Source organism: Vanessa cardui, chromosome Z, assembly GCF_905220365.1.
Source record: "Vanessa cardui chromosome Z, ilVanCard2.1, whole genome shotgun sequence".
In the NCBI taxonomy this organism is placed as follows: domain Eukaryota; kingdom Metazoa; phylum Arthropoda; class Insecta; order Lepidoptera; family Nymphalidae; genus Vanessa; species Vanessa cardui.
Window position 1 is genome coordinate 7,624,088 of NC_061154.1, and position 144,179 is coordinate 7,768,266.

At 31.3% G+C, this 144,179-nt stretch overlaps 2 protein-coding genes across 3 annotated transcripts; both read right to left on the bottom strand.

The window, feature by feature from the left end:
- Window positions 1-21,551: 21,551 nt before the first annotated feature.
- Window positions 21,552-23,127, bottom strand: LOC124543303 (NADH-ubiquinone oxidoreductase subunit 8-like). Its single transcript, XM_047121483.1, has 2 exons — window positions 22,770-23,127; window positions 21,552-21,985 (listed from the first exon to the last, which is right to left on the bottom strand). Exons 1-2 carry the CDS (start codon window positions 23,041-23,043, stop codon window positions 21,552-21,554), a joined length of 708 nt encoding a protein of 235 aa, XP_046977439.1. The 5' UTR covers window positions 23,044-23,127.
- A 24,680-nt stretch (window positions 23,128-47,807) lies between these two features.
- LOC124542856 (leucine-rich repeat transmembrane neuronal protein 2-like) lies at window positions 47,808-112,908 on the bottom strand. Of its 2 annotated transcripts, none has more exons than XM_047120743.1 (2): window positions 112,798-112,908; window positions 47,808-50,081 (listed from the first exon to the last, which is right to left on the bottom strand). In XM_047120743.1, exons 1-2 carry the CDS (start codon window positions 112,821-112,823, stop codon window positions 48,353-48,355), a joined length of 1,755 nt encoding a protein of 584 aa, XP_046976699.1. In that variant the 5' UTR covers window positions 112,824-112,908; the 3' UTR covers window positions 47,808-48,352. The 2 variants fall into 2 exon arrangements, with proteins under 2 accessions (XP_046976699.1, XP_046976698.1); XM_047120742.1 differs by lacking the exon at window positions 112,798-112,908 and adding an exon at window positions 72,446-72,515.
- Window positions 112,909-144,179: the final 31,271 nt, after the last annotated feature.

Sequence of the window (144,179 nt, forward strand, 5' to 3'; positions counted from 1 at the left end):
ACCTTAAAATACCTAAAATTATGTCAATCTCCATGCAACGTCATATTATCATCATCATCATAAATAATGTCCTACATAAATATTAAAACAAATGTTTAGGTTCTATTAAACTGAAATTTAACTATCACCTCTTTTTTTACGCCATTGATATAAAAACAATTTACTCCAAACAAATAAATTAGTCGTTTTAAAAGAATATTGCCAGATGTAAGGTATTGCTGTTTTATAAATATTTGTACACATATTTTGTTTTAATAAAATAATTATGTGAGTAAATGTTTTATCATGTATCGTGTATCGTGTAGTTTGTATAGCATAACGTAAGCTCAACGAGGTAATCAGCACCATCAAGGCATTCACTTTTAACGATAACTTTGCGACAGCGTCCTCAGGATTAAAATGTATCAGTTTTCCTGCGCAGGACTTGGTACCTACTGGTACTTTTAATTGCTTTAAAGCTAACACATTGGTAAGCAACACTACAATATAACTTAGTGGCAATACTTCCTTCAGAGGGCGACTTCCGATATCCCAATTCTGATAAAGGCAAACTCATCAAGACATGCCATTACAATACAATACATTAATTCGAAAATTAAATTTATTTCATGGCTTTTTTCACACTGAACAAAATGTATACACAAAATTGTGTGCAACAATTTAATGTCGGCAGTATAATACAAAAGGCATGTACAAATCCCTTATAGGATTACATTCTGTAAGTGAAAACTCTAGTCACTCGTTAAAGAGATTCAATGCACTTTGTCGGTGACGGCCGTACTAAGTTACAAAGGACACGACGAACGTTTGATATTTACAACGATACTTTAAAAGTTTAAATTTGACTGCTCTATTTTTCTAGTCACTGAATATAATATCGAAAATCAAGCAAGGCCTGGGCCTTGCATTGTTCAAGGATCGATAAATGTTTTGTTTATTTTTCAAAAAAGCATATCGACTGAATGTTGATTGTAAACTGGAGATCGATTTGAATTCGATTTAATACGTAAATAAGCTAATTATGTTGTAATAATAATATTAACTATATGTGCATTTATTATAAAAATTATAATTATGGTATTGTACGCGGACGGTCAAATAGGTCATCTGGTGATGAGTAGTCACCATTGCCCATAAAAATTCGCCCTGTAAGAAATATTAACCATTCCTTATATTGCTAATGCACCACCAACCTTGGGAAATAAAATTTTGTGTTACTTAGTTACTCTGACTCACTCACCTTTCAAACCGGAACACAACAATGCTGAACATTACATTGCGGTAGAATAAAATAATTAATAAATGGGTCGTATCTACCCAGAAAAGTAAAGTAAAGTAAAGTAACAGCCTGGTATATTTCCCACTGCTGGGCTAAGGCCTCCTCTCCCATTAAGGAGAGGGTTTGGAACATATTCTACCACGCTGTTCCAATGGGGGTTGGTGGAATGACAGACCCAGACAGATTTGTAAAGCCCTACCCTCAAGAGCGCTAACTACGTTAAGGATACATTTCGTATTATTCTTCTTTTTAATACTAATAATTGAATGTAATAAAACTACATAACATTAATTTACGTCACTATATTAATTTACCAATCGATACTTATATTATTTATCCGCTTATTGTATACCAATTATATCCTTTTACCGCCCATCCACGAATGTCGCTTTCTTCTCCACTCCTCGTTCAAAATCCACCGCCTTTTGTTTTTCTCGTGCCAGGCAGTACCAGCTCGCCGCACCACGCCACGAGAGGAAGTGGCGGGAGTACCACTATACGGTGTCGATAACCGAATCAATAATCATACTAATAAATTTTATTTCAATCAAGAAAACGTATTTAAAAATCAAAACCGTACTAAATATTATTATTTAAATTAAAATTATATAAGTATATTTAAAAATCATGACATGAACGAATGCGACTCTTTATTCATTTGATATTATGTTAATAGAATAAATGTTACATAATATATGTAATAAGTTCATTTTTATAAAACCATATTGTAAGCACGAGTGTCAGTCACACATAATAACGCATACCGATACTAATTTATTGTGGAGGGGCGTGACTACATGAGTGAATAGGTCTTTGTGAATACTCTTATAATATTAATTTTATTAAAAAATAGCGTAAAAAATAGGCGTATTTTCGCGTTGCAAACGGTATCCTGTTTTGCAACTGACATGCGTCAGTTAATGTCATACAATGTTAACAACATAAAACATAAAATTTAAACAACGCACGTTACCTCGAATTTAAAAAAAGCTTATGAATTTTTTTAGTTTCTCTGAATATCCGTAAATTTAGCCTCTCATACTATATCACTTCAAATACTTTAGGTGCTTCAGGTAGAGGTTAAGGAACCCAGCAAAAGTTATTTTTTTTATTTCTAGTACATATTTGCCGAAAAATATCATATTAAATTTTTCATATTTAAATAACGCGCGAAAAGGCTACTGGGACAATATGGCTCTGCAATGGGGTCGGTGACGTCACTTTGCTGTAATTTAATCTGTGGTACATATAGTAAAAAAGCAAGGTTAACAAGAAAGTGACTTCATCATAAGGCTGGCCAATCAGGAGCGTTTTGTGTCACGTGACAAACGTTTGAAAAAATGCATTTTTATTCATTGATTTTTGAATAAATTAAGTATTATTTTCAAGTTTCGTTAGTTAATAGCCATTTTTAAACTCATAATATACAGTGATTACAATAATTCAGTCGATCTATTGATAATTTAGAGACGTTATAAAATGTTCAATTATAAGAATTTAAATGATCGTACTAATAAACACGTCATTATATCAAATGTAAAATTATCTTCTGCCTCCATTCATCATGTTAAGGCAGTTCCATCGTTTATTTATCTATATTTGTTGATGCATGGATTGACTGAAGAATTCATTTAAAAAGAGAACACATAGAAATGTTTAACAGAATTACTCTAAAGAACATTTATTAATTAAGCAGTGAATTATTAAATGAAAAATATTTAAACATTCGTAAATGTTAAAAAAAAAACTATATAACTATATTAATTAAAAACGAGTTAAAAGTAACAAACCGGTGACTTCAGACTTGTTCTGCTGCAATCTGATGTGAAAAAATCATACTTGAAATTATAAATGAACTATGGATATAGTGCCTAAAGCGGAAACCGGAACACCGATCTGAAATAAACTTTGCCGTTCTCTAAAAATCGGAAAGCATGAAGCTTACGAATAAAAATAGAGTAGGTTGGGCGAAACTCGGGGTCTACTTACATGGACTCTTGTTAAAAAGCTGCAGCACTTCACTTTGAAAAATCTAATGTGTTTGGTGATAGTATCTAGTCATATCTAGAACGTTAACTTAATACTCACTTCATATAAACTCGTATTCGTACACATACAACAAAAGCAACAACAACAGCCTGTAAATTCCCACTGCTGGTCTAAACCCCTCCTCTCCCTTAGAGGAGAAGGTTTGGAACATATTCCACCACGCTGTTCCAATGCGGGTTGGTGGAATACACGTGTGGCAGAATTTCGATGAAATTTGTCACATGCAGGTTTCCTCACGATGTTTTCCTTCACCGCCGAGTACGATATGAATTATAAAGACAAAATAAGCACATGAATCAGCGGTGCTTGCCTGGGTTTGAACCCGCAATCATCGGTTAAGATGCACGCGTTCTAACCACTGGGCCATCTCGACTCACTCGATTCGTACACATATCGCGTATCTATCATCAGTTCTATAAAACGATAAGAAAAGTTCACAAAGAACGGGTTTTATGAAAATCCAATTCCAAGAAGATGAACGCGGGTGGGCTTTTAAGAAAGTTGAAAAGCGATACTTTCCTCAGAACTATCAGAAAATATACGGACTCGAGAGTTGGCATCTATATTCCCTATGCTACATAAGCATCCACTAAGGACGGAGTTTACGGAAATCAACTCCCAAGGGGATGAACGAAGGTGAATAGACTACCCTATTATACAGGTTGAACTTTCTCATCGTGCTACATCGTATCGCATGCAAGTATTGTATTTATCTTTGAAGATAAGAAAACTGAGTTAAACTAAATTATAAATACTAGAATATTTACTTTAAAGTACAATAACGTGGAATTTTACGTTACATTTAAACTATTTGGCAAACGGAGGTGAAGTCTTTTAAAGTCACAACGTTTTTGCTGTAGTGTGAGTATTTGCATATGTGGGTCTATATTTATATACATATATACTGCAATACAGATTTGACGTATGCAACATCTGTTCTATTTAGAATTTGTAATAATTAATTAATAGTTTATTTACATGCTTTTTAATAATATTGATATCAAAATAAATAATACTAAACAAGTAAATTCATTGCCTCATTGCCTCCACTGGTGACAGGAGGGCTGGTTCGTTTTTTGCCCAGAGATCGGAATTGCGATTCAACGGGGAAATGCTGCTAGCATTCTTGCCACCATTCCACGCGGTCAAGATTTATACAGTTACTAGTTTTAGTTCATATTTGTATATATATTTAAGCATTTAATGTTGTTAATTCTTATGTTAATAAATGAGTTTAAATACTCATATTATAAATAGTAAATTCGATTACTAATAATCTATTTACGAATTACCATTTCGAACGCAAATTCTGAACGCATCCGTAAACGTTAAACATGGCCGCCTGTTGAACTGTCATGTCATTGAATTTCACGGATTTAATGTTTCGATTACACGAATTTTGCGGATATCAATGTGGATAGGTTTTGATCGGGTCTATCGTAGACCTGCATGAAACAATTAATATACATACTCTGTGCATGTTATTTAATACAGAGCGTACATACATGGATACTATCTTGTCCCCACAACAATATCATTTTTGCCAATATTACGGATTAGAATCAAACGGCTAAATTCGTAAATCCGATCATATCCAAATTGCGTACGTTATTCCCAATTATCAATATTTATTTCTCATGTGAATATGATCTTTGTACAAACGTAATAACTTGTAATATCATATGACCTAATGTATTCGTCAATTTGACGCGTCGATTTACACGCACCGCATTTTCATTCCATTGCATTTTCCGATGCTACATCTAATCTGTGTCGTACTATAACAAGATATTTTATTCAATGCTATATACATATAAGTCAAATCGTATTTTTTTACGATGAACGACTGCCGTTTTCCGTGAAAAATATTCCTAATATATTACATTGACATGCCAATTTAAAAGTTTAACTGTACGAGACAAAAAGTTTTTGCTGCGCTTGCAAACTCTTGTTTGATATTTTTTAAAGAAATTTCAAATATCAATTTAATATTTTTTGTCAAGAACTAACTGTTCAAACTTCGTGTATACTAAAAAACGACATACCATTTTTACTATAAAAATTTACAACTAATTAAATGTTAATAATTTAAATCGATCTTAATCAAAGTAATGGTATGTGATGATTTTAATTATGTTATTTGATTTAGAGATGGTAACACTTTTGCTTCGTGGTTGGCTGGTTAAGAAAGCCGACTTTGATCGGCTGACCAATTGGATGACTGGACAGATTGTGAGGTGACAGGAAAAATAAAAAAATAAAAACAGAAGAGAGCGGTCGGTGGTCAGAATTCAGCCTTTGAACGGGGTTATATGAAAATTAAGGGTGATTGATTGTACAACTTGGAATTATACCGATTGAACCTATTATGTTAAATAATTGTATTTATATCTAATCGAGCTGAGTTTGGATTTACAAAAGGTATAATTATATATTCGGCTTTCAATACCGCTTTACTTAGGGATATCTGCGAAAAACTATTTTAACTAATAACTAAACAAAATAATCGAAAAATTACTTTGTAGACCCCTTGTTCCTTCTTTATTTACTATACAACATTTGCAATTTATATGGTAAAAATTATCACCTGATAGATATTTTTGAATAAAATTTTGTAGTCACTATAGATAGATATGTTTGACACTAAAAGCGTGGCTATCTTTAGTATGTATAGTCATTTCCGATGCGCCTCAATTGAAAACAATTAGAGACCTTCATAATTGTTGAGGGCACTTAAAGACTTTAAAAGCACTGCTGATGGTTTTAAATTAAGTCGAGTGAACGAGACATTCTTGAACGTTGTATTTCTCAATTATACGATGACGATAACGTAACGATGTTTTAACCCCATGTTCTTTTGAAATAATTCCCGCGTAACCTATTGAGCTTGCATATATATGTCATTCAAAAGATTAAATATAGCGAGCGAGCACAGAGTCAGTAATCAAGTGTTCGATTATAAATCTAAGCGCATTTTCTTGCTTACTGACGCATACAAGTACAAACTTTTATGAACCAGTCTCACGAAAGGATACCGCCAGGAATATTCTGCTAATTATAACAACCGTCAATATGTTCGTAAATACTACTTTATTACTTTAGTCTTGTTCTTTACTCGTGACGTACTTACATTTTTTATAATTTAAAAAAAAAAGAAATATATATACCACCATGTATAGTAACACAATAAATTCGGCACTTAAGCATATAGAAAAAATATTGATGGAATTTAATTCAAATATTATACAAACAATTATACTCTTTAATTAATAATTATTAATTTTATTTACTATGACGGCTTTATTTATTTTAGTGCTACATAACAGCAACAATTCTGAATACCAATATTTATTATTTAATTGGTATCTGTAAATAAAATCATTAAAGTTTTCATCTTACATTTATGCTTTAATGTAATATGGTTTTATTAAAAATTGTGAGTCGATTGAATGAATATATGATTGAAAATCGTTCAAACGTACCCTTTATAGTTTTGCTACAGCGAATAGCCTTAGGACGTGCGCAATCTAAGCCTGTAAGTTGGTTTCCAGCATTCGGCTTGAATTGGATTCCTTTTAAGCAATAACACTCTTAGTTTTCATTTTGTAATCTTGAGAATTATTTAATAAAAAATATTATGTTTTATTAATATAATAATTAATAAGTTTCAATGCTTAAATATATAAATGTGAACTAAAACTAGTAACTGTATAAATTTTGACAGGGTGGAATAGTGGGAAGATGCAAGCAGTATTTCCGATCATCTGGGCGAAAAACGAGTCAGCCCTCCACTGCTCCATGGGCCAAACGTTTGGACAGCAAATGGAACAAAAAAGTTATTTGATACAAGACACGAATATTTTGTAGTAATAATAAATAGATAAACTAAAATCTTTAAAGGTTTTAATTATTATAAAATGTATGTACGAACCCTTTAGTTTTCTTATACGTTTATCATTTAAATACTTTCTACCTTTCCATCGGATTATAACTACTAATATAATGCACTAATTACCTAATTCTATCACATGTTTTATTCAAATCACGGTTTTTTCGTAAATATCGTAAGAGTATCGGCATTTTAATGCATAATATTTGTCCAACAGTAGTAAGAGCTTCAGTAAATATATAAAAACTAAATGTAACTTTTGATGTCCCAATGATGGGCTACTCCTCTTGTAGATGAAGTTTGGACTCATTCCACCACCTTCTTCCAAACACATATGCAGTTTTACATCCAGATATATAAGTTCAGAACATCAAACTTCCATGCTTTCCTGGTCTTTAATCCGCAATCATCGATCAAGATTCATGTGTTATAATCACCAGGCCATTCTGCTTCCTCATTTATACATACTAATTTCAAACAGTAATTATGTAAAATCCTAAGAATTTTTTTTTTCACTTTTATACAATTCTTGTTATCTTTAAGTAATTAACAACAGCACAAGATATGGTATTTATTACCGATATACTATCAGACACTTAAAATGCTTAACTGGAATTCTTGCGCCTGGTATATGACCATGAACATTTAACGCACGCGTATCTACGACTTATTCGTAACAATTATCGCCAAACTTGTTGAGTTTATAGCGGTCGGCTGTAGGTGATGGCTTGTGTTCTTTTTACCCGACTGCGCAGCAAAAAGGAAGATATTTGTATAAAACCTATTTAGCTCTTATTAGCTGTTTTATAATCGAGTATAAATAGTTTTTTACGCTGCCTACACCAAACTGAACTTATAGACATCGTCACGTAAGAAAATAGCTAGGTCACCGGCGTTTACTGTATACGGTTATACGAAGTATGATCCTACAACTTATTTTATGTAAAATAACAATTAAAATAAAAGAAGAAATAAAATAAATAAATCAAATATGTTCCTGTATAGAATTTCCCGAGAACGAAACGATACTGGAACTAAAAACAAAAGAGATTGTAAACATGAAGGTGTCATACGATGACATTGTCATTACTATCTAAACACATGACCTTAGTAGTCAGCAGTGCGACTGTAAAATTCACTTCATATTCACTTGTGAAATGTTGACAGCCAAATTACGATGATACGTGATCTAAACTAATATTCTGTTGCTATTTGACGACCAAACCAATGAACCGAATTTGATGAAATTTGTCGTTAAGCAAGTTTGACATCGAAGGAAGGACATTGGAAACTTTTTTAAACACTCAACTCAACAAACGCGAGCGAAACCACGGGTGACAACTAGTTGTGTTACAATTTTTAATGGCAACATTGCATATCCAATTCTGACTTAACATGACGTATTCTACGGTGAGTTTGTATTTCTTCATGTTAGACTACTGTAGGCAAGTAATAAATAATTTAATAGTCAGTTGATATGAATTTTGCACAAAAATATTCTCTCGTTTGTAATTTTCGGAGCACAATTTTTGCGAAGTCAGGTTTAAAATTTTTTCAGGTTTAACATATTTTTAGACACAGTTCGAATATACGTGCGTTCGTGTCAGAGCGTGGTTGTCACTCCATTCACACAACATACAACCCTTTATCAAATTTTACGAAATACCAGTATTTCAGTATTTTATGTTACGGATTATTTATATACTAGCAAAACCTTATATTTTACAATATCTGTTGTTTTGTTGCGCGTGTGTGTAGCGTTTGTTTTTTATCAATATAGAATAACAAAAAGTGGTTTTGTATTTTTCGTTGAAATTTTAGTGACTGGACGTGGCTATCGTATAGATGAACCTCTAATATTTAAGGCTAGAGATAAATATTAAATACATACAACATGAAAACGCTGAATAAATTAATGGTCGTACAGGCGTGAGGGGAAATCCACTCATACGATCTTTACCTGTGATCTTTACATATGTTATTAACGTAGCGTAGCGTTGCATATACGAGAAACATAAAAAATGTCAATGGATTTTCCCTCCCCTCTCTAATTATTTGCTACAGCTCTAAGAGTTTCTCATTTATTTATGCCATAAGGGTATTATACTGAAAGGAAAACCAGGTCGAATAAGAATATTTTTACTTCGTACGAGCATTTTTCAAAGAGTGATGTTTGAACTGAACGGAACGTAATTGCGCAAAACTTAAACCTAACGCAACATGCGTTAGGTTTTAAGGAGGAATGGTAGGACTTGAATCGTATTAAATTTTATGTCTATTTGAATAAATTAACCCAAAACAAAAAATATATTGATATACATGTATGCGTTCAATCTTATCCATCTATCAACCTTTTTGGTAGTGCTCATAAGGTTACATTACAAATTCCTGAGTTCAAATCCCAGGTCGGACTATAAAAGACGAATTGAGGTAAAAAGGAATTATTTGTAAGGAATTCCCAGCACTGAGTCTGGGTAGCACGTAAAATCAATAGCACTGTAACGTAAAAAACTACACCTGATTTATTTCCAGTTATTGTAGATTCTATAGTCAGAAAACTCGAATTGTGAATGTTAAAGGAATAGTGTAATTATGTGATCTCGTCCATGTAATAAACTGATACCGTTCTTGAGAGACACTCTATAACCAAAATTAACCAGAATATCGTCAGCATAATATAGACGGTGTATTCAAATTACACTATAATATTACCAACCGTTGGTACTAATACGTTATGTCCCCTGTGCCTGTTATAATACTGACTCACTAACCACTTAACCCGGCGCAGTAGGCAGGGAATAATTTATAAGTTGGTGGTCTACTAACAAGAATTACTTATCTGTATTATATGGTCGAGCTGAGATGGCCAAGTGGTTAGAACGCGTGCATCTAAACCCATGATTGCGGGTTCAAACCCAGGCAAGCACCACTATATATATGTGTGTTTATAATTCATCTCGCGCATCTCGGCAGTGAAGGAAAACATCGTGAGGCAACCTACATGTGTCTAATTTCATCGAAATTCTGCCATAAGTGCATTCCACCAACCCGCATCGGAACAGCGTGGTGGAATATGTTCCAAACCCTGTCCTTAATGGAAAAGGAGGCCTTATCTCAGAAAGTGGGAAATGTACACGCTGTTACTTTACTTTATTTTACTTTTATTATATGGTCATAACACTCGAATAAATTTAGCTTCAAAGGTCATACATTTTTCAGTATACGACGAGAGTTTCGTGGATTAGTTTATGTCGTATTCGCTATCAGACAAAACTAGGGTCCGGCATAATCTTAGGACGTTGGGTTTGAGATAAAACCTTTTATTAAGGATCGGGCGATAGAGTTGCCAAAAAAATTATATTTAAAAAATAAGTTGAATTAAATAAAAATAAGACGTCCACTCTGAGGATCTCGTTTCATTAAATATCATCATCATAATGATCAGCCTATATTAGACCCCAGCTGAATCTCCGGCCCGTTTCAACCACGTTCTTTTCACCTTCCGTACATCATTGGTCCTTCGTGCTACAGGACATCCTACATCCTACGCTTGCTGTTTCGCTATCACCATTCTAGAACCTTAGTTTCCCAACGGCTATCAGCTCTTTAACAAATGTGAGCGCCCCACTGTCACTTTAGCTGGCGTATCTTCTGAGCTATGTCAAGTACTTTCGTTCTCTGTCGTATCACCTCGTTCCGGAATTGATCCTTTAGAGAACAATTAATATTTACTTGTTTAAATATTTTCAATCAATATTTTCCGAAAGGAATATTGTTACAATTTTTAATGTTGAGACAAACAAATGGAAATGATTTTTATTTTATAATATAATTTTATTTTATAATCAATTACATAAATTAACAACGATTTAGAATGATTAAAGTACGGGAAATAAAATTATTATCTTATTCCCATGTGAATTCAACTATATAGAAAGTTAAAATAATACTGTATCGAAACATCTAAATTTAAGATTTTTGAAAATGTTTATAATTGGGAGGGAAGCGAGCATCACGCACAGCGTTTACCACCACGGCGTTAATAATTTATATTATTTTGTGTATATTTATATATCAGATAATCGTATACTATATATGTAATTATTATAATTTAACAACACATTTTTTAGAAATTGAAGTCTTCATGTGTGCCTCTTTATTAAAATCAATTTATTTATTAGTGAAACCTTTTTTATCTAATACGTTTAGTTTTTTTTCTACGGTTACTTTAAAATGTTATCATTTGCTAAAAGTGAATCGTATCGAACTATTCAAATACCATCGTTTATATGTATACTAAAGTTTAGGAAATATGTACAATACAGCTCACATTGCGAATTAAACTTTTCATCCCGTATGAAATCGTTACATTACACAAAGGAATAAATGTCAAAATATTTAATAGATTGCTTAATCAATTTATTTATTCTTAAAGTTGTTGGTTCTTCACCAAATATTACGGGTTCTAATTCGAAGTAAATATAACTCATTTCGTGGCTCACGGTATAGGAAAACGTTTACATCTGAATATTTTTTTACATGTTTAACAAACCATCCAGATTAAAACAGTATGATCTTCCTCAATAAAATAGCCAATAGTAATTCACGGTCTGTTACTTTTCAATTACGAGAATAATTTACATTTGATTTCATTGGTCGCTGAGTTAGGATTTGTGTTTGCGTAAGACGTCAGTCCAAACAGTAGTTGAATATTATTCTAGCCAGCAGACCGTACATATTTTCATGTGTAACAATTCTATAAGACAGACCCATTTACATTTCTACATATATCTAGTTTGAAGGTGGCCATCTAGCCCGTTGAATTCAATTATCGTTCGTCAATGACCCAGCAAACGAGGACATCGGTCAAGCGCACTCCTAAATCGGTTCTATTTGTTCTGTTAGAGTATACGATCCGTCTATAGTGTGTGTAAGCAAATCGAAAGATTTAAATATATTATGTGGTTGTGTGTGTTAATCATTACGTCTACGAACTATGTGACGTGGTGATATAACAACTTAATTATTGTAATACTTATACGATACGAATTTTTAAATTTTTACTCTGATAATGTTTTGTATGTATGGATATACTCATTTATACAAATGCATCTAATTAAATTTATTAGAATATAGTATGTAGACATTTAACAATTTAGTGTATTATAACATTGTAATTAAATTATGTAGATAATAAATTATTAATTATAAAAATAAATGATAATTATATATAAACGTGCTATTGCTTATTACGATTAAGTTTAATAAAACAATATTTTTTAATTTTAATAAAGCCATATTAATAATTCATTTAAATCGTTTTATGTATCTGTCTGAATTTATTTAAAAAAACGAGGAGCAGGTTTATATAAAATGATATTTGTAAATATTTTGTACATGTTTTTAGTTTGAACTATGGTAGTTTTTTCGCGAATAAACTGTTTTTGTGCGCTTACATCGCTGACGCTGATCCTAATTCAAACCTTAAGAAGTACAACCTAAAAATGTTGCCTACTGAAAAGTCTGGGATATCTTATATTCTATCTTCTATGATACACAAATAGTAACAGCTAAAAAACTTAATTTGAAGTATATTTGGCTGAACGCAACGGTATACTAGATCAAGATCACGATTTTTTTATTTCAGATGGCCTAGACATGAACAAAAACTAGGATGATATCGACCTACTACATGAACAAAATGTCTCGCTATCCCCCTGAGGAGATCTCTGTCGGACATAAGATACTTAGATCAACGCACAAGCTCTGCTCAATATTATATCGGGCCATTTCCAAACCATATCGAGAGAGAGAATAACCATCGCAGAAGTCTCTACGTGTAAAATAAAGGAATTTGAAAGTGTACCGAGGTTATACGTATAGTTTCAACTAGCGAGGGGAGGTAAATTTAGATCTACCAGCCGTGGCTGATGTACCACTGAGTCTCAATTATACTACAACAATAACTGTAGGCGCGAAACCAAGCTAGACTTAATATCTTTCATCGTAAGGGAAGCTGAGTATCGCGTAACGTGGATGTTGCACGCACTGCGCCCACGTCATCGACTTATGTGAAATGTTCGTTATGCTTATTAAATAGTCCGATTCTGCTAAATGCGATTTCAACTGACCACAAAATACACTTATTGAAATGGGAATGATAATTATATAACCGCTATCAATGCCACTAATCCGATCAATGAAACCCGCTCTTGAATAAAGTGCTACGGGTTATGATATAGGGTACTGTCATTAATAGGTACATTAATATACAGTTATATAATTTTTTGTTCAATATTAATAATTTCATGTAGCCAGTTGTCAAAAATAGCTTCCTATTTGCCCGCACATCACTTGGGGGTGAAAATACACGAAATCTATCTTTGTAATACTGAAACTGCTGTGCTCAAAGAAAGACAATAATATGAAGTAATCATTAAAAAAAGAGAAGCGAAAATACAGAAACATGAAAAAACAAATAGTGTTTTATAGTAATTGACACAGAGCAAATTGTTCATACCAAGACATCTTTGTTAACACAATCTCATTCAATTCTGTGGTTTCCTATCACAGCATACGTAAATGGGATAAAAAATAAATATCTGTTTAGTCATGAGATAGAAATATTTCAGCGTTTATTTTAAATAGACAAAATTTAACGACAAATCCCGTATATGTCCTCTATAATGAACAGTCAAAGTGTAAATAAACTTTCTGAAATATATTGGTGTAAGGTGCCGTATCAGTAATTATCATGTTTGTAATTTTATTGATGGCTCATTGGATAGATATAGGGATGTAAATTCCGAGGTCCATCCGATTATAAGTTCACCCAATTACAAAAAATATTCAGTAGCAATACTAAAAGTAGGAAGTGTGTTCTTGTCTTGGAAAGCACGTAAAGTCGTTTAGACTTGTGGCCTAACTCTTTCCGGTCGTGTCGGAATTGTCCTTCCATTGGAGAGACCTCTTTATTCAGACACACTTGGGTAATATATATAACACGTTTTGGGTAATTGGTCAAACTCTCTGGAGATTGTTTAATGTTATTTAAATCAGTCAAAACCATATCATTATTAATTATTGTTTTATTGTATTCGTTCGTAAATTATTTTGGGGTGTTAACAAATTAATGTACCGTAAATATATAGCTATAAATAATGCACCATTGTATTTGTTTATGTTGATGATAGTAAAGATTGGCATTAAACAAATGTTACGAGAGTAACCTTAGCCTTCAATGCGGTTTTATGACATTTGATTCTATATCGTAATTTATATCACATTATTATTGCATATTATTAATATATCAGGAGCTATTGAATTTACTTTATTATATACAATTATTATTGTAATTAATTGATGAATTATTTGTAAATCTGTAATTAATATTATTTTATGTGGCATAGCATTTAATACTGGCATGTAACAGTATTTCTTATTTTAAATATTATTGAGCTGTCATTATAAAAAATTGAACTATAGCGTGGGGCATTATAACAAAAGATAGAGACATTGAAGCATCATTGTAAAACGATATTGTTATTTTGGCCATCCCGAACTACTGAAATTACACAGCGTATAAATTATCATCACTATTGAATGTTACTTTATTCACCCTGAATTAACTAAGTATCAAGTGATCGCGTGTTGCAGTATGTAATAAAAATTGGCCGCAGGTCGCGCGTGGCCTTTATCATACACGCTCTTACTGAAAACAGCACTCCTTTTATACTTCACGGGTTAGAGAGGGAGAGAACACAGTAATATGAAATCCAAACAAATGACTTCTCTTTCCACAGTAAATACCATGCTTTATCTCAGTGAGTTTCAAAGCAATGGACGTTCAATAATCATTACGATATTGGTTAAAAAAAATGTTAAATGAAAGAGTAAGTCTACAAGCTAAACACTAACGGACCCGGCGCAGTGCGGACAGCCTGGAAGGCGGCATTCCTTTGATTTACTATTTAGGCCGTAGCCATTTGCCATAAAGAGGACGCTTACGATGATCGATGTTGCTGACGTTATAATTTTGATACTCTAACGTTTTATGTAATTTATTACGTTTTAACAATTTTATTATTGTGAGTCGGATTTTTTTATTACATTTTATTGTTAAACGTGATATATATTTTTTTTAACTGAAACATTGCAGTTTTTACTTGGTGGTAGGGCTTTGTGCTAGCCCGTTTGGGTAGGTACCACCCACTCATCAGTTATTGTACCGCCAAATAACAGTACTCAGTATTGTTGTGTTCCGGTTTGAAGGGTGAGTGAGTCAGTGTAACTACAAGCACAAGGGACATAACATCTTAGTTCCCAAGGTTGGTAGGACATTGACGATGTAGGGAATAGTTAATATTTCTTACAGCGTCATTGTCTATGGGTGACGGTGACCACTTACCATCAGGTGGCCCATATGCTAGTCCGCCAACCTATATCATAAAACAAAAAAAAAATAAACATTGTAGGGCATTTTTCAAACCCGACTGGGTTAGACTTATCAAATATTCAACCGCCAAACAGTAGTATTCAGTAAAGTTGTATTCCATTTTGTAGAGTTGAGTTGATGAGTGAGAAAGTGTAAATACACGCACTAAATCTTAGTTCCCGAGTTGTATCTTGGTGGCACATAAGTGATGTAAGGAATGGTTAATATTTCTTACCGCGCCATAACCTATAGATGGTGATGATAAGAAAAGATCACGTGACCCATTTGCTCGTCCGTCAACACATATCTTATAATTTGAATCATAGTGTAAGTATCGTTAAACACGATTTCTATTTGCCGATGTATTTTTTATTCTCGATTATTTTCGAAAACGAAATCAGTAAAATAAATAAGAATTGAAATCAAATTCTGCATATTTCTCTTATTGAAGATTCAATTTCTCAATAAACGATACGACAAATATTGTACAGACCATTGCTCAAATTATTTTTATGCGTTGAATTATTTCAACTCAGCTAGAATAACTGAATAATAACAAGAATATTTTTTTAACAACTACATTTGCTTGATAAGTATTAATTTCTCTGATAAAAAATCTTTCAATAGTACAATTGTATAAAAGACTTCAAAGATGCACGATAAGCAGTGGCTTATCGTGCATCTTTGAATTTTATTTTTATTTAAAATTTGATAGTGATCAAATTTTAAATAAAAATAAATCAAATTAGAATAATATGAAATTTAATTAAAAAAATAATTTTATCAACTTCAGTTTCGTTTAATATAAGGAAAAAATGCAAAGATATTATTACGAAGAAAATTCAACAAATTATTTCAATAATGGAAAATAAATGATATTGTCCTAGTAACCAAAGTGTAACCAACGTCTAATCTGGGAGAGGTGAAACGAGGCAGCTCAGGTATGAATCCCTAAATTGAGGACATAAAACGCACCGTCACGAACTCACTGCCCGTAATGACCGTTTACAAGCGCATTTACCTAATGAACTACCTAGACAAGCCACAATGTTATGTAATAGCCACTTTAGTTCTTTATCATACGTAGAACCTTTATTAGTATAGACGAGCTGTTTCTCGAAAGGAAGGTTTGGCACAAAAACTACAGAATTATTCAAAAAAAAATCAAAATAAACTTTATCGTCATTTAACAATTAAGTGAAGCTACCACCGGTTCGGGAAGTAGATTCTACCGGCAAGAAACTCAATAGTTACTCTTTTTCAACATTTAAAATATACAAAGTCATGTTATTTAATACAATTATTTAAATTAATATATTTCCTGCGTGGAAATCAATAGGTATTAATACTACGCTTTTTTATTATCTACCAAATCTTGCATCAAGTTATAGGCCTTTTCTACCAATGTATTTTTTATAAAAGATTTGAATTTACGAAACGGCAAAATTAAAAATATCTGTATTCTAAATGTAGTCTGTATTCAATTTAATGCTCAAAAGTAAGATAATTATTTGTTTAAAATGTAAGTAGAATAAGCTCCATTGAAATTAAGTTTAGCATGACATCATCTATATCAATTAATTGTTATTTTTTGTACATAATAAGAGTACTAGAGGGCAATGTGATCGGATGATACTTATCTGAATAATAGTAACAAATCTTACGTACTATTTTAATAAGACAGATACGTGTTCTATTCTTAGAACATTTTTATGTAATAATTATATATTTAGAATAATTGTGTGCCCGAGTTGCTTAAACAGTATAAAAAAGGTTAACTCCTTTTTATATGTTACAGATACTAATTTATATTATATATTATTTATATTATATATTACTAGGAGATATCGTGCCAGATAGCTCATATTTTGCACAGCACATAATATTGGCAAGGTATTGTTTATTATTATTTATATATAAAGAAGAGATATTTGCTGATACGGAGAAGTTGTTGTTGCACCAAATAATTGACTTAGCTACAACTATATCGGCACTTCATATTATGTACAAATCGCTTACATAAAGAAATGGCATTAAGCGGTACATCTGAGTCGCGATGACACATATTTTCATTGTTATATAATAGCATCTTTTCAAAGTCCAAATATACGCAGAGCCATTACCGTACTAAGCGTTCCTAATGTTATTCAGTCACTAAAGAAGTCATCGTCTTCGACGCAAATTTGCCAAGTCATCCATAATCCTGAAATTTAGATATATTTGGTATTAGATTTCTCTGACTTATTTGTTGTTATATTTGTGTCTCCGCAGACATGTTTCATTTTCTTTTTCCTTAATCAATATTCATTAATAATATACAGCTAGCTATATATATATATATATTGATAATGTGCTACAAATCTAAATACATCCAAATTTTACAAAATATAAACCAGACTCGTACATAGTACTTGTGATGTAACGATTAAATTCGGAGCGAGCTTTCTACTTGACTAGCCGTATGCCCAATGGGATATCCCATCTAAAACATTATACAGAAACCTACCGAATTTGGTGTTAGAAGTTATTTTGTTTGATAATGGCACAATGTTATCAAAAATACTTCTTAAAAAAATGGCTTTCATGAATCAACTATAAGATTGCACATAATAACCCACCATGCCCTTCCTTAAAAAACAAATTTAAAAAAATCATAGTTTTCAGCTGCGTTCCAGAAGGAAAGTCTTTGCAAAATTCCATCTTTTTAAATTGTAATCATGCAATCATTCACGACTCAGCATCGAATTTTAAGCCATGCTGCTTGAATTCAGTACAAAACAGTGTCCCTCGTTCGGATATCTGCTTAGGTGATGTAAGATTATTACTTAATTTTTAGATTATAACGTCTTCGACGAAACTTATTCCGCTGATGCAATCTATTTGAAATAGTTTTGACAAGTATTGTATGCATTACAAGTACTTATCTATTTTGCACTTAGCTTATAGCATTTCATAGTAACGAGGATCTTTGCACTTGGATGTTAATTTTTTTTTGCTATATTTAATCTCCGTCGTCTCATTCACACTAAGACATCTCGTGAGCATGAGCGTAACGCAGTCATACTAATCCACGCCGGTAATAATAATAATTTACACGAAGGAGCCTTCGTTAATTATTTCGTTTAAATAACTACACTTATAATATATTTTGATTGGTTTAAGTTATCACTACAACATCACGACTACAGCAAATAAGCATCAAAATTATGTCAACGACATTTTTTTTATATAATAGATAGGCAGACTGACAATTGAGTCACCTGATGTTAAGTCGTCACCGCTGACCATAGAAATTGGCGCTGTTAGATGTATTTACCATCCCATACTTTGCCAATACACTACCAACCTAGGGAACTAAGATATTATGTACCTTGTGCCTGCAGTTATACTGGCTCTCTTAATACCCAGTTTTGCTACTTGGCGTCAGAATATCCGGTACCGGCTTTGTGTATGCCTTATCACCAAGAAAGAATTAGGTTGCCAAATGAAGCATAAAGGTCTGTAAAATACAGCTTAGGAAGCCCTCAGCATATAAACTTGGAAGTCTTGGTGTGCGTTGAATGCATTAACTAGTCAATATTTTAATAACCAATATCACACTGAACCAATAATACTACTTCGGTAGGCAATCAGTGGATCCTACGGGGTCGCAAAATTTATTCGATTGAATATTACACCTACGTTTGCAATTATTACTTTACCACGAAAACCCACGTCTGTGGATAAAATTAGGAGAAGCGGTTCCCTTACGTAAGTCCTCCATGCGGTTGAGAACTTGAAACGGTATGAAATCAGTGATGTAACTGTAGGTAACATTACAGAATTTGACTTTTTAACTTTTAACGCTATGAATTGTATTTTATTTTTAATATTTTACTTTACAGATTAAAAAAAAAGTATTTACTGATAAAGCTATAAGAACCAGTGGTCTAAGGTATAGGTTAAATAACAGTACCAGTCTGTAAATTTGTTACTACTGAGCGAAGGCCTTCTCTCCCTTTGAGAAGAAAGTTTGGAGCATATTCGACCACGCTGCTCCAACGCGGGTTGATGAATACACATGTGGCAGAATTTCGATGAAACTAGACACATATGTAGGTTTCATAAACATTCGAGAGATTTATTGAGAAGAGAGAATGATTATAAACACAAATTAAGAACATGAAAAGTAAATGGTGCTTGCCTGGTTCAGAACCACTTGGTCAATTTTGAGATAAATCACCCAGAATTTTGCCCTTTCTGATTTAAAGGCTAAACATTAAAATTTACAAAGCCAAATAAAATAATTATTAGTAGATTTGTATCCCAAGACTAAGCACTAATTACGTTCACTTAATCAAATTATACTTGGTACATTTGTTTTTAATTTATCTTGTAGAGGGACACAGGAAAAGCATAATTGGTTATCTTTGTCACCGCATCTTATGGGGCAGCAATATTTCATAAATTAAACAAACAATTTTTTAATTAAAAATATAGTCATGACGTTATTCTTTTAATCAGTGTTGGAAGCGAGGCGACGATGTCTTCGTCTGTGAAAGCATTATGATTTCGTGAAAACATTTCATAAATAATAACCAATTTTGTTTCAAAGCTGTGAATATTTGAATAATGAAACCATCTTATATATTAATAACGTAAAACAATTTTTGTCTTAGTGATTATGGGACTTTAGCTGCACGTAGAATATCGGTCGTGGTCTTATTTTGAAGAGCTTTGGCCTTAAACAGTTAATGCAATTTGGTAATTTTACGATTCAACGAAGTATTAAACTTAGAGAGCAGAATTAAGTTACTGTCCGGAAAGAGGGCGGCGCTATGGCAGCCTATAAAATAAAAAAAAATAAAAAAATCTGGCATAGGTTTAAATTTGTCTTCTCTTCTTTTGAATAAACGCGAAGTATAGCGTAGTATCCACTACTACTATATATATATACTTAAGTCTACGTCATCGTAATAAATAGGGAAGTACTTAATTATTATTATTTTTTAATATACCAGTATGTAACCTTAATCAATTAAAAATTGATTTAAGGAATTAATAAAAATATTTCCGATTTCAAAACTGATTATCCCTAGTAATAAAAAGAATCACACAGTCTCAAATAACATATAAAAAATATTTGACTGTTGTTCGACAACATACAAATTGTTCATGACGTTATTTGAAACATATTAATTATTAGCTTGCAGCGAGGCTGCGGTATGTCACTATAGTCTGTGAGGATGGATTGATGGATCTTTCATACTCTCTCACGCAAAAACTACTAAAAGGATTTGGATGAAAATTTGAATAGAGATAGCTTATATCGTGACTTAACGTGTTTGCTACGTAAAAATTTTACTCTACTCATATCCGCGTGAAGCCGCAAGCGGAAGCTAGTCGTTAACATGTTAGCAGGTTGGGCATTGAAATTTTTAGGTACTTTTTTTCAATTTCAACGACTCGCACTTATTTTAATGTTTTTTTGATTAAACAGTTGTTGTTCATCGAATACGAGGGCACTAAATAATTGCGATGATAATGTTTAATGGACTTTTGCTCTCAGGGATAACGATAGTCTGAAATTGAAATTTCACTCTTAATAGCTGTCCTATCTTATTCGAATTGCCATCAAGGTCGTAATAAAGTAATTCACTAAAATTTCCACCTTCGTAATTAAATACATAAAGTAATGTATTGCCAATAAAATTTAAGCAGCTGCCTGTTAACAATAGACTATATTTATAATTTTTTCTTCGTAAAATTATTCACGAACACTTTACGAAAGCTGAATAAATGAGATTAACCCGTTAATAAAACTGATGCTTTTCAATTTACAGCGGTTACATTGTTATTTAAATAAAAATACTATTACATTAGTGTACAATAAAATAAAAAAAAACAAAGAATTGAATTATCTATCGATATAAATAATTATCTCTCAAATTGCTAACAATCTCCGGCTCCCAGCGGTCGCCATTGCTTAACAGCTTCTCTTTATTATACAGTAATTCTTCATGCGTTTCGGTTGAATATTCAAAATTGGGTCCCTCGACTATTGCATCGACTGGACAAGCTTCTTGGCAGTATCCACAAAATATACATTTAGTAAGATCTATATCGTATCTGACCGCGCGTCGGGAACCATCGGGACGCTCTTCCGCCTCTATTGTTATTGCCTGGGCCGGACAGAACGCTTCGCACAATTTGCAAGCGATACATCTCTCCTCTCCCGTAGGATATCTCCTAAGTGCGTGCTCGCCGCGGAACCGAGGTGACAGCGGTCCCTTTTCAAATGGATAGTTAATCGTTGCCGGTTCTTTGAATATATGTCCGAGCGTCACGGCGAAACCTATCAAACATAACGTAATAAATGTATATTTTAAATGAAAACTCAGATTGATATTGTACTTTGTTCATATAATACACAAAAAAAGAAAATTAATGAGCTTATATTCATTGTATATATTTTGACGTTAGTTATGAATTACATTTATCTTAATAATTATAATCTGTTATCTCTAAAGTCATAAATATAATGTGATATCGACATAAATTCATGTTAAATAATATTAAATGCAATAACCATAGTATCATATTATATGATAAGCTGTAAAATCAACAATGCATACGGCGATTTGGAATCGCCATTCAAGCTTATCAACAGAGCGATCGAACGATGCAAGGCAAAATGGATTCTGATGATCGAAAACAAAACGGCCATTTATAAAAACGATTAAAAAGTACTTAGGCTGTTTTTAAAAATATTTTTAATGACGTGCTAAATACTCGTATAATTTTATTATTCGGATTGAATTAAAAATAATAATCATTATTGTCTATATTTTTAAAGTTCATACAATTTATTTCATAACATACATTACATGATAATTACTTAAACATAAATTATATTGCGAGGCTTTTATAAGCACTTCGAATTAAATTACAATGCAACGCTATTTGTTCATAATAGAAAGATTGCGCACACTGCGACAACACTGTTTCTCATTACGCCTGTAATTACACTGGCTCACCCGTCATCATCAGTGGATAGTGGAATATTAAAACATAACTAGAATATTTAAAAATATAACATTACCTACAAAATTAATTAAAATATATTTAGTACAAAATACCTCTAACAATTTCCGTCCAAAAAAGAGTCTGTGCAGTTCTATCAACGAAGTCCCGTAACGCTGTGCTCGGTGGCTTATCATTCACGTATATAAAGTTTACGTCGTACTTTGTCCTTGGGTAGCAGTAGTAAGTTGGCAACTGGGAGCAGGTTGGACATGCGGAAGGTGGGCATACTTGGCGGCACGGGGGAGACTCTTGACATGGATCACAATATCGTCGAATAAAAAAACCAGTATTGTTTAAGCTTTTAGCTATGCGCATAAACTTAAGCATTAGTGTAACTAAATCGAGCTTGGAGTTTTATTCTTGTAATACACGCTTTATTTCTAAAATTCTTGTATTATTTTTAAATTTGATTGATCGTATGAATAATTTTTTAAATAATTAAGAATGAACAATACAAATGACACATCGTAATATTTTTTAAATTATGTCATTACACAAAGAAGGTCTGAATGATTATATTAAAACATTTTTATGTCACTATTAAAATACGTCATTACAACAATGGAATTTGAAAGAACGACCACCTTAACTTGACATTTTAAAATTCGAACATAGATAGCAATAATCAAATTGTTCGACAATCGTCAGACTTTTTACATCAAATGAACTATAGGGACTTGAAAAAAATCGATCCGTTTTCCGTTAGTTCTATTTCAATTTCCTTTCCATCGCAGACCTTTGCAAGTATCGCACTAAAATAGCGGTCACTTAAAGTAAGTTAAGTGAAGCAAATAGCGATTGTTAAATTTTGCGGTCACAGTCTGCTTGGACACTTTTATCGTCCCCAATTTTTATGAAAGCCTTATATAACAGAGATGACAAACGATTTCAGATCAACATAGCATGTATATGTTATACCTATAGGGATATTGTATCAACTTTTGAATCGATAACTTCTAAGTTATTTATTGTTATTATTACTCTGACTATTAACTATCGTATAGTATTATAAATTCACTAGTGTCTTAAGACTGTTATTTACGTAGCCAAAGTTTCATTGAAATCGAAATCTACTTTTATTTATTCACAGGTTATATATCGATAATTTATTATATGGAATAATTAAAGATCACCAAAATCAATACAAACTATTGAAGAAAAATCTTTCGTAAGATTAATATCATTGCATATAAATATTTATTAATCGAAAACATACAAAAAACAGCAAAAAACCCAAATTGTATATATCTGAGATCAAGTCGGAATTCCAGTAAAGTAACAACATTCAGCTCTGAATTAACACTTTAGTTTACCCAAACTATTACCAAGTATGCGACTCAGCCGTCTTCAACAAAGGAGTGTGACAGATTAAACAATGTCAAGTCTCCTCTACTCGCCCAAATAGAGTAATCTACATACATTCGGAGCAGTGAGTGCATAACACTGCCGTTAGCATTACATTCTACATTATACAGTCAGACTCGTACGACACGACTAAATATATTCAACAATATTATTCTATAATAAACGTTCTATAATTAAATTTAGATATTTTGCTTATGTGTTTGTAAATGTGTGTGTGTATGTTGTTTTCCATTTCATTTAATATTGGGAATGTTTAATTTAACATCATTTCGATTATACACTTTTGTGTACTTTTTCTATAAACTTTATAATATATAGTCAATGTCGCACATACCACATCCCCATATTTCACACTCATGTTCTCTGTGAGTTTCGAATTTCGTCTAAGAAAATTGTTCTACAGGATCTAATTGTAAATTTTATAAATGCTGTAGTTAATTTATTTATAAGATTATCTAACAAAACTTCTTAGAATAAAATATTTTATTATATGTCTATACATATTTTACTGAAAATACTAAAATTAAATAAAAATCACTCCTCGTACCTAAATATTTGATTAATATAAATCCAACAAAAGTATTCGTTATCTACACCCATAATTGTTACCATTTTTAAGAAAATTACGTTGCACAAGTTTTTATAACTGCAACGATACTCCAATATTTATTATATTACATTATGGTTAGCGATGAATGACAATTGAATTTCGACAAACGAACTATTTAAGTGTTCATAATTAAGAGTTTGTTCGTTGACTTTTATAAACTTACTCTTAAACATAACCTTATGCGCAAACATTAAAATCAAAATACCCAATACGTATCTGCTTCACGCTCGTAGCTCGTAGCTCGTAGCTAAGTATGTATAAGTCAATCGTAACTACATTTATGTTATGTAAACCACTAAAGTTCATTTCCATTTATTTCCTACTTCCTTTTTGCAGAATATCCGTGCGCTACGCAAAACTTGTGCAAAAATTAAATATCTATTTGTAATTTATATGTCTTGTACCAATATATTCTCGTAAGGTACAACTTACTTTAATAGTACATAAGTTATTTGTTTCTTTTTTATTCATACATGTCCAATTGAAAGAAAACGTTATTATTATGAATTTTAAACTTCCTAATTGTGCTATATCCATTATTTAGAGATCGAATTTGTACTCATTGGAAAGTTGAGTGGAAAAAAACGAAGTTAATATCAGACCATCAACGCTGCTACAGAGACGCTGACTGGTAACTCAGACAAGTTAAATTTTTGCAATGATTCTAAAATAGCTCAGACGATTGGGAATAAAACCTTTCTTATATTCCAATTATCCGGTCCTTTGCAATCGTCCTAGGGTTTCCACAATGGTCCGTCCGATTGGTCAGATTATTCTTCGACGTAGATACCTTATATAAATGAACGTATATCAGTTGCCAACTTCTATCGGAAATTAATGCTCACGCTGTAAGGTCTATGAGAAATATGCGTCTCTATCTTTTCGAAAAAATTACAAAACTAGCGAGGAAACATAGAAACTAGTTAATCGAGAATTGTTATTTTCGATAAACGTGATGACCGCTTATAAAAATAGTACTTTCATCTGTCAAAGTTAGCGAAAAGCATCTTGCAACAAATCTTGATGAAAGACAAAACTTTAAAACTGATTATAATGTTCGGATATCTAAGAATAAAAAAACAGGTGATTTTTTTCTTTACATTTCTTTCACTTTAAATAATTTTCATTCTACACGTATTTCATCGTCATCTACATTCACAAATTTAAGATATTGTATTTATATTTATAGTAATTCTTTTGTTTTTGTTTTAACAGGAAGGCAGATATATAGGTCACTCAGCGGTAAGAACACAATGACATTGTAATTACGGGCTTTGTTTGTAGGCAAAGTCGATGTTTTTAAATCATACCGCAATTCGCTTTCATCAGAGAGAGACGGTTGTCAATCATTGGCAAAAAATTGCTGTAGTCGATACATTAATCGTGTTGTTTACAAGTTCTATCATCTATATATCATTTTTCATAAACGACTTACTCCACTAACTTCAGCAATAATAACAACAATATTGCAGTATATGCACTTAGTGCAGGACGCTAACAAAAACAGTAAAAGCGATGACAAAAAGAGGGCGCAATGTATCCAATACACTGCCAATTCATCGCGCACAATAGAATCTAAGAGTTCACATCCATTGTGCTTGTAATTACACTGGCTTACTCACCCTACCAATACACACATACATAAGCTATAGATGATCAAGCCCTACAAAAAAACCTAATTATTTTAAGCACATCACATTCAGTTTTTCTTGTATCTACCCACACACTCACACACCCTTGTAGCTTATATGTATTAGTATCAGTATTTTTGGTTTGTATAAAATAATTTATTTGTTCACCAGAAAATGCTTTTGGGGGCTGTATGATAACTGTCGGGGAAATACCACTGAATTATTATGTGGCTAATTTTGTATTTCAATGTTTCTATTTAATCATATTATAGCCGGATTAGTAAGCTGAAGTGGCAGTGGGCTGGCCATGTTTGTCGCAGAACCGATAACCGTTGGGGAAAACGTATTCTAGAGTGGAGACCGCGTCTCGGCAAACGTAGTATAGGACGTCTTCGGGCACGGTGGAGTGACGATTTACGCAAGACGGCTGGCAGGAGCTGGATACGAGTAGCCAAAGAACGATCTCAGTGGCGTGCAATTGGAGAGCCATGTCCAGCAGTGGACGGAAATGGGCTAATGGATTAGATAACCGACGGCAAGCCACCTAGAAGAAGAAGGTCCTAACCGTGTAGTAGCAAATTTACAAGTGGTGTATTCAACATTTGTAAAATAAATATGGTGTTAATTTAAATTTATGTACATACATACATATATATAGGACAGTCCGTAGAACAGTACCGACCGACAAGTGGAAAGGCTTTCATAAGTATCTTTCGTCCCGATGGTAATGCGCTTAGTTTGTGTAAACACGTGTAGTACTTAGTAGATCAAAGACGGATGCGGACATGTTTCCTTTTATGTGCTTATGAAGAGTTTGAGGACGATGAAAATAATTGCTTATATAATAAATCTTGAACGTTTTAATGAATTCCCTGAATAATAAAATACTTTTACTATTTTAAAATCAAATAAAATTTCATTGCAACAAATTTAATAAATAAAGTAGGTACCTAATTTGAAAAATATTTACCTACTAATAAATATATGAATAATAAAATATTTTGTTAAATTGCAATCATATTTCACGGTTAACAATATTTCGACAGTTTACAATCTTTCTCGTCAGATTGTAATCTAACGAATTTTGTAGTCTTACGGTGACATATATATACTTACTTTGACAAGCCAATAAACCGATACACTCGTGACAAATTTTTGTAGTTGAACAAAAACTCAAAAGTCGTCATTTTGAGTTATTGCTTTGTTAATCGTTTAAGTCAGTATGAAAAATTATATACGGAAGTTTCATTAATACAAATCCACTCGTTCTTTAGATTAAAACAACAGCGCAAACGTTGCTATCAGAGTACATATTTGATTTATAGATCAGTGTGCGATCGTACTCGCCTTCATCGCATCCATACTCCCAAGGCCCACTTCTAACGTATAGGACATATTGAACACAAATTGAAGTTTGTTTGTGACGCCTCTACACGAGTCCGTCGATATTGATGAAAAATTTTATGTACAACACTTACAATCAATGGATTTCTTATAAAAATATAACCTCATTCGCTTCTTTACGGGATTGATGATTATATATTATTTTTGTGTGGTGTTAACTTTTTAACCGACTTCAAAAAAAGGAGGAGGTTCTCAATTCGTCGGGGCCTTTTTTTTTTTTTTTTTTTTATTTTTTATGTATGTTACCGAAGTACTCGAAGATGGCTGGGCCGATTTTGACAATTCTTTTTTTGTTTGAAAGGGCATGTTTTACAGGTGGTCCCATTGTCAGGAGATCAGGATCTGATGATGGGATCCTGGAGAAATCGAGGGAACTCCTCAAATTTTATAGGCACACCTATAGTGATTTCGGTTTTATTCAAAGTGCCTTGGTCATATGCTCACGAAAAGTGACATTTGATGAAGTGGAACTGATGATGAAGACCACAACTAGTAATCAGAACCTATTAGTAAGTAACTATTTTACGGGCTTAGTTCTATTTCTTTAAGATAGTAGTCAAGCAATTGATGTTAGTAAACATGCCTATGATGAAGTCTAGCTGATGGTGGACTACCAGGAGAACTCCTCAATGATTAACGGCATTAAAGTGAATGACAAACACTACCAATTGTAATTATAAATAACAAAACAACACTGAAAAGCAGTAAATAAATTTTTATAAATTAAAAAAAACCGCCTTCAAAAATGAACTAAAAAGAAAAAAATAATCAGTTACATCCATATCCAATTTACGATTTTTTAATCACCTTTTGAAGGCGGTGCCAACAAAGTAAATAAATTCCTATATTGAAATCATTTAATTTGTTTCGTTAGGTTTGTCTAATGGTGTCATCTATACAATAAATAGATTTAGTTTTTGTATGTATGTATTATGTACCTATATGCATATATAGCAATGTTGGCACCGACTTTGAGAGGTGATTAAAAAATCGTAAATTGGATATGGATATAACTGATTATTTTTTTCTTTTTAGTTCATTTTTGAAGGCGGTTTTTTTTAATTTATAAAAATTTTTTCTTGATCTTCTTGATGAACTTGATCTATTCTGTAGGACCAAAGTTGAAACTGTCAGCATAATCAACTGACATAACAATGACAACAACAACAACAGCCTGTATATTTCCCACTACTGGGCTAAAGAAACTTCACAAGGAGAGGAGTCTCCTTGTGAAGTGGAGGTTTGGAACATATTCCACCACGCCGTTCCAATGCGGGTTGGTGGAATACACGTATGGTAGAATTTCTATGAAAAAAGACACATTAAGTTTGTTTTGTTTTCCTTCACCGCTAAGCACTAGGTGATTTATAAACACACATTAAGCACATAAAGTGGAGCTTGCCTGGGTTTGAATCAGCAATCATCGGTTAAGATGAACACGGTCTAATCACTGGGCTATCTTGGCACACTCATATATTGTGAATTATTAATTCGCACACAATTCAATGCACAAAGTTTGAATAGAAATAAAAAACGGGAAATGTTCGTATTTTCATTATTAGTGTCAATTGTACTTCTACCCTAATGTTATGTGGTTTGACCAATATAAAGTTACATCTACAGATTTGGAAAAGGTCTCTCCTAAAGGTCAGAACTAAGTAACAGATTAAATTTATAAAGCCGCTTCTGTCCGACCATTTCAGTTTTTTTTTTACGATTATACTTAAATAGTATGTAGCTAGTAATATTAAGTTTTTCTTTGTTTGTATCTTATATATTATGTACGTAAATCGATCAGAAAGATAATGGTACCCTATAGTAAGAGCATACATGCTCGTCATTTTGGTCTAAGGATTTATTTACTAGAATGTTAGGTATATGATTTTTATTTGGTAGATGAGTCAGTTATCCTCTGATCTGCAATGTAGTCGTTAAAACATTAATTAAATGATTAATGATAATTTACCATATACTTTGTGATGATCAATAAAGTATTTAAATAAATAAATAAATGACATTTATTGATCTTTGACGTCATTCGTACCAAAGGTTTATATAAATTCTCATAGAGGAGCAAACGCAATGTGCAAGTGCGCCAAAGCCTGTTGAACCGACGATCTGATGAAGCTTGCGGGATTCAACTGGACGTAGACGAAAAAGAGTACCGGGAACTTTATGATACCTATATAGAGGCTTATGTCAAACTAGCTGTGCCCGCGACCTTGTACGCGTTTAAATTTAACAAAAAAATGTTATTGTAGCCTATGTTACTCCTTATTTTATCAGTTATCTGCCAGTGAAAGTCTCGTCAATATCAGTCCAGCCGTTCCAGAGATTAACCGGAACAATCAGATAGACAGAAAGACAAAAAATGTTATTTTGGTACATGTATCGTGTATACATACATATTAATTGAGTAAAAAGGGCTATTTCCATATTACAAACAGACACTCCAATTTTATTATATGTATATAGATTATGAGCAACATATATATTTAGTTATTGTAAAAAATTTGAAGTTGTCCTGTTAAAAATAGATGAAAGATAAATTTCATAAAGGTAAATGTAAAAGAAAAAGACGTCAGTAATACTTACAGCAATTATTAATGAATTAATCATGAGTCACAGAACAACGCTAAGGATTAAATAATTTCATGTTAAACAACGTTTTTCCAGTTTGACCTAAATTAACTATTAAATGGCAAGTATTTTGCATACAACATTTCATAAAATTGCTTATAAATTTAAAATCATTATTACACTTTATTTAAACAGACTCTTATAAGATTCTTTAAACTCACTTTTCACAAACACAATTTGTGAATCAAAGTGGTTTGAAATGTATACTAATAATAAGCATCAATATTAAGAATATCATTATTATTTTATAATAATGAAATATAAATCATTTACAATTGAATATGAATTCAATGTATTCAATTCATTCAAGTGAATGGCATAAATCGCCTCTGCTATTCCTGAATGGTCGTATGATGAAAGTAGTTACCGATTTAAAAACTGACTTAAAAACGCTTATAAAAGGCGTTTTTTTATTAAAAATCTTGTTATTTAGAAGTCACTTTAAGTAAAAAATGTTGTGATTTGTTTATATGGAAATAAATATCTTATGATCTGATTTTATACAGTAATGTTAAATGTTTAGGCATGTGTTAATAACTTACACTTTTAATAATTGGCACAACACTATATAATTGTTGCCTTTGGTTAGGAAAATCCCAAAAAATATATACTTTTACGAACGAAATACATCTCAAGAAACGTCATAAAAGAATACGAGACGATTCCATGTTTATTTTGATATATTTTGAAGATAACGTCACGTAGGGAAGTCGTTAGCCGCTCTTTATGCTAATACGGCCTCTCGTCACACGAGTTGGCACGCATCGATTTATGATTTTCTGTTCATCCAGGCTCGTCTTTTTTCATTTATAAGAACGGGAAAGATTTTATGTATACATAAAATAACTACATATCAAATATCTTTGGAAAATTATTCAAATATTTTGGAAATAAATTTCATGCTATCGTACCTTTATGACTACCTGATTGCATTGGTAGTCTATTGGCTAGACTTTATATATTATCCCACAGTTCCCAACGATATGAGTTCAAACTCCAAGTCCAGTCACAGTAACAGCTCGGGGTCTGGAAATTTGTATGTGCACAGTCCCTTTTCTCGAAAAGCAAAAAGCCGATAGTCTTGAGCCTAAATTCTCCCAGCATGTGGGTTTTGTGTAAGGAGGTAGAGATTTCACCAGTGTTAGTGCACATACTTCTGCATATTAATATGTCATGAATAGTTGACTCCTGCTGATATGCCTGCAATCGGTCAGATCGACATCGTTTAAAATTACGCAAAATGATTGGTAATAAAATAAGGTGTGATTATAAAGTCGCCATGTAAAAATAATAACATAACATTATATCTTGTATACTTCTCTAGTTTTAAGCCTTTTTACGTAAAGGACATTTCATATTTGTTTATGTTTCTCAGTTTATTCATTTCTTTAATTGTTAAAACGTATTTTTAACGTCTTGTTAATATGATATCACCCAAATAAAAAGTTGTTATTGAAACATCCCGCTTCGACATGGCAAGCTTAGTTCCGAGTTTAGATATAATATTATAATGCCATGAATCTTCGCTTCGCTGAGAAATTTTAAATTCAATACGATCCTGCAATAGCTGAAAATAGAGTTACAATTTTCTTGCGAGTACATTCAAAATCGAATACTTGGAGTATATTGTTTTAGTGATTTACATTTATTACATGTTCGTGTCAAAGCAAGCGTTTTGTGTTTGATCTTTTATTCATTTCCATATACGAAACGGCAGAGATGGCTCAGTAGACAGAATGTTATATGTCACATTCGATCTCCTATTCGAATACGTCTTGTACGTATTTTTATAAATGTAGAAATAGATCACAAGTCATAGTCTATTCTGTGAACAAATAAACCTATAAATATAAAAAATATCGACATGTTTATATGTCTATCTTCATATCATTGAAATCCATTCAGAGTTTGAAAGTGGTATGTGTATATACTAATCGGTCATTTTCGTGAATTATTTAAATAGTACTAATATACTATGTCATTTCACAAGGTTAATTTTAATAAATTAACCTTGTAAAATCATACTTGAGTAAAATTTATTTTAAATCGTAAATTTACTATTACTAAAGTAAATCTTTGACTAAATTTAAATTCTAGTTTTAGTGTACCTTTATACTTCAAGAGAGCTCATCTGAAAAATATGTTTGTAAATTCTAGAGTGAATTTATAGGACTCCTGCAGCATATGCAAGTTTGATAGTCCTATGAAGAACTAAAATCTCTCTGAATGCGATACGAAAATGTCTCTGTTTAGAATGAACTCACATTTACTAATTTCGTTTGGTTATAATTTATTATAGTTTTGGGACCAAAACATTTTGATCATTTGATAAATTACTCGTTTGAATTCGTACGTTAATAAGATTCAAGCGTTCAGCGACCTGTCTATTTACTATTCTAATATTATAATTCGAATGTCAAGGAGTATGTACACATTTATCACAATAAAAGGTTTAATATTCATGTTATATAATGGATTTTTCTAAGGATAAATGCTTTGTTTGTGCAGTTCTTAACAATAAATATATTTGCTATTCAAATTGTCAGTAAAAGATACGTCTTCGTAATTTTTTGTTGACATTTTTGTATTGGTGTCACAAAGTGTCTAAGTTTCTGTTACATTTTTCTTTGATCAGCGGAAAAATACCATATGGCTATTTTATTAAGAAGTAAATCAGTAGGTTTTTTTATAACAAACAAAAAGCAAAATTACCACTTTATAATATTACTAAAATTTTATTTTATTTAAATTATAATATTTGAAAAAAAATTAGACATAATTAGAAAGATTATTTAGTCTCTTTAATTTTTAGAACCACTTTCAATCAAATATTCTGAATATATATATAAAGAAAGAGGGATTGTATATCCAAACCATTATTAAACATAAATAAATAAACATAGTAGAACAATTTAAGGGAACATGAAAATTCAGTCTGAGGAATAGGCTTCAACGTAAGCCTGAGAGGATTCTATGCTCTCCGTTCCCCGAGAAAATAGTGGTCAAATTTTGAAAATTTTTCATACAGTCGAGGTTAGAAAATGTTCGCCATCTTAAGATCTATTTTGTGTCCTCAGTATAATCTGATTTACCGATTGAGGATGACATATTGCGTTGCATTGATTTGATGTTTGGATTCAAAAGGTATTAAGAGTTTAAGACTTGCTAAAGGAATTAATTTGAAAACTGACAATGGTTTTCTTACTTTGACTGTACTTCAAATGTTAAATGTTTAGAGCGTAGAGTTAATCATAAAATACTAATTTTAAGAAAATACACTTTTAATATTAAAAAAAGAGAGTAAACAGGGCCTCAAAGATCATTTAAAGTTAGATCGTTAAGCAGCTCGAAGCGAGTATTAGCGATGTTGTTATAATTGTGAAAACGTGTTCTTATGTAATTAAAAAAAAAATGATAAGTAAACTTTTTGATACTAAAAAGTTTGAATAATAATTTCCATCCTCGGAAGAAGATAATTCACACAATTAAAATGTTAGCTTTTTAGTTTGCGATTTCACGACTACGCCCGCGCGGCAGTCATGTTGATCATGACATGTCAATAATCCTTGTTAAGCTATTATTTGTCATGCCAGATTCGGAATCTCATTCACTCATGTAATATATTCAAATAATTAATCACGAATACGTGCATCACCGAATTTTTACGTGTTTAATGTGCTTATGAATAATCTCATGCTCCTGTATGCGGAAAATGCGGAAACCTACATGTCATTTCCCTTCACAAATTCGATTAAAATTTGTCATATTTGTTTCTACGCGTTTAAGCCGCGTGGAAGAAGGTATTAGCATCAAGAAGATAATTCCTTATGCTAGTAGCGTAATCTATTACTTTAAAGATTCATCGTTCTAACTTTAAAAGCTACGATGGGAAGATATGTATATTTTGGTTCGATGTTTAGCATCTGTCGGTCACAATTTTAAATAAATGATATGTCTATCTATGTATTCTTTCAAATAATTATATGGTATTTATAAAGGTTTCCTAAAAAAATCTTGTAAATAGTAGAAACTTGTTAATGTCTTTAAGCTGTTTTATACTTAAAAATTAAATCTCAGCCTCCTAATGAACATTCTGTATTTATTTAGGTCGATAGCTAAGTTATTCAGACAGAGCAAACGAAATGAAATGTAATTATAATCTTTAGGCAATATGGTCGGTTGCAAAGTTTGCTTTAATTTAAGCTAAGGCGCAAATATTTAAATTCTACTTGTTATATATTCTTTTTAATAAAATGTCGTATATTTTAATTTATAAATATTTGTCTGGGTTCTAACTTAGGATTAATAAGTGTGAATAAAAAACATCTTCCAAATAGCAGTTTTATTTATTCATAGGATTAGATCCGAAACACAATATAAATGACACATTAGAATCGGAACCACGACAATAATTCTATTGTTCTTTTTCAAAACTTTTTAACATATTAAACATATTTCAAATACATAAAATACTAATAAAAAAATAATACATTTTTTTACATAAACTAAACTTATTTGTATAATTTAAGATAAATGAAATACATGCTGGTTTATTTTTCTTTAAATGTACGTTTCAAGACAAAATTATTTATAAAGTAAACAGATTTTTAGAACAAAGCTAACTGTATTTGTTTCTAAAAATGTTATCTGTAGTAAACTTCGTGGCATACAATGTATTTTTTATTGAAGTAGTTCCGGCTCTCGCGTACCAAAAAGGGTGAAATTTTAAGATAATTTTGTATGCAAGGCCAGCACCATGTTTTCCATAATTAATCTGTCTATGACATGAATATGATAGTATTAACTTGAGCTGGCTCTGCATAAAATGGGCCAACAACGAATGACATCGATACCAAACTTATCATAGGCCGACAATTGATCAAATGTTTGGACAAACTGGACATTTTTTGGACGAACAGCCCTCACAAATATATATTACGCTATTCTATTACTATTTTATTCAATAAAAATTTCGCTCAAGTACTTTTTGTACAATGATAAGATTGGTTGAAGTTAAAAGGTCTTGGATTTACGACCTTACAATTTCTATTGTATTCGATGAACGAAATTTTCAATTCAATAAGATAGCATTAAATTTCTCGTCATTCAGAGTAGTTGACCCACCGTGTATAAATAGCTTATCAAACTTTGAAGTAGTGTAGAATATATCTAGATATAGTGTTGTGGTCGAGTTAACATTTCGATAATATTTTTTAAGTACCACACGAAAATATTAAGAAATGCCCTTCAAACGTAGGTAAAATAAAACCAAAATAATGGACCGTTTTAATTTCCTTTGTGATAAAGAAATTCTATCAGCATTTTTGTTTACTTTATATATATCGAAATGTTAACTCGGATACATTTGAGACGGAGTTATAGTCTTTTACGACTTGAAAATAAGAAGGGCTTGGCCTAAAAACACGACATATAGCAACATTAAATACATTAATTGATAGTAAATATGTGGCTATGTAATGTTACGTACACACGCAGGAAGGTATGAATGACACATCAAATTTGATTTTCACGTCGTTTTTATGATTTTAATGATTTCATTTCCTAGTGTGTACGCGCCTTTACGCATAATTGGTGATCTGTGGTCAATAGTGATCCGGATATATCAGCAAATTTAAATATTTGATGAAAAAAAATACCAATTTTGTAGTGAGGATGTGGGAACAGTATCAGTAATTGTCAATGTATTTGGTGATACAACAGTCTTTTTTTTAAACTGGTAATTATCGAAATCAAAGACTTTGGTATTAATAAAATGGTAACTAATATTGATTGATAGTATTTTTTTAAATTTGGATTAGGAAGACTGATGAGTAAATGGGCTACCTAATCACTTCCTTGGACAAACTTGATAAATAGATAATATAACATATAGAAACTATAACTATCACCGTCAATGAGTAGCTAACCTTGGAAATTAAAAAAAAATATGTCCAGTATATGTAAGTTACCAGTACTTTCACCGCTCAACAACAATACAAATTATTGATGTATGGCTATTGAATCACTGACAACAAAGACCAACCGCAATAAAATATATTTATATTATAACTTCATGAGCAAGGATGTTCTAAAATTGAAATGGATTTATAAGCTATCATACGAATTCTGCTAAACTGCACTAATAATTTGTACGTTGTTAGTGAGTACGACAATAATATGTAGGGACATAACCTCTAAACGAAATACATCAACAAGAAGTATTGATATTTGCTTGAATAACTGTCATTTATCTGATATTTACTGAGATCTTTAAGAGCCATCAAGCTCTACAAAATTAAAAATGTTACCAGCATTAAGTTCATATATATTTTTAATGAAATATAAGTATGAAATGTTTTAAGTAAACCCTGATAAAAATATAAATCAATTATCATAAGATTTCGATCATAAGAAGTAAATATTAAATTTATATTTGAATAAAATTAAATCTTCGAAGCAAATTTATTAGATACAAATAAAATACCGAATATTTCTGGAACTGATAATTTTGTATGTACCATTCAGCAAAAACAGTTATTAACTGTGTAATGAGCAAAATCTTATGCATTAAAGTTTTATTCAAAAACTAAATGTCAAATCTAAATAAAAACTAAATTTTAAATCTTAAATTAACTAAGCAACCTTTAATTATTGTGATTTACCAACAGCTTACTTTTTGTTTAAGTACTTTTTAATACAAATTGAAAATATTCAGAGGATATTTTTCATCAGCATTTACGTGGAAACTACTGTTCTATATCTACTGATAATTAACTTAACAAAAAAATCTATTGCAGGCATGGTTTCAATGGTTCACAAAATTTCGCTACCACCAACTCTTACTATGAATTCTCGAATATGCTGACACTCGTTGGGATGACTAATAAAAGAAGCAATTAAACAAGTTTGAGCGTCTTCAAAGTCTTTGCAATCATATTTGGTCTTAGTAAATATGATCACAACTCCGACGTAAAAGCTCAAGCGGTGCCCAATTCGCTTATGCAGAAACACTCATGTTCTCTATCTTCTTTTATCTCTTTTTCATATTTCAACTGTATTTAAACAAAACGACATTTATTTTTTTAAATTTTTCTCATATAACTCTTTACTCTGATGATAATTTAATTTTAGAAATCCTTCCTTATGCGATTTCATATTCTTTTATCGTTCTCGCTATTACTCTAGAACTATCTTCCTGTAGAAATAAGACGTGACGATCATTTGCTTAATTTATAACCTCATTAAAGTAACACTATTTGCTCTCTAGTGCTGTATGTTTCGGAATAATTTAATTTAATTTTCATTATCAACTTATATAAAATGTGCGTGTATCTGCATATTAATTTATTTTAAAGTTATTTTAACTTTATAATGACTACTATGTGCAATCCTTCCACTGTCTCTTCTGCTTCTTTACTCTTAAAGTTACCCAGAAGATATCACTGTTTTAGCGATAAAGTTACCTTTATGTATAAGAAAAATTACATAGAACTAACGATGTATGAAATTTTTCTCCTATATTTATTGGTGTATAATTGAAAACATTATTTAGTTTGATAAGGTCTTAACCACAGATCACACAATTATCTCTAACACTCCATTATATATCACTACAAATATAAATCCTTCGTCTATTTCATATTAAATTCAGTCGAACCTTAATTTTTACCTCCCAGCCGAACCAATGAATTTTGATATCAAAAACATCTCTTAAATTCCATACCACCATACCCCCTCCAAATAACTATCCCCTACGGTACTACAACATTTAGCAGACGACATCCATATTAGAAATTCAATACAATTACATTGAATACTAAGAAGAAATGCTTACAAAGGATATCTTCTGTGTCATTGGATGTATTTAGTTAAAGCGTAAAAAGCTACATGTGAATAAATAAAGCAAATTATATATTAAAAACGCAATCCGGTTCTGTGGGAATTTTTATGGTAAGTATTTAGAAATTTTGGGGTCTGAAGTAAAGTTACTGGCACGCATTACTGACATCGAATATCTATTACCATAGTGGTTACACGAAACGGTAAATCGTAATTTTTTTTTTTATACATTCAATGTGTACTTTCCTTAGGTGCATTTGTTGAACCGAAATAAATCGAGTGTGAAACAGGAGTTCACAATCTTCTTTTTAAGTAAAATCAAACTTACTCTATGATTACATGACTTAACCTAATTATAAAACTAAATCAATAAAAAATTAAACACTTACACAACTTGTATAAATGTTTAACTATCAATACACAGCGAATACAATGCTGACATATCGTTACAATATATTATATTATGTCGGGATATGTAGTACTATCACATAATTACTAAAATGATAAAGAATTATATAATAGAACTGTTACTTATCCCACAAAGCACACTAAACCAAACGTAGCGGTACACAAAACATTTTAATCAATAAAATATAAATCATTAACATATTTTGGTATAATTATATATTTGGTATGAAATTTACCAGTTTAGGTAAATTTTATAGACTCAATAAAAATATAAGAACTTCAAATTACATACCATTTCGGTAAAAAAATAAATATGAAACTATTAATTACAGATAATATCAAAGTAAATTTATGTAAGATTTATGTACTGTTGTTTGTTTTTTTAATAGAATGGTATGAATGTTAGAGCTCTTCTGAACATCATAGTTAGAAGTTCTGAACGTCAAAATCATGACGTGTAAATAAATACGTAGTTAAATCTAATTATTTTTTACTGAACTATTAGGTAGAAAGCTTATAAGTAATATTACAAAATCTTAAGAAAAAGTACTTAAAGAAAACTTACATAGAAGCCTAAGATTACTTAATGTCCTTACATTCTAATTCTCCGATTCTTCTCCACGGCTGACAGACGGTTTAAAAGTAATATCAGAATATAATCAAACTAATATTCGTGACAAAATGAAACTATTTATGTCTTAAAGTAAAAACACATACTAAAATATATTTTGAGTAATTTAATCGAGGAAATTTGAATCAGAATTGTCGCTGATGCATACACGGCTTTACAGATAATTGTATTGTGGAGTGATTAGTTAGAAATGCTGAATCATCATTGTGTAAAAGTCAAATCGAAAAGCGAGAGAAAACTAAAAATCATAGTTCTATTAAACTCAGCTGAAACGTGTATGATTATCCAGATACTGCTGTGTTATATTACATTATTACATATTTATAAATTGCAATAAATTTAATTAATATTAACAAATCATACAATATTATATGTTTATATGTTAAGACACTTGTATTGGTTGCCGTCCACACTTGATATACAGAGATAACATTGCAGATTAATTAGGAGCCCATTGTTAAATCGGTAACGTCATACAAATAGGTATTCTATCGAGATATATTTTAAATTTTGTTGAGTGTCTATAACGAAAACGATACTAGTGTAAAAAAAAAGTGAAATACATACCGCATGTGCAATTGTACACCAGGTGAGTCATCGATTTAAAAAAAAAAAGCTCTCGTTCCATTGAAAGTATTGTGTATCAATCCAACTATGGACCACTAATAAATCTTCAATGTATATATGCTTACAACTAATATACATTCACATTACTACTAAGTCACTACTGATCACTCAAATTCAAGAAAAACTCTCTGACTTATAAATTGAAGACAGAGAAACTGAAACAAATAGTTCAAGGACGAGAAAGTTTAATGAAATTATTCCAATTTACTGAAAATACGAAACTATTTCTTTGTCTGTGTCAAACTAACAGTGAATTTAATGAAGTGAAAAATTGTAAAACATGACGAATTTCGGTATTTAATTGTTAACTAATAAATTCGAATGTGATGTGTTAATGAATCGGCGACTATGTTTAATTTTTTTTTAATTAATTTCGTATGTATCCCCAAGTAGTACACATTCATCAAAATTAATTTAATAATAACCTATTAATAACACCGATTTTCGATTTTTTGCCTCAAAACTCATTTCATTCATATTGTACAGCATTCGGTTTTCAGTCAAAATTTCGAATTCATAATTTAATTAATATCTTTGTATAATCTATTGGTATATAGTTTTATTTATAATCTACTTGTTTGGTGTTCATCTTACAGTGTTTTTTTTATATTTATAATTTTGCTTAACGGTAATTACTATATCGTATATTCTATGGTTATATTGCATATATAGTTGATTAAATTGTATGCTTGCAAAAACATTATATAAATTAATTTAATGCTCGAACGAATAATGTACCCAAAATAAAGTTATATCTATGTCTAGCTTTTAGGAAAACGTTTTGATATGAAGAGTATGAATGTATTTAAATAAGAAATGAAATAAATGATTTGAATGAAAAATAGTAAAGCAATCGCAGTAGCTGTTTTTTTTTTTTTGTTAATAAATTTTAAGTTACTTTATAGACAGTTATAATTAAGTGTTGTAACAATATGTACAAAGAAATCTTGACACTCGTGAGACTAAAAAATAGGATGGCAAAAATCTAACACAAAAGTATATTTACTAAACTGACATCAGTAACGAAAACACGACTGCGAGGGTGTTATGAAAGAAAAAAAAAACCTAATCGCTTTGTTGCATGTTTCTTATAACGCTATTGGAAAAACAAAATATTACTTCCCTAAGCAATGTTGCTCTATTGAAAATGTAATTAAATCGTGTACAAATTAGACATTCTTTTGAAAAATACACATCTGTCATAAATGCAGGAACAACTCGAAATGATAACTAATTTGTATTTAATTTAAATACTGTCAATCAGCATTAAGGAAATAAAAATATTTTGTAGATTTTTTTATCAATAGGGATAGATTTTAGCCTCACGAGTATTTTCAATAATTATTTTTAAAACATGATAATCATGACAGCATCAAAACGAGTTTAGAATAACGCTTTACCATTATCAACATATCCCTTGTTGTCTTGCTCACTTGGCAACTAAACGTCACTACGAAATTATTTACAAAATGATATACGCCCTAAAATATAATACAAGATGGTAAATGAATGTTACGTACCTTAATAGACTTTACGACATGCCTGGTAAGAAAGCGATGGGATTACTCTTACTCCGAATAAAACACAGAGAAATCTCACAATAAAATTACATAATACGTCACGACCGACAGTCTATACAGGCCGCGAAATCAATTAAATGTTTCGTTACAGATCTGAAATATTTTGTGTTGATGACTTCTAACTTGGAGCTATAATTGCAATTTCTCGGAAAATAATTTACTTATTGAGTTTTAGTTTGAAATACTTCTAATCAAAAGGTATCATCGTGGTGTAAGATTGAGATTAGTATTGAAGTATAAAGCAAATAACTGACAGTCGCCTTTAACAATACAATTATATTTAAGACGAATAGTAATAATTCCTAAAAATATCACTTATAAAATGTAACTAAGATGATAAGACAAAATGATATTACTGATGAGAGTGTTTTTGGGTCAAAATTTGTATGAAGTGTTGTATTGAAAGTCAGTCTAAATGAAATGTGAAAATGTACTTGAATGATGATTTTTTATGATATATTTTAAATATATTTTACAAATAATCGCATGATCGCAGATGACCTTGACCAGTTTAATAACTAAATATAATCTAATCGATGGTATGGTAGAATTCCAAGATGTTAAATTAACGGAAGGCGCTTAGTTGCCTTATACGACGAGCCTGGGAAAGAATAATAAAAATGCATCGGTGCAATTCTTACTACGCAAACTTTACGAAGAAAAATATTAATCAAACTGACAAATTCTACAAAACTACACGACTGACAGTCTAAATTATGCTTCTAAGTAATCTGAAACATTTTATATTGATAATGTTACTAAGGGATTGAAATTGTATGTGTAATAATTTACATTGAGATGAAATTATTCGAAAAAATACATTACTTGAAGATATTATCAATTATTATTATAATCTCGACAAAAAGTAAATTATATTATAAAAAACTAGAATAAAATTTAATTTATTATTATTTTATATATACAGATACTTATTTTGCTGACGGTTAGATTGAAAAAAAAAACTGAATATAATCTAATATTAATTGTAATTTTGACAAAATACAAAATGGATGAAGAAGAACTTGCAAGTGATAAATTAATTTCCTAAGCGCGTAAGTCGTGTGAGTTGGATTCCACGACACGTATGTGGAAAGAGGTGGTGCTGTCCTTAATTCGAACTCCACACGGAGAAAAGTGCCAATCAGTCGATAAAATGTCACGCGTGAATATACGTCGCTAATTTATTTAAATGTTTTGTAAGCAATCCGAACATTTTCAGGAACAGCATTAGGAAAATAAATAAACCTTTACGGAAAATATACTGATGTTTATAGAATTTTTGAGCGTTGTGACGTAAGATTGGTATGTTATCGTAAGAATCAAAATTAACTGACAGTCACAATTTATAACTACAGTGAAAATTACGAAATATACTTCTTACTGATAAAATAAGATAAAGCTAAGTGTTACTTATATGTTACATAAATTGTTATTAAGATTTTTATTAATAGTTTAGATTTAAAAAAAGGTATTTTAAATAAAGAGATATTAATTTATGATATTGCTTATAAAATTGAATAATAATCTTTCAACTATAGACAACATACAATGGGATACAAAATAATTAGAAGATGTTAAATTAATAAGTCCCTTAGTCGCCTTTTACGACACGCCTGGGGAAAGCGGTGGTTCTATTCTTACTCCGAACACCACACGGAGAAAAGTGTCACAACTAAACTATATAAAACGTCGCGACTGACAGTCTATACAAGGCGCTAACTGTAAATATTCTATTGTAAGTAATTCGAAAATAAACTTTATTATAATCATACTAAGGGATGGAATGGTATTTAAATAATTTTCTTGTAACGTCGAGTTGTAATATAACATGCCAATGGTTTTCAATGTATATATATTAATAGGAAAACCGTACCTTCCATAATTTCAAATTTGATAATCGAAATCTATACTAAAAATTTCAAAATCGTATTCTTAAACTATAATTAAATTTACTTAAAAACTGTAATTCTTAGAGAGTTATTCAATAACCTCATACTAATATCACATTTCGATACGAGACTTTAAATATTTTATACAAAATTAACTGTAAACTAACATAAATCCTCAAACTACTGACCTATACTAGATAAAATAATTCTGACACTGACAATATTATTAATGAACAGATAACTAATATACAATATTTTTTCCGTCATAATTCAAATGTTGGGATCGCTCGTTCGAATTTTGAAATGCAATCATTACTATAAAATATCTAATTTATTTTTAAATGATCACTTAATCTTCGAAAGTGTTGCCAGTCAGTCACTTGACGAATACCGAGATTAATTATATTTCATTAATTGACCGCGTAATTTTTTGCGTAACGTTTAGCTTTTGGCCTAGCTACGAATCAAAATTGAATACGACTGTCAGTGAAGTGTCTAATTTCGTTTGAAAGTTTGAACAGCGTTTAGAAATTCGTGAATTTTAACAGCGCTTCATCAGTACAAAGCTTGAGACTATCAGATATCAAATTATATGTACAAACATTTTTAATCTCAAATGTATTAAATTAAATCTATCAAATATATGAGGATAATGATAAATGAGGATTAATATAGTATTTATAAAGTAAAGCTAAATATTACATGCTTTAATTATAATTATTATCAACTACAGCTACTGCGAGATTACTAATGCACAGACAAATTATAAACGTATTAAATTTAATAAATGCACAACTAATAATATTAATATTTTACACAAATATAACTACATCTCGAAGAAAAATAAAACTAATACCTACTTAAACTTTATCAATTCTTATATGTATAACGATTAAAGAAATATATTTTTTTTATTTTTTCTTTTATTTTATAAAAATCTACTTCAACTAATATATTGTTTGACAATACACACTAATCTTTTAATAAATATGAATAAAAGTTAGAATTAATAAAAGCTGAATGATTTAAGATGTGGATATATGTCGTGGACCTGCATTAACTATGCGTTACCATAAACAGGTCGTAGATCTCACACTCTCGATGCCGTGTGTTTGTCGAGAATGTGTGACAGGCCTGTTCAGCAACACTTTTCGTCTCTCTCAGGTTTATTAGGCAAAAAGAGGTTGCATTGTTATTTAAAAGTAACCATTACGTAAAACATATTAAAAAAGCCTAATAAGAGGTTCTCTTTGTAGGTATTGCATCGAAAAAACTTTGGATCAATAGCTTCGTAGCGAAATGTTACCCTTTTCGAAAATTATGCATATTCATTACTGTTTTTTATAAATCTTTAAAGATGTCGTAAAAAGAGGATATGCTTTAAATGATCGAAATCATCACAATTACTTATAAAATATTTTCGATAACAGTAAGCACTTATCATATAGTAGAGTATATAGAAAAAAAAATAATTTACTGTAACCAAAAAAGGCCCACTTCACATATATCTACGTCTTAAATTAAATGATATCAAATGATTTTTATGAAAACTGGAAATGATTCGATATATATTTCGAAACTGAACTTTTCCCAGTGCGAGCAATGTAATCACGCAAAGGCACGCGGTGTATGTTTACTACTGACTACTTCTACGTCATTTATTAGTCAGACAGCAACAAGGTGTATGAAAGTTTCCTCATTGTATTCGAAACAAAATTATATTTTTATTATTTCATAAGTATTTCCGTGGACATTCAACAAATAAACAGAATAATGTAATTTTTTTAATGGATGAAAGAAAGGTTAAGATTATTATAGTGGGTCGAGATGGCCCAATGGTCAGAACGCGTGCATCTTAACCGATGATTGCGGGTTCAAACCCAGGCAAGCACCGCTGATTCATGCTTAATTTGTCTTTATAATTCATCTCGTGCTCAGCGGAGAAGGATAACATCGTGAGGAAACCTGCATGTGACAAATTTCATAGAAATTCTGCCACATGTGTATTCCACCAACCCGCATTGGAACAGCATGGTGGAATATGTTCCAAAACCTTCTGCTCAAAAGGAGAGGAGGCCTTTAGCCCAGCAGTGGGAATTTACAGGCTGTTGTTGTTGTTGTTAAATTAAACTGTAAATATAGTTTCAAATTAAATGATTCCTCGGTCAATAAATGTCGCCTAGTTGCTATCTGACTTATCGTTTACTCAGGGAGCACTATGACACTTGCAGCTACAGAGATAAATCGAAAATTAAAAAGCCTGCACGTAATGCCATTGTACTGCCAAATAAAACAACACACACGTATCAAATTATTCAGCTACAGTAAAAAAAAAATATCTTAGGAATTTACAATCGAAAATTGAAATGAAATATGTTGGTAATTGCGATCGGAATATGACTCTTAAGACCTAGGAATAAGCACGGTGATTAAACTGATAATCTAGACTAAAAATCATTTTAAACATTGAAATGAACAGCGCGGGATATCTTGCATTGTTAAATCTAATCTAACCTAAACGCCTTTTGGCGTACTTACCGATAAGTTTCGTATAACTATAATACATTACTCAAACATCAATAAAATACTTACATAATATGTACGTCTATTCGAATGTTGTACTCGAATGTCTGTTTCGATGTTATACTCGTGTTGATATCAATATCTCGAATAACCAATCAACAGAGTTAAAAGTCCGTACCTCTCCTATTTCTGTAAATCTATAAGAAAATTACCATGTTTCATTGCCAGCACTGCGAATTCGATCTGTTTTCTATTGACTTATCAAACTCAAGCTAATCACATAAATTAAAAAAAAAACTTATCAATACATTAAAATTAATAGAAAAAAATATTCAAAATTTTAATTTACAAAACATTCTATGAGTATTTCTGGTAATCTTATTAAACCTTATTTGTCTATCCTATAAATATTACGAAAAGTGTGTAATGTCAAATAGTATTTCGTAAATGTACTTACACATATTTATATCAGAAGTAATCAGATTACTTAGCTCTTTAAAAATTGGCACTTCGCCTCTTAAACCTACCAAGCGCACGCAACGCGCAAACACAAAATATGTTTTATTCTTATTTCATAAGTGAGCAAAAAAGGTATTTATTCACTTTACTATATTTATATTTTTAGCTTACTTATCCTAATAAAAGCCAAATTTCAGCAACGTTTTAAAACATTTAGTAGAGTACCATAATGAACATATTCAAATATTTATTTAAATGTTTTTGCAATGAGAAGTATGAATAATAATAATGTAGACGAAAATGAAAGTGTGTAAAAAATATGCGAACAAGTTTTAAATAACATTCAACTGTTATCAATATAAATATATTCAATATAAATATATTTATTAAATGACGCACGTAGTTTAAAATGTTGCTGGCGCTTGGCTGATAGATTTAATGAATTATAATTTGTAAACGTAAATCCTACAGCTATATTTTTACAATATGTATCGATATTTTTTCAATTATATTTTAAAATTCATCGAAATTTATATAAATGTTTTTACCGATTCAATTTAATATCCCAATATATGTACATGAAGAATAAAAACTCGAATCTCAAGACAATTATCTCCGTAATAAGAATTTCGCAAATATATTATAAATAACAATGAAATTGTGACCGAGATGGTCAATCCATTCAAAACTATAAGAATTAAATACGTGGAACTTATTTTTTTTTTATTTATCATCTAGGCCTATACTTTAAATAAGAATGATATTCGTTAAAATGTTTTCTGTACTGAAACAGTTATCCGAAGCTCGTCTCGTTATTTTTTTTTAATTCATCAATTATTAAGAATAGCTACGTTGGTACAAATATATTTTTTAATTAAACTTACCCTAATTAACCAAGCACCCATGTAGATTTTATCCATTTTATTCGAATTTATGAAAATAATTAGATTTGATAAAATATATAAATCGTAAATATGAGGTTGTTCATAAAGTTCTAGATAGAGTAAGTAATGAAAAGAGAGATAATTATACTTCGATCTAGTCATTCGTAGGCGCGCAACAGAACCCCGCATCGCGTTAAATAAATTAATTTTGTAAAAAATAAGATTACCAAAAAAATTCTAATTTGTATTTTTTTCCTGTCTGTACTCCTAATCTTCTCACGGACACTAAGACATACCGTAAGCATGAATGTCACTCATATTAATGCATGCTGATAATGATAGTCAAACATGGAGGGGCGCACCGTCGTAAATAAATACTTCTATATATTTACAACTTCTCAAATAATGAAAATTCTATATTGACTTCATTACTAGAGGAAAAGGACCCAAACCGATGCAAGTCTGTAATCTACATGGTATGCAAGAAAAGTATCTTATAATTTTCTGTCAGTCCTCTGTAAAATCATTTATAATTGTGTTTCTTTTCTTATAATAGTAGTAAATAATGTATAAATTTAACTTAAAAACCCTTTTAAATAAGAATTGGTATGTTTTTTTTTTTTCATTTTATTTTTGATACTTTTAACGATAGAATAATAGTAATGACATTGCTGATAATAGTCGACTTGTTAGTGTTAGTTTGAAAAAATATATTTTAAATAAATGTTATAATATTTAATTTATTACGAAGCAAAACTACCGAAATTCGTAAATCCTGAACGACTACGCTCATAAATACAAGTGTCCTGTACTTTTGTTTCAGGTGATTATATAATATTATACATAATATATAAAATTCTAAGTGTAGAAAAATATTTCTCAGTAATTTAGAAGTCTATGCCTAAATAATTTTCGAACAATAAGTTATAATTAATTCTTATCATAATATTAATAATAATAATCATTGAAGTCCATTTGTTTTTACACTAAATCATCTTCGTATCATATAATGTCTTTTGGTACGCGTGACAAATTCGTAGAAAGGTACCGTAGTGGAGCGGATTGGAGTGGAGCTGAGTCTGATTGAATTGAGGGAGTAGGCACTCGGCGAGCGCGCCTGGGCACGGGCGGAGTGGGAGCGCGATGTTAGCTACCCTTGGTCACCAAATGCACTGGCGCATGGATAGTAGCAACACTACCCAAATCTGTTCGCCCTAAAAGCTCTTCAGGATGTTCATGCTCGTGTCCACGACGCTTCTCCTCGTTTGTGTAATATTGTGCTGCACGGCGTCGAGAACAACAGAGCGCTGTTGTTACCGCTGCGAGTACCGCTACGCACAGTAACATTAATCCAGCAATTACACTCATTTGAGCTTCATGTGTCGTCGAACAAAGCTCTAAGCCATCGAGTGTTAGATCGCCAAAAGATACGCCATGAAGTCGTAGAGGTGAATGACATTTCAATTGGCGAATCGTCACATTAAGAACAGTCGTTGTCATATACACCAACATAGTATCTGCTGAACATTGGTCGCATCGCCAGTGATTCCTCGATAAGTCAACGTTCGCGATAGCCTCTAATCTCTGTAGGTCTTGTTCATTTAGGGTATGAAGTCTGTTCCTTGATATGTCAAGTCGTTGTAAAAATTTTGTCTTTGTAAGTAGTTTATACGGAAATGTAGATATTTTATTCCACGATATATCCAAACCTATTAAATGTTCATTGTATGTGAAAAAATTCAGTGGTATGTCGGTTAATGATAAATTTGCCAGTCCGACTTCATGTATTTCTGGTAATATTTGTAGCACAATGGCGATTTCGTTAAGTGGTAAGTTATTTCCACTGAAGTTTATGGTTTTCAAGGAATCAACAACAGGGGCGAACGTTTGCAAGTGGAACCTATCAATTTTGTTGTGGCTTATATCCAGATGCACTAGAGATGTTAAATTAGTGAGTGCAGCGGGCGCCAGCAGGGCGAGACGGTTGCGTGCCAATGAAAGCGTCCGTAATTCCCGATTCCTTCCAAACATATTGTCGACAATCACTGAAAGCTGATTACCATCTAATTTAAGCATTTTTAGTTTTTTTAGACTTATAAACTCATCAGATGTCAAATATTTAAATTGATTTTCACCTAAGTCTAGTTCGTCCAAATGCGGTACCAGATGATAAATTTGTGTGTTTACTCTTCGCAATAAGCAACGACGGCATTTAAAAATTCGTAAATGTTGTATATCCTTGAAAACTTCTGGATTCAAGTCGGCCAAGGGATTATAACTCAAATCCAAAAAGAAGAGTTTTGCTAACATGCGAAATAATCTCGGTACTAAAGCAGAAATTTGATTGTGCGCCAGGTTAAGAATCTTCAAAGCGGTCAAATGTCGAAATGTCTCACTTGGCATTTGTTCAATATTGTTGAAGTCGAGATGCAGCTCCGTGAGGTTTATGAGGCCACGGAAATTGTCAGCCCCGATACTAGTAAGATTATTATGTGTAAGATTTACTAGTCTCAAATTTTGTAGGCCCCAAAAAGAGTACTGTCCAATGGAAGGTACGTTTGAATTTACAATGTGAAGTTCACGTAGATTGACAAAAGGCGTCGGTTGGGTGAAAATCGGTCCAATTGTGAGATAATTCGGTCGCCCAACTGGAGCGGAGATAATTACGATTTCGGCTTTGTGATCTAAGAAGTCGACGGGGATGGATTTCATGTCACCTCTCATACATTCTACACGCAGTGAATTCTCTTCCTCTTGGCCGAAAGTAGTTTGGCAGGTACATTCGCTTGGGCAGGAGATGTCGGCTCCATCGCAAGTCATCATCAGCATAATATATATACATATCCATACTTTCAGCACAATTTTTCTGGTATTCCTGAAACAAAAAAAAGAAAGTTAATAAATCATAAAAATGCTTAAATCGAAGTAAACGCATAGCTTTTTTATTTTTTACAGATTCTTTTCAAAAACTTTCTATGCTTCATATTAAAATAACTTGAATGAAGTGTTGGTCGCTAATTAATTAGTATAGTAAAAAAACATTTAAAATGAGTTCGGCTTATTGTTAACATTTAGCTATTTTACTTTTGATGTTTAATTTATTAACAGAAGTTGATTTAAATCAAGTTTGTTTAATAATTCTGATTAACACTTTATGTTTGAAGCTTTCGCTGACGGCTAATTACAGAGTAGTTATAATAAGAGATAATTTATGATATTTTAGATTCATTTACATTATTATTAAATAATACATATTAAAATCAAATATCATAAAATCAGTAATATGAATGTTTTAAGAGACCTTAAGGAAATTAGGAAAGTTCTTGGTTTATTTACTTTTTAATGTTGTCACTGGTTTTATTAATTAGATTGTTCTCGATGTAACATAATTGGCATATATAGTTTCCAATTCTAAGCTCTTCATAAGATTTGATTGAACTTAAAAAAGATTAGTAATGTAAATGACGTAGCAAGTTTTACTCTACCCTACTTTATTAAACTTGGCCTCACAAACCCACTAAAGGTTTTGTGTTTGATCGAAATCTATTGTTGTTTGTAAGTTGTTAACCTGACTAGCTTGCTGAAAAGTAGTTTATCTAAATTTGTATATATTTTTTTTTTGTATGAGTAACTTCATTTTTTAAAATATATTATATAGTGAAAATTCCTATTTAAATTTTGTTTTGTAAGTAATGGAACTCTTAAGCACAGTATCTGTTTTTCAACCGACTTCAAAAAGGAGGAGGTTATCAATTCTTCTGTATTCTTTCTTGTAACTACTACCAATACAATTTGAAGATTATATCATTCAAAATTCTAACTGTCCAGTTCTCTGATTTTTTTGTATCAATATTTATCAATCCTTCAAATTGTCCATCAGTTTATTTTTTTTTTTAAAGAAAATTCGAATTTTTCGTTAAAAATACTGCAATTAATCCGAACATTAAATTTTATTGAACAGATTACCCTATTAAGTATTAAAGGAATGTAATTGCTGCTAAAAACTGTTGGTCCGAATGTCATTTATCAAGTGGAATTAACGCGTTCAACAGAAAAAAAAGTTGCCTAAGCCTTCGCGAACTAAAACGAGATTAGGTTCTGAAATATGCTACTCGCTTTGTCTACCGAATTCAAACTCTCTGAAAAATAACTCACATAACAAAAGGATTTTTGACGGAGGGTACACGAGATTATTCGTTTCACGGAAGGATATTTTTATAATTTCATTTATAACGCCTTATGAAAACATCTCATTTACGAACGTCTATATTGCCCTAAGTCGACTTTAAAAACTTGTGTATTTACTAATTTTATCCTCGATTAAATATAGTTCGCATATTTAATATTTATACGTAATTAAAATTTCATTATAGAAAGATAAACAAATTATTGAAAAATAAAAACAATTTGACAACTAGCATACATTACAATATATGTACGTATTTTATCCTAGCTAACTAGCTGATCATCCTGACTTCGTATGTGTTTTTTTCAAATAGATTTCTCTTTGAAGATAAAATTATACCTATTGTTTTTAAGATGTCGTGTTGAGTGCGTTCACACATTGTTTATATTCGAATAAGAGTCTATAATAAATAAAATTCCGCAGACATTATTATCTTTGTCGTTTCGTAAATACAAATCGTTTGTAAAACATACATTGGTGGAAAAACCCTATTATTCGATACAAGATTTTATAGATGATAAAAAAGCGTGGAGTTAATACTTGTTGTCTTCCAAGCAGGATATATTAATTTAAATAATTGTATTTAACTAACATGTCTTTGTGTTTTTTAAATGTTAAAAATGAGTAACTATTGAGTTTCTTGCCGGTTCTTCTCGGTAGAATCTACTTTCCGAAGCGGTGGTAGCTTCACTTAATTGTAAAATGACGGTTCAAAAGTGCTTGTAAAAGCCTACTTGAATCAAGTTTATTTTGATTTGATTAATTGCTCAAACGAAAAAATTAAACTGTTCAAGAAATTCAAATTATATTTAAAAACAGTGCGTTATATAGTCGAAATATTACAATCCTAGCTATTACATTTGAATAAACGCTTACAACATGATTTGCATACTGTAACAGGCAAAACGGTAAATTATATAAACGGTGTTATATATCAATTGAGTCGGACCCGAAGCAATATCGTTTAATACATTCGCAGATTAAATCATTACAATAAATTAATTTATATGTTTAATTGTATAGTATTTCAGACATTTTGCCACGTTATATTAAATCATATTTCTTATTAGATCGTTAACGGGATCTTATTAAAATTACTGAATTTTAATTGAAGATTCAATTAGACCAATTTACTGAAATTCCATGAGATATGAAAGATATAGTATGTCCGATATATTGTTTCAATTTAGCTGTATAAAGTACGGATACAACTTTTACAAAAGCAATGTTGTCATTGCTTATTGTGTACAATAAACACGGAACACTCGGTACACGCCACTCTATACCCGCAGAACACAAGACTATCTCATAAAATGTTACGAGTAGCGTCATCATAATCAAAACTCTTAACTTTCAATTGTTTTGGTTCCAATTTTAAACTAAAATTTTGGTATATTGACAAAAAAACAAATGACTGCGTAAATCTAACGCGAAGGAGACTCTTATTACAGAATTTTACTCTCGCTTTAGCTCTCTGAAATAGAAATTAAAAAATAATTATTAAGCTATCAGTATGAAAATAATAAAAGTTAATTTAAATTTATGTCAAAATTAATTTCTATCTGATATCTTTATTCATTATTTATATAAAGCGTCCAAGTAAAGCGAATTAAATTTCGTCATTTATTACAAACGAAGTAGTATTAAACTATATTATTCCGCGTGAACTATACCAGAAAAGAAATAACCAAAATGGTTCAAAAAAAGCCTTCACATGTTCGTATTTCAGACAAAGTTTATTCCACAGCGGGATTGTATTGGTTGAGATAAAAAATGTTTTCCCAGCGGCGGCGTGGATTGTGATTTTTTTCAATATAACTCCGCTTCAAGACAGATTAAAAGGATATATTGCCATCGTTTCCCCTGGCTGCTAGTTGAGAAATTTCACGGTTTATAAACCCTTTTAGATGTTCTCAAATTGTTCCTGACGACATCAGTCAACTGTTAGTCTTGGTTCTATCGCAGATGTGACTTATTAATGGCAAATTGTCGTGAAATTTAATAATAATACATTGTTTTTTGAAACTGATTTTTTGTTTTTGACTTAATTATGTAATAAGACTACACACAGTAAAATCTAATTGCAAAACCCTGGATGGCTTAAAACTAAATTCTTGTCTCGAAAACTTTCCAATATTATTATGAAATTATAAATTTTCCATTTTTAAATTATACATAGTCCACTGGACATGCTCCTTCTGTAAGAATGTTTAGATGTGTTCCTTCATCTCTAAGAACGGAATCAATAATAAACAAAAATTAAGCACATAAGAATTGAGTAGTGCTTAACTAGGCTTGAACTGTAATTATCGACTGAAATGCACGCGTGTCTTATTCTATCATGTAACTAAAAGCACCCAAAGTTATTGTGACAGATTGCGGTACCAATTAGATTATGAAGAAAATGTATTTATTTACACTTCAATATTTCCCCTAAATTGTTTCACATGTTGCCTAGTTCTTGACACTAACCGCGATGACTTAATCTTTAACTGAGAAGCGATTTGTATCTTTGTGATATATTTATAAATTATTAAACGCTTGCGTTTTTAGAAAATCGTAATTTCAATTCAAAAAGCAACACAATCAATTTTAATCGAGAAATCATTTTTTTAATCAAAGTTTCAACAGTCACATGTTAGAATCTAGTAGTTATATTTTATTTATCGCTCCGAAGTTTCGAGTCTATTAAATTTTAACAAAAATTGAAATTGAATTTTTTAAACGTTATTGGTTAGTTACAAATTTTTAGTATAAAATATAGTTTCTTATCGTTTTATAAATCATGGTAAAATATATTATAATAATTGTGAACTACATATTGAAATAAAAACCATTATATACATTTGTATTATGGATTATTAACACTTTTAAAATTATGAGACGGTCAAAGTTTATTATTTGATTTTTTGTTTGCAAACTATTATGATTGGTCTATCTCTACCACAAAAGTACTAAGCCAAATAAACAACATTTAACATAGAATTGACGAATCATTGGTCCGAGCGCTTAAGTAATTTATATTCATTGTGGATTTGCGGGAAAAATTAGTAATATTAAAGTGTATATAAGTTAAAAAAATATTTATAGTAAATAAAGATATATTAATCAACTATTAGTTGTTCACAATATAGCTGAGCTGAATTAAGAAAATCGCAATGCGTAAATTAAAGGTTTGTTTATTTTCGTTTCTTCTTCGAATGAAATAGGTTATGGTTGTTTCCTTAGCTCAATTATTACTGGAACTTATTGCTCTGCTAATGGCCACGTGTTCGATTCCCGATGTTAATAAATAATTCTGTTTTTGTGTTGTGCAGACGCCCACACTATAAAGAAGATATATATGATATTCTAGTGGGGTCATGGCTATAATAAATTATATATAAATGTTGAGCTGAGATGGACCAGTCGTTAGAACGCGTGCATCTTAACCGATGATTGCGGGTTCAAATCCAGTCAAGCCCCACTGAATATTCTATATTAATAATTATTGCTTAATTTGTTTTTATAATTCATCTAGTACTCGCCGGTGAAGGGAAACATCGTGAGGAAACCTACACGTGTATAATTTCATAGAGTAGAATTCTGACACATGTAGATTCCAGATTTCCACATTGGAACAACGTAGTAGAATATTATCAAAAACCTTCTCCTCAAAGGGAGAGAGGTAGTCATTTCCCACTGCTGGGAAATTTACAGGCTGTTGATGATGATGATTGATGATAATATAAATGTTAATAAACAATGCCATGTTTCGGATATTATTATTCATTTATCCCATACCGGTCGTGTCTTTTATCATCAATTATGACGATTCTTAACATTAGCAGCGGAATGATTTATTGATAATAGGTGAATTGAAGAATTATTTCCTCATCTGCTAACCCATTTATACATTATGATCTGAATAATAGTCATTAACGACTAACAATTAATTCACTTATAATTATCTGATCTGCACAAAGGTACGTTGAATGTTGTTTTAATCAACATTTTGATATCAATTACCCTTAGATTGACTTCATTTTATTTAATTCGTCTTATATTATGTTATATCTATCGTAGTTAAAATCATAGTTCATTAATTCGAGCCGTACATCCACATAGGTATATTTAAATATAAAGTTTATATAAATATATAGTTTTATTTAATATAAAGTAATCAGTTAGTAAAGTTACATATTCGTGAACTTTTTAGTGACTTTCATTATCCTCTACACAAACCCAGCAACAAATTCATTATATTTCAAATGTCAAATGTTGATTGAATAATAGTGCGTAAAGCTTCATTACATAGTATAAAACAAAGTCTGTTCCTATGTTTGCTTAGATCTTTAAAATTACGCGACGGATTCTAATGCAGTTTTCTTAATAGATAGAGTGATTCAAGATTAAATTTTTGTATATGGTACATGGAGAATATAGTAAATAAACACTGATGATTTTACAAGTTTCTAATTTTACAAGATCTATCAAAGTAATGTATCTGTTTGTATTGTCTATGAATGACATTCTGCAGTATATTTAGTATCAGTATTGCACCGGTGCGAAGCCGGGGCGTGTCGCTATTTGAAAATATTTATATCATAAAATTACGATAAATACAATCGCAACCGACACCCACGCAATGTTTTCTAGGATTACTTCGTTTCAGCTGCAGATTTACTTAGAAATCTACGAATCCATATTTACAAAGGAAAACGTGACCATCGTGTAAAGAAACTCTCTACTCCAAACCAGCGTGAGACAATAATATAACAAGAATATCTTTCAACGTATGAAATGTTTTAAAACATATTTTATATGGTGTTGAATTGCGAGACAACGAAACAATATCATACTAGTTTTACAAAGGATGATGGCGCAGTTCTTAAATAAAATTCGAAAAGACAACACGATGTATAAAGTTATTTCACATGTCCAATAGAAATAGTTATTGGTATCGTATTATTTAAGAGGGATGTCTAAATTGCAGCTCATGTTCTTCGATAAATATATAACGCTCGCAATGGTTTCATTACATTATATTTTTATGATTATTTTAGAGGCTATAGTGGTAATTAATGATTATTAACTATAGACAATGGGCTTGGACAAAATTTGCTTCTTAAATCGTCAATACATTGTGTTATGTGATACCTGGAATATCTCACAGGGTGTTGCTGTTAATGGTTATGTAACTGGCTTTTGGATGGTGTATCGGAGGTAAAAATGTATGTCATGTTATGTCATCGTATGGACAGATCATGCAGAGGAATGAGGACCATATTGCATAGAAGGTCTTGAGAATTTGGATGGCTATAGAAGTAGAGGACGACCAAACGATGGATGGATTGTTAGAAGACGATATGGTTAGAAATAATGTTACTTGTGAAATGACGTCTGACTGAGAAGTGTGGAAGGAGATATGCTGAGCCGACCCCAAGGAGATTTGGGATAAGGGCAGGAGGATGATCGCTAGACGGGCTGTTTCTGTTAGTGGTGTATTGTGGGTAATTTATATCACATACAATGTAAGAAAAAAACATCCTATTTTTTCTTATAAGCTAAAATATAAAACCATGTTATTCATAATGTTGTCTTAGATTTTCGCGACTATCGGGTAGTCTACCCGTGACCACGAACGCTGTAAAGTGCTCAAAACGCCGGGATGATAAAAATAATTAATATACGCGATTTAAATCCGTTAAAACTAGTTTTATTTCACCATGATATTCATTTACCGATTCAATATTTAATATTACAATATATGTTTGCGGCTAAATATATGTATGTACGATAAAATAAACGTCCGTCGTACGAAAAACTTTTTATTGCACGTAAAAAGTGTTGTGGTACGTGAAATGATGTCCAAACTCCAATAAAAAGTTGAGTAATCATTTAGGCTGTCAGCTTGCGACGACGGTTAAATACGGATTTCGTGAGTTTTCTCGCTATGAAAAGGTAAAAATTCCTTCTTTCCTTGAAAACTTTAATTTATTGTGATTTTAAATATACGTATTTAAAAAAAATTAAGAATTCTATTGCCATTTTGTACATTTTTCAATGGAACAATAAAGATCCATATCATTGCAATAAAGCTATAAGTCTTTGGTTAATTAAATAACAACATGTTTTACAAATTTTGATCGACATTTATAATTCATTGTTAGTGCTCAATATTATGAAGAACGGTCGGTTTGATATTTGTCATTATAATTGCTGTAAATAGTCAACAAAATAAACACTATTTTCTCCTTATATTTTAATGCCTCGATTTAACTTTAAACTCAATATATATGCAATTTAATTAGTGAAAAAATTATTAATGAAGTTTTATTAAATTATATTAAACTTAAATTAAAAACCGGTACGCAGCTTGAAAGTAAATTAATCTTCTAAAATTTTGTCAATCTGTAGCTAATTAATATTTTTGAAATTTAATATATAATATTACAGCGCATTTTGATAATAACTTGTTATCATAGATAAAAGTCTTTTTCGCTGAAATCCTGTCAAGCATAATGAGCACTTGAAGACGCCACTCTTCAACCGCAGGAAAATCGCTTTTACGTTAAAATATAATATATTCCAATAACAACAAGATCACCTCAAAATATATACGATATTTTCCTCGAGATTGTCAATTGGCTATTATTGTTTATTTTCAATAAAATATGTAAAAAGCTACTTTTTATGTTTTATTTTATTTTTGAATAAGTTGGTATATTTTATGATAGAGAAACGTTATTAGAATCTATTGTTTTAAATAACGAGTAACAATTATAAAACATATCTCCGACCGATCATCGCGTGTTTTTCTATCAAAAAGTGTTGCAAGTATAAAAATAGAAACACAAAATGGTATAAAAAATCGTAAATTTTACGTTCCGTGTCAAATCGTCAGCGCACGACATTTCTAACCCTGACTTTGGAAATGTCGATCGATAAAATTGCGGTGACCGCTCTCCTCATCTGCACGTTGCCCCGAATTCGAATTATATATGAAAAATATCTCTTTACGAAACCCCCAACGTCACTTTTTTATTTATGACTATTTCACTACAAATTCAATTAAGCACGTAATGAAGCCATAAAAATTCAAATCATATATAATTAAAAAGTGAGCTCGAAATGACACGGACGCTAAAGAATGCAGAGAAGAAAAAAAGAAAAAGCCATTAATTTAGTATCCACAGGAAAAAAATGGTACGAAAACGTCGAATTCGTCATTGAATAAGATAAAAAAAAAACGCGGTAGCACATATCCGTCGATATACAATGTCATTGCGAGGGTTGGTAGAATATTCACGGACCGTCGAGTCCGAATCAATTTCAACAAAACGAAGGGATACTAATATTCACCCCATTCGCAGGTATTCTGACGCGCGGGGTGGTTTCGGTGATTTGAAATTGCTATGAATGCGATTATATTTTACACCATAACGCGCGAATATCAAATATATTTATATCCAACTACGATGAAAACGTTTGGATACGTGCGAATACATATTTATTTACTCACATATTTTACACTATAAAACCGATGTTATTTTTTGGAATATTATGTTTCTAATAAAACTGTGGGAGATACCCAGACTAGCATGCTTAAAACACAACGAATTTAGACTACGAGTACACATGTCTAATAAACTAAAACAATTTTTAAAAGGCTGTATACAAATAACTATCATTCTTGTTTATTCTAAAACATTTATATCTCTGAATGCTGTAATTATACAGCAGTGATTCTCCCTTTGGAACCCCACACGACGGAACACAACAATACGAATAATTGCTAGCCGGTTGATTTTTCGCTAGTAGTTATTATTTACCTAGTCAGACTCTGGATGCAATTTTAGAGCGCTGCCGTAAATTGAATTTTGAAATACTAACTATCCCTTTTTAAGTGGATATTTCGAAACTTAACGAAGTTTTTTATGATGTTATCTTTTAGTTGTATACAAACTTGCATTGCTCGTTATTGTTATTGTACGCCATTACCGGATATAAGGTCCACGCCACGTATTGTCCGTTGATGGCACTATTAGAGAATCATATACGGAAATGAAAACTGTTCAAAACTAAAACTCAATTGGTGAACGAAGAATATAAAGGAATGTGAGAATATGTTTTCGAGACCGACTATTTACATTCCAATAAATATCATAAAATCAATCTCTGATATTATTCTTATTAATTTTTTAAGAATAAGTGGTAGTGGAAAGCGTACTGATGGTAAATGGTCGTCACCACTCGTAGACGTTAGTGTCGCGAGATATTTTAATTATTCCTTGCTTGTAATCAAATTGTATCGTGATTTATGTATATGACTCAACAGTTCATTTAATTTGCCTCCGTCTAAACGATGTCAATTAAACGTACACGATAATCAGCAAAACGCTTATTTCACTGTGACTTTTCTTTTCCTTACACCGATAAGTGGGGACTTAACGTTGTCTCTTTATCTCCGTGAAGCGCTGAAGCGCTGCATTATACTAATGTTTATTACAATACACTTTTAAAATTAAACCTTATACTTCCACTTGAATATTTCACTCAGTCATTATATCCTTAAACAGGTGACTGACGCTGACTTCGCGATGATATAATTTAATAATTAACAATATAAACAAAATATAAACTAGATATATTTTTTTATATATTTTTTTATTTGTTAGTTTATGTAAGTAAGAATGTCATAAATAAGGAAAATTAATAATAGAGCGGATTGATTAGTAATTTTATTAAGCAATATACATCAAAACACTTTATTGTTATAGCCAGAATTGATCAAGAAATAATTACAAATGTACCATAAAACTATATTATAACATTTTATTAATCAAAATCCGTTAGGTTAGAATAATTTATTTAATTTATAAAATATGATATTGAGAAATCTTGACAAGTGTAGATTGACAGAATTATATCCGACTCTCAAAGGATTTCTCACTTTTCCATCAACGTCGGGCACTAAAAATTCACTAATTGTTTCTCGATTTGAACTCTCAATCGTGGACGAAGATTCACTGGACAAATGAACTAACACTATAGTATGAATAAATACACATAAATTACAATTATATAATCCTAATTCTCAAATAAGACATCAGATCTTCCTGTAAACGCAAACAGTGTTATATACATACGTTTAACGTAACAAAAGCGCGTTCGGAAGCGGATCTCGTACTTCTACGTAACTTCAAGTGTAAATATGTAGACCGAAGTCAGTTTAGCTATGTGCCTTATGCAACGTGAGCGAAATACTTCTAGTTTGATAAAATAGTAAATCATTATGTTTGGAGTTAACGCGATAAAATTATCGTTTATTTTTTTTTCAGTACGCTCACTATTAAACTGAAGACTATAAAAACAATTAAGATCGGTTTCATACAAACTCATTATCTCCGGGTTAATTGGATTGTTCAGTGAAATAGCACCGAGCAATCATTATAGAGCCTGCTATTACAAATATTTTTTTAAAATCAAACTGTATGTGAAACCTATTTACTTAAAACCGCTTTTAAAAACGATAGTCCCAATACACGACGATTTTCATTCACCTCATTATTTATTTCAGACTCGGATACCAAGATTAATACGTAACGGTATTTTTATAAAAGAATACCAGTCGTATCTTAGTCACGAAATGTTGAAATCAGCCTTACAGTGATTGATTATGCATGTATCCTTTAATAATTATTTTTGGGCGTCATTTTAATTTAAATATAATAGGTAACTACTTTTATTAATTGTTTCTTTTTCGTTCATTGTTTCGTCGTTCTTTTAGAATGATTTATTAAATAAATAAGAATAAGGTCTTAGTTTTATAAACATCCTGTCTTAAATGCGATTGGCGATTATCGCACTAATCAAACTTGTTACGAAACATGCATTTAAAGAATACATATGTGTGTAAGCCCGATGAGATATCCCAGAACTGGACAAAAATATTCGTAAGGAGAAGATTTCGAGCGTATTCCATGACGCTGAATAGTTTCCTTGCAGTGTTTTAGTTTACTGACCAACGACAGCTATGCGATTCAACATAAACACAAATTTATCCCATGAGAACTCTGAAACGCTTGTCCATACTTAATCCTGCAATCTGGTTAAAGTACACGTTTCCCTGTCCGCAGAATACGCAGATAAGCCCATTAATAAATATTTCGCAAACAAATGCATTTGTCTATAATTCTGACATACCTGGTTTTACTTGATTGGGCTCCCTCTACTCGCTGTGACGTTTGTTTGTCAAAAGCTGCCATAATTGAAAGAAACGCTTTTTCAAGTAACATTTCGGGCGCTACGTTTACAACGTGCAAATTGGAATTCAATTGACATTGCGCAAGGTTCAAGTATTAATTGACATGCTAAAAAAGTCCTTCGACGGTCAACGTTTATTATAGCTTCGCCTGGTACACCTAACTTCTTAAAAGTCTTTTAAATTAACAATGCTTATACATTTTACTGAGTGAAAGTTTTTGTAAGACATTTTCGTTTTTTTTTATTTTTATTTAAAAGCAATTAAAATTTTGTATAATTTAAGTGAACAGTGTCTGATAATTAATCGACATAACAATTGAGTTTATTAGGTAAACAATTTAAGAACAAACACCAACATATAAGTATTTGAGGATGACGTCTTAAATAATAATATTCTTCTTGGTCGAACTTTGTTTCCTAGCACCTTAGGATTTGGCTTAATAAGTTAACAACTAAAATATACACGCCTTTAATAAGTTAAGAATTGAATAGAATCATTCATAACAATTTATTGTATTTTTATACAGATAAGGCACATAAATATAAAAAATAATGTTATCAGTCTCAACAATAAACTTCAATTCTTATAGAAAGTAGGTTTAAGTTGTATAAAACAACTACTCGAAAGTTTTACACCACTATTATACAGAAGTTTGAAGAAAGTGAATTTATGAAACATTTAATCCTTCAATGTTTCTTTGAGGCTTCTAACTAAACAACAGAAAAAAGTCTGACCTATATTTTACTCAAAAAACTAATGTTCGTATACACAACACTATAGTAAATGTATTAATACAAAAATGTTTAATACATAATAGTACATTTTAATCGCATCACATTTGTAAGTCAAAATCCTAAAAGCGTAGTCAAATACTTAACACATATCAATTTAATCAGGGAATCGCAGTAAAAAAATTGCTAAATACATATATATATATATATATAAAGAGCTGATCTTATTTTATGACATCGTATTTCAGATGCAAGATTAGTTTCCCTGAGATAAAGCCCTTAGTCTAGGCTAATATAATCATGGCACGCTTTTTGATTATGCTTTTGTTTTCGCTTTAGAAATAGCAGAAACCAGCAGTAATAGGTACGTTTTAAAAGGCTCATCTGCTAAAACATATATATATATATATATATATATATATATATATATATATATATATATATATATATATATATATATATATATATATATATAAAGAGCTGATCTTATTTTATGACATCGTATTTCAGATGCAAGATTAGTTTCCCTGAGATAAAGCCCTTAGTCTAGGCTAATATAATCATGGCACGCTTTTTGATTATGCTTTTGTTTTCGCTTTAGAAATAGCAGAAACCAGCAGTAATAGGTACGTTTTAAAAGGCTCATCTGCTAAAACTATTTTTAATGCAAACACGTCCTAGAGAGTTTTATAAGAACGTAGATTGAGTTTAAATATAAAATAATATTCATAAAAGGTTTACTAATAAAATTAATGTACTTATACTTTTTTCAACGTATACTTTTAGACCATTGGGGTTCCATTAACTTTGACCACTCAGAAAAGTATTCCGAGTACACACGAGTGGCAAGTTTTCGAGTAATGCCGGCATCGGATACCCGTTACCCGTATCCCTTCCGTTGATCGCGACAACTTCCTATCCAGACAAATCACATTTTTGTTCGAGGCGCCGGAAAATCTTAAACGACTATCTCTCTTCTAAGATTTTTTAGGGGAAAGGGTAATGACCAAGTTATTTTACAATTCGCAATGACGATATCTTTTTTTATAATCACCAATCAGGTCGGGATTTTTAACGTAGTAATAAAGACACAACGAATAGAGATTAACTTTAAAATCATGGGAACACAAAACAGTTGTATAATGATCATATAATTTCACAAGCCTCAACGTAGAACAAAGGTTTTTGTATGAGTATGTTAAACATAATAATAATACTAAAACATAAATTACGCGCAATTTGATATGTGGAGTGTTCGTTATTCAAAATCCTCCAATCAGTATTCGCTTACATAAAAGATTTAAGCTCGCCTCTTAAACATCCAAGTATCTTATATTATTATTTTTCCGTCACGAATATTAGTATGAATATTTATTAGATAGATCGATGCATGAATAATGCAGGCGGGGCCCGCTGCAGTACGCTAGGCCTATATTCATAAAGGGCCGATTCTTCGCTCACCCGAATTCTCAATGAGATACCTTAATGTCGGTCGTATAACTGTAATTTGATGGGCATGTCCTCGATCACTAAAGTGGATAAAAGGAACTCCTTTTGTATCACTTTGTAAGCGCTTAATTAACGTTTAACTTGCATAGTAAAATGCAAACTACGTTGATGGGTGTTTGCATTAATTATTTAAAGGAGCTGAATAGACTGTTCTAGTTTTATCATAAATGGTCAGAATTTAATAGTTTATATAAGGAGATGAACATGAGATATCTATTTGTATAGCTATTAAAGATATTTATTACATTTTTTTTATGTCAATTTAACGATTTGATGTCATGCCATTAGCAAAATGCTGTATAAACTGTCTTTACAGCATAAACGCAAGCATAGAGTTCCGTAAATTCAACACGTTATATTTTTAAATTAAGGTTCATCACCTATTTCACCCTTTGGATGATGCAATTTTAGAACGCTGAACTTATCTTATCTACTCGTACACATGAGCCTAAATAACGATTTATCTATCTAACTTTTAAAAAGGTCGAACTTCTATAAAAACTTTCATCCCCATCGAACGAGATGAGGAGATGAATATTGAAATATCCTTTCTTAGTGCTCACTTACATCCTATAATGAATTTCTATGTAAAATTTAATCTCTGTTCAATTCCCGGTCGAAAATGCACAATGCATTGTATGCAATAAAAAATATAATTCAAAAAGTTATCTTATCTAACATTATAAAAGCCGATTTCTATGGCAATATTTTACAACAATGCTTATCATGTTGGATCGGAACTAAATATTTAATCGAAAATAATAAATGTGCAAATTAATTATTATCCGTTGAAGCGGGTTTCGTGTCTTAATGTATCCAATGCGATGGTTCTGCAAACACGGATTCCTAGCAAATCCACCGGGATTAGTGGCGTAGCGTGCAATACTGCTCCGTACCTATTGCTGTGTTAATGCGCGCTCTTGCATTTTACAAGCCCGGCTCGGATAACTTTAGCCAATAGCATTAAAACTACGAAGCGCACGTTAAACATTTCACAATGATAATGATAGTTTATCGTAACTTATTCTCAACGTTTAAATGTTCCATTTATTATACGTCAAATCGAGCTTTCAACGAAAACTATAAAATACCAACCGCTCATGTAATCAAACATTACGTGAACCGATCTCTAAGCAATGAGCATAAAACAACTATTTACACAGCATTAAAACATTCGTTTGATATAGGCGCAGAAGTTGGCCGACATTCAGCAGCAGTCGGCGTCGTAAATGACCGACTTTAGTTGACACGAACTTGGCCGACAACTTTAGCACATCGTATAAGTAATTAGCCGGTCACGTGCCAAATAAAGCGGGCCTTTCCTCATACTTAAACTTAGTACGTGTAGAAATTATGGATGAGTTGATTATCCAAAGTTTTACTAGTTTTAGGATTCAAAAGAATATTATCCGTATGTACAGGCTAGTATGTGAAACGATTTTAATTTTAATTCTTAATATAATTTACAATACTACGTTTACTAATAAAGTATTAAGAAACTAATTTAGAAGAACTTTTGACATAAAGTCTTAGCTCGAAATAAAGGGACGCAGGGGCGATATATGGAATAATTAACAGTACTTTGACCGCCAATGTTTATGGTGATCAGGGTGACTTTATATAATTGTCTGTCTCTGTCTATTTGTTTACCACCACATATTAAATGAAAATTATAAACATAAAACATCTTAAATACCAGTCTAAGTTACCACCTGTTCCAATTCTCAAAAAGTTGAACGACAGAAGTAGTAAATGCCTATTTATGCGAACGTTTATTACGAGACAAATATTTAACTTCACTTACAAAATTTAACATAAAATATTCTCCAAGTCTGAAGCCTCTGAAAGAAATACAAAATGGGAGTCTCGTAATACATAAATCATTTCAACTCCGGAATTCTGCAAATGAAATATTATTATAATATATCAAATGTATACTTAGTGAGAGTTCAGAATCTTCCCGAGGGACACTCAAAAGTCGTAATTTAAATCCAATTAATGTTAATTAAAGGAAAATTTAGTATAAGGATCGAAATTATGTTGTTACTTTAAATATATTTAATAAAAACAAAAAAAAATCGAATCAGATCTACAGAGCTCTAAATAAAATTGCGGCAAAAGATATTTGCTTTTTTTATTTTTTCATCACCATCTTTCTTATTTAACCTGATTTTACCGCTCAAAATGAAATGGAGTTTTATATTATCCCTCAAATAAAGTCGGTTTAAATCCAGACAGCATTGTTATTCAGTTTGAGATATCAGTGTCACTGACCCTACTATCAATGGACGGTAAAAAGTCGCGTCTTGGGAATATACTTCCTTTATCTACTAAGGTGGCGACGCGGTGGCTTTGAAAACAATTTATGGTGATCGAAACACAAACCTTTATTCCCTCGATGATTTCAAGAGAAAATGACAATTATTTTTTCTTGCTATAAGGTCGATAGTAGCGTGCACTTTATTCTCACGAGATAAGCAACTTTACATGCTTTCGTAGTTACGTGACATCATAATCAAACGTGTTGTTGGGACTTTGTTTAGGAGAAATTGTAGGAATAACAAATATTATCGTACTCTCGTCTTTATGTTTTCTTTTTATAGGTTTGATAATTATGAATTGATTTGATTGGTTCGATTTTTAAATTGGAATAATAAGCTCGATTTTAATAGTGACGTAACTTTGTACTTAAATATGTATCAGTTCAAAATATGTCTTTACAAAAAGTTTGAAACATTATTGCATTTGTGCCTCAAAAATGCCAACTCAACACTTGACTAAAACCATTTATAATATTAGAAGTTAATGATAGTAGACATTTTGACAAATGAATACAATTAATTAAATTTGCCGAAAATTTTAAAAATGTCCGTTTTAAGATTATATCTGTGAAATCTTTCATTTCCTGAAATAATATATCATATACATATGTTACTGCAGTATATTAACTGATGTCCTGCAGAATTTTCATAAAAAACTATTTGCCGATATAAAAGTAGTATTCGCACTCGCTCATGACGAAAAGGATGCCCAATAGGGTTGAACATTTAAAACAACCTTTTATAGGTAGGCCTCTAATAACTTAATCGTATGTTAAGAATACTAACACATTTGCGTCGCATTACATGAACTGTAAAATAAAACTGATTGTTTTGTGCTGATTTAGTTGCATTATTTCATACACAACAAACAGTTTTAAAAATAAATGTAATATTTCCTAACTATTTATAAAAAAATATTCACCAAACAAAGTATTAGGCAAATTAAATGACCAATGTAGAAACTGCATTCAAAATTGCATTTACATAAGAAGCTGCAATGTTTATTCATTCTAACACCGTCGCTATTTCTTTATTAAACGTGAAACAATTCTATATTTCCATCCCTGTCTCTCACTTTCTCTTATTCTCTATCTCTTAATAATCTATTTACATTTAATTATATAAAAAATAGTTAAGCCTTAAACGAATATGAAACTTTTTGGATCGGGTATTGGATTGTTAAAGATTTTTTTAATTTAACGTCACTTTCAACGACACTGAAGAAATGGTAAAAAAGGCAAGATAAATTAATCTGGAAAGAAAGGAACGGCTGTATCATTAAATTCATTGCGGTGCTCGCTCGGTGCTCCGTTAAACAGAAAACTACTTTTCTTTACTAGAATTTAAGGTAAGTAAGGAGAAATGGTAAAGTGTATAATTAAATTAAACTTTTTATATGCAAAAAGTACCAAAGAACTTATAATATAGAAATGGAAATGTTGTTATTGTTTTCTTTTATTTTCCTGATGACAACAATGATGATTCCTGACAACCTGATGGTCAGTGGACACTACTGTTCAATGAAAATGGCACCGTAAAATATTTTTCTTTCATTGTCAATGAACCACTAACCTTAGGAACAGAGATGTCATTTCCCTAATGCCTGTAATTAAAGTGGCCTACTCACCCTTCAAAGCGGTATTTATTAGTTGAGAGATTATTGATTTTTCAACACGACGCAACTAATTGCTCGTATTCCTTCATTTTCGGTAACATCGTAGAAGTAAATAGATACACAGTGAATAAGTTAATATAAAGTATACTTATTAAGGGCTAAGTCTTAGCAAGACGTTAAATTTTAGTTCAAATTTCAAGAATGGACTTATATTTTATGCGTTCATATAAAATAAGGCTTTTGTTCCGTAGGGATAATGAGAATAATATAAAAAATGACCGCGGGTTAAATTGAGGAAGCTCTATCATTATTATTTATCTCTGGAACACATTTGTAGGCGTTTGCCTTCGTTTCATCTTTATTTTACATGACCCTTCTAGAAATTCATTTTCTTTGACTTTCTTTTAGGACATAACGTAACTATGGATAAAACCCAATTGTTATATTACATCTGCTTAAGGCATATTATCTACCCCAGAGCGATGGTTTTATATGTGTCGTAAGTGCCAACTAAGGGATGAGTATGTGTAATACGATAAGCCATATAGTGGTGCTGAAGCGATCCACAAACAAAAGCATTTCTAAAGGATTCGCACTTGACTTCGTATTTAATCTTGATATTAGCTGAGATATTTTAATAAATATAAAAATATATATGACGTAATTTACACAATTTTGACGTCAGCGTTCATCGCAACTATTTTCGCAGCGGTCATGTCACAACACGATTACTTTTATTGGTTATTTTTGGTACAGTCACTCACTTTGCATATTAATTGGATTTTGAAAGTGCAATAAAAATAAAAACCTTCATGCAGGTTGATCAAGTCAGCGACTTGTTCCCGATAAAATGTTCGTGTCAAAAACTACGTCGCACTACCCCGAACTGTCCGTCAGTTTCAGTTTCAGTAGTTCGTAGAAATGTAATTGCTCAGAACCCTCGGTCTATTGTATGACAGACTCATTAACTTTTTTATGATATTTGAATGCAAAAGTTTAAAAAGTATTTGTGGCTGCTTCAATTTTAACTTAATATTATAATGGGAGTTTAATTTTGAAGGTTTCTCCGTGTTACAGTGATGTGTGAATATGTGATAATTGAGAGGAAATTGAAGGAGCGAGTTTTCTGTTATTTCTGACTTATTATGGATTATATAAACCAATGGATTCGAAATCTGACAGAACCAGAGATAGTGAAGACAGAACTAGTGGCTATACTTGTTCTTCTAAGCTCAGGAATGTGTCACAAACAGTTATTTTTTCTTCGCAGAAGTGGTAACGTAATAATCAAAACTCAGTATTTAAACCTAAGATTTCATAATTTGTTGCACTAAAATCTACTACCAAACCAACGAGGTAGTAGATAGGTAGATTGCAGGCTAACTAAAAAGTTAACAAGATAAATACAAGACACACCAATGGAAAGCATACCTGTGGACATACAATAGCCGTATTAACGACATCAAACGTTGGTCTTGAAATATTTTTAATATAAGTTACATTGAATTTGTTCGTACTTTTAGACATTGGAAGAAAATTTATGACTTCGTCTTACTTTTTATTTTTCATTACTTTTACTGTGTAATAAGTTAAGTTAACTACACGAACACGCTTTTTTCTTGTTCTCGGTCGAAAACCGTTTTTATGCGTGCCTTAAATGTGAAGCCAAGTTAGGATACCCCTGCAATGTAACGGTATACTCTACGTCTTTGCCGTTACGGAATCGCTTGCGCATGGTACTCTGAAAGACTTTTTATATAGTACCTAACTTACGAGAGGATGTAACACGAAATTAATAAGATCGTATGTATAAATTCATTATATTTTATATCAAAAACGTACAAGACAACATTTATCTTTAAAAATATTACACTCATGAAATTTCGAATGCATATTATTTTTATGAAATCCATACATTTTATTTTTATAAAATCAAAAGCTCACGTCATCACTTTCCATGTCACATGTCAACCATACTTAAAATATATATTTATTTCGTAGTCAGTAGCTTCGATACTGTTTTGCCGAGAGGAACATAAAAATTTATAGTTAATATAACTAAAAAATACTTTGTAAATAAAAGATTGATGATCGTTGTAGAAACAAAAAGCTTAAAAAAGAGATTGCGCACTGAAACGGCACTCTAAGCAACGCAAATGAACGCACGGGTGAAAACCAAAATTATGAATTTTGGTATTAATACACTACGTATAAGTTAACTCAGAAACAGTTAACAGATATTCTATATATTTTTCAAAGCATCTATTTTTGAAAACAATTATCTCATATTATCTTTATCTATCCAAAGATTTCAAACGCTTTACAAATATGTTTTTATTATAATTTTACACATTTTCAACCGACTTCCAAAAGGAGGAGGTTATCAATTCGTCTGTATTTTTTTTTTTTTTTTTTTTTTTTTTTTTTATGTTTGTTACCTCATAACTTTTTACTGGGTGGACCGATTTTGATAATTTTTTTTTTGTTTGAAAGGTAGTGCTTCCCGTGGGGTCCCATTTTTTTTATTTTTTTTTCCGATGATGGTATCCATGTGAAAACGACATAACTCTTAAATTTGCCTTATGTATATGCGCGACAAATAGGTGAATAACTGAAAATCACGTTAACCAATTTTGATAATTCTTTTTTTATTATAAAATATATACTACAAGGGTAATTTGGTGAAAGTTTGGTAAGGTTCTGAGCACAGGATCCATGACAAAGTAACGGAACGGAAGGGAACGGAACAATTCTGAGGAGCACGTTAGCGATACTCGGTCGAATCTTTTATTTATAGGTTATTTGGATATTTGAGTCACCTTCCGTAATGTGGTTATGTTTATGTAATTATCATAGTCGAATATTATAATCAACTAGCTACCCACCCCGGCTTCGCACGGGTGCAATACTGATACTAAATATACTACAGAATTTGTTTATATACGACATCACATCGCAAACTTCTCAAATGATCAGTGTTTCTTTACTATATTGTTCATGTATTATATACACAAACCTTCCCCTTGAATCACACTATCTTTTAAAAAAAACCGCATCAAAATCCGTTGCGTAGATTTAAAGATATAGGGACAGAGAAAGCGACTTTGTTTTATACTATGTAGTGATGGAACTCCTATACGGCTCGCAGTTAGGGTGCGATATGGGGCAGAATTTCTTACTATCTTTAATCAAATTTTGTGTATGTGATGTGATGTCATATGATGTACGAAATATAGTTGGTCTTTTTCAAAGTTTTTTTGCTGAGTTCGATTACAGCTCTTTTGAGGGATCCTCGTAGTTTACGTCGCGTGACGTATTAAATGAGCATTTTCGAAAGTCTATTTTTGCTTTATTCGCAAGTTTCCTTTGAAATTGTCCTCGAAGTAGTTTCTGACTCATATAAACGGAACGCTTAATCTATCCATATTAAAAAAAAATAGTTGTTCAACATCAGCTTCACTTAAAATCAAAAATAAATAAAATTTTAACAAAAAGAAAAACCGACTTCAAACAAAACACTATTTTAAAACAAATGAATATGCACGAAAAAGTAATAAAAATAATTGCGTATTCAACATATTTTTAGAGTCTTCCTAAGTTAAATGAAATGAAAAACATTAGACTACTTAAAAGTCGATTTACGATTATATCATGTAGTTATAATTATTGTTATATTTGGAGTCGGTGTCAGCCAATAAAACCCTACAGTATATCTATCAAAAAAACAATACGAGAATACTTTAACAAATATGTTTTTTACAAATTACCTTTTACACAATAATATACTGGATCAATCAAGGGGCTCGTATCGCTTCTTTCTTTTGATTGTTGGGGCAAGGGCACCGTGGTTGACACCGGCTCCAAATATACCAATAACTATAACTACATGATATAATCGTTAATCGACTTTTAAGTAGTCTAATGTTTTTCATTTCATTTAACTTAGGAAGACTCTAAAAATATGTTGAATACGCAATTATTTTTATTACTTTTTCGTGCATATTCATTTGTTTTAAAATAGTGTTTTGTTTGAAGTCGGTTTTTCTTTTTGTTAAAATTTTATTTAAAATAAATTCGTACCAATTACGATATTTAACTTTTTAATAAATTTATCTAAAAATATATGATATGAGTTGGTTCTATATTTGACACTAACGTAAAATAAAACGTGAATCTAATATTTTATTTTGCGCTAACATGGAAGCTATACGCGAAAAGCTAGCAAGGATTGTCGGTACGGTTTGATCGAAGAATGCGGTGATTTTTCTTGTGAATACAAATGTGGTCGGTGAAGTTGTCGATATTAATAGCTCTCGGGATGTCCGTCGCTTTCACCATGAATATAAAATATTATCATTTGATTTTTAATATAACTGAATTATTTCCCATCATAGATAACCAATAATTCAAATTAAAAGTAACTTGAAATCTATATAGAATGTAACATATAAGAAATTTTTAATAATTTTTTTTTTTTATTATTGTTAAAGTTTTTAAATCGTATTCAAATAGTCAATTTGTACTACTATTGATAGAAGTCAGATCACAACAAATAAAAAGGTTTTATATTTACAACAACATGAGTATAAGTTATATTTTTAAAAACATAAAAAAACTTTCTAACTTACCTACGTAACGAAACATATCCTACACTACACATTGCTACACAACACTATCCCGCTCGCTTCGACGTTGTAACGACGACTAATTAACAAACATTACGGGGTGTCATTGTGTAAGGCCTGCGCGCGCGCATTAAAACTATTATAGTCAGCTATCCCTCAATATCAAAAATCAGATGTGACATTAACATAACACAATAAAAAAGAAACGTAGACATTTCAAATTATTTTAGAACAATCTTATGCTATTTGACATTTAAAAATAGAAAACAACAATTCTATTAACAATCAAGTATACTACATCACGGGATCGGATCTAATTTAATGAAAATAATCATGTATAAGTGAATTTAAAATACTTTACTATATGTAAATGAAAATATTAAATTCAAATATGTAACCAACAAAAAAATCTACAAGCTAATTTTCAAATACGAAAACTTGGCACGAAACTGTGGTCTAGTCGAGTATATGTGCCTTTTAAACGGGAAAGTCTAGACTGCTAGCACATGGTTGACTTGCTGTGCTAAATAAAGGCAACATATAACAGAAAAACGTGTCGCTCTAATGTTTGAGAAGTGAAACTTTGTACTTTGTTCGGCCAAAAATATATCTAAATGGGTAATGTATTTTAAAAACTTAAAGTTAGGTAAGTATTTATATTGTCATATTTATTCCACATGAATCAGATCTTATATATTTTAGGATACCCAGCTGAATGAAACTTCATCACACTTTTCTAAAAAAATCGGTTCGATTACATGAGAAATTTTCCTTATCATGTAACTATTTATAATATTTATATATTTTTATTTAAACAATATATTATTAAATTTAAGATAACTTTCATAATTATTATTAATCATCTGTTATTTATTACCTTATTAAATAAATTGTGAAATTAATACAGCGCGTAAAAGTTTAGAGCACGATTACAAAATAAGTCTCAATATAATCAATAATTCGTTAAATAGTGTTGAAAATATATAAATACTCCGAACGAAACCGCGATCAAAGTGTAGCTCATTTTAAATAGGTCGCAAATCTCGTCACCATTATATTACAGACCCCATTTGGGGTCCTTCCAACCCGACCCTACACTAGCATTCTACGCAGCTGTCTATAATATGGAATCCCTCTGAGTATTTGTACAATAGGTTCATACATTGATATACTTATACAATTCAAGTGCTTAAGACGTTTACAATAAGGATCATATTGCACTGACGGTTAAACGTCTACATCCGTGCAGTACTGTCGCCATGATATTCAAAAGATTCACAAGCGATTACTACGTCCATGACATTCACCGTTTATCGTGATGCGTAGATTAACGCTTTATTACGTTTCATTACTAACTAGGAGAGTACTACTTCTGAACATTTAAACTCTAGCAATTTAACCTCGTTCTAATCACCTATGATATTATTTTCATTATAAAAATAAAGATTCCAATATAATTTGTATACGATCACATAAATATAAATATCTCTTTGGCAGTGAACAGATTTGTTTACGCGTATAATTGAATAAGGAATATGGGGTATGAGTAAAAGGGCATAAGTGCTGAGGTATTTTCTTATTATAGACGTTGGTGTTGATGAGAGAAAAAAAATAGTTATCATGTACGCCGACAACATCGATGAGCTTCGTGTCTTTTTAGGAAATGACGTTCATCCAATTACAGCTGATTTTCAAATATCGAATACAAACGTCACGATGCAGCGAACAATGCTACGAAATGAATGGCGTATTCCGTAATTCGCTACCAACATACGTTACCGCTAAAGTACTTAGATAATAATCAAGTAATAATAGGTCGTTGTTACATTTCTGACTTGGTTGTTACGAGTTCAAATTCGAAATCCCTAATTGCTTCGTAGGCGTATTTGTCCTTTGAATTCCTTTGACAGTTCGCACATCAAAAAGGCAACAATGACATTCGTTCTTAGGGGAATAAGATACTTAGTGCGAATAAAAATCAATAGAGACTGATATGTATAGAAGTGTAGGACTTAGTGATCAGTGTTCTATATTCGTAAAAGTATATGTGTTCTTGCTTTTGTTAGTTGATATTTAAAATGTTGTCTGGAAGAATATATTTTTTACAAGTAGCCGCGAGCTAAACAATGGCTTTATTTTGTAAAGCTTGCTTGTGAAGTCTCAATGGGCGCGTGATTTCAATTACAAAGGACTCTCAAGTTAAATAACAAGGTGAAGTTTGCTGCGGGCATTTAGGTTTATATGATTAATAGGCCGTCTAAGCACACGGCCTCGTCTGATCGTATAACGAAGACCTCAAATTGAGTAAATTATGAAATTTAAATAAACGTAAAGAAACAGCAACCCGCAGTTTGCACATCATCTTTGTGGAAAACAAGTTTTGTAAAAGTTAAATTGGATTCTTAGATAATGAAACTTGAACAGTAGGGGCGATATGAACGAATATCCTGAAAGTTTTAACGATTAATGCATTTTTATAATGGAAAAAGTTTTTACGTGCAAAATTTAAAAAATATTTTATATAAATATTTTGATGAAAAATTGTAATATAAGTTCGTCAAATTTTGTTGAGTAATTAAACGCCTGAGTTTATGTCGCGAACTGTTTCGTTATCTGTGCTTAATTACTGTAAAATAAAAAGGTTTGTAAAAATTCCCCTTAAATTTCACACATTTCGTAACGATTTAATTTATGTATTTTCACACTGGCAAGTGAGTGAGGGCACGCGTCTCCCTGTGTAATTTGGTGCGAAATTATTGACACTAGCTGCAAACACCTTATAGATTTAACTCATCGCTCGCAAATCGCCAATGTGAACCATTATGGCATAAAACAATGTATGCAAATTAATGCACCGTGCGAAATAATGGATGATTTAATGGTAACTACGCGTCCAGCAATGCTAATGGTTGCGCGAAATCCGTTGACATGATGAAGCCGACAGAAATTAAGCTGGTCAGCGTTGAATTTATAATATATTTATTCACGTGTAATTTTATTATTAAACAACTCGTATCATTCGACTACTTTCACTCGATAGCGTTCGTTATGACTTAACTTATTTGCTATAGTGATTTATAAGCTTTTTTAAAACATTTAAACGGGCAAATAATCCACCTGATGATAAGAGGTTTTCAGTTCATTGTCGCCTATTAATATTGGTTCAATTTTAAACATTTCTGCGGATCCTAACTCATAAAGGTTTGAGATTGATGTACTCAGATATTTTATCCTTTGAAATTGTAATAACCCTGTCTTTCACTCTCTTCAATATATAACGCACTAAACATTGCGATTATTTTATATAATTATGACGAGAAAGCGGTATTGAAAAATCAAGTAATGTATTAAGAATCAACGCTTTACTTTATTATTACAATCAAGGTATATAAAAACTCCTTATGCTCAAAACAAATTGATTTTAATTCAAGCATGATCACAGAACAAGGCCGCTTAGGAGAAGATCTCAAAGGATGAATAATTTTACGTACTGTCGGTAAAATTGCCCGCCATTTAAACGATCGTTTGTTAAAACCATTTTTTATGGTCATTTACAACGAACTGGATTTCGTTACAAAATTTACGAGCAAGTTATTACTGGTTTAGAAATATATTATATTAGATTTTTTATGGATTCCTATTTGAATAAAATTTTTTTATTAATATTATTTTTACATTTATTATATTAAACCTCTATGTTTATATGTTAATCATATTTTTTGGACAACACCACATACATTACTCTGATCCCAATGTAAGTGGCTAAAGCACTTGTGTTATGGAAAATCAGAAGTAACGTACCGTCGTTACTACATATCACAAACACCCAGAGCCAAGACAACGTAGAAAACTAGTGAACTTCTTCTACATCGACTCGGACGGGAATCGAACCTGGGACCTTACAGTGGCGTTCCCATGAACCGACCGAAACCGATGTACACACTACTCGACCACAGAGGTCCTAGCTGTTAATTAATTTAATTAAGAATTAAGAAACGTTTAAAAATATTACCATATATGTAAGTACAAGACTGAGAAATTATATATTCTATATGTCGAACATAAGTGAGTTCGCTTGTTCGCGGAGTGATCGATTTTGACAAATGACTTTCCTGATAGCTCTTATTGCCATCACTTGAGTCGTTTCTAATATTGGATTACACATTAACGAACTGCATTTGATGACATGTATACTTTTACTTAAATACTTAAACAATTATATCAAATTTAATCATTTTCAAATTTAATTTCACATTACTAGTTTGAACAATAAAGATTTAGTTAGAAAATTTGTTATACGTAAAAGAAATATTACTATTTGTGAGTCAAAAGTGACTGTTAAATTCTTAGGATTGTTCTTTGCGATACTTTTGAATAATGGGATATTACTGGCCGTTATCTACAGGCTCTTTTTTTTTTCTTGTTTCTGAAGAGACTGGTGTTCTTAATTTAAAAATTTCTGTTATAAATGCTTACGTTTGATTACGGATAAACATGATCAATGCGTATCTAAGAGACGAGAGGTTTAATAATAATTATAATTATTCCTTATAAAGGTACGGGATTAGGTTCAGGAAGGGAAGATTAAGGGCGAGGATTATGAAGGATCCAAGTTTATGCCGGTCCACTAATTCGATGATTGTTCACTTGAATTCCTTTTGATTTTATTATATAAACAAAGTAAGAAATATACATGCCTTAATATTTCAATAATACAGCTCTAGAATTTTGATTCAAATATATATATATATATATATATATTTTAATACTATCCAGTATTCAGTTAGGTTGGTGGCCCGCCCCGACTGCCGGGCCACCAACAAGATCAAAACTAAACTATCTGTCCAGGGAACCTCTCAAATACAAAAAAACATTACATTAAAATTGGTTCAAACGTTGGGGCAAGTATGTACATGTATACAGATATGCATAAGGATTTTTTTTTAATTGTATAACTCAATGAGTCACAAATTAGATTAATTTATATACAAAAACCATTACTAGCCTCTACCTATACCTCTATCAATAACTAACTTATATCGAGATCAGCTTATTTTTGTACATGTAGCAGAATTTCATTGAAATCAGACACGTGTAGGTTTTCTCACGATGTTTTCCTTCACCGCAGAGCACGAAACACATGAAAATACAGAAGTGCTTAGCAAAAATTAAACCTCCCAATTAGCGATAAAGAGTCAAGCCTTTTAAGACACTTGCCACTTAAATTTTATGTAAAATATCCAAAATTATACCATTGTGTTAAATTGCCTTTAAAAACGTTTAATAATAATAACAAAAATTTGATAGATCTTCTAATTAAAATAAATCATGACATGATAACAAAATTGTAAAAAGCAATAGCCGGAAAATTTCACAAAAAATCAACGTATTTAAAATTGGTAAGCAAACTTGCATAATTAATAATATTAACCGTCAACATTGAAACTGACGGATCAAAGAACGAAAGTTTTTAATTCAATTATAAGCGATATTTAAATCCTTGATCTCAAACGACAACTCATTATAAAATTCTTAAATATATTACAAATATTATATTACAAAGTATTCGGAAAGGTATGTTAATATAAACATTGGGTACTAGACGGGAATTGATGTTGTTATAAAAAAGTTTGTATAAAAACATCATATCAAGTAATTTCCTTCAGGATATGAAACCTACTATATTTTGAGGTAATCTATTTTAAACTCTATGTTGAAGGTATTAAAAGCTTTTTGTCTTTGACTAATTGTTTTGTATTGTGGAAGCATGTAAATGCGCACATAATCTGTTACTTTTATGACTATCAGTTTTAATTTACTTTAAGGTAAGACATGAGCAGGATATTTATTAGATGAGTGAATGAAGATACAAAATTATGTACGAAAAATGAAAATGTATCCGTTAAAATAAAACTATATATAACAATAAAATTAAATAATAAATATGATATGAATATTTGAACTGATAGAAATAATTAATCTGATTGAGATGGAGAAATAAATTGAACTTGATACTGTAAGCCTAGCTGGTAAAATTGAGTTAAGTTTAAACTTCTTAAATTGAAAGACTTTGTTGAGTAAGCGGTTTCGATGATAGTTACTGGCACCAAAGATTGAATGTCTAATAGTTTACTAAATCGATAACCAATAAAACGCTTCAATAATTCGCTTAAGACTGAATATAAACTTCACGAGTTTTGCTGAGTCAGACTTAAATGTATAGATAGTGGTTGTCAGAACATTTAACAAGAACATCTAAGATATAGGTCGGTTTTCTTTTATAACTTTTGATATTTATTTTCAAGTACTATGACATTTGTACAATACTTCTATGTTATTATTTATTCGAATTATTATACTTAACTTTACTTAATTCGACTAGCTAAAATATGATACAATTTTTTTTTTTCGAATAAAATTAATGTTTACAAATCACCGCATCGAATGGTGTCGGTCGATATACATCATTATCTAGTAGGAGAGGTGAATTTTATACGAATCATATACATTTAATTAAAGTTTCCAATAAAATATAATATTGCAAATAATCTTGTAGATGACGCATATACAATTTAGAAAAGTCGTAAGTTTAAATCCAAACGTACACACATGTCACTTTTCTGAATACGCAACTCGATTAATTTTTTTACTATAAGTTGAGTGATTTTTACGTGCTTTTAAATTGAACTTACAAATGTATACAAAGGTGTACAAATTTACATTATTAAACAAATTGATCACGCTAAAACTAAGCTAAAACCTTTTACTTGAATACAAATCACACTTATTCAGGCCTAATAGAAATGGAAAAATAGAAAATCGTGAGACATCAGTGCCTGATCAATAGTTCCTTTCAAATAAATAAAAATACATTTGCCAAAATAAAAGGCGAGGGTCGAGCCTCGCGTTCATAAAAGGAACACATTTGTGTTGTTTTCTTCGAGATCTTGGAGTTTGTTCAATGGATTACGTACGGTTATAATCTCGGGGATACACAATGCGCCTTAAAAAGGCAATATGTAACATAAGATTGTGAAAGTTATCGTTTCGATTTTCAAAATCTAGTTTCAATATTTTTTTTATCATTAAATTTCCGTCCAGTCACGTCACTAATGAATAGAAAATATGCCACTGTAAAAACTTTTTCCCGAAACACAACTTGTAGTACTTTTGACTATAGGACATGTTTTTGGTATTCCAAATTTGAAATAAGTTCAAATATGTCGACGATGCTTCAGTTCATATATTAGTAGAAGTAAATCTACTAGTAAAAGGTACAAAATTCTTCTTATTGATATCCTCGGACAAAAGTCATTAAGGCTGGGATTGTTTCGGACTGTAACATGTACAATTCTTTACGTAGCCAAAGGATATTTTAAATGTCTTGCGATAATGATAATAAAGGCTCACTCACAATTCAAACCAGAACGTACCAATACAAAGTATTGTTCAGTGGCTGAATAATGGATGAGTGGGTGTTATCAACACAGACGGGTCTTTAAGAAGGTCTACCATCAGTAAAAAGTAGAATAAGCGTACAAATAATGTTTTGGCACATTTTTTGTTACCATTGGCGTTTTAAAATATTATATACATTTTAAGCAAAAAGATTTCGTCTATTTTGAATTCCATATAAATAAAAAAACATACCAAGTTTAAAAAAAGAAGAATAACGAAATCTCATATATTAATAGCCTCAGTAGATTTTATTCCCAGTGATTATGGGACGACCGCAGCACATAAAAATTCGGTTACGGTCTCATCTTGAAGAGCTCCAGTCATAGATGTAAGGAAAATTAAAGATAATTCTCGGTTGATATTTACTAAATTATAATTTAGCAGATAATTAATTTTTGAGAGTGAAAAAAAAGTTACTGGCCGGTTATAGAACGGTTTCATCATTTTACACTCACTCTCTACTAGTCACTTATTTACACCAAATGTAGATAAATGACTCACAGTTTATAATGAAATGAAAACGAAACTTTTCATAGGTTTCAAAATTTCTACATTGCTACATTCCTTCGAAATAATATACGCATATTTGTTATAAATAAAGGTGTAAACAGTGCGGCTGACACGAGAGCTCAACCGCTAATCGATGTCGACCGGGTGAGCAGAAGCTATTGTCTTATCTCAGACGGAAGGAGGTAAGTGTTATGATTCGAACGTGGTTTAATTATGACCTATTGCAATATTAAACGAAGTGTTGCATACTAAATACGTTCGTATTATTATTTATAAATGATGATAATAATTATAAACGTTCTTTCTTTTCAACATCTGAAATGACGCTGAGATCTGTTGTAGTGCGGATCTAAATAAAACTTTTATCTTTTTAAAAATCTTAAATATGTAATTCAATCGTGTAGGAATATATTTATATTTTATTTAGTGAAAAAATTAACTTTTCCGGTATTTTATTTATTATATAATTGTTTATTTTTGTTTGCAACACAATAAAACTAATAAAAGTTAAAAATAGTAATCGCTTAATTTTTTTTTATTTTACTTTAAACTCTTGATTTATAAAATGTCATGTCACTTAAAATTCAAATAAGATGTTATTCGTAATAGCATATCAAAGTAACATATACCACACTTAATAAGAGTTTCAAATCTTCTGACTACATTTTAAATAATGTCTTTTCCGCTTCAAGATGCTATTAATACAGCCGCTTTTATAAAAAATAAATTCTTCAATGAAGTTAGCAGCAGAATCATTTCGCGTCATAAAAATGTACTAAAAATTTTGGCGATCTAGATGAACTCTAGATCTAGATTAAGTTGGTGTTAACGAACGGGAGCTGAACTCTTCATTTATCAGCCCTGTTAATTCCTGTGATGTTTGATTACGGCAATGTTATTTATTTTTGTGACAATTGTAGACCAGTAGCAACATGTTTGTTCTTCAGCCAAATATCTGATACTCATTTCGTGATTGGAACGATATGAGAATCAGAAAATGACTAAACAGCAAACAGAATAGCTCAAGTCTTCTAACTTCTTTGTCACAACGTTATCTTCTTAAGTCCTGCACTGTTTAACTCTGTTCCTGTAATATTATTTTTACGATGATTTCAAATCTAATTGCGCCTTTATTTTGGTGGAATTAAATCCATCTTTTTAGTAATTCTTTCTCTTCTTCATTATTATATAATTCCCTATCTTTATTTCCTTGTCTATCTATTTGCCTAGCTTTTGGTCTGTTTCAGTCTATCTTTCTTTATGGCATATTAGCAAACGTGACAGATGCTCACCTTATGGAAAGTGACAACGACAGCTTCAATGACACCTACAACGTCGTATCTGCAGGTGCGTTGCTGGCCTTAATATTACTCTAGCACTTTCTAAGCCGACCCCTTTTTTCTTTCTCTAATTTTCCGACCTGGTCCTATTTTCGACGATCTAAAGACATAATATAAGAATTTTATGATTAATTGAAATTACCTGTAGCATCTATAATTTGATTGATGAAATACATAGTCACGTTGCTGACAACAGCAACTATTTACTACACTTTTCTCATCCATTATTTTATATATACGCATATATACCATACCTTATGCCCATACAAAGTTATTAAAAAACTATTAACGTCAGCTAATGAGTAACGAACCCACTCCTCAAACGAATAAAATCTCTTGCAAAAAGGACGAATTCAACGTCATATCGAGGTAAAATCCAGACCAGCTATGTCAAGTTTTTAATAAACTTAGAAGCTCAATTATAAACTTATGGTACGGCGTGCAGTTGAGGAAAACCTCGCAAAACCGTACCTTTCTTGTAAAGAGACGTTTCTACTGCAATGGTCAAAGGCTCATTTAGTGGACGGTTACATTTAACATTTCCGTTGAAATTTTACTCAAACCTTTCAAGTAAGCCTTCAGTTTCACACTTGCCGAATAATATTTTTCGAAACAGGACAGTAATTTATTGGCTTTTTCGCCTGTATCGTATATATACATAATATATATACATAACTGCAAGAGTAGCAAAATTATAAAACAGTTGTTATCTAGAAAAAATAGCCAATTACAAAACAATTTAGTGCCATTTCTTCTATATTTGTCAAAATATTTTAATACATAATTTAGCATAAGAAAAGTAGAACAAAAACATGTTCGAAATGTACAAATTATTCAATTATTGTTTTACTTAAATATTCATACGGTCAAGTCGACCACTGGGTGAAGCTTATTATTATATTCAATAATAATTTCTTGCTTATTAATATAAGGTTTTTAGTTAGTGACAATTTTTCATTTTCAATACCACTTAATATCATTTCATTAAACACAACTAAATTGACATGGGTCGTGTCAGTATTGACACAAATATTTTAATCTTAACATACTAAAACTTTCGATATTGATAACAAATAGAAACTTAATTATATTTCTGAATTAAGAAAGATTACAACTTGAATATTTAGTTCAGCAGTGCATTTAATTGATAATGATGATGATGATGATTTCATCCACTGACGAAAATATCACTATTTTTATAGCCCTATCGTTCAGTAATCGTATTCTTTTAGTCCGTATTATCATTATACATCAGAAATAATAAGTTATGTATAGGAATACTAAAATAACCTAATAATAACTGGAACTATTTATATTGTTATTTATGTCGTAATTGTTTGTTTTTAGTTTTTTTTTTTTTTGTATGCCTAAAAAGGTTTTATACGTAATAAAAGCCATCAAATAATTTTAAATTATATACCAAAGTTACTTTACCTTTATCAGCACCTCATAAGTGTAGCTGAAGGCTGTTGCTCCACCCAACTCTATACATTCAATCATTAAATTGAATATAAAAAAGAAGGGGGAGGTCGAGTGGCCCCTCACCCGCCATCGACCGTGAGCTCCGACCGATCTCATCTGAGCCCTCCGCAGTAAGATGGGAGTGATTGTTTACAGTGCTTAAGCTAAAAATCGAGAACCAATAGGTATTACAGCCAATGCTAGGTGTTGAAGTAATTGAAACGATAATTATAAAACAGTACAAAGACTGAAGTTACTGGTTGTATCACCCAATCAAAAGAGACCAGTACTCACGATTTGTAAGTGAAAGATACTTCAGTGCTTACGGTATAAGACATTCCTTAAATAACATTTAAGACATTAAACTCTGCAAAGTAGCATTTTATGTTTAAAATTCGAATGAATGAAAATATGTACATCTTAATCAAACAACGTCTACAAATTTATCTCATGAACTATTTACCAATATATATTTTTTTAATTTATTAATTAATTAAGACGAGTGAAAAAGATAGTCGTATCAAATATATCAAATGCAGCCTTCATACTAACAATCGACTCCTATTTATAACGATTTATTTTATCGCAAGTATAAACAAAAGCTGACATTTGCTTTTTGTTGAATGTTTATTTCTTTACATTAAGGTAGCAAAAAAGCCTTTGAACGTGAAATGGGCTCTCGATGGAGCTTTATTTCATTAATTTTCTCGAACCGAAATAAATTGCTTTTCCAATAATACGTTACAGTCAAATGACTACGATAGTTAAATAATAAAGTGACTCTTAATAAAAACAATGTTAAGAAAATTAAATTTAAAATCTTTTAAAATGTCGGTTATCAAACAATTTAAAAAGCGTTGAATCAAAGCGCGTTAATTTAAATACCCAGAAACTGATACCAAATACGTTAAAATAACTTATGTGGATGAATTGAATTAAAAGTCAACCTATGCTATTATCTCATAAATATATAAATGAAGCGTTTGTATATTCGAATGCGTTCTTTTTTAGGACTTACCAAAGCAAATTTAAAAGTTTGTTTGTATCTTTTTTTTTATATGCTAAGGTTTTTTGAGGAAGAGCCAATTATATTACCTACTATTATTAATTTAGGCCATAATCTATATCAAATAAGCAGATATTTTTTTGTTGATTATACTAGATGACCATAGAGATTGGTTTGAATAGCCAGTGTATCTTTGATCACATGTACTCATTATTCAAACGACAAGACAACGCAACAGCTATTCCTACTTAACGTGGAATGGAATTGGTAGCAACCTAATGAAATAAATTAAAGTTATGAATCGTTATTTGAATGAAACAGACGTAACTTGTGAAATCCTTTTAAAGCAAGTGACATTGCGTGGTGTTGTAAGTGTATGTATATTATTTAATTCCAATTTCATGATACATACGTCCGTAATAACGTATTGTACGACCGCAGTCTCACCGCAAAACGCAGGCTACTTGATACTGAGACAAGTAGGCCTTCTTTATATCAGTACCTCTTTAACGTAACAACTAACCTTTTTATCACTAGTTGTAGGGTTCAAAGAATTCAATTGCACCTTGACAGTGCCCTCTCAAGACGTTGATTCTACATTTAAATTATATTAGGAACATCAAAGGCCGTGCCCCGGTGCATAATATATTTGTACGAATGATACTTTAACAGATTATTATTCTTAAAACAATATACATAAAGTTCATATTCCAAGCATGATTTGTTCTCATAATTTTCAATACGCTTACGATCTTATCCAATCGATGGTATGTTCAATTGCACTTGACTTGCATCAATAAAAATAGATGTGAGTCGACCTGTTTGATTTAATAAGCGTGTATTATGAACTACTAAGTTTATTCATAGAAACTATATTATATTTGAAGGGCTTGTTTTTAATGACTGAACTCTTATTGTATTACAATCTTTAATGATTTTAAAAAGATAAAGATTTTATATCAAAACTCTTTTTTTAAAAAATAGCCTTTAAAATGTCTTTTTTTTTTAATATTTTTTGGGAACAATACGTTGTTATGACTGTATAGTTATTAATATTTAAATTTTTAACTTTAAATTTCCCATTTGTTATCTATCAAAAGCGTGAGCAGGACAAATGATTGTTTGCAAAAAAATATAATTGATATTAATCTGATTAGCTAATTAGTACATCCTTAATTAACTTTATTACTGATTTCATTCGCACTTACAATAAATGCGAAATGAATACTTGAAAAAAAAACTTATAGTTTTAATTTATAAATTTGTTACACTGTTTCCCAAAGTTTAACAGAACTCGGTCCCAAGATAGTACGATGGATAAATTTTACGAACGAAACTTTGTTTCGATAGTTTCCTACCGAAAAGATGAGTTTCAGTTGAACGCGATAAGATTTCATCTGCTTGTAATTTTTAGTTTCGTTGAAAAATACTATTCCGTAACACTGCAATAAAAAAGAAAAGATGGTATTTGATAGTTGAGTTCATTTACAGGTGATATTATACATCAATAAAAGAATTGAGTTATATGGAAATTATGTCTGTAAAGAATAATATAGTTGTACTACTTTTGCGCGTAATAGAGTATCGATTCGATTTATTAAGACAATGTAAAAATAAAATTACATTAGAATATCCAGTGAAAAGCGTTAATTGATACATATTGTTTTGTTTTTTAGAGGCATGAAATAATATAGATTTCTTACTATAATTAATATTACAAAACTATAACTGTATTCTAATAAAGAGAAGAGAGTTGTACATGTAGTCATTTTTAATTGCATATCCTGTATCGATGATTCAGAGTAGCCTATATAAGTTGGATATAACATTTGACAGCTATTGGCCAAGTTCGTAGGCGAGTATCAAGTACTGAAGGCGATTTGGTTTCAACACCCGACGGCCTACAGCGGTACGTTGTCCATTGATGGACGGCATATTTCCCTTAGTCATCTCTTACGACACGTGAAAGATGGGGTGATTCTATTCTAATATGCCGGAACCACACGGCTGACAACTACACGTTCGTCTGAGCCAACTAAATCGAGACACTGAAGCTAGGATAATGAAATTTTGACTAACTTCCTGTTATGGGGTATTCGTTCACGAAATTTCATATTTAGTATTTTGATAAAAGATAAATTATACTTTATTGCTATCTAACTTTATAGATAAATAAAATCGTTAACAAATAAGGGCTAAAAGTTTATATAAATTTTTAAGACGTAGACACGAAATAAAGAGATTTAGGAATATAGTTTATTATCAAGCATTAAAGTAGGATAGAAGTAAACCTGCATTCAAGTATGGGCGTGTGCTGTGTTATTCGCCTGATTCTATCTGAGTCGAGCAAAAAATATGCATCGTGTAGTATTTGATATCCGATACAAAGACATTCCTTGTCAACAATACGGCCTACAGGGAACCGTAGGCTAAAATAATAGTAGCGCAAAATAAGCAAGCATAATAATTTTTGTTTTGTATATATCACATACGTATTTAAAATAAAAAACTTTTCACTACTGAAATATAAACGTTAGTGACACTTTATAGGAAGTGTTTTTTATTTAGTGTTTTATGTGTTTTTCTTTCACTCTTTATGCATTTTACTCAGTGTAGTTGTATGTAGGACTTCTGGCGGAGTGCCAGACTGTTTACTAAAAAAACGGAGCCGTCTCCGTCAACGTAGAACATCACAGCATCATTTGCGCATACTGTGATGTACCATGGCAGATGAAGGATTAAACTTGTGGCAAGGACAACCTTTGTCCGCTTAAATTTAGTATACAGGGAGTGATAACGTGTTTTATTTTGAAGGTTGAGTGAGCCAGTATAATAACAGCAATATACTGGCTCACTTAACCTTCAAACCGAAACACAGCAATATTGTGTATAGTTTAGTAGAATAGTTGGTGGTTGGGTGATATCTATCTACTCTAAAATTAGTTCATAAAAATCGTTGTATATCACACTTATTTATTAATCTCAAAGGTAGTTTTAGTTTTAAGCGTATTTATTAACAAATTATATAATATAGAAGTAGTATATAATATATTACTACACTTATAAAAGAAATAAACTTATTCCTTTGCAATTATTTAAGATTCCTTGCAAAGATCACCTCGAGGCACACTGCCAAGAAAACTAGCTACATCTCTTATCGAGATAGCGAGAATCATAAAGTGAACTCTTGATAGAAATAGTCTTAGAAACTATTTATTTATAATACTTTTCTGTTATTGATTTACCTTATTTTATAGTTTTTCAACAAAATCAGTTTCGTAGTGCTTACACGTTAGGCAAAAAAGTAAATACTATCCAGAATAGATTTTTTTTGTGTTTAATGGTTTACTAGTGACTGGGTACTGCCTATACAGTCCTGCACAGGATCTATTGCTACTGTATACCATTAAAGAAGAAAATATTTTAATATCCGAATATCATAAGATGATAAACGTAAATTATAACATTACAGCCATTTATGAAATAAAATTGAATTTATACGAAATTATAGACTTACATAATCATATAATGTCACTGTGTACAATAATTGTTCACACAATTTAACAAAACAACATTGGTCAACGTATGTTACTTTAACACTTAAATATAATTTAAATTGCATAAAAATTAATACAAAGTAGCCGGCAATCCTGCAAATCGCAAATTAATATAAACACAGCCACAAACAGCAAATAAGTCAAGCATTAATGTAATAATGAGGTAACACTTTACATACGAGTTTTCCAACAGTCGAGTGTTAGTATAACATTGTGTAATTGTGTCGGACCACACAATGCAATATGTTATGTTCTCTCGTTTCATGTACACTCCCCTTTACGAATATTATATCTTTTCTACATTAGCGCTGGAGATGAAACGATAATTGTTTTATACATAACTAATTTATCATATCATTTTTGTTAGAAAATAGTTTTTTTTTTACTTCATAAAAATGATTTGAATTATAGATAATTATATTCTTCTAGAGTCGAGATGGCCCAGTGGTTAGAATGCGTGCATCTTAACCGATAATTGCGGGTTCAAACCCAGGCAAGCACCGCTGTTTCATGTGCTTAATTTTGTCTTTATAATTCATCTCGTGCTCAGCGGTGAAGGAAAACATCGTGAGGAAACCTGCATGTGACAAATTTCATACAAATTCTGCCACATGTCCACCAACCCGCATTGGAACAGCGTCTCAAAGGGAAAGGAGGCCTTTAGCCCAGCAGTGGGAATTTACAGGCTGCTGTAGTTGTTGTTGTATTCTTCTATAACATAAGATGCCTTTACTATTTGGATGATTACAATAAATACTCTGTGGAGAGACTTTTTTTTTTAATTGACGACATCTGGCAACCCTAAAAGAGGAAATATGAGGTAAAGAATCATAAAAGTGCTGCACAGGAATTTTTCGCTAAAATTTCAAAATGTGTAAATAATTTAAAACTCTCGTACACTTACTTCCCTTTGAAATAAGTATACTGTTTGCGAACTCAGCTGCTACAATTTATTTGCCATTATAATGTCGTAAATATTATTTATATGAAAAATATAATCAGTACTGACGAGTAAATCTTGGCTGTAGTGTATTTTATCACGGTATACTAATTATCGTTGCTTATAGAGCTTTCCCGTATGTAGGTTTCCTCGCGAAATTTTCCTTTACCGCGGGCATGTTGCAGTTATAACCTTTAACTCGTAACTAATTGAACCCGTTTTAAATTCGCAAACTACGTATTCCATTGAACTTTATCTGCTTTAAAGTATATTAAGAAGGTAATTAATTCGTTACGATTTCATTGTTCATTATCCGTAATGCTAACCACTTACAAAGGGTAACTTGTTGAAGCCGAAATAATCTTAAAAATAAATCACTGTATAATTTTTGTCTAAAATTAAAAACGAAGGAATATAATTGTGTTAATAAAAAGATTTTAAGCATTTCGTTGCCGACTGTATTATAAATTTATTACTTGCTTAGGGATACGAGATAACTTGCGGCGTCTAATGGTATTAAAAAGCATTTGCATTCCTATTTTATTCAAATACCGAGTAGATTTTCATTTCTTACCTTCCTTTATAGGAACATTTATTTATATGAAATAGATTCGTTCTATTAAATTAATTAATCATCTCTTAATTGATGTTTGTTTTATGTATGCGCGTTGATTAATAATATTTATGTATATTTAAGTAATTGTTACGCGATACAGCTTCAAATAAGCCGAAATTCATACAATTCCAATTTGTCACGATTATCACTATATTGAAAATTGTTCATCAACTTTATCGCTAATGAAGTAATATATACAATTACTATATGCACACCTACGCCTTCATAAAAATAAGCTGTAATTATTGAGGTGATTTTATTATCAATTACATATATTTTGTATTACATAAATCGTACCTATATCAGCTAGCACGTTTGGAAAAAGGGTTATGTGTTAAATGTAATAATATTACTAACTACGTTTTGCAGTTCCATCCGCTTTTAATTAAGGCTATTATCGTGATGAGAATTTAAATTTGGAATAAAACAAGAACGTACGTTAAATCGTTACTTAATGTTTTAATGATTTCAATAACATTCTATTGATATTAGAATATTAAATAGTATTGCTAGTTAGATATAATTATTTAATACAAAGGCAGTCACCTCGTGGCCACGATATGCAACTATGTGGAAACGTCATGTTAAATAAGTAACATATTATGTTACCAATGTACTTTTAAAACATATATATGTATGTCGGAGGAATAGTATGTCGAACAAGTGGGTTCGATGGTTGATCTGACATTTGGGAAATTATTTTAGTAAAATGGATTTGCAAGTCACCATTGCATTTGAAACGATTGTTAAATAATAATTGCTCGCGTTTCCATTACACTTACAACTCCATTCGGGGTGACCCACTCTTAAAAGTTAATCAGTCATCAAATATTATTGACAATTACTCTACTAATGAATTATAAAAAACAAAAACAAATAAACCGCGCGGCGTATATTAATATGCATATGTTCATATTAATTATTATTTTTTAACTTAAAAAAGCTTCTTAATTGGCGTAATAACTACGGCACCTCACTAAAACTTAGCGTTGAAAAAGCGGACGAATGGCACATTACCGCACACTAAAAAGTTAATGAGAAAAGCACGTTAACTTCTGAGCTCTCGACTTAAAATTTATTTTATATACATGAAAGCAATACATACATATATTATATGCGTCAAAATTGAATTTTTGATTCTTTTTAGTCAAAAAGTAACGTGTTCGTGATCCATTGCTGGGCATCGGTGAAGGAAGTCAATAGTTTACTAGACCACTCTGCTTCGAAGCGTGTGAGGATAGAGTGCTGGTAAACAATATCAAATGTCTGCTTTCACCTATGTGATACCATTTCCTATCAAACTTTTATAGCTAACGTAACTTGTATGCTTACATAATAAAATGATTACTTCCATTTTCAAAATAAAATAAATGTCATTGTAATCAATTTTTTAAATTGTTTCTGGAACAGTACATGGCTTATATATAAAAAATGTAAAATACAGATGAAATCGCATTCGTAATGGTTACGTAAAAGTTAAGCGAAACAATTAAGCTGATTTCGTATGCAAATGAGGGCTATTTAAAGTAACCAATTCGTAATGGCAGTTATTTCAAAAAGTTTTGTACATAGAGGCGTCATTAAACGTTCTTCTAGATAATAAATAAAACAGAGGTGAAACCGGATAATAATCAATTTATTAAATATATTTAAAAATATCACGGAAAAAACAATAAGACTTTCAATATATCAGCCTTGTAAAAAATGTATTTTATTTAATTTTATAAGATACTATTTTATGTTATCTAAACATTAGAAAGGAACTTAATTCTACACAGGTAAGCGAGCTCGCTACCTAGTCTACCTAGTGGTAGACCTTAGTAGGTACTAAAAGAAGTATTAATCATTTCTTATATCAAACTAAATCATTATCAATTCTGGAACCTAAAATATTATATTTTCTTTGTGTGCGTAGTTACACTGGCTCACTCACCCGTCGAATTGATACATTACAATATTGACTCTTGATATTTGGCGGTAGAATATAGGATAAATGTTAGGAACCTACCCAGACAGGTTTGCAGAGAGCCCTACCAAGAAAGTCGTATTTTATGAGCCTAAGCGACATTTAAAGCATAACCAAAAAAATGTTTCAAATTGTTACTTTAGACAATAAAAATTAAATAACCTATTTGAACTAAAATAAATAAATAATTTATTTTCAATCAATCAATTTTATTTTTGATTAAATCAAATGATTTATTAATTTGGAACAAAGTCATATCAAAAATTACCAAACACGGCAAAAGTTGAACGTGCACCCTTTGGGTTCGCGCCCAAGACGCTCTGCCAGTTGAGCTATGCGCCCGTTTTTTGTAGGAATAGTCAAATCTGTTCCGTCTGAAGCTGCTTTACGAATGATTGAACGATGATTTAACTTTAAAAACAATTTACATGAAAATGTTGAAATGAGGATTTAACAGTGTATAAAACGAATTTGAGATAAATTTTACTTTAGTGTAAGATAATCGATTGAATCGATAATCGAATTACGTATTCGAAACGTGTTCTGCGTGGTAGAAACGCACGCGCGTCTCAGATAACTCGTTCAGTCATCACTGCTCAATCAACAGAGACGGTCTCAGCAAGGCTGCTTATCATCATCGACACGTTGAATAACTACGCATCGCAGAACATCGATTTTATTAAAAGCATTAAAAGTAACAGTAACGAAAGTATTAAAAGACTTTTTGTTTCAGCCGTCCTGGCAGTCATGTTTCTTTTTATTTAAAACAATTTAAAGCATAAAATGTGTGTGCATGTAAAGTAACTCAGTTAGCTCTTCTTTCCCTCACGCTCGGTGAATCAGAACAGAACTTATCATCATCGCCACTTTATAGTACAATGCTCTTATCGAAATTAAATAATTAAACTTAAACAAACGAAACAATGACTCTCCGACAAGCAACTCTAGCCCGTATTTTTAAAAAATGCAGTGAATCGAGCTGTATTTTAAAGATATATTTGTCATCTGAATTCTGGAAATGATTATACGTGAAAATGATTTACATAATGGACGCAGCAGGATTTGAACCTACAACCCTTGAGAATCACGCCCAGGGTGCTCGGCTAACACAGCGTACGTTCAATTTTATACGATGTTTAAATTTTTGATATGATGGACACTTCCTTAAACAATTAATTTATAATCCTATTCAAAAAAAGGTTGTTGTTTAACAATTTTTTTTAAATTAATATATATATTTTAATAATTTAAATTAATAAGCAAACAAAAGAGCGGTGATGACTATTGTGGTGTCGCTGTAAGAAATATTAAACATTCATTAAATTGCTTATGTGCAGATAACCATGAGAACTATGATGCTGTGTCCCTTGTGCCTGTAGTGACATTGGCTACATCTTTAAACTATAATACAATAATGTTACCATTCCACGCGGTCAAGATTTATACAGTAATTAGTTTTATTTCATAGTTGTATATATATTTAAGCATTTAATGTTGTTAATTCTTATGTTAATAAAATGTATTTTTACTTATAATATTAGTAGATGATACCTACCCAAGAAGGCTTGCAGAGTTAATCACCTAGGTAAATATGATTTGCGTTACATTTTCCACAATACTACAAATTTCGAACTCTTCTAAAAAAATCAAAGTTTGATCAGATTAAAATAAAAACAAAATTAATTCAGTGAAATTAATTAATATTTTTCAAAGTTAGGAGTCATATCGACAATAGCGACTCAGCAAAACTCGATCGTGCACCCCTCTGGGATCGCGCCCAAGATGCTCTACCAATTGAGCTATGCGTCTGATTTTGCAATTGGGACGTCGAATCTTTACGGGATGAAGCTACTTTATCACTAACTCCACGAACTCTAAACGCATCCCGAAACTTCTGGTACAAAACTATCAAGTGAAATACAATAGTGAGCTCGTTCTGCAAAACAACGCAGATATTTTAATAGATAAACCATTGGCATCAAGTGTATGTAACTTAGAGTATTTATTCTACAACAATGAAAGCAGTCTTATCAGCCATGTTTCAGTTTATTATGCGTGTTTCTAAGGCACAACATTATTGCGTATGTATAAAGAGATCAAGTGACTCAGCCTGCTCAGTTCTCTTCACGAACCGTAATCAGAACAGATAAATCATCATCGTCACTGTCAGTAATTAATTGTAAAGCATTTATCTCATAAAAAATAAATAATTACACTCAAATAAATGAAACAATGACTCTCAGACTCTATTCAACTCTAATTCTACTCTGGCACATCAAACCAAGCTGCTTAAGATGATAGAAATGCCTTCTGTGTCAAATAAAATAGTTTTAAGGTTTCAACAACAACGAATTTCATTCTTTATTCATATATTTTTTTCGTCTCACATTGTTCTTGTTATCTTTGTAAGCAAGTAACTATCATAAATCTAACAATTTGACAAAATAAAATATAATTTTAATTATTAAAAATGTTAGCCTAACTAGGTGTTAGAAATATTCAAACAGAAGCCTAGCATACAATTTAGGAGTAGATAAATAAAATTAGTAATAGATATAGACACACTGGCATAAGACACACAGCGAAAACCGCAAAAGAAAAACTTAACTAATTATACTGTAAGGAAATTTATGCGAAATTAATATTCTTGCTTAGCAAAAACACCAATAATCGAAATCCTAACGAGCAGAAGCCAACAAAACTCATAGTACATATTCATATATATATTCTGAGCTCGTTAAAAAGATCTGACATAAGCGACGCAGCAGGATTTGAACCTGCAACCCTCGAGAAACGCGCCCAGGTGCTCTGCTAAATAAGCAAAACATTCGAGAAATGAAACAATCGAAATTATGATATGATCCACCTAATTTGAAAAAAAAAACGAAATCAATAAATGTTTTAAATTCTATTAAAAACCATAAAGTCTTTTTTTTATAATTTTTAAGAGTTAAAGTGTAAATTATCTGTTTTAATTATTCATTATCATAAACATCATCATTACATAGTAAAAAACATTGTCGCTTACCGCTGTCCCTATGTATGGTTAGAACTTTCAAATTACGCAACGTATTTTGATGCGGGTTTTTTAAATAGATAGAATGATTCAAGAGAAAGATTTTTATATAAATGCATGGATAATATAGTAAAGGAACAATGATAATTGTAGAAGTTTCTAATGTAATATCCTAAATACAAACATTTTCTGCGTTTACATTGCATCTATGTATTGTCTAGTGACATTCTATAGAATATTTAGTATAGCAATGCACCTATGGTCCATGGTCGCTAGTCATCTATGAAAGTCAGCTTAAACTATTGGAGAATAAAATCAGGCTAACCAAACCGAATGATATTAAATAGAGTTTAATTTATTATTAAATGTTTTTCGCGTTATAAAATGATGACTGCGCTTTATACATTACTGTAATACAGCCTTGTCGTAGTTGGCTAGTCCTTAAGATTAGGCGTGAACGAATCTCGGAGAGGAGAATATTAATATTTATTAGTAAAGAAACGAAGCAAGATAATGTACCGCGTGTGTTTTTACACGACAGTAAATTATACATTCGATTGTAGTTTATGAGTATTGCCTAAGACTGTACAAATATTATAAACAGATATTAAAAACCCAGTCGTATATTCATAAATAACCCATGCAATATTTTCTCTGATTTGAATTAAACTTCAATTTGAATATAATAAATGAATTACCACACTGTCTATATTCATAAATAAAATATCACAAATAATTATGACGGAAGTGACGAGGTGTCGACTTGAGTCGTTTCGCGTCTTTACTTTTCAGTTCTTATAAAGGCAAGAGCGTGGAGATGCTAAGTGTTGAAGTTAATTTGAAAACATAAAAAAATACAGAATTATACGAAAGTTTAAGTTTTATGTTTACAATAATCTTAATTCAAACACCAAACAAATTAAACAAAATTCGCCTTTGTTCAAGTACTCTATTAAAATACTTTTGACTCATCATTTCGATTTCAACATAGCTTCGTCAAGAAACTATTAGTAACTCACAGTCACTTATTTCAGATTTCAATTACAAAGCCAAAATATACTTTTCATACGTTTTGGTTGCTAAACATTATCTCACTAACAAATAAATATCCAAAATGTTTACCTACAATGAATAATTGAAATAATATGCTATTACTATCGAACTTCCTTAACAGTATAATGATTATCAAAAACATATTGGAAAAAAATTATTTATGTATTACGTGGTCGACGGGTAACGTTATGTAGCTGGTCACCAAACCAGCACTGAAAAAGAATATCGCCAATCATAACCACGATTTTCATTATGAACTTGTAAGGCTCACTCGACCCTCAAACTCACTAACAGCGACATAGCCAATGCTCTTGTTTAGTGGTGGAATAGTTGATAAGTGCATATCGAGTTGCATTTTACCCGACTCACATCTAAAATGTCAATGTTGGTAGTCGTTTGTTTTTATTCCAGACACGTTTAATTATTTTATGTCAGTTTGAGTTGGTTTATGAGTGTAGCCGTATTCCATGAGGAATAAATACTCATTACAAAAAAATTATGACTACCGTAATAAGTACCTGTGTATTTTAAAGGCATATTGACATTATTCAAATTTAGGAATCATATCGAAAATAGCAACGTAGCATAACTCGAACGCACCCTTTGGGATCGCGCCCGAGTCGCTCTTCCAGTTGAGCTATGCGCCGAAATTAATAATTTAAATGTTATATCTATTACGTCTGAATCGTCTGTGTGAATGAATGAATGGATGAATGAATGACTGAATGAACTTTAAAATTAACTGATGTAAATATATCAATAACATGATTGAATGTAGTGAGAAATGATGGTTTGATTCTTAACGGATTACAATTAAACAAATTATCATTTTATATAGCTTATATACTATATTGTTTTTTTTTTTTGTTTAAAAGATAAAACACTCAGATAAAGATAGACTTACAGTGTAATGTTATGTAACCTTAAATAATATTTTTGACAACATCAAAAGATTTCTGGCAGTCATGTTTTTATTTATTCTTTAGAATATAAAACAAAAAGTATTACATATCTATATAGAAAAAAAACATGTGACTCAGACTGCTCAATTCTCATCACGGATGAAAATCAGAAGGGTTTTTCATCACCGCCGCTATGCAAAACGTTGCACTTATAAAAATTTATTAATTAATTTAAATAGGCCTTATTAGAATTACAATAAAAATATATGTAATTTACAATGTTTAATTACTAACCGTAAATGTAATTAAAATTTTTTTTTAGTATCATTGGATATACTAAAAAAATAACCAAAAACCGTCGGTTTATGTGTTATTATGATTCGCTTTTTGTTTCTTAGCTATAAATCCCAAGATTATTTAATTTATATCAGCATCTTACATGATACAATAATAATGGGACCTTCGGCTTATTTTTACAATTTTTTTGTTAAAACAATTTTATTGATTAATCGTCAATCTCTAACTATATACAGCGACCCCCTTTCCGTAAAAAAAAGTGTGGTACAAGACGTTGTACTGAATAGATCTCCAGAAAATGAAGAGTGGTTTGTGAGATCTGCGCCCATAGGTATCATATATCCGCCACTGAAATAAATGAATGCATGACTCTCAGACGCGCCTACTAGTTTGTATTTATATGTTATGGTTTATTTATTTTTTTTGTATCAACCACATGAAACGTCTATTGTGAAATAAAACTTATTTTATTTCGACTTTGAATGTTTTTTGTGAACATTGAATTACGTAATTAAAGTAACTAGTCTAAATGAAATGTGGATGAGATAACTAATATGTTTTGACTTAACTACAAAACCAATAAGAATGATGATGATGTGTTCGATTTGTAAAACACAAATAAATTTAGATAATGACACAACAACATAAAACGCCAGCCCGAAACTCAAACAACATAAAGTTGAATGTAAATCTATAACTAAGTAATATTACTACTTAATAAAAACACCAATTATTAAAATTGTCATGAGCAAAACAATAAATGGTATATACATGTAATTAAAGTCGTTAGTTATGAAATACTTAAAACTACTTCAAATAAATGACGCAGCAGGATTTGAACCTGCAACCCTCTAGAAACACGCCCAGGGTGATCTGCTAAATAAACAATTCGTTCGAGAAATGCAACTAGCATAATTTTCGATATGATCAACCTAATTTGAAAAAAAAACAACAACAAATTAAATAAGCTTATGTTATTTTTTAATTTACACTTTAAATTTTCCATAAGACATACGTGCAATGGAATATTAATTTATTGAGTAGGCTAGTTAACGACCCTTATAAATGTGGTCAGAATTATATCCCCAATCATAGGCACTAAGATTATAATATCTTGGTCATACAACTACACTGACCCAGTCATTCTTAAAACAAATCAGTGTATTGATGTTTGGTATAATAACTAATCAGTAAAAAACAATTCAGCATTAATATTTAATTTGAAAAAATATTAAAATATTAAATTGAAAACCATTTAAATTAATTTTTTTTTTTTTTGCAAAGAGCTTCATCAAAAGACTTTTATTGTCCAGAGGATCGAAATTTTGATTCAACGGGGAAATGCTGTTAACATTCTTGCCACCATTCCACGCGGTCAAGATTTATACAGTAACTAGTTTTATTTAACATTAGTATTTTTTTATGGAATAGAGTGGCTCACTCACTCTTCAAACCGGAACACAAAAATACTGAGTACTGTTGTTTAGCGGTAGAACATCCGATGAGTGGGTAGTACCTACTCAGGTGGGCTTGCACAAAGCCCTACCACCAAGTAAAGTAGCATACATTTAAGTATATAATATTATAAATAATTTTAAGTCTATTCAAATGTTTTTTATTCTTTTCATGTACCTATAAAGTCGCATTCATTAAATTATTACAAATTTGTAATTTTAGATGCTATCGTGACCACAACAGTCGAAGTCTTAATATGTAAATAGGGTTTCCATTTACATATTACACTACAGCCAGTCTATAAAGCCATTATTTTGGGCTACACTTTTTACCGAATGAATTGGACGGCTGTACAATGTTTCTATCAGTAAAGTATTTTCAACAAATCTATACATATAGTAAAATTGTAGTGTCTGTTTGTACTATTAAAATAACCGCTTCTTACTAAATGCATACGTATGTAAATGTCTGTCTGTGTGTTCTGCCTAATGTCTGGAATGACTGGACCGATTTTGACGGGACTTTCCCTAGCAGATAGGTGATGTAATAAGGAGTAACTTAGGCTACTTTTAATAAGTAATAAGTTATTGTAAAATTTGGAACCGAACACAATTTTTTTTTAAATTCAAACGCAGGGCGCCGCAATTATATTTTAATTCAGCTTTTTTTTTAAATAATATATATTCGTTTTCAAGTATATAATAAGACATAAATGGTAAATTCTTATGAATATCTGTTTGAAAATCAAAATATGAGAGGAATGTATTTTTATAGCTTAAATAAATGATTTAATAGTCAGTAGAAAACAACGTTAAACGTTAGCACTGGTACAAATGGACTATGTCTCCCGTGCCTGTAATTAGTTACTTACTCACCAGTTAAGCCGGAAAGCAGCAATTGCTCTTTAGTCAACAATGTGAGCTAAGACGTTATGCCCCTTGAGCCTTAAATAACACTGTCTTACAATTTAACAAAAAACAGCTATTTTCTAAAAAAGAAAAATGAGACGTACATTTTTATTATTATTGGTATTGGTGAATGGTACTCGGACGATCCTTTACTAACCCTTACCACCAGTAAAAACCAGATTCTTTGTAAGCAATGTATTATATCGGTACTAATTCACGACTTATCTTACAAATACAAAGTAACCTGATTTTCTAACCTCAAAAACCAATCTAAATTATTTATTGCTCAATATTTCAAATGATATCACAACTGTTTCAAACTAGGGTTGTCTCTTTACAAATATCAATTAATTTGGTTATTTAGAATTAATAACTGTATATAATAACCGTAGATTGTTTATATAATTCACTAGCAATTGAATTTAGTCCGAAAAATAAGTAATTTTGTATGAATTAACAAAAAAATCACTCTTGTATAGTATTCATGTGTAGTGTTAATATTTAAACAGGTACAATCTGAAATTCCGAGATGTATCTGAAGATTTAAGATCTAGGGCAGCTGGCAACCCTGATCTATATTAAGCAGACGGTCAAAACTGAGAGAATTGCAAATGTATGGAACACCCCCATTCGTATGAACGTAACCACCCGTCGCTTGGCAAGCGACTACTCCGATTGCTATAAGACACGGACGACTCAGTACTAATTCATAACTTACCGTTTCCGTGCTCGCAACTTGTCGTGTCCGTACATCGTCTATAATGAATATAAGTTACTGTGTAATTTGTTCTATTTGCGTTGGTAGTACGTTTGCAAGAACGATTATTATTCTTGAACATTTTTACATTTAATCGGTTTATAGCCAACAATTAGAACTGTACTTGATTTTATTATACCTCTATATTTCGTTTTGAAAGTCTTGAACTTATTATTTCTCTTAAAACGATTGTATGTAAATGGTTCATAATGAAAGTTTGACCTTGAACCGTGAATATTATTCATAAAATATGTTCACGAGACTCGAGAGTAAGTGACAAGTTAAGTAACTGTAAACACTCCTGGAGTGTACGTCTATTGAATTCTGCGAAATGTTTTGATTGACAATATTTTGATCCGAGGATGACAATGGTGAAGCGGTTTTCATATACCATTGAATTCGTCGCTCATAATGTAAAGATATTATAAAATCACAGTCTTACTTGTCCGTTACAAAAATACAGATAGAAATCGAAAACTATCTCCATATATTATTAAGATCATTTTCGTTATTTTCTCTTTATAATACGAAGCTTTTCTCTCGTACTCGGAACAGATATTACTGAAAAACATGTTTTTGGTACTCTTTTCATTATTAATAAAATCGATTAAAAATTCATTTTAATCCGTCGATGTATTATAGCGAAACGAAATCGTAGCGTGATCGAAGTGACACGAGTGTTTACTCGTTTATTATTGTGTTTTTGTTTATTTATTTATTCCGATCGCTTCATATCCCCAGCGAAGCATTATAAGCAAAAATAGAGCAGGGATTGGCGACACAGTGACAAAATTGGTTTTATCTATATTGTCTGAATACAAATAGTTTGATCTGCCTTTATTTCGGGCAAATTGGCCAGAATCAATAAAATAAACGCTAAGTGTACGGAGAACGCTAACGTACCCGGGTGTAAACGAAAAATACGAAATGGAAACCGATTACAAATACAGTTCTTTTTTTCGAACAGTAATATCTGTTTCAACTAATACTGGCCACTTTGCAAACGTTGAATATATAACTAGGCGTATGAGTTTCTACAAATATTTATATTTAAATTGTGAAAATATCACTAGAGAAAACGCTCAAACGTACTGAATTATTTGTAAAATCTGCTGATATTAAAATGTAAAACAAAGACAATAAATACTGTATCGCTATTCAAACATTTTAGATTTATATGGATAAAGGGACCAATCCCAGGAATCACAGATTTCAGGAATTTTATTTGTGTCCGATAGTCCAGGTTTAGAATGTAAATAAGCTTTGTTCATCTAGCCATAAGCCATAAGCCATAGCCATAGCAGTATGCATGCAAATATAATGCAAAAATCTGAGAACGGCATATATTTTAGATTTATTCGCTATGCGAAATATAACTCCCAAAGGATTTATAAAATGTTCTCTACTTAAATTTAGTCAGTAATAACACTAAACCATGAGGTATATAATGTGCGTAATATGATGATTAAACATATTACGTACATACATTCGTAGTTATATTAGTTTTTATAATAATATATGTATAATAAGTATGGCATTAACAAAACAAAAGACTTTAGCTTTAGTATCATCCGCATTTTTTCAAATGAAAACATACAATAATGTAGTACGCGTAAACATGATGAAAATATATCGATTAATTTTTTATTTCTATTTTATATATATCGTCAGTCAACTATATATGTATATAGATAGCTGACGAAAAGTCTCTGATATTTCGACTGAAGGTAAATCAGACTATAACGAGCTCTTATTCAGAAAACAGGGTCTTATATTTGAATATTCGTTCAACGTTGTTTTGCTTTAAATTATTTGCATGTTAGAATTGTTATCATCACTGCATATTATTAAACAAAAATCGCCGATCTCTAACTCTCTGTCTGAACGCGTAAAATCATAAGCAAAGAAAAGTTCCATAATAAAATTTTCACCATAGAACAGATAATCATTCCGTAAAGAAGATATAGGCGTGTAATTAATTTAATTGTCGTATGAATAAGCTAAAAGGTGATGTCAGAAAATCATGTCGATTGGGAGTTTTACACGTAAAGTTATACATTTATGATTATTACAAAATAAACGTTTCAAGGAAATCGTTATTCTACCTGTTCCATTCCAGGACAGAAAATTCGTAAGCAAGATATCTCTTCTTGTATTCATAAAAATATTCACCAAACAGTAAAACTCGTAAGCAATATATCTCTTCTTATATTCATAAAATAGTCACCAACCAGTAATTCCAAAAATGTTTTACCTGATTGATGCTTTCCAATCTATAGCCAGAAATTATTAACAGTTCACATATTTGTATGTGCGTATCACAGGAACAATATTCAATTGATTCCGATAATTTTGAATTATTCCTTAAGAAAGTAAGAAATAATTTCAGGCTGCGATCCTGAGCAGCGAGGCAATAGCCGTAAACGTCACCCAATCTGGAAAACGGAACGTAACAAGCATGTACGAATACAATCGAAATTTAAATCGAATTACATCGTGAAGCAAAATAACTCAATAGTTGGCTATTGCGTCTCTCAATTTATCAAAACAAGTCAGAACTTTTAATGATAAAGATTTAATATTGTAATTTAAATTTTCATGTGTATGTGAAAATATTAAGATTAATTATACCAAATATTTACTCTTTATGAAAGCCCATCTGGGTAGGTATCACCCACTCATTAGAGGTTCGGACGCCAAATAGTAGTACTCAGTATTATTGTGCTCCGGTCTGAAGCCAACCAGCCAGCCTGATCTGAGCCAGTGTAACTACAGACATAAGGGATACAAAATCATAGTTCCCATGGTCGATGACACTTTGGCAATGTAAGGAATAGCTGATATTACTCACAGCACCAACTTATCGACGGTGGTGACCACTAACCATCAGGTAGTTATTTGCATGAACTGTACAATAAAAAATCAAACAACTGTAATTGCCATGAATTATGTTATTATGGTAATAACGAGACAATCATATCATCAAATTTTTAAGTATTAAATTTGAAAAGCTTGCCTCTTACATAATTTTATAAATAAGTTTTTATTTTATACATTTCAAACTGAGCAATTGACTGTCAAGAGCACTAATAACGATTTATTGAAATTCATTGAACATGCATTTGAAATTCAATCGATTGACTGAAACGCGAAGGCCCTGAAATATTTTACTCACAAATATCCGATGTAAAATATTACTAAGAGTCTTTTCTGTGTATAGCCAATCGCATTATTATTGTTAAAGAAAAATATCTTCAATAACGGAGCCATTGTTTCTTTTGTAGTTTATTTTTTGAGTGATATTAAACATTGTTATTTGCAAGAATAGTTTGTATTGTGTTTAAGATTTTTTATTGGTGAAATCAATTACTCTTTCCACAACTATATTGATATATGGAAAGGATATTTTTATAAAATTCTTTTCGTACAATAGAATTTATTAAAATATTTTTTTCGATTGATTCAGCAGTACTTGGGGTGCTAGTATTTCTGATAGGAGGAGATCAGAAACTTCTCTGATATACTGAATTCATTTGGCTGTCACATTTTCACTTCTAGAAGTTCGACAGCTGAGATGGCGTCGAAAGAAGATCTTTTCAGAGGATCGAGATAGAAAGAGTTTCCTTGCGAAACATAAAAAAGGAGCATGTTCATATTACCGCACTATTAGTGCTGGTGAGGGCAATAGGGGGCAGTGAGCTGTTTTGAAGAAGAGATGCTGCCTGTTACTCGATTACCCTAGTCCCTTAGTCGCCTCTTACGACACCCACGGGAAGAGATGGGGGAGTGCTATTCTAACCCGGCACTCCACGGGGAAATTAATGAAGCGGAACTAAATGAGACAGATGAAGAAATGGGAGCCTAGACCCAACTCGGGTAGCCTAGGCCTTGGCCTTATTAAACATGAGTATATTTAGTTTTTTTTAACTCATATTATAATAATCTAAAAGACGTTTGTAGTATGTACTTAAATTTGTATATAAAAACAAAAGACAAACTGTTAGAAATTGATAAAATAAATATACCTTTAGTTTATCTACACAGTATAAACATAGCAATGAAATGCATGCGCTATGAATTATGCATACAAACCTGGACGCATACTATATTAGACACATATCTCCTGTGCATATTTTGTTTGTTCCTTTTATATGCTCTATCTAAAGTGTACTTCTACAAAATATACCATTTTGTAAAACAACTAAAAAAAGCAGCATATTTACAATTAAGAACAAATTGAAAATATTTAAAAAAAATAGTAGGTTATTATTACACAGCACAGCGAAATAGACTTAAATAAATTAAACAAAAGTAACAGCCTTTTTATGACCAGTGTCCGTTATCTCTTAACGACATGTTTTAAAGCTTGTCGCACACCGCTCTGATGCGGATTGCTTGACACAAATGTCCCAATAAGCCGATACATACGCTCACGATGTTCACCTTCGCCTACGAGTGTGATATAATTTATAAACCGAAATTAAGCATTTTACTTGGTGGTAGGGCTTTGTGCAAGCCCGTCTGGGTAGGTACCACCCAATCATCAGTTACTCTACCGCCAAACAACAGTCCTCAGTATTGTTGTATTCCGGTTTGAAGGGTGAGTGCGCTAGTGTAACTACAGCTACAAGGGACATAATAGCTTAGTTCCCAAGGTTAGTGGCGCATTGACGATTTAAGGAATAGTTAATATTTCAAAGTCAAGATGGCCCAGTGGTTAGAACGCGTGCATCTTAACCGATGATTACGGGTTCAAGCCCAGGCAAGCACCGCTGATTCATGTGCGTAATTTGTCTTTAAAATAATTCATCTCGTGCTCAGCGGTGAAGGAAAACATCGTGAGGAAACCTGCATGTGACAAACTTCATAGAAATTCTGCCACATGTGAGGAGGCCTTTAGCCCGGCAGTGGGAATTTACAGGCTGTTGTTGTTGTGGTTGTTGTTGTTGTTGTTGTTGTTGATGATGTAATATTTCTTACAGCGTCGTTGTCTATGGGTAATGGTGACCACTTACCATCAGGTGGCCCATATGCTCGTCCACCAACATATACCATAAAAAATAAGCATATTGGTTAAGATTCACGTGTCCTAGCGACTGGTCTATATACCCAGATAGAATAAGAATTATACAGCATATATTCTATGATTTGTTTTTCAACCGTGATCAACAAACATGACTTAACGTACTGCATAACTCACGTAAACAATTGTTCTATAGGCCAATGTTAGACTCAGAGGTCGTATTACGCTGGATATCGACTAGGGCGAATGGGCAACGCATTTCTCGTATTTGTAAATGAGGCCTGCCTCCCTTCAGATCCGAGGAATTTGTAACGAGTTAATATTCAACAGTTCGTCTAGCGCAGCGAATTGAACAAACGAACAATAAAACTTACGTACATATTGATTTTGATTATAATGCAAAAATAAATCGTTTATTTTTGTGATAGATTAAGATAATTCTATTTCAATACCTTATTGCATAAATATATTCGATGTTGACATTGCAATATATATGGTAATTAACTGAATGGCTCTACCGATTCTAAATTAAAAAAAAAAACACAAATTTTCAACCACCGTTTTACCCCTTAGTAAAGTTTTGTAAAATCCGTTCTTAGCAGATGTCTATAACCTAGGAGAAATCTACCTGGCAAACTTAAAGTTTTAAGGTGTTGTAGGTTCATTAAAAGAGGTAATACTGCAAGCGTCTTGAATAGAATGCCACAGGTCAATGTTTTAGAAAACAGTTTCAGTTTTTTTTAATATTTTCGATATTTATATTATTAATTATTTAGCTCATTTCCATTTAAAGGACTTATCCGATAATCCAAATAGATTTTTGCAGGAATTTTATTCGCAATCTTCCATTAAGTTATTCATATGTAGGAATACCCTAGGAAATTTCACCACTAATTTGTACTGATGATGTTGTCACCCTGACCGTTTTCGGCGGCGAAGGCCGATCTCAAGGGATACTAGCCAACTACACAGGCCATAATATATTCCACCCTCTCATCCCATACTCTCAAAATCCAATGGGATGGAAATTTTGACACTACGTGCTTTCTGAGGCACAAGGGTAGTAACACATACAATTTTCAGTCTTCGGACTACTGAAATGGGTTTGAACCCAGGAATGGAGAATCGACGGTAGTTTGTACCATATATGATACCATAGCTTATTTTAAAAATTAAAAGTTGAATGAATAAAAGAATTTTAATAAGAATAAAATGACCGTTTTTAATGCGATTTCAAAGTATGACTAAATTTGAATGCGAACTTGAAAAGACCTTTCATAGTTAGAAAGCCAAGCCCAATCAAGGTCAACTATTCAAGATCATCACCATCATCACACGAGTCAACTGGTTTCAAATTAATTTTAAAAAAAATTACAGTATACCCGATATACTAACTATTTTCAAATAGAATTAAATCATGTGGCCTAGAAAAACGAAGTTCCTTATGATATAATTGCTGAGCTACGATATGAATTATAAATAAATATTAAGTACGTAAGAGCTCACCACGAACGAACTTTAGTCGAGATTTTTGTCTTCTATCCACGTAATTGCCTCGTTCTTAATACGAATTAAAAAGCTTATAAAAATAAAACATAGTTTTCTTTATTTAATGCTTGCGAAATAAGAAAAAGTGTTGTTGTTAAAATAGAAATGACTTTAGAAATCAAGTTTCTTTTAAGTACTAAGAATGAAGCGACACATCCCTTGCCAATGATAACAGCAAAACGTGTCATTAACAAGAAAGCTAAGCTTTAAGCCAGTTCGTGGTTGAACATCAAACAAATCAGAGGATATTACAATTTATGGCACTTAATTAATATTAATTGGACAGTGGGCTTGATTAACCACAAGAGTTCAGCAATCACGTAATAGCATTTATGGGATAATGAAATGATCCAATCGACTGTGTTAGTGGTTTGATCATTAATTTAAATTTTAAGTACATATTAGCTACAATTCTGGACTTGCAACAGCAATTTTATGGCATATCAGGCCGAAGATCCTGTGGTCTTGAGTCGAAACTAACGTATGCATTTTAATATTGCCTGACCAGGAAGCAGGTGTGTTCAAACACAGATTATTATTAATTATTTTGTTTTGTAACAATACGTGTCATTGACCTTCCGAAATTAATTTAATAATAATTTATATTTATTTTTTCTTTGATTATAAAAATATATACTAGTACTCACTTTTTGACATACTTTAATATTGATTGTTATTCGTACAAATTTAGGTTTATTGTTATGCATTGGACCTAAATTTAAAACATCTTGTTTCAATATTGAATTATCTGATAAAGCTTAGTTTATTTAATTTGTATAAAAGCGTATCTCGCCACAGACTACGAGGACAACATTAAAACTAGTTACGTAAATCCGAACAACGTACAAAAGAGTTACAAAGATACTTTAAAGACTAGAAGAGACAAGCATATTAACAGTTGAGTATGACAACTTCATACGTAGAGTAAGTAAGGACTCCTTCTTTGTTTTTTATACGTCTATAAAGACTGTCAAATATATAATCGACAACATCACATACATTACTCTGATCCCACTGTAAGTAGCTAAAGCACTTGTATGGAAAATCAGAAGTGACGACTGCACAACAAACACCCAGACCCAAGGCAACATAGCAAACTTATGAACTTTTTCTACATAGCCTCGACCGGGAATCGAATCCGGGAGCGTATCGCGTCGATAAAATAGTGGTCAACAGTTGGCCACTAGTAAAGTAGTATGAATGCCAATCGTAGCTGTCACAATACAACAATAAAGTATCCACGTTTATGTTGTGATACGACAATACATGTAAACAAACTGAGGATGTTACTAGACTCAGTAGACGCTCCACGCACGGGTTTTTTAAAAAAAATTAAAAAAAGGACTATAACTTAACATGCTTACGTTAACGTACATTACGTAACGTTAAGACATTATTATTTTCGTTAGTACTTATTAAAACATTTCGAATGATTAACTATCAAACGTAAAAATGTAATTAATTACATAATATGATTAAGCTGCTTTGCCATAATGATGTTAGTCTGTGGCGTTACTCAGTGTCGATAGTTGATGCATGCTCGAAATTGTGTCGCGAAGCGTCTGACGTCACTTCCAATATGTTCTGCTCCTTGTATACACTGGACAATGGCACGTACACTCCACTTTACTGAATATTACGTACAGGATGTAGAGGGAAATAATAAGCAGCGTGGTTTGACTTTTTGCATTTTTGTTTAGTTAAGTACATAATTTGGAAAATGTTAATAAAAAAATTACCACTTAAAAATATTAAAAAGTGTTATGATAGTTTCATTTTTACATCTTGCCTTATGTAAATATATATATATTTTTTTATTTTAGGATGAAATATTAATTTAATAATTAGAGAAAAATTTTAATTACCTTCCATGAGACGAAGTTCTTATTAATTTTTGATGTGATTTTATAAACTTAATAATGTTAGAATTTTCATTAAGCTTACTTAATATCTCTTGACTTGTGATATCATAATAATAAATCGCTTGACTATCGCTAATATCTGTCTAAGGGCTGAATATTGTATATAAAATATAATATTTTCAATAAAGAATTTTCCCCGTCTACAAACCTAAAGCTTACCATTATACATGTATTACATTCTTATCTAACCTGGTACCGAAATATAACACGTGTATTGTAATTATACAACAATAAATATAAGCCTCCGAGTAACTTAAAAAATTCTATTGCACGCTACCAGTCTTGAGAAAAGCTTAAGTTTTTCAAGCGCTTAAGGAAAATCGTCGTAACACTAAAAGCTTTTTTAACTTAAAGAATAAATCACAACAACTAACAAAGACTACGAACGATTTATTTTAAGTAAAACATTTTAAAATACTAACATAATGAATATATCTTTTCCGTAGAACAAAAGTAAATTATATTACACGAACAAATTTAAATTAAACCAAGTTCAATATTTAACGAACGTAATGAGACTCTACTTTGACATAGGGACATAATCACATTTCAAATTCAATTAAGAGAATAAATATTAAGCGTGCTGTTGCATATTTTACACGTATTGAATCGAAGTAACGTATTTCTATGCAATTGAATTAAACATTAAAATATAAGAAACATTGAACGGTTAAATCCCATAACACTTTGGTGATCATACAGCAGGGAATAAATAAAAAAATAATCACAAAAATTTATAATTGAATGTGAAAATAATTTGATTTTTTTTTACTATATCATTGTAAATGTGATAGTTGTTTGTAGCTTTTCGTGAGTTTTGATAATATAATAGCTACGTAATGCCAGAAAGCTTCATAAAATTAGTCGTAATGGTAATCTTTTTACGAACATATCATCTGAGTGATAATTTAAGAAGTTGTTCGCTGATAGAAATTTATAAATGTAAATGAAACAGTAGCTAAGAGGCATTGGATGTAAACAAAAATAAAAATTTTGGTTTTTTATAAGTAACAAAATGTTCAAAGTTATTTAAATGAGAATTAATTAAGTCAGTCTATTAAGATTTATATACAGATAAAACCATATCAGGAATTATCATTTAAATAAACAGTATTTGCAGCCTCTTTTCTATAATACGAATGTGCTATCAAATGTAAACGAAAATTCAATCATTGAAAAGTTAAGTGTTGGATTTGCATTACTCTAATTGTCATTAAGCGTTGCTAATGAACTATTAATTGACTCTGAGTGGAAGCTTACTGCCTTCTACACTAAAGAGTGCTCTAACTAGCTGTTAAACGCCTGAGTGCGGCAGATAGTCATATTTTTAATTATTATTTAAAAAAAAACTCTTGACAGCTGGAGCATTTAAATAATTAGCAAATTATGATTACAAAATAGGATGCGGAATTATAACGATCTAAAATAACTATAAAACGTCGCACGTCTGGTGAAACACAGTCAAAGTTTGCTCACGCAAACTCGCCTGCATCGAACCTGAATGCGGACGCTTATGAAAGCGCACGAATATACGGCAATGGACATTGGTTTATCCGTGCCGCCGCAACGCTAATTAGCATACGCTCGCGCAGATGCTTGTCTGCTTGGTACATTTTGCGCCGCAATCCGCTTTTCATGCTCTTTAAGATACTTTACGTAATTCAATTCATTTATTTATGATTTCATGTGCACAATGATGTTAACTAATTGAGAATGAAAATTACAGTGCGCTTCCCTGAATGTCATCCATATTTGTAAAATAAAGTTTACTGTAAGAAGAAGATGAGCTCAAACTCAGGGCCCCCAGTCTAAGTGTGCCCCCAATATGTGTAATTGTCTTCACGTCGTAACCCGGTCTGCTGAAGGAACCCCAATTTAGTAAAGGATAATCTAACTATCCGTAGTGAAATATTAAATCATTTCTCTTTCCTTATTTTCGAATTCGAGAGAACGCGTACGGAACGAAACTAATAGTTCATTTACTTCTCGTTTCAAGAAAAGAGCCTCCTTTTATGTCGAGAAAGTTCGAGACCATTGTATACTTTCATCCACTATTGTATTCTGACTATCTTCAATCAATTTATCGTGGTGTAAAACCCTGAGCTTTAACTTAGAAAATATATTCATTTAGGCTCATATATATATGTCTACGTGTACGGTGCTTATATACGAGTAGGTATCTACTTATTACATCGTATTTAAACATTTTTTTTAAATAAAGTAACAACTGATAATAATCACACAGCTGGTAAAACTGCCTCTAGGTACGTTAACATATTCTATTCGCTGTAAACACTTGGCTCAACTGATCTTTTCTCAACCGCATACCAGATACTAGCACCCGCCCCAGCTTTGCATAAGTGAAAATTGATGAAAAAAGAAAATGACATGATATAAATATTTTTTAACCGTGAATAATATAATATAGCTAGCAGTACAAAAATAGCCTTGGTTCATTAGTTCCGGACACGAAAGCAAACAAACTTGACCTTCGTTATATTGTTATAAATTCAGTCATAAATTTTGTAGCTTACCACTACTGTATTGATGCTTTCAGTTAAACGTTTTAAACGACATATCGCTATTATTTATTTATTTTTTTCAAAATAAACTTCTTCAAGTAGGCTTTTAAAAGCACTTTTGAATCGTCATTTTACAATTAAGTGAAGCCACCACCGGTCCGGAAAGTAGATTCTACCGAGAAGAACCGGCAAGAAACTCAGTAGTTAATCTTTTTTAACATTTAAAAAATACAAAGTCATGTTAGTTAAATACAATTATTTAAATTAATATATCCTGCTTGGAAGTCAACAGGTATTAACTGCACGCTTTTTTATAAATTTAAAATACAATCACAATAGATGAGCGCAAATCTTTCGATATTTTAAATCTATTATGTTTTCATATGTCTCAATCACAGTTATTTCGAATACAAGTTAAGAGAGCTGATCTAAAAAACATTAGACTGAAGGGTCGAAGAGACCCTTTCGTCAGAATGGAGTTAGGGTTGAACCCTTGTCAATTAAATACCTGTTTTAACAGTAAACAAAGGTTAGAGTCTCCGTATTTTTTCAAACAATTTCCTAGACAATGCAAGTACTATTAGCAAAGGCATACATTTTATTTTATCAGATTAGTTTATTTGTTGTTTTATTGAAAATAAATCAGATAGAAAAGAATTACCAGCATCTTTCAACTATGTATACGACATGAGTGTGATTTGCCATAGAGTTGATATCATAAATATAGACACACGATTGTTATATATCTATATATATAGGACTAATATTATAATGTTTATCTGTCTATTCCATCTTCACGATTATACCACGAAACCGATTAAGGTGAAATTTGGTGTAGACATAGTTTATATCCTGGGGTTTAAAATCGGTGGTGAAAGTTTGTGTCTCGAAGTTAAGGTTTTTTAAATGTGTCGTGGATAAAGCCGTAGCCTCAGCTTGTCTTCTATAAATCACGGCTTAACCGTGTACATAAGTTATTACTTGTATTAATTGTGTTTCTTTAGTTCAAGTTCCCGCCGCTACCTATAAATTAAAAGAAATGAATGAACAAGAAATATTGAATTTATATTTTATTATACAATTGCCATAAGCCTCTTTGTTTAATTATGGAACGCATGCCATTTTAATATGCGACGTAACCTACGTTATAAACCTATTTGATTGATAATAATCGTAACACCGAGTACCTTATAACAGACCAACGATTTTTTGCATTACGTGTACAAAATATAATCCTTCTGATTCAAGCGTTTGCAAACTTCTGTGTTAAAACTTGATTATAAGTACTAAAAGCATTTGAACTATAAGTTCGAAATTCAAACGAAAAGTATTAATTTAATCTGTCTCTCGTCGTTTATTTTTTTTAAATAAGGCATTGTAAGGACCTCCTCCTTATCTTTTGTAATTAAGGTAATTAGACAAGGAATTAAGTGAACTTTTCTTCTGAAAGTCCAACGACTAAAATGTGCTATCTAATTGAAAATTTTGATGCTTTACAATCGTTACCCCTACAATTTTTTATGTAAATGAACAGTATTACATTCGATATTTCTATATTTTTATATTATTTTTATGACACTATATTAGTCTTATTCCACACAAACTTACGCGATAATTTAAATATTTTATTATTCAAAACAAAATCAAAGTAAAATAATATTTTATTTATTATAACTAAATATGAACTTAAAACAATTTACAAATAAATATTGCTGTTTTATTACCATTAAATGACATTGGAAAAATTATTGTTTATCTTTAATCGCGAAAATAGGCTTAATTCAAAAAATATGTGCTACTATTAACGTAAATATAATCCGACTCAATATTTCAAATTTGCACATATTATATCAACTATCAATACTGTCACTCACTGAGCAATTAAATAATATCGCGAATAATAAATGACGAAACTACAGACAGCTTGCGTCGTTAAAATTTTCTACAAGTAAAACTAGCCCGCCCTATTAAATTACTCAAAAGGCACAGCAAAAACAATCGCTTTGTAAACAAAATACTTTGCAAATATTGGAAGTCGCGCTGCGGCAATTGACAATTGTATTAATAAAAAGAAAATTCAAATAATAACACAACTTACCTTATCCAATGAAAATCTGTATACATCTCGCGCTGTTAAATATTAAAGTCACTATAAACTTTTGCCGTTCTCATTGCCCTCGAATTGCGGTGGGACCTGCGCTCTAGGACGGCTCAACCGACACTGCGAGTCGAGCCGTGAGCGGACGCACTTTAACTAGGGTTGTATCCCCTCACCTCTCCCTCGGGGAGGTAAGGGCGAGTCAGCCATAAAGGGCTGCTTGCAGTAGGGGCGGTCTAAATGAACGGCGTGTGCAATGAATGTTGAACAATGATAAATTTGAACCTTAAACGATAGAAACTAAATTGATATTTAAATGTTAGCAACGATTTCGTTCTCTTTCGTACGCGCCTTATTATAACTATAGGCTGGTGTTGATAGATTGTAATGCAAAAGTATACCATTCCTAGTTATATTCAATATTCGCTTCATGGTATTGTGTAATCATTTTATTAATTTTCTTACACATAAAAAATATTTCTAAGGCTTTTTTCATCAATAATTTTCCTCATGAAATAAAATAATTTTTATGCACGTTAAATTTGGAAAATAATTAAAAAAATAAATACTATTCAAGTTTACGTCAAGCTATGTTTATGTAAGGTTTTTAAAAAATATGTATATTTAAACAAAAAAATATTTTACATAGTATCAGAACTGATCTATATAAGATAAATAATACTTCAGTAATTATGTAAAATAATATTAACTTGCTTCATTTGATAATGAAGCTCAATTATTTTCTTATAAATCACTTGCATCTCGTTTAAATCTTTTCAAGAGGCTTATGTCTACAAATTATTGTTTATCAGTAATACACCTACATATTATAAATATAAAATAAATAACTTTTCTCAAATAATAACAAATTAAAGATTCTGATGTAGTCATATAGCTACACAACGTCATTAGAATTTTATAATACGTTTATTCTCAAAAACAAATAACCTAGAATCCATACAAATACTTATTGTAAAAACTTACTTAACAATACATATTATTTATGTATTATGAGGTTTCAAAGAATATTTTTTATTTAATGATACTTTTAACTCTTTTCTCAAGTAGAAATTGCAAATGCCGTAAGGTTCTTCCACCGCTCCAGGATGTTCGAAAATCAGAAGAGGGCGTTTTTGTTGTTTTTTTCTGCCTCGCCACTCTGTGGAACCAGCTTTTCCCCAATGGCTTTCCAAGTCGACACGACTTGGGAACTTTAAAGAAAACTTTAATGCCGACAACGCACGTGCTAGCCTTCTAGTGTTGCAGGTGTCCAGGTTGCAGAGTGGTGATCAGGTGTGCCTTCAGATTGTTTGCTACATATAGCACAAAAAAAGTAAAATTATAAAAACTCCACACTAATAGAAAAATTATAAGAAATCGAAGTCTTATATTTCATATACAATTTCATCACCTTTCATAATCTTTCGAAAATTTCAAATAAACGAATCGTTATTTCCATACGAAATATATTTTTATTTACTATGATATATGTATAAATTGATTTATATTTGACGCAGTAGTAAATAAAGAATATGTTTTGATTATTGTGACAGAATTACTAATACATTTTCTCGTACTTCCTATTTATTCCAAATTTAAAAAAGTTGGTATTTTAACTTGTAATATTTTAAAATAGCAATTTAATTGTATAAATACCATTACATAAAATAATTTAGCCTTAAATTGAAATATTTAAAATCTATTTTAAATAATATTTGACTCTATGGTAAATTAAATATTTGTTACGTTTAAATATGAGAGAAATAAGTGAATAATATAATTTATAATATTTCTATTGGCCTTATTAGAAATTCTTTCATATTTTATAATTGTATAATTTTATTTCCACGAATCAACTCGAATACTAATAGTTATCCTACGGTAGAGAGAAGCTGTATCACGTCGATCGAGAATTGAGAAGCACTCCAATTACCCAAGTTTCAAGCGCCGAGATAAACGAAGAAGCAGCTTAGAATAAACAACGATAAATAAAATTATTATTAAATAATGTTTCATAAGCAAATATATCCAGATTGAATCCTTTAAATATTACCAGATTATTTTAATTGTATGTAACTAAAAAAGACTTAATTATGCTTCGTAATCATAACATTTTGGTGACGTTTTTATCACACGAGTCCAATTCTCAGTATTGAACCTGCCTGAAGGTTATATTATTCGAGTATTAAAGCTTTAATCATAATAAAATCTTTTTTGTCTTTGTCTGGTATAATCAAATTATGAATATTGTATTACTATACATTGAGCAATTATGGCCTAGAAACAAGAAGGAAACTTACCAATAGAAAATCAATATTATTATTTATATGAAAACTTTACTTTATGTTAATATAAATAATAAGCTAAACATAATAGATAAAAATCCGTCGGAAGGGCTCGGCGGCGCGCTACAGGATGACCAGCATTCATCGGACGAGGGTTGTTAATGATGATAATGTAAATAAATAGAAAGGAAAATCTTATAATCTATCAGTTCTATTTATTTACCATGTTAATGTAATCTGGAACATATTATATAAAACCTTTCGTCAGATTATAACGATTTTATATATATATATATATATATATATATATATATATATATATATATGTTGTTATTTTCATAAAACTTTTCATACTTTACACTTTAACAATGGATTAAAAACACAATCAAAAGGAATTATGTTTTTCTTATTTCAGTTAATTAATAAAAACAGAAATACATAAGGACTATAGTTCTTAAAATGACGTATACGTGCTCATATACATGTTATAGTATATTTTAACAAATCGAGATTTTAATTTATCAGAAACATAACATTTATAAAAGCAAATGCTTTTATAAATAGTCTTTTGATGTAAAAGGTTCTTCTTATACCCAGATAGAGTTTGCAGTCTACAAAGATTCAAAGTTAGTTTGAAAGCACATTTAAATCGTTCGATAATTACCATGAAAGTAGTAGCAATCACTAGATATTAAACTCATTCATTACCTTTAGACAAACTACTTTAAAAATCCCTCAATGCCTGACAATCCTGTGAGACTGCTAACAGGGCGTTCTTGGTCTTTTTCCAAGAGAACTCGAAGGCAAAAACTCGTTTATCCTTTTCGTGTCAACTCCTTGTGGCAAGGTATTGAAAATCTCATTAGTTAAGCGAAGCCGGAATCACAGAAAAGCTATCACTTGAATTCGGATCGAAAGAGAAACTTCGCGAAAGGATTGAATAAATACGTTCTCATAGTCTTTTTTTTCTGGACTACCGAACTAACTGACTTTATTACATCGCCTAGCCTGATAAATTTATCATTTTAGCTCATAACGTTCACAATAGTAACAGACGAAACAGAAATAAGCTTTTATCTTAAAATATCTGACATTTTGAATAAAACCATTCGGAATGGAACTTATCGCCTTACTTAAATAGAGGCTGCTAAAATATATTTCTTTAAAACTATGTAGCCTGCATATGACAATAGTATACAAAGCTTAATATAGCTTTGATTATGTTTAAAGTTTATTCGTAATATATATTATATAAATTAAATATATGTGAAATTAGCATATGTACAATTGTACATATGTGAAACTCCGTTAATTCGGATGTATGTGTTAGTACGAAGAAATTATTTTATACCATGTACATTTTATATTAAGGAAAAAAATATGCAAAAAATAAATACCATTCAAAAGGGAGAGAGAAAGTATTGAAAATTAAGATTTTTTTTTATGGAATAGGTTGGCGGGCGAGCGTATGAGCCACCTGATGGTAAGTGGTCACCATCACCCATAGACAATGACGCTGTAAGAAATATCAACTATTCTTTACATCGTCAATGTGCCACCAACCTTTCGTACTAAGATGTTATGTCCCTTGTGCCTGTAGTTACACTGGCTCACTCACCCTTCAAACCGGAACACAACAATACTGAGTACTGTTATTTGGCGTTAGAATATCTGATGAGTGGGTGGTACCTATCCAGACGGGCTAGCACAAAGCCCTACCACCAAGTAAATTAGTAAAGATTTTTCCCCAAAATAACATATTCTTCTAGAAACTTCACAAAAATGGTTTTCTCGCTGCCTTAATACTCCTTATAATAATATTTGGACTGAAATCAGAGCACTGTAACCTGAAACAAGTGCTTTAGCACCGACAGCTAAGAGATAATTGCTAATAAAACATCACTTTTAAAATTTCTAAAGAACGTTAATATATACATTGTAATTCTATATTAAAGCTTATCATTAACTGCATTTTCAAGACATACGTCATTTAATACATTAAAATCAATAAAAAACAGATATCACTAAATATTCCCATATTGTTTTAAAAATCTTACATTACTTATGGAATGGCAAAACTAAATTAGCGGATTTTAAAAGTAGTCACAGTAATAACAGTTCATGAATACATTGTATATAGATCTGAGTTAATATGTTGGTTTATATTTTTACATTTTCAATTACAATTAAAAGACAGGTAATGACACTGCAGTGCAAAATATAGCCTCCACCTCTTCTTATAGAAAATATAATATTATTTGGTAATATATCTTTAGACACTTGCATTATCATTTGTGGTCGATTATCGAATACGAGTCAAGAATGCCCAGTGGTTACAAGGCGTGCATCTTAACCGATAATTGCGGGTTCAAGCCCAGGCAAGCACCACTGAATATTAATTTGCTTAATTTAAATTTCATGGAAATTCTGCCACATGTGTATTCCACCGCATTGGAACAACATGGTGGAATTTGTTCCAATCCTTCTCCTCAAAGGGAGCTTAGCTCAGCGGCAGGAAACTTACAGATTATTGTTGTAGTGAATACTAGGTGAATTTATAAATATTTAATTTTTTAAAGATTTATGGGATATATGCAAATATGAAATAAGAAAATATTCATTATATGGGCACGCTATGCAGTTAAATGCGTCAATTGTAGCGTCACCTTCAAGAAAACATGTCATAAAGTAGCTTGTTGCGTAAGTCGTCATGTGCCTTAATAGATGGCTTTTGTAATGGCTTTGGCAATCAATATGACCTGACCACACACCAAACAATAATTTCAAATCGATCGAGTTCAGTATTAATTTGATAATGGGTGTTTTAAACTTTTGGTTTCTACATAATTTGAAGTATACGTGTTATTTTATATTTCTTTGTATCCAATATTGTTTTATTTACCATTTTTATGCATGTTGTCAATAGTACAACCGTTTTTTGTTTATTTAATATTTTAATGAATATTTAATTTTTCTTCTCTTCCAAATCTGCTACATGCTTCATACAAGACATTTTGATATTAACGTGCCTCTTGAAACAGCTGAACACCACAAATCATGAACTAAAATGAATTTAAAACAAAATTTACAATGTTGTATTATATTTTTAATATTACATGTTTTCTTAATTAAAAGGAGTTTGTATTTGTCGAATTTAACAAATAAGCAGTTTTGTATAAACAACTCCTATAATAGGTATAAAACCTTTTAAGTCGCAAAGTTTTTACACCATAGTTACTAATAATCAAATATTCACGTATACAATTGCTATGTATTTTCATGTTTATTGAATAACTGAATACATGTTTCTATTGGAATTGCTGAAGCTTGGTCGTCGGCGAATCGTCAGAATCTATGTTCGACATCTTTATTCCATAGTTTGATTCTTTCTTAGAACAGGTATTATCGGTAGATTTGTTTAATAACAATAACTTGTGAATAATATGTTGACAAAAAAAAAGCGTTGGGCTAATACTTGTTAATTTTCAGATAATATGTATTATATTTAATTGTATTTAACCAAAATAATTTATCTGAAATGTTGATATAGAGTAACCAATAAGTTTCTTGCCAGTACTTCTTCGTATAGCCTACATTCCGAACCGGTGGTAGCTTTTTTAAAGTGTAGTTTTATAAAGTGACGAATCAAAAGTGATTATTAATGGCGACTTGAATAAAGATATATTTTTTTTCTTATTTTGACTTCACACTTAAATTGCATTGAATTTTATAGATGGAAACACGACAGTTTTATCACTGAAATAATCTTTTAAGAAAGTAAAAAAGTGCCCGGTTTTTTACACCCTTAAGGTATGCAGTTTGTATAAGAAATCAATTATTTCTTACTAAAATTTGCCTTTTCAAAAATATTTTGAGTTCAAATAAGACATTTTTATAACATATATGTAATTTTATAAATTATATACTAGTGCAGCCTCGGATTAGCTGAAGCATATTTCTATAATTGTATCGTTATCGCTTATAACGAACGTATTTATGCGTCAGCAATAATAACATGAATATCACAACAACATATTCTCGGTAGAAAATATATTTCTCACAGTAAATCTTTCTTAATCCAGCTTGATATATATTTTTTTACAATTTCGCGTAAAATATTCAAGCAACTATATTAAACTCAATCAGTTTTGCCAAACGAAAATCGATCTAAATGATTAAACACTATTACGATTTTTTATTATTACCTATCAATGTAGATAAAATCATCAACAACGGACAGCTTCGACGTCGGATGTACCAATAGTTATAACAAAATAATTTTAGTGTAGTTTTTAGTTTTAAACTCTAATTTCTAAGATCTACGAATCGCTTGTGCCCAACAAAGAAGCTATACTTACTCGATACTAATTTTATATATATTATATTAAAACATTATCTTAAAGCTAAGAATTCAAAGCAATGCAAGCTTTATAGTTGTGTACATGTAACGACTATTCAAAAGTGCTTGTAAAATCTTATTTGAATAAAGTATTTTGATTTTACCTTAATTAACCGTCAACTTTAAAAACCTTCAGTATTTATAGTCATACCTTTTTATGTGATAGGTAGGCCGACTTACAAATAACCACCTGATGTTAAGTGCTCATCACCGCCCATAATAATAAATAAATAATAAATATAATAAATGTGAGACAACATCACATACATTACTCTGATCCCAATGTAAGTAGCTGAAGCACTTGTGTTATGGAAATCAGAAGTAGCGACGGTACCACAAACACCCAGACCCAAGACAACATAGAAAACTAATGGTAATCTACATCAACTCGGCCAGGAATCGAACCCGGGACCTCGGAATGGCGTACCCATGAAAACCGGTGTACACACCACTCGACCATGGAGGTCGTCAGACGCCGTCGCCCATAGAAGTTAGAGCTGTCAGAAATATCAAACATTCCTTTCATTGCCAATGCGCCACTAATCTTGTAAACTAAGATGGTATGTACATTGTGCCTGTAGCAATACTGGCTCACTATACTTTCAAACCAAAACACATCAATAGTAAGTATTTCTGTTTGGCGGTAGAACACCTGATCAGTAGTTCCTAACCAAATGTACTTGCACAAAGCTCTACAACCAAGTGTATATGGGATACATATTGTCAAATAGCTCATTTTTTTTTATTTTATTCATCGAATATCATTATACACCTATACCTATACCTACCGTAAATATTATTTACACCTAATAATATTTACGGTACTAACTAATTAATAAACTATATTGAAACTATTCAGATTCAATAAGGGTTTATATGCAGAGTGTGTCTCGTAATAAAATAGTGCAAATTAAAATTGACATACGTCCTGTAACGTAACTTAGTTCTAATTTTACATGCAAATGAAGTTAAGAAGAAATTACACAACAGAGTGCCACCGTAACCGATCCGCGAAGTCAGAAACATGTCTTACTTGAACTGTTTCTGTAATTACATTGTGATAGTTAATGTTGAATTATTAAGCCTAGGGTTGGCTGGCAGCGCTTCTGATTCAATTACTTTTTTACGTATAATTTCAACATTCATAATTATTATTTTATATATAAATAATGGAATATTAATCTTGGTAATTATGATATGATGAAATTACAATAAACAGACATACTCAGTTAAATCAGCGTAATTTTTTATCAAGTATGCATTGCTCATTGTAAACTGTAAGGTTCTTTATGAGTAATAAATATTTCATTATGTGTAAGACTTGTCGAAACGAGTTCAATCATTGCGAGTTATTAGAAATGATTAAAATAATTGTAGATACTCCTGCTATATAGGTATAGCGCAGACAACACTCAATTATTGTCATCGAATTATGTATATGTGCATATTTTTAGAAGTTAATAATGCTTCAGTATTAACATCAATGTTCTAGGCTTCGACCGCCACTGGTTTTGAGGAAAATGTTTAGAGGTTGTCTTATCACGGGGTATAGATGCTGGTCAGTGTATACAAACAGAAAAGATTTAGATTGGAAGCGATGCTTTCCTTCACTGGCGAGCAAGAGATAATTTAAAAATATATATGAACCTATAAACATCAGCACCGCCTACCAGGACTTGAACTCGCAATCACAGTTTAAGATAAGCATATATCTATTGTATTATCACGGTTCTATATTTAAAGCAACAAGTAATTTAAAAGCGCGTTAAAAGTGCCTTATAAAGAAAACTTAAAGAGCAATACTCACTCCTAGTTACAATCAAGTGGAGCGTGAAATAATAATGAGAAGAAATACCGCTGGGGTATACTTAATGTCAGAAATCTGAAAGCCGTTACAGGTATCTCATGAAATCGAATCGCTTACTAGAAAAGTCCATTATCAGAGTTTTAAATATTCTATTTGTTCCTATGAGAATATTTTAAATAATCCTAGGATTTATTACTATAATTTTTTTATTAATATTTGCCTTCGTATTATTCAATAGTATTATTGGAATTAGTGCCATTGCTAAGTACTAAGTACTGAGACTTAAAAAAGCACAAAAGATTATAAACGACATAAACATATTTCATAAAGTAAAAAAAAATGAAGTAAAGTATCAGCCTGTAAATTACCCACTGCTGGGATAAGGCCTCCTCTCCCATTAAGGAGAGGGTTTGGAACATAACATACAATTTATATGAAATTAGACACATGCAGGCTTCCTTGCGATATTTTCCTTCACCGCCGAGCACGAGATGAATTATTAACACAAATTAAGCACATGAATATAGTGGTACTTGCCTGGGTTTGAACCCGAAATCATCGGTTAAGATACACGCGTTCTAACCACTGGGCCATCTCGGCTCCAACATATTTCATACGACCATAAATTTTATGACTTTGTTGAGTTACTGCACACGAAGTTTAACAAACTCTGACACAGCTAAAAAAACAACAACAACAAATCATCTTCTCGCTATACTAAGATCCCCAATTTTCAAGCCAAATTAAAAAAATATCCTTTTTCTTCAATTATTTACACAGAGGTCAAACCAAAAAGTATATATTACATTTGTAAGATTCTGTGATTGAATATAACTCAATATTTAGCAGCTTTACAATATCTAAAGCTTATTTTAATATGTTGATTACAATAGTTTATAGGCATTCACTAGGAAACCCTTTTAAATCAGTAAAAGCTGATTTAAAAGCAAACATTTACTTTATACCGAGATGAGTTAGTTGTTAGCGTTTCTAAGATTTCCTGTAATATAAGTTTGATTTCGCTTATTGCACGACAGCGAACTTACATCCTATAAATACTTTGTACAAAATATGTCCAAGTGCATCATTACCATAATATATTATAAAATGGAAGGCGAAATAACTGTAATGACGTAATAACTGAATAAGTAAATAACTATACTGAAATTTATAATCATAATAAAAATCTTTAAAAAGTAATAACAATTACAGGAAGTCGTTGCCGATATAATTTACATAAAGCAAATATTGTTTTTGTTCATATAATTTGTTTTCAATAGTAATTTTATTATTTTAAATCATAAATAAATATTTGATGACCATTAAATTCATCATGGCGTAATTGATTTGTTTACAAGCTATATCTTTCAGTAAACACATAACTTATTGATAAAAAGGATGATCTAACAGGTACAAAAACAGATAAACAGCGAAGAAAAAACATGCTGATAAAACCTGCATATGTCGGTCACAATTGTGACACCTGTGTATAGATCTTTATGTTTTACATAATAAGAACCAAACCTTATAAAGAAATAGACCCGATGGTATCCCTCCAATCGTGCTACGGACATGTGCTCCCGAGTTGGCACCGGTCTTAACGCGTCTTTTCCGGCAATCCTACACATTAGGCGTCGTCCCGAATTCCTGGAAGACAGCTTTGGTGCATCCGATCCCTAAAAAAGGCAACCGCTCAGACCCGTCCAATTATAGGCCTATAGCCATCACCTCCTTGCTCTCCAAGATAATGGAGTCCCTTATAAACTGCCAGCTCCTGCGGTATCTAGAGGAGAACCAGCTGATTAGCGACCGCCAGTACGGTTTCCGTCGGGGTCGGTCAGCCGGTGATCTTCTAGTTTACCTTACTCACAGGTGGGCTGAAGCAGTTGAGAGCAAGGGGGAGGCATTAGCAGCCAGCTTGGACATAGCGAAGGCCTTCGATCGTGTATGGCACAAAGCGCTTCTTTCGAAGCTCCCTTCCTATGGGCTTCCCGGGAAATTATGCAATTGGATTACCAGCTTTTTGGCAGATCGGAGCATCAAGGTCGTTGTCGACGGTGCATGCTCTGACTTAAAATACGTCAATGCTGGTGTTCCACAAGGCTGCGTTCTATCACCCACTCTGTTTCTTCTGCATATCAATGATTTGTTGCAAATCGGGAACATTCATTGCTATGCAGACGACAGTACCGTTGACACCTTATACACCGGCCGCGCTAATATTTCTCGGGAAAACGTCGAAGAGAACCGGAACAAACTTGTGTCTGAAATCGAGTCTTCATTAAACGAAGTCTCGAATTGGGGCCGGCTAAATCTAGTCCATTTCAACCCCAAAAAGACGCAAGTTTGCGCGTTAACCGCTAAAAAAACACCATTTGTCGTATCTCCACGATTTGAGAACATTCCGATAGCCGCTACAGGTAGTATCGGAATACTTGGCGTTGATATTTCGAGCCTCGTTCAGTTCCGCGGTCAATTGGAAGGCAAAGCCAAATTGGCTTCAAAAAAGCTGGGCGTGCTCAGCAAGGCGAGGCAGTATTTCACGTCGGCCCATCGCTTTAAACTTTACAAGGCGCAAATTCGGCCTCACATGGAGTACTGCTCTCACCTCTGGGCGGGTGCTCCCCAGTACCAGCTCCTTCCATTTGACCGCATCCAACGTAGAGCGGCTCGAGTTATCGACGATCAAGCTCTTTCCGATCTCCTTGATCCTTTGGCTTTGCGTAGAGATGTCGGATCACTCTGCATCTTCTACCGAATTTTTCACGGGGAATGTTCCGAGGAATTGTTCGGATTAATCCCGGCTGCTGAATTTCACCTTCGGACATCTCGCCAAAATTCTAAGTTTCACCCGCACCACCTTGATGTCCGAAAATCCACAACAGCGCGATTTCTCAGACATTTTCTGCCTCGCACAACCACTTTGTGGAACCAGCTTTCGCCGGCGGTTTTTCCGAACCGATACGACATGGGAACCTTTAAGAAAAGAGCCTACTCCTTTTTGAAAGGCCGGCAACGCACCTGCAAGTCCCCTGGTGTTGCAGGTGTCCATGGGCGGTGGTAGTCACTTTCCATCAGGTGAGCCTCCTGCTCGTTTGCCTCCTATGCCATAAAAAAAAAAAAAAAAAAAAAAAAAAAAAAAAAAAAAAAAAAAAAAAAAAAAAATATTAGTCCAGACTTTTCATTCATTAGGTACATTAAGGGACTTTTATTTCAGGCTAAAAAAATATATATATATGAAAATTTATTATTCATTTGTTATTTTCATTCTCGCCTACGAATATTTCAATTTACTCGTAAGCTTACAGCGTTAATACAGAAACCAAAGTAGGGAAAATATTTTCGCATATTTTCGAACACAAACTATTCTTTGTATGTAGCTTAAATTTATTATGATTAATGTATAGATAGATCAACACCAAAACAAACTTAAACATTACAAACGAATGCATACTCTATAACTCTATAAAATAAACTACATGACCGTACAAGCATTTCCAAACAATAATTTGACAATAACACATAAAATAAAAGTAGAGCGTACAACTCCCATATTGAATAATTCCTATAATATTTTTATTCCATAAACTTTACAAGGATAGAGGAAGATATCCGCAAACATAAAATATTTTATTGACACCATAGCAGTTCGGAAGTCGCATAAACGTTGGAGGCTAAACATGAAACTCCTCAGTCATTCTTTTAAATGATTATTACTTTAGTTTCTTACACTATAATGGTTATTTTAAATAAATAAAACGTGTTTACTTGGAACTATCATTTGGAGAATCGTTAGTTTTGTTTCTAAGGCTTCCGAAATGAAATTTTCCGCAAAAGAAAATCATTTTACTGAATACAATATAGATTTCATTCATTTATAAAATAATATATTCATTTTACTTCCAGTAAGCTTATAATATTTGTTAATTGTTAATGACATCAATTTAATTTTTGAGTGTGGTAAATTGGTCAATCATCGCATTACATTGTAGAAATATAACCAGTGGTGTTGTACTGATTTATTTACGAACACTTCGAGTGTTATATGTTGTATTATAGTGTGTAAGTGTTATATGTTAACACTCATTTTGTATTAATTTGATGCATACATTGCTTTCGTTAAAAATTTTAAATTCGTGTTGATAAATTAATAAGTAATAATTTTAATTTTGTCTCACATAAAATTAAATACTACTAGCAAATAACAAACATCTATAATGTTTTAAATTTAATCCGCTCCTATAAATCCCACAATGCGGGACTCTTTTTTATTTCAATTAGATATTTGAAGCTTATTCCACACCAGCATGTTCAAAAGTGATTTGGTAGATAAACACGTATGATTTACATATTTCACATGCGGTTTTCTTATGATATTTTCTTTTCCCCGGAACAATAAAGCACATAAAAATCTGCAGCGATTGCCTGGGTTTGAACATGCAATTCAGTTAGATCAATCCACGAAAATCCAATCCAATCCACCTGGGAATCTTGTAAAATAATTTCTTCTTTATGACGTCGATTTATTGCAATTTATATTTAAATAAGTTGTTAACGTATGCATTATATTTAAAGGCAGCCGAATAAGCGTCTCGACTTATATTTATTTTTAGCAATTATGATTTCAACTTTAAACGTTTGAAAGTCAAATAGATTTAATAAATTGCATTCCGTGAATTTAATTAGTTAACGTTTGTTTAAAGCTTCGTATCAGACTTTAATTTTAGTTTTTCAGATTAATGTTTCTTTTACATATTGTTTTTATTATAATGTTTTGTTAAAAAGACCAAATTATCAAAAACAACTTATTCTTTATTCAAATTAATTTATATAATAAATTAATTTAATAAATAATTATCGTCAATATTTTAAATTAAATGATACGTAAAGCAAGTTCGTTATGCAGATCATACCAAGAAAAACCGACAAGCAACCATATACTTACGTCTTTCTATTAATTAACACAAATATGAACTCTACCATAATTTAATACCTTTATTTTCTTATATTTTATTAAACCTTGTCAATTTTTAATGTAGAAAAATGACAAAATATAACACTTATCTTAAAAAACGAGTTGCTTGTGAATTCTTCAAATTTGAAAATTTATTCGTACGTAGCATACAGTATCACTATCTGCTAAAGTAATACTAAATTCTGCTTAAATGCAACAGTTTTTATTTCCAGTTACGAATAGATTTTTCCAAACATAATAATGCCGTTTTGGTTTGGTCAAACTCGCTCTCGAAATTCGTTCGAGTATTTTTTCGATATCACTCGTAGTTTCGGTTTTTATCATTCACACTTTCGTAAATAATAATAAAACATCACACTTATATAATCCCGTTCACACACATATTCAATTAAAATGAATGTTTCATATCAGGATAGGTTACACTTTTTATTTTTTATAGTGCTATAGCACGTTTTATCTATAGATAACAAACTCATTACTTAAAAATGGAATTTTGCATATATTTTAATAAACCACTTATTGTCATTGAGTGTTACTTTTGAAAAAAATATATGTTCTTTGACTTTAAATTGTCTGCTGTGAAGATATAGTAGTTAATTTTATACCTGTATCTGATGAAATCGATCGAGAAAAGTACACGAAACGAACGCTAATGACTGGCTTAATGATAACAATTCATAGATTATGATGTGCTCTTGATCGATTGCGGCCTCAGCGGCAAATCTCACAAGAAAGTACTCATCCATAAAAGATAGTCATAGTGCTAGTGTTAGACACTCAGATGCATTCTCTATTCCCTCAATCTCGAAAGGGGGGCAACACCAAAACCAAAAAGAGCTTAGGCGCAAGACCAATAGTTTATGTCCGATATCGAAATACTGGGAACCCTTTTGAAAAAATATTTGCCAAAAGGCAGTGACTCTGGTCGATCCAACTGGGGATTGTAACTGAGAATCAAAAGATCCATGGCCTTATTATTTTAGATAGATATATCTAGCCGCTAGACCAAGGAGGCGGTCACCTGTAACAATTTATTACTTTATAAAGATCGTTTTATAAAGCAATCAATTTAATTTTATAGAAACTTCAGCGTGGTTTTTTTATTCAGTATAGCGATCACATTAAAAAATACAATTTGAATGTATATTTTTATTTTTAAGGATAAATATTAGTTACAATTTAAAAAAAAAATGTAAGTAGCAAAAACATGGGTTACAAAGGTACTCCTCGTTTTTGCGTTTCCACCGTATTCGTTTCAACAAACCGCACTAACTTTATCATTTCAGTTACAATGAACATGTTTGCAGATACACATTCACAAAACGATTTAACACGCAAATACACTTCAATAAAACGAATGCAGAAAGAGAAATAATAATACTCAAAAGGGAATTTTATCGTTACATCGGTGTTACTAATGAAAGTCTTTTTTTAAGCCGCCCAACTTCATACAACTGCGATGAAATTTAAAAGAAATTGGCTGACAGCAATGTTTCGGATAGATAGACAGGTACCCGTTGAATTTTATTGGATGTTGCACGCGAGCCGATTTTCATCGTGGAAAAAAGACCAATGTGTCCATGGAGCTTAAATAAACAGTGCCCACTGAATTGTGTTACGAGTTGCGAGCGAGCTCTATTAGTTCAAGCGTGAAAATAATATATAACACGTCTATGAAATCTGCTTTACCAGCTAGAGATTACTATCACGCGTGACAGTATGAAGATATATTAAAAACCATATCTACCGAATACATATTGTTGCATTAAAAAAAAGCGATGCCGCCGCTGTTTCAATAAACTAAGCGCACTCAGTTGTATACTTCGAGCAAGTTTGCACAGCTAGTGCAAGCGTGAACTACACGATGCTTATGAAACTGCCCCTAAAGGGACATTTTCAAACACATCTTTTTTATTTACTTCATACTGCCATTTTGTATATATTCCTCTAACAGTTGCAAAATGTTCTTTGAACTGAAAATCAATCTGCCTACTTTAAATAGCATGCTTGCATGACTAAGTTTTTTGAGCGTGAAAGTTTTTTAACTTTGCTTATCAATGCTGCTGTTAAATGGTCATAAAATACGATGTTCGAGGATCTGACCAAATCTAAGGTTGCTACTTTAATTTATTTTAATTAAGCCACCATCTGTACATTACATTAAAAAGACGCAAACATGCATTAGTTATCAGGATACTAATAAGAATGTAATTGAACACTTAAATATTATAAAAGATAAAAATGGATTTAGGTTACGCTTTCGTTTATAACGCAATAAGTAATTAAGTTAAAATTAAATCAACCAAAATATTTTTTTTCTTCTGGTATAACTTCATTATATTTATTTGACGTGTTATATTACAGATTTGATTTGAAATGAGCTGTGAGTTTCTTTAATAAAATTAAAATAAGTAAAGCGTGCCATCACGACACTTAGTTAAATACTGTTCGTGATTTACTTTCATTAGACACTCGTAGTCGCGATTATACCGTGAGCCATTGTAATAAATAGCCACCATACGAAATAGTCTAAACTACGCGAATAGGTAAATACTATCGCTAGTTAACTAAACTTAACAGCGTAGTTTAATGTAACGAAAATTCATCATATCGAATGCTTTCGAAATTTAAGAAGAATATGTATATTTATTTCATTTGTTTTTGTATTGTTTTTAAATCACGTTTATGAAAACATTTCGTCGTAGTAGGTAATTGAAAAAAGAATAAAAAATAAATTATCATATATTGATTATATAACATAATGTATGAAGATAGGAAACCAATTAAATAAAAAAAAATACGTCCAGAAATGATTATTTTAATAATGTAAACTGCTTGATTATTAAATGAATAATATTAAATTAGTCTGAAATACTTTAGCGTCCATAAATAGGTGTTATATTGAGTGAATAGTCTACCCACCCATTATTGTTATAAAAGGCCGAGCGCCCGCCGGTATCGAAAGGCTTGTTGGAGCCGACAGAGCGATCGGACCTCCTCAGACTGGAATAAATCAGAGAAGATATTTTTCCTAAGCTTCAATTCATACCTCCGAGGACGGATAGAGATCCAAACCTTGCCATTCGTTTTTTTAAAAACGGGAGAAGCTACTGCCTCGTATATTATTTTACTCAGTGGAGAAGTGTAAGTAAGTCGTCCGGGTAGATACTGGGTAGATATAGGGGGTAGTACCACCCACTCATCATTTATTCTAAAGCTAAACAGCAATACTTAGCATGGTTGTGTTCCGGTTTGAAACATAATTGACCAAGTGTAATTATAATCCCTAAAGACAAGCTTTCTTAGTCCCCAAGGTTTGTTCTTAGTTGTTATTGGTGTAAGAAATCTGTAATATTTGTAACGCCACCAATGTCTGTTGGTAGTAAATACTTGTATAATATAATAATATTATAATAATATAATAATACTAATATATACTTGTTTAATTGATTCTTAATATATTGAGTTACTAAATTATTAGGACAAAAATAGTTGAAGGTTTTTTTAAAACATTTTATAAAAATATACTCAAACTCTAATTGCATTCTTATTTCTCAAGCGAGTGTAAAGATTTATAGAGTTCCAACTTTTCTATTATGCTGGTTCGTTTCGAAAACTTTAATATCAGATTTATCGTTTAAGAAAAACAGTAATATCCTGCTGTAGTTGTGGAACAAGAAATGATTTTAAAATAATATTTACTCAGCTAATACGTCGAAGTTTCATTGGAATAGAATATAATAGAAAAACTTTATTGCACACAAGTTTAACTACGACAAACATTTATTAGTTGAATAAATCTATACGGGAATCTCCCGCGAAAAGTCGCGTTTATTTATAATGTATTTTTTTAATATCAAAACCTATGACACGTTTTGTTTTGATTTCATTTAATTGTAAACTAACATTTTTATCTACATTTTTCGCCGAAATAATGAGACTTGTTTTAAATTATTTTTTAATATCGAACAATATACAAATTAATTCGGTTGGTTTTGCATGCTCTTTCTCTCTCTATCGCTAGATAATTGCTTTTTTTTAATAAAATTGCACAATAACTTACCACAAACCAATTATTACTTACAATTGATTTTAAAACAAAATTAAGGTAAACATTATTTATAATTAACACAAAATATCTAGTACCATATAATAAAGAAAACAATACACACATTAAAAACTAAATAAATTTTGTTCGTGTAACTTAACGCTAGTTTGAAATGCACTCAGCGATTTAGTATATACTCGTATAATAAGCCCTACAGAAGGGTTGATAATGACCTTGAACTTGCAAAAAGCGCGCACGAATTTCCCCCTTCAGTAATCAACGATCACAACAGATAAATATCGTGCAGCCGAATCCCGGTGCAAATTAAAAATTGAATATTTAGACTTATATAGTATATTAAATCTAGATATTTTATTATATGTAAGATGCTTATAATATATTACAAAATGTTGGTCGACCTTGTACGAGTCCATTGCATTTATTACTCAAGAAAATCATATGAAATAATTACAATCCGAGTAATAAAGTGAGTAAGTAAATACTTAGACTTAGAGTAAAAAAGTTACTTTAATATACCTTAGCACTAAGGAATAAAGTAGTTTACTATCATTAAAAAATAGACTTGAATCAATAATTACGGGGATTACCCGTTCCAAATAAACAAAAAAAAGTTTTTTTTTATAAAATTCATGCATATGGCATTGATAATAATATATGATATCTATATATCTTTAACATTTAAAACAAAACAAAATTAATATTCGACGGAATGAGAGGGCTGCTTTTGTACTTTGACACTGGTCAATTTTGAGCTAACTAAGTACTAGTAAATTGAACCTTGAAATCCAGTTTGAGGGCTAACGTTTCATCTGCCAGGCTCCCTTTGTATTAATTTTATATACTCTACCTATATATACTTGGCTTAAGTTACACGTGCGTAAATTTGATACGATGTGAAGATTCAGCAGATGGTCATTTGCAACTCTCAAAGGGACCCCATTTTATAATAAAATTTTATTATTTAAATTCGTATAAGTCTGCATAATCATTATACAGGCTTACAATAAAGACTGGATTTATGCACTAAGTTTAATAAAGGCCCCCCTGCCATCTGACCCTTTTAAGTTATTAGTCCCATGTACGTCATCCCCGTTCCTGTTTACTAGCAAATATTGTTATCAATGTGGATGTTTTTTGCGTGTTCAAATTAATGTTAAAACTGACCGCTAAGTAGTCTAGTTTTTTTAATTTATCGAAAAGTTATGCAGAGTAGAGAAAATTTCGTAAATTACGAATTAGTGTATTTAATATTTAAATAATTTATCAACATAAGAATTAACAACATTAAATGCTTAAATATATATACAAATATGAACTAAAACTAGTTACTGTATAAATCTTGACCGCGTGGAATGGTTACAAGAATGCTAGCAGCATTTCCCCGTTGAATCGCAATTCCGATCCTCTGGGCAAAAAACGAACCAGCCCTACTGTCACCAGTGGAGGCAATGAGGCGAGGTGTTATACTTTTGATGAAGCTTTTTGCACCACTACTCCAACGGCCAAGCGTTTCGACAGCATACGTGTATTCAATAGGATTTTTAGATAGTCCGAATTACAAGATGTTTTGAAGTTTTTTCTTTATGTGATAGGTGACTAACGAGCAACAGGCTCACCTGATGTATTAGACTTGCATGGACTACCACTGCCCATGGACATCACCAGAGGGCGTGCAGGTGCGTTGCCGGCCTTTAAAGGAGTGCGCTCTTTTCTTGGAGGTGCCCATGTCGTATCGGTTCGTAATAACCTCCGGCGAAAGCTATAAATTCATAATATTAAATTATGTGAATATAATCCACAAGGAGTGAAACTCAGGTCCTTGGTTTAATACGCCTATTTTACATAATGTTATGTGTAATTTGCTTATATTTTACTCTATTTTTATGCAAGAAATGACGATGTTTAGTTCGGGAAAAATACACCGTCGCATGTCGTCTATAAAAAGGTCTCAATAAGAAATTTAAAACTCCTCCCCATGTAGTGCGATCGATTCTTATTAAAAAATCATAGAGCAGCCCATCAGGCTAAGGTATAGTTCGAGAATATTAAATTACACTAGACGTGGAAATGTCAAAAGGTATTGACGATTATTTTCAAATTATTTTCCAATTTAGTATTAAAACGCTATTATTCCACGGACGGGAAAGATATTAGGAACGTAATATAGGTTTTTAGCCTTTTTCCTTCGCGTACAAGATTGATAGCTTTTATACTTTCTAAACAATGTTTTTTTTTTCTTTTACACAGAGTGCATGTTAAATTACAAGAATCAAACTGTAATAAATTCCTTCTATTTTTCTTTTCGCCCTATTAAATCATTATAATAATAATTTTATAAAGAATATCTAAATTAAAAACACTAATATATAAATAGCAGCTACATATAAATATAACGATTGATGTCTGTACTTAATAATGAAACACAATCCTGTAAATTATTTCAATGATTGAATACACTTTTCATAAATTAGCTCAATATTATTAATTTAAGAATGATTATTATTATTAATTTATTAATTTCAACGGGGAAATGCTGCTAGCATTCTTGCCACCATTCCACGCGGTCAAAATTTATACAGTAACTAGTTTTAGTTCATATTTGTATATATATATTTAAGCATTTAATGTTGTTAATTCTTATGTTAATAAATTGACTACACATTTAAGAATACGTTTAAAAATATTAAGCACACAGGGTGACAGATATTTCTCAGTGCGCACAAATATCGACAACTTTTATTAAACAAAGATCGTGGATTTATATTCAGAAAACATAAAAATATGTTAATTTCAACTGACTTTTTTAAGCAAATAGTATAACTATTTGACCATCAAATTTTAAATATAGACTTTTATGCATTTTTGGCACAAGTTTATGTTTTTAGGTATTAAATAGAAGGACATACATTTTCTGTTATTTCAACGTTTTAGCACTTAAGTTGGCATTATTGCTAATTATCGAGTTAAACAATTGAATATTAAATTTCAAATACGATTTAAATCATTCTTAATGGTATTTAATTGAATAGAAACGTTTCAATTTATCTTTTCATATTCTTATTTATGTGCTAAACGTAAATAGATCTTATGCAAATGAATAATTTCAATAAAATTGAACATTTGTGGTACAAATTCAACAAACAATATAAATTATAATATAATTTACTCCTCGGTTTTATCGTTTCTCAATAATCAGTATATTGCTATTTTTACTATATTCGTTGAATGAATTTGTTGAATGAAAGAAATTAAATATTTGTTTTATATGTGTTCACGCGTCGTCTATCACAGTGAGATGGAAATTTGTCCAGTTAATGGGACTTACAGGAGAAATCCTGTTGGAGCTCTGAAAGTGTACCAGAATCAATATAAACTCATATCAGCCAATTGTTTAAAGAATTTATTCACTTTCTCCATCATTAAACTTTTGAAAATAAAGTTGTTGTTGGTTTAATTCATTCATTTCATTCAATAAGCAGTTCATTCAATCAATTAGCAATTTCATTATTTAGTTAAAAACATTTACTAAGATGTAAAATTTTGCCATTTTTTGCCTTTAGTTGCGACTTTTCACTTGTTTTTACAATGTTAAAAATAGTTTAAATGCATGTACCATTCATATCTAATAGCTTTTATTTATAATATCATTTTTATCGCAAATAACTTTGCTTGATCATCCTCCATTAGCAACCCCCTTATAGTAACCCTGCATCTCCAACATCCTTGGATGTTGGGTTACTACTACCTACTAAAACTACGGTCTGTTTTCGCTACGCAAATAGTGAGTTTGTGGACATTTCAAGTGACGTCCTAGACCAAACTTCCCAATTTAACTCAAGACTTTGATGATTGTAAATATTATAATTTGCTCCATATTGCAACCAAATTAAAACGTATGATTTTTTAATGATATCTCTTTAAATGGTTATTTTAATGAAACTCTTTTTTTGAAATAAGATTACAGATGACACAGATCTTTAAACAATAAAAAATAATATAGAAATAACTCTAGTATAAATTTATTTGATGCCTTGCGAAATTATTTTGTTAAAATGTTTGCTATGAACAGAAACAGAAAAAATGTTTTTTATCTTCTTATTTAAGTATTGATAATATATCTTCATGTGTTCAACTGGTCATAGTTATGAACTGTTTTTGGTAAATGTATAAAAACATATATATTTATTAAATAGGGAAAATGAAAAACTCATTACTCAGTATACTTTTTATTTCTCTTATTGTCTAAATACGCCAAAAATCCGTGGTTCTTATATATTATTTATTTCATATAATAATTATGCAACCGTCAAGTGCTACCACCGGTTCGGAATGTGAAAAACACCGAGAAGAACCGGCAAGAAACTCGGCGTTAGCCTAACATTATTATTTATATTTATCAAAAGAGTTACAATAATTGTGTCGAATATATATATCAAATCCAAAAATACATGTAACTATGTGCTATGCCAAACAACCACGGACGTAACCTTAATACTAAACACGTTTTGACATTAAAATAATTAAAACTATTGTGTGTGTAGCGTACGTAGCGGTGTCATGTGGCTCGTGGGATCTCGAAAGTATATCATACCGGCATATTATACTTAAAGTCCAATATACATATACGGATGCCATCTTACATATATTTCTTAAGTCTATGAATGGTGGTGAAAGTGTTAAGTTGATACATTCAATTATTTAGTACAAATCTTCAATTTACAGAATAGAAGTATCAGTTTTACTTATCGTTAAATGATTAAATATGATAATATGCGATTAAATGCGATTAATATTAAACTTATTGTAATACAACGAAAGATGAGAAATAATCACAATTTTAGTTCCAATTTCAAAAATACAGATAAAAAATATTTTTTAGAATTTATAAAATCAATTTATGAATAAGATTTTAAAATCATTGGTCATGCCTAATTAAACTTAAACTATTAAATACCCTGAATGCATCCGTAGTAAAGTGGAACTTTGAAAATTTTGTATATGTAAAAGAAGACAATTAAAAAAATGATATAAACGCTTAGCACTGCAGAGAGCACGGAAAATGTTACAAACTGGTCGGAATTTAAAATGGTAATTTAACAAACAATAAATCATTCATTAATCGTACAAAAATATCGATTTCAAACACTTTACAGGAAATTATAGCGATACAGACACATGATATACAGAATTTCTACTCTATGTATCTTAATAAATTTCTATGGAAATGATTAGTTAATAAAATTTGAAGAAATATGAATGATGTTCGCAATCAAGTTATTACTAAATTTAATTTTACACACTTATTAATTCATAAGAAAAATAATCCAGAATAAGAATATTCGCGGAGCGGCTCTGAATTTCAGTCTATTTCAACGTACAGTTTCTCAAATCAAAGTATATTAAACGTTATCTGATATACCTGCTATTTTCGATGTTACTTCTGCCTTGAATTAACCGGGTATGATTCCCTAACGAAACGGGTTGCCTGGAATATTTCCAACTTCGAACTGTCCATCTTCTATTGTATATATATATTTTTTTCATTTCGGTGCTTCAGTTTTTGCTTCTAATTCCTTGGATGTCGTTACAGCCAGAAGTACTTGCAGGTTGATAGTTTGTGGTTTTTTCTCCGATGGTTTTAAAGCTGCTTTTTTCTCCGGTGGCTTTTGTGCTGACTTTTTCGTTTTATTATTTGTATTCATGGTCGTGTTCGATTTTGAATTTAAATTTTGTGACATATTGTTAATTATGTTATAATGCTGTGATCAGAAATGAAACTTTTCTAACGATCAACGCAATGGGCCGTGGCAGCTCGTATGGATTTTAAAACAGAATTAAAAAGACTGTTTTGCATCCTCAATGCCGCCACGGCCCTAAGGTATGAACTCGACGGGTGTTGAAGATGGAATGAGTTATACCATAACAGTCCGGCCTTTTATACCGTTTCCAAACTGCGTATTTACGACCCTAATATCCGCACCCTCTCGAATCTCCCTCGCATGAAACCTAGCAACACCCTAGGCACCCTACGTGATCCAGACAAATCAGTCCAGACATGTTTTCGCTGCTTTGTACCTTAATAATAGTGATGTAGCTTATGTATCCTGGGGGGAAACGCTACATACTTTGATGTTATTATTGCAGGATTAGAACGAACCCTGCCGGACCCTACATTACATAATAGGTATTACTGATGCGTACGAACGGATTCAATTAGGGACAGCTATTAAAAATATTTCAATCAAGTTTTACGCGTGTGCAGTTTGGATCAATGATACACAATTAGGTATAGCCCTGATACAAATAAATAACATAAAATATAAATCAACCTATAGTAAATTATCTGAAATATGTAATGATATTTCAACATACTGGAATTTGAATTAGAATTACCGTCCAATATTAAATACTTATTTTATAATAAAAAAAATAAACACTATTTATATACATTAGGTTATATATAACCTGTAAAGTTTGTACTATAAACACTACATAGAAATTTAAAATTGATTCAATTGAAAATGAGTTAATTAAATATTGAATGTTATAAAGTCATAACTCAGTGCTTAATCTATTTTTTTTATTTACTAAGAACTATGCCTTAAAAGGAATAGATCTTCTTCTAATGAATTAATATTTCAAAAGGTCATAAAACATATTCAAATTATTTTTAGACCTATGAAAAAGAATCGTAAGGACTTTGGACTTCATTACTTACACTTGCAAATTTATAATTTATTATAAATTATACTTTTCAAGATAAATTTATAATCTTTAATAAAATTGAATATATTTTTAAATATTGTAATATATAATTCCTGACTGTAGCAATAGGCTTAATTAGTAATTATAGGAAAAATGTTAATTTGTCCTTAATTTAATATTAATATTCAACAAATTAACATTTTTAGTAATAAGTAAATATGATATTCATTTTTAATTAAATTTGATTAATACATAATTTCAATTTCGAGTATTGAGCATAATACACTCAGTAAAAAATAAATAAAAATAATTTAAGAATGAATTATAGTTATAGTTTTTCCGATGTAGATACGTTTCGTTTCATACTGTATGAATTGTTTATGTACTGAGACGTAGTTACGTCGTAGGTAACTTGTCGTTATCTTCATGTTTTTTTCGTATTCCTCTTAAGATACCAGAATTTTCTTAGGCTATTTTCTGGTGCAAATCATTTTTATTTCTATACTCGTCCTGATGATAATCTTAGCACATCTTCATATAAATAATCTATATAGTAGGTCTGTCTGAATGCGGTGTAGAAAAACCCTGATGGTTACCTTGTGGATGATGTTCAAATCTTAAGTCTTGAACCACTGTTAAAAATATACCTACTTAAAATATTCAGACTCTTTCGATTCAAATATAGCGATTGAATAACCTTACAGCTTTTACCAAACTGACCTTAGACCTGAACCTAGAACTTCAGGATCTAATTATTAAAGACACTAAGCCAACAAGACGGTCATATTTAATATTCGACAACATCACATACATTACTCTGATATCAATGTAAGCAGCTAAAGCACTTGTGTGATGGAAAATCAGAAGTAACGACGGTGCCACAAACACCCAAATCCAAGACAACATTGAAAACTAAAGAATTTTCCAAATCGTCTCGGCCGGGTTTCGAACCCGGGAACTCGGTATGGCGTACATATGAAAACCGGTGTACGCGCTGCTCGACCACGGTCGTCAAAATAATATATGTATAATAATAGCGCCTGTTTACCTGTACGTACTTGCCAACTTCATAGTTATATTAAAAGGAAAGTAGGCAACCTAGATATTTCCAATTCCTCGTGCAGTATTCTCTCGACTAATGCTCGGTTTTGATCAATAATAAATCACGTAAGTAGTTCAATCAATGTTAAGCGTCAATAGCGCAATAGTTTATGAACTACCTAGCATTATGAAAAGTTGCATGTCCGATTTTTTTACGATATAGGTAGGTGGATGAGTAAGTAGGCCATTTAATAGCGAATGGTTACCGCCGCACACAGACAATGGCGCTGTAAGAAATATTAACCATTCTCTCCATTGCCAATGCGTTACCAAAAATGTTGGAAACTAATATGACATGTTGCTTATACCTGTAGTTACATTGCCTTACTCCCACTTTAAGCCGGAACAGAACAATACTGGGCACTGCTGTTTAGCGGTGTGATATCTGATGAGCGAATGGTCCCTACCCGACGGGCTTACACAAAGTCCTGAAATCTACCTGATCGATCCTGACCCCTTGGACTATTATCATACACACGTAGCAAGCTATAAGCTTAATTGGAGAAGTGAAGAGGAATATTAGTATTTAATATAGAACGTTGCAAATATTCAACAAAAAAGTACATTTTATCTAGCAAATAATGTATGTCATCGTCAAATATACGATGACGATATGTAATATTTCAAAAGAATAACATTAGAAAACAAAAGAGGCTTATGGACGTTTGTTTTTAATAAAACTCAGTTTCACAATAAGAGGTTTGATACGGATTCATCGATACAAAGCATTTTATTTTTAAAGAATACAAACTTCTGTACTACTTTCACAGATTTCCTATTCAATGTATCAACATTGTGAAACTTTTACGTTTCTCTATTGAAGGATAAAAAATATTTCTCGGGGACTCAGTTAGCCAAGACAATGGTTTCAAATTACAGTTTTTTTGTTATGCCATTCTAAAACAAAAATAAACGAACAAAGCGTTTAATAAATAAAAATGGAAAGAAAAATTAAACAGTAGGTAAACCAAGAATTCATTAAAATTTGAAATGATTCTTTAAATCGTAACGCTTGTTTTAATCTGGAGCTTAGAAAACTGTTGTTGTTTTTGTGAAACAACTATTAAAATTGATAATACAAGCGAGGTTATAATTTAAAAATCTTTCAGTTAACTTTGCCGCAGATTAAGTTTGTTTCGTAGACATTTGTGTGTATTCCAATAATTTATGTTCATTTTTGAAAAAATCTTTTCTGCAATAATATTCTTGACGCGAATGTTTCATTAATAACTGACAGGTGGCAAGTGGCGAGTGGTAAGTGAATATGAATTACTTAGAGAATAGAATTACGAGAATAAGATACAAGAACAACAGCTTGTAAATTTTCATATACATTTGAAGGAACATATTGGTGGAATACACTTGTGGAAGAATTTCTATGAAACTAGATACATGTAGGTTTCCTCACGATGTTTTTACCGCCGAGCAAGAGATGAATTATAAACTATTTAAATTAAGCACATGAATATTCAGTGGTGCTTGCCTGGATTCGAAGCCGAAATCATCGGTTAAGATGCACGCGTTCTAACCACAGGGCCAACTCGGCTCTTACATCTTTTGAGATTAAATCCTTACAGCGCCCACAGGCAAAATCTGGTTGACTCTCTGTTGATAGAATCAGTCAGCCGAGACGCTTGCTTGTATACACAAATTATTTGATACATTTAACAAACGCTTTACCACAATTGGCAACCTTTGTCGATTAAAATCTATGAAGGGTATCACCCCTTTCGGTTTTATTGAACACCGTATTGCGTTGATCATTCACAGATGTCACTCTCACGCCTTTTATCATTTATATTAACCGAGTCTTGTTGAACTTGTTTACATTAAATCAATCATAATGCATTCGCCTAACGTTTAGCAATTATCGTCGTTTATGTGATTAGGTAAACGGTGTCGTAAATGCGGATAATGGAGAAAAAACTTTTGATGACCTGTTTAAAATTACACTGAAATTGAAACGTTGTTAATTTTATTGACGAGTGTTTATAAAGTCTCATCTGAACAGGTAGGTACTATTGGTTCTTTATTATAGTTTTTTTTTAATTATATGCATTAATTTAACAATTATGATTTATTAAAAACGTGTTTTTATTTTTACCTTTATCATCATTACTTAGTATAAAGCAAAGTCACTTACAACGTACTGTCCCTATGTATGCTTAGATCTTTAAAATTACACAACACAAGATTAATTGATTTAAGAGAAAGGTTTATATGTACAATACATGCACAATATGGTAGAGAAACACTGATAATAATTTTAGCAGTTTGAAATTGACGTCGTAAATAAACCCCTTTTTTTGATTATATTTACTATCAGCACCCGTGCGAAGCTGAGGTTGGTGGCTAGTAAATTTATAAATAATATCTTGGTACATCATGATATGTACAAAATGTGTTTATTCTGATTTCGGAAAATGTAGTAAAATTGTTTATAAGAAAGTATGTACTATTTTAAGCTTAGTTATAGGGAACAAACTTTAAAGTCGTGTATAATTAATAAGTAACTATATTCCAATATAATGAGAATCAACAGAATAGTTGATTACGAAATCTTCATTACGAAAACAATAATTATAATGTCCCTGGAGTTAATATTTCACGAGAACTACTCGTGGTTTACGGCGCCATCATTGCAATTGAGTGACAGCTAGAACCAGATGCAAAGCCGCAAATACGCGCGTGGAATTGGAAATAACGATACAATGTACGTGTAATTTTTAATACATTTATATATCAATATAAATTATAAGTTAAGAGCTGAGATGGCCCAGTGGTTAGAACGCGTACATCTTAACCGATGATTGCGGTTTCAAACCCAGGCAATCACCACTATATATATGTGCTTAATTTGGGTTTATAATTCATCTCGTGCTCGGCGGTGAAGAAAAACATCGTGAGGAAACCTGCATGTGTCTAATTTCATCGAAATTCTGCCACATGTGCATTTCACCAACCCTCATTGGAACAGCGTGGTGGAATATGTTCCAAACCCTCTCCTTAATGTAAGGGGAGGCTTTTATCTCAGCAGTGGGAAATGTACAGGCTGTTACTTTACTTTTTTTATAAATTATAAGTATGTTACGTCAAAAAAACGGACGGAGCTGATGTATAATTATCGAGGTCTGCTTACGCTGATGGTTTAATGGCCAGCTTAAAAGGATTCATGCCCTTATTCAAATCTCGCGTCAAGCCAATAAAATTTATTGAATTTTCCGTCACTAAATTCACAGTGTTAGTTTAACAATCTCGTACCTCGAAAAGCACGTAACGCCGCTGGTAGTCCGCCTAATCCCCCCCCCCCCGGTCGTGCCTGATTAACGTCATCGGACTGTAACGGTGAGGGACCCGCTGTGCACACTTGTGCATTTTATTATCTCAAATGCAGTCGACGTCAGGACGAATATTTATTTTCTGTTATAATATTCTCATATAAAATACATTCCGCAAATAATATGCATACTATTTGATATTAAATTTAAAATTATTTTTATTAGTTACTTTATTATATAGTCACACTAATAAGACATGTTTTTATTTTTTAACTTTGCAAAAAATATTTTTCTTTTCTCTATCTTAAGGTTGCCTGGAAGAGATCACGGTCGCAGCGATAACCACCTCTTGTATCTTTCATCTGTATCCTGTGTTTAATTCTTTTATAATATTAAAATAGAACTGTTTGTATCATTTACTGTTTGTTGTATTTACAAATGATGTATGATAAGTGAGCGAACAGGTATTATTATTCATTATAAGCTACTTGCTACACAGGGTGAAGTTGGAATTATTTTTTAAATATTAATGAATACGGCAAAGCATTCCGCCAATAATGAAATTTCAAAAGCAATCAAAGGTTACAATTGCGTTATAGAAGCCCCCGACTGAGTTACGAAATTGAGAAGAGGGAGTGAAGTCCGGTCGCTACGGTCCAATTTTTATTCTATTATTGTCTCAATTTCATTCGCAAAACATAAACAAAACATAAGCTGGTCAAGCTCGCAGTATGCATTTCACTAAACAAATTCATATTCCATGTACACCCATATATTTTTACTGGTTATGAAAAGGTATCATACGCTTAATTTAAACGAGGCTGCTTCAATAAAGATTCCTTTGAAAACATTTTAAATACAACCGGTTTTTTATAAAAGCAACCATTATAAGAAACACAGATGGCAAAACTCTTTTGTGGCATGAAATAAACATATAATTCCCTACTCTCATGTTAAACTCGCTAAACTTGTTCATTGATACTCTAGTGTATGCCATTCTTTGATACTTATGTAATGGTTTTATAAATGATCGAATACAGATAAGTCGTGAATGCATGACAGATTTTGTTTCAAACTTGTTTTCATTTCGTTCGCAAAAACTTAATCACTGGTAAATTTATAATTGTTGCTGGACCACAGTATAATATTTTATTTTATTAATAGTGTAAGCCGATTTTATCCCAGTGTTTACAGGACAATAGCTACACGTAGAAGATAGGTTACGTGCAAGACACTAATCAGTATTCTTAATTGAAATTTAAGAAATTCTTACGATTAAATAAAGAATTAATTGGAGGGAGCGGAAAATAATTACTGGCCAGTTATGAGACCAATTTAACATTAAATAATAATTTTAAAAAAAGTTTCATCAGCGTACAATGAAATGAAATCAGAAGAAAACTTGTCGTAGGATTGTAGATATCTTAAAAATATTTTTAATAAAATGAATTTTCGTGGGTGACCCACTATTAAAAACCATGGAAATATTATACACGACTATTTAAGAATACATTTAAATATCGAATTTTCTATTTATTACTTTTTTTATTACATGCCATTGAAGTGACAATATTTAAATTAATGTCAGAAACAACAAAGAAATGAGAAAAAAAATCCAACTAGCTAATTTAGTAGAAGCACTGTTGACAGTCTTCTTTACGCCTTCATCATAACATTTTGTTCGTATATAAAGTAATATTACATGTGTGTCAAACGACTTTTTTAACATACCTTCCACTATACAAATGTCGATTAAACTTTGTACACGTGGAGAGAATTATTGGAGCCCCACTCGGTTACGGCGTTGTATAAAACCTAGACCTTATTATACCTTCAGGGCACAAAAGTTTAAACAGACAATGTCCGAGGCAAACATGATCACGCTAATGGTATACGGAATTTCATATATTTTCTACGAGGGTTAAAATGCAATGTCTGTATGAGCCTAATAAAGGGATTTTTTTTAATTAACCTCCGTCAGAAACTCGTACCTGACTTTTAATTGAAATTAGTGATGGAATTATTAGCTAAATAGATCTGAAACGGCTCGTTAGATAAGACATGGTGATCATAATCCATGGTAACTCGATTTAATTGATTATACGTTTTCATTTGTAGCAACACCTGAGGTCTTATTATGACGTCGTACGAGATTTTTATAAGATTTTAAATTAACATGGTTATTTTTAATAATAAAAGTATTAACTTCGGGATATTTACCATGTTTTTTATTTTTTTTTTTTCGGTGTAGCTCGTAAACAAGACATTCGTAGATAATGTCAAATAATCGAGTTCCACCGAACAAAAATCAAAAACATAAAAATCTCAAGGTATTAATTTCGGGATATTTAATCCCGAAATTAATACCTTGAGATTTTTATACTTCAATGCTTCATCAAAAAAAATTCGATAATTTTCGATCTTAGTCTATATATTTACTGTGTTATAAATAAAAACATCATTAAGAAACTAACATCGGACAAAGTATAAACCGTTCCCTCGACGAAGAACTTTTAACGAAGGAGTTCGATAGATGAAAATTCGAATCATATTCATTAACCGAAAGACACCTTTGGGTAGAAACCACAGATTAACAAACTTTACTTTTTATATAATCTGTATATAATAATATATATGAATATTTATTACTTATACTGAAATCACGCTGAGAGTAATTTTATGGATGCATTTTGAAAACAAACGCATGCTTTTTAATTAATCGAATATCCTTGATGTCAAAAGAGCTGAAATGGAACGGACAGA

Bases quoted from the DNA above. Each gene is read 5' to 3' on its own strand.
- LOC124543303 (XM_047121483.1), bottom strand. From the start codon at position 23,043: ATGCTTAAGTTTATGCGCATAGCTAAAAGCTTAAACAATACTGGTTTT. The intron at 21,986-22,769 runs GTATTTTGTACT...TATGTTTGATAG, and splicing joins TTGGACGGAAATTGTTAGAG to GTTTCGCCGTGACGCTCGGA.
- LOC124542856 (XM_047120742.1), bottom strand. From the start codon at position 72,477: ATGTGTAGTGTAGGATATGTTTCGTTACGTAG. The intron at 50,082-72,445 runs GTAAGTTAGAAA...TTTTTGTTTCAG, and splicing joins GGATATGTTTCGTTACGTAG to GAATACCAGAAAAATTGTGC.